This window comes from Arvicola amphibius, chromosome 8, assembly GCF_903992535.2.
Source record: "Arvicola amphibius chromosome 8, mArvAmp1.2, whole genome shotgun sequence".
NCBI classification, from domain to species: Eukaryota; Metazoa; Chordata; class Mammalia; order Rodentia; family Cricetidae; genus Arvicola; species Arvicola amphibius.
Genome location: NC_052054.1, coordinates 101,102,946 through 101,247,124, shown reverse-complemented (window position 1 = coordinate 101,247,124; position 144,179 = coordinate 101,102,946). Strand labels below are relative to the sequence as shown.

Sequence of the window (144,179 nt, the reverse complement as noted above, 5' to 3'; positions counted from 1 at the left end):
TGTACTCGAACTCTGAGATTTTCTTCTGCTCGGCAATGTCTTTGTATCTCCATGCCTTTAAACCCCACAGCAGATGGGACAGGGCTAAACACACAACAAACACCCAAAAGCGGTGTCCCTAAAGCCAGGTGTGGTGAGGGCACATCTGCAATCCCAGAACTCTGGAAGCAGAAGTAGAAGCAGGAGGACCAGAAATTCAAGCTTAGCTTCAGCTATAGAACCTACATAGTGAGTTTATGGTGGCTAGCCTGGGCTACAGGAGACCCTGGTTGAAGAGCATGGGGCATTATGTTTCTTGTTCACTATAAAATAGACTCAATAAATAATACCTGCTTTGCTAACTTCCCTAGATTATCAAAAGGACCTAACACACTACAACTGGCTTTGTAGACACAGAATTCTCAGAAAGGCTATGTGGGTTCTAGCCATGTTTGTAGAACAAGTCAATGGATGAATTAGTGAATAAAGTAGTGTGTGTGTGTGTGTGTGTGTGTGTGTGTGTAGAATAAAGATCAACATACACCTTGATATTTATTTTTCTTTTAATTTGTTGTTTGAGAATTTCATAAATACGTATAGTATGGTTTAGTCAAAAGACCTACACAAAATCAGTTGAGCCCAAATCCCAGAATGGAAGGGAAGGGACTCACACAGTCTCATCCCTATCAGAAGAGCTTTCGGTGACTGATGGCTTCTGGGAGAGGGAGGGTCAGTTCTTTTCTGGGATGCGACCCCTAATAGATGTCTATGCTCCAGGGGATAACTCTACAGCCATGCATATATTGGAAACACTAAGCAAACTGTGTAGGTTTTTTAAAAGACCACATTGGTTTTTAAGACTTGTAAAGAGTCTTTTTCTGCCCCACCAGACAGCTCCGCATAGTGACAGAGACTTCTTATTAATTATGAAAGTTCAACCTATAGCTTAGGCTTATTCCTAACTAGCTCTTATAACTTAAATTAATCTATTTATATTAATCTATGTTCTCTCACGTGGGGTCCCCTCTCTTCCGTCTTGCACCTCATGTGCTCCTAGATTCCTCCTTCTCTTCCTTTCTCTCCCTGAAAAATCCACTAGTACCTCCTGCCTAGCAACTGGCCATTCAGCTCTTTATTAAACTGATCAGAAGGCACCTTGGCAAAGACCCATCTTCACAGTATGCAGATATTCTGAAACTCATCTCTCACTGAGACTCAGGGCTCAGTAGCCAGATAGTCCCAGGGAACTCTTATCTCTGCATGCTTTGTACATGTGTTCCGAGCATCAAAGCAAGCATGTGATGGACAGGGCCATTCCTCCAAGCCCAGGAGCTCAAACTGTGCCTGTATTAAACGATTCACTATGGTGGTTCTTCACTTCCAGTCTTCGTAGACACTAGCAAGGGGACCTATGTCAGCCCCTTGTCTGAGAGGAGCAACACCTAAGATCTGAGAGTTGGAGAAGATGGTTGGAGGAGACCCATTGCTGCATCTCTGTTACTCCCAGTCAGTTTCCATCTAGGTACAAGCTATGTGGAGACAGCAGCCCCTCTATCCTGTTCTTATCTGGGTCCTCAATGACTCACTCAGCATCTTATATTAATGGTGTACATGAAAGATGCTTGTTACATGAGAAAGTCCCTAATATTCATCACTTAAAAAAGAAGTTTCCTTCCCCAAATAGAATCACTTTATATGCTGGATCACAAGCTAAAGCTGAGAAGAGGAAACCTCAACTGAGAAAATGCCTCTATTAAGACTGGGCTGTGGGGGCTGGAGAGATGGCTCAGAGGTTAAGAGAACTGACTGCTCTTCCAGAGGTCCTGAGTTCAATTCCCAGCAACCACATGGTCGCTCACAGCCATCTATAATGAGATCTGGTGCCCTCTTCTGGCATGCAAGCATACATACTGCATACATAATAAACAAACAAATAAATAAACAAATAAATAAATAAACAGATAAATAAATAGATAAATAAAAGACTGGGCTATGGGCAAGCCTGTAGGGCATTTTCTTAATTGGTGATTGATGGGGAAGGGTCCAGCCAATGGTGGGTAGGCCTATCCCTGGGCTGGTGGTCCTGGGTTCTATAAGACAGCAGGCTGAGCAAGTCATGGGAAGCAAGCCAGTACGCAGCACTCCTCAGCCTCTGCATCAGTTTCTGCCTCCAGCTTCCTGCCCTGTTTGAGTTCCTGTCCTGACTTCCTTTGACAAAGAACAGTGATGCAGAAGTCTAAGCCAAATAAACCCTGTCCTCCCCAACCTGCTTTTGGTCACGGTGTTTCATCACAGCAGTAGTAACCCTAAGACACTTAGCAAGATGTATATTATTCCAAAATTATCATTGACTGAAAACACTTGGAATTTTGCCATCTTGACCCAAAAATTGTTTCAAATGAATATATATATAGATAGATATAGATATAGATAGATTTAGATATAGATATAGATATAGATATAGATATAGATATAGATATAGATCAGAATATTCAGATAATGACCATTGCTGTATTTACTTCAAATCCAAACAGAAAGTGAATTGGGGACAGTCTAGAGGCAGGAGGTCCCAAAACACTGCACGTGGTAACCGCTTAGATTGGACTCAGGGTGTTCAAAGATCCCTGCCTTAGAGTCTTAGTCAAAGTTTCTTTCCCTAATAAGGGTTCCGTGTACAAGGCAGAATCATTTCACTTCCCAAAGGAACTGACTCACTGAAAACTTGAGCAGTGGTAGCCCAGTAAGGCTTTGGCACTTGTGAGAGGGTAAATGGGCAAGAGCTGGGAGCCCATGACCGCAGCCCAGGGCAGAAGCACAACCACTTCTGGATGGTAGGATTTCTCAAAGGCAGGCTGGTTTGGGGGCAGTCCCGAGAAATGCATTCCAGAGTTCCCTGACTTCAGTTTGAGAGTCACTCATGTAAGACAAAGGAGCCCACACAAAGGGAAACAGATTATAGGATTTTAAAATCTGGCCACAGCTTAAACGCCACAGGACTTGCTAGCTCTGCAATTTCTATTTAGTCTGGAGGTGGGGGCGGTGGGGAGGACTATGGCGACCTTCTGAAATGCAAATCTCATTATGGTATCCTCACTTAAAGTATGGGAGCGGAAGGAGTGACCTTCAGGAGAGCTCACTCCCCCCCTAAAATACAACATGGAGCTCTTAAGGATGTACCCTGTACCCAGTTTTCAGAGTGGAAGACTCTATTTCCCGGAAACGGTTTGCAGAATGATGTGAGAAGATACATGACATTTTATTGTGGCCTGTGCATTTGTGCTTATCAACATAAACACATGTGCACTTAAGTATATACATCATACATATGCATATACACACATGCACGCACTCATACACGCATGCACGCCAGCACGTGTAGTACCACAAAGACAATCACCCAACCACAGCCATGATAGAATGACCTGCCCACAGTCTTACTTCTTAATACAGCCAAGTGGGGAAATATATCAAAGATCTTCATGGCAACAGTGAAGAAAAGCCAACCCCAGCACAACTAAAGATTCTTCAGTGGCTGAGAAAGCTGGTTTTTCTTAGATTTGGTTTATCTTTAGAGGCATCTCAAAAGCAGTATTATAATGGTTATTACAGTAATTTAGCATGTGACCATGCCCTGATAACAATCCTATTTCAGTAGTTTTTCCCACACAAAGAAAAGCATTGGATGTTGTTATGCATTCAATTGTATCTATATGTTCTCTATATTTCAACAAGAATGATCTTAACATGAGCGACTACTCTAAGAATTCTGGTTAAGTCCACCAGTCTGTATCTACACACTGGGGGAGATTTTGAGATCAAAAAAGGGAAGAAAGAAAAAAGAAAACAACAAATACTTTTGTAAGGATTAGCATGTATTATTTTAAGTGAAAAAATTAGAAATTGGGTATATATTTTGTCACTTGTGTAAAATACAATTATTACAAGTGGAAAATAGTCTAACATAAATTTAATTACAGCTACTAAGGAGAAAAGATGACCATAAGAATTACTGCAAAAAACTGTAGACAAGATTATACCAAAACAATGAAAGACGTTAGATGATAGGTCAAAGAAACTCAGAGCTTCCCTCAGAACACACTGAAGAGGAAAAAAAAGAAAACACCTCTCAACACTTCATATATGAATTGTTTAAAAGCCAAGTCAAAGAGGGAACTTTGGAAGGCAACCAGTACATTCCCCACAGGAAAACAGAGGTAAGAGTTTGACAAAGTTCAGTAAAAGCTGAATTCCAGAGACAGGCAGACTCTGGCCCTTTCAGCTCGGTACCACCCTCTCTGATTGACAGAGCTCTGCCTCCCATAGGCCTGCAGACAAGAGTATGTCTGCCCCTGCTGAGCCTTTTCTGAAACCGGGTCCTCTGCTGTGGACACTGGACATGTATAGCCTTATGTAATAAGAGATCACCATTTCCTGAAGAACTTGTGTATATTGAGCAAGATTTTGTTTCCAAGTGGAGCCAAGATAGATTGTATTGTCTGCTGACCTGGGCTTCAAGGAACAGGGATAAAATCAAGGGAAATTTAATTTTTCTCATATTTTAATCATATTCTCACCCTTAGCATATTATTATCCTCACAGTTATACAAAAACAAAGTCTACAATAGTGAGACAGGTCTAATAGGAGCCATGTCAGAATCAGTGGGAAAAAAACTTCTACCTTGGCTCTGAGGGTTTTCTTGTAGGCTGTGGGGGGAAAGGAGTAAGATAAAATAAAGATGAGATTTTATGATAAATATATAATACAAAATGTGATATGTTCAATTCCATTTGTGTCCTACAGAGTTATACCTGAATACTTTGCTTTGGGATTTTCTTCATTTGAAGAGTGATAAATTTGAAGACAAAGAACTGGATCTTAAACAGCCATTCCATGGTTACAAGGTCCTGAAAATATCACGTTCTTTTTGAGTCTGTTCCCTCATTCTCATGGGGTTATGATGATGGCTAAACATGATACTTCACAAGAGATGCTCAGCCTAGTGCCTGCTATACCCCCCACACACACGGGGGGGGGGGGCAGGGGAGGTGCGATTTTAGTAGTCATTGACTCAGTTACTATTTGGGTTTATCATATTTTCACCCTTAACATATTATTATCCTCATGGTTATAGACACCTCAATGGTGGTTTTCTGGTGACTGCTTCTCCTTGTGTGACTTGTTTTATGGAAATCTTCAAGATGCAAGAAACACCACTCTCCCCTGACTTTTCCTGGCCCGTGGTTCATGCTCCTGTGAGGCCTGACAGATGGGTACCAGCTCTGAGCTGGGGAGCACGCCCACCAGCCCAGAACATCATACACCTTCCTGCAACGGAGCCAGGCTGCTCCTTCGATGCCTCGCTTCTCAGGGTGGCTCATGGCCGCTCAATGGTTAGTGGGCTGACAAACTCTGTAACCCAGGCAGAACCGTACAGCTCTCTAATGTATTTCAAGTAATTGCTGGCTCACGGAAGCCATCATCCTTCTGCCCTTCACTTGCAATAGCGTCAGAGTCTAGATCAAGAACTAGCAGACTCCCCGGCAAATGGTCAGACGTGGCCTAATCTCATGTGAGACTATGAGTGGCGCATAATCGTGGACTTTACAAAACAAGCCGTGGACAAAAATCCATCCCTTTGCCACCCCTTGACAACCCTGGTGCCAAATTTTCATCCCCTTCCCATTGGTTGATCAGTGAGGACAAGCAGACCCCTGAATGATTTCAGCTTTGTTAGAATTACATTATGTTTTAGGCAGAGATCTGATTCAAAGAGAAGAGACATTTTACTACAATGTATGTTGAAATGTCTCATATGTGTCCCCACCCCTTACCCACCACTTACACATACACCACCTACATAGAGCACACGCGCGCACACACACACACCTGAAACTCATAAACATACAATAAACACATGTACAGGCCTAATACACATGCCACATCACGCAAACACAACCATTCAGATGTGTTCACACACATGTGTACGTTCATACTCACCCACTCATACCCACTTACACACAAGCATTCTCTCTCCCTCCCTCCCTCTCTCTCCCTCTCTCTCTCTCTCTCTCTCTCTCTCTCTCTCTCTCTCTCTCACACACACACACACACACACACACACACTCACATACTTATGCTCACTAACCCCCATGCGTTCTTACTCATAGTCACACACACATATTCGTGGGCGCGCACGTGCGTACACACACACACTTGTAATCCAAGTAGTCAAGTCAAAGGAAATGCCTGAACCTTCCTAGCTGGTTTCCATAGGAACCTGCGAGAGCAATGCACGCGTCCCACACAAGCACCAGGGCTGGCTGAGACCTTTCTGATTAGGGCAATTTGATTCCCATCAGCCTTTTCTCTCTCCTGCCCTCCCCCTCCTTGCTCTCTCTGTGGATCCCCTGAGCTCGCAGGCTCCTGGAGATCCCTGGCTGCTCCCCCTGCTCCCACTCGCCTGCCTCTTCACCCGAGGGCCTCTGGGATGAAGGTCAGACATCTGCTTTCTATCTTCTCCCACTGCTTAGCTGAAGCCGGGCAGATTCCCACTCATAAATCACGGCTCATCTGGACTGCACTCGGCCACGCAGGGCTGTTTACTCAGCGAATTGCCTTTTATAGAAAAATGGACTCCTCCCTCCTCCTCTTTCCATCCTGGGCTGCCATTTTCTAGACTGATCATCTTCTTAACGAACTTTTAGAAAAACGAAGAAGAGAATTCATTTTGGTTCAGGCTTTTCTTGGACTATTCCAAAGTTAGGGTTCTATCACACTATACTGAAAGCCAAGGGAACTCAGGAAGTGTGGTATAGTCACAGCATCCGTGGCTTGAGACGAACCCAACTAAAATTGAAAATAAATGAAGCCCAAAGGCAGTCTTGTTTTAGCTCTCCAACCATATTACTGCTCTGGCACCACTTTATTGGTAATTAATATGGGAACAACTGTTTTTCACATTTATTCTGAACTAAATATTGTGTGTTGGGGCTTGAGAAGAAAAGGCAGGTTTATTAAAATCCGATTCTAGTGGCAGACACAGAAAAAAAACGGGAATAAAGTTCCTATCAGTTACCAGCTGTTGTAGAAAGGGACACTGGGGGAGGGGCTGGGACAATGGCTCACTGATTTAAGCTTTTGCTGGGTCAGAGCTCACGCAAAGGCAGTGAGCATGGCAGCCTGCCCGTGAGTCTAGCTTGGGGAAATGGAGATGGGGACTGGCCAGAGGAAGCTGGCTAGTAAGAAGAGTCCTCTCAGCGAACTCTGGGTCTGACTGGGAGTTGCTGTTCTATTGAGTGACGTGGAAGAGGTCAAGGGTGATTCCCAGTGCCAACCCTGGACTTCCATGTGCACACATACCTACCCCCACACACCTATGCCCACACATGTAAATATTCCTGTACACATACGCACACCATACACACATACGTAAAAATGGGGAGGGGAGAGTCTTGGACACACGAGGGACCATTGGTGTCACCACATCACTTTCCATGGGGCAGGAGGGGTGGAAGTCCTCAGAAACCAAGAACTCCAATATCCTGAGAGTTCAGTACAACGTGGAGTCTCACATTTTACACTACAACGAAAAGGTAAGCTTTGTTAATTCGGTCCTTTTCAGGATGGCAGGCCTCTCTCTCTGCTCTGCAGGTTGACTTTGGACCCAGTATGTGTAGCAAGCTTTCTTGGACTTCCAGCCCCAAAAATCATGACTCGGAGACTTCTTATTAATTATCAGTGCTTGGTCTTAGCTTTGGTTTGGTGTTAGCTAGCTTTTTCTTTTAAACTTGAACCGTTTCTATTGATCTATGTGCAGCCCTGAGGCTCATTTACATCATCTACCTACGGTTCATCCTGCTTTTCTGCTTCCTCCTTGCCTGCCTGCCTGACCCTCAGCTCCTCTCTCCTACCGCGCTGCCCCAACATAAAAACTCACCTATGCTCAGCTCTTCCCTGCTACTTCCCGTCAACCAATTGCTAAACCTGCCTCTCTGAACCCAGGTTAATTTTATTTAATTAACGCAAACGCAACACATCTTTACATAGTTAAACAAATGCAGCATTAACGAATGCAACACATCTTTGCCCAGTTAAGCAAATATACCACAACAAGTATGTTTGGTAGCAAGACCCGCAAGAAGATGGAGCCTTCACATTCACCACAGAGAGACTAAAGGAGAGCATGGATTCTCATCTCCACGGGAAATGAGGTCACCCCCATTTACCTGGTCCCGAACTCTCCATCAGTACCACCACCTCTAAGAAGGAGGGGCTGGATTTGGATTAGTAAACCACTCCGTGGTAAATTGGTTAAGATACACCCATGCCGCAGCTCTCCCTGCTCCGGTATCACATCTGACTCTCCGACTCCGGTCTCTGTCTTTCACCTTCCACTTCAAAGTGAAGTGTGCAGTGTAGCTGTGTATGTCCGCTTATGCACAGAGATGCGTGTGGCCAGGCACACACCTGTGCAAGCTAGCCGTCCACTGTGGGCGCTGGCCTCAATTGTTCTCCATCTTGAAGCAGAGTCTCCCGCTGAAACTGGGGGTGACCAACCGGCTAAAATGGCTGGCCAGTGAACCTCCAGGATCCCCTCATCTCCACCTCCATAGGCATGTGCCACCAGGACCAGCTTTTCTATTTGAGTTCTGGGAATCGAACTCGTGGCATCACGCCTGCACGGCGAGGATTTGACCAGCTAGGCAATCTCCATGCCCACGCTCTTCCGCTTTCAAAGACATTGTGTCCACTAAGTAGTTCAAGCTGAGTTCAACTCCATTTTCAACCTCAAGTCCCTGAGCTATGTAACAAGACACACTTCACATCACAAGGCCTGTGACAGGGACATCCGTGCAGGGCCATCCTTCATTCTACAACACCAAGACGACAAGGCTAGCAGAGTATAATCAAATACAAGTCTAACTTCAGGAGGTACCTACCAATCCGTTCTCCCATCTCTATATGGTTACCCAGCATTCTAATCGTTTGCCCTGTGACTTCTGGGGCATTTCCAACACCCCTGTGGCCAAGACCTCTGTGCTCTTCAAAGCTCAGGATGGCTTTCATCTCTGCCTTGGAACGTTTCCTGAGCAAACTTGGCTGGTGAGCCTTAAAGCCACGTGATGGAAACTGCATCTGGAGTCCTCCCTGCCTCTTGGTGACAGTCTGGACTAGAATGCATCTGGCATGGGGACACAGCCAGACTCTGAGCAACCCAGCCCGTTCCCTACCAGCATCCCGTGTGCTTTCTTTATGGCTAAAGAGAACAAGAGAGGTCTTTCTCCACTGCAAAGCTTTGTAGAGGAAAGGAGCTGCGGGCTTCTCTGAATCTCCTCTTTGTCACGTGAAACAGCTCTGACTCCTTCACCATTCTCTCAGGGCATGCTCTGGAAGATTCTCTACACCTGGGTGCAGTGTTCCCCCCACACTCCTGATTCCTTTAAGGCCATACAGAGCGGCAGTCATATAGGCATGTTCTAATCAGCCTTCCTCCTGGATACCTCATTGCTTCTACCTGAGATCAAACTGGCCTTCTGCCTGGTTCACTGCTCAGACTGAACTGAGACAACACGGCAGCATGCTAGTTCATCCTTCATCTATACTGGAAGGCAGATCAGCTGCCTTTTTTTTCCTGAGACACGGTGTTTTAGTTGGGTTTCTATTGCTGTGATGAAACACCATGGCCAAAAGCACCTTGGGGAGGAAAGGGTTTATCTGGCTTACACTTTCATAGCACTGTTCATCACTGAAGGAAGTCAGGACAGGAACTCAAACAGGGCAGGGACCTGGAGGTGGGAGCTGATGCAGAGGCCATGGCGGAATACTTCTTACTGGCTTTCTCTCCATAATTTGCTCAACCTATTTTCTCATAACACCTAAGATCACCAGCCCAGGGATGGAACAACCCACAGTGAGCTGGGGCCTTGCACATCAGTCACTAAGAAAATGCCCTATAGGCCTAGAATCCAGTCTTATGGAGCCATTTTCTCAACTGAGGTGTCCTCCACTCAGATGACTCTATCTTCTGTCAACTTGACAGAAAACTAGCCAGCACATGGGGTCTCTTTATGTAGCCCTGTCTAACCTGGAACTCTCTGTGTAGACCAGGCTGGTCTCAAACTCATAGATATCTACCAGCCTCAAGGGCTGGGATCAGAAGTAGGTATCATCACACCCAGCCCAACTTTTGAAATCTGTCTCCTTCTATCCAGATCTCTTCACATTCCTCTCTGCTTCATGACATCCCTAACCATGGAAATACTCACTTCCAGGTTTTTGTCCACAGCACTGGCCAAAACACGGACCAGACAAGAATCAGGAGCGGAGCTCTGAACACACAACCAAAACTCCAGCTTAGCGAGTCAGGGATTCCTCTGGTCGCTGCTAACCAGTAAGTGGCACACCGCGCTGTCCCACCTCCACACACAGCTCTCCACTCGGCTGCATCCCATCTTCAGGAGCTGTCAGATGCCCTGATGGAGAACAGATGGAGCAGAGAGCAACCGCATTCCCAGGGCCATGCCTGCCAGAGCAGAAAGTGAGTCCTGCAGGCAGTGGCTGCCACAGGGAGGGGTTTTCCCTAGATCTCCCACTAAGCACGGTGGGGATAGAGATGACTTCAAGCTAGCCAGGGATTCAAAATGACGCTTAGCTCCCTTACTGCTGCGGATAAAGAATTAGAAGAGGGTTGCACGACCAGGTCTGCTTTTGGATGCCTTTGGGTGCACAGGAGCTCACTTGGTTTCCTGCAAACAGCACAAGCTCCATAGCTGGCCTATGTGTCCCTGACTCAGGGTGAGCATTGGTGGAGCTGAGCTAAAGAGCCTACATGTTGGGAACTTCCCTCCGGTGCTGTGCGTGAGGCAACCACAGGTCCATCTCAGCACAAGTCCATGACCCCAGCTCTCCCCGCTCAGATATGCCCTGAATCTGCGTGCAAAGCGTGAGAGACAACACCAATCAAAATAGCTTCCTTAGGCCCTGAGGGAGATGGAGGGAGGCAGTGTGGGTGGAAGTGAGCACAATACATTGTATACAGACGTGGAAATCTCAAAGAATGAATGAAATATTTTTTAAATACACCTATCATATAGGGTCAGTTCCGAGGTTACAGACAGTACAAACGGTTCCCAACAGTTTACAGCTGATCTTGAGAGAGCTCTGATTCTGAAGTTCCATACTTCACAGCTCAAATTATTTTTAGGAAAATGCTTAAGTTATGGTTCTAACATTTGGGGGGGTTAGTTTGTATTTTGATGGTTGTGTGTGTGTGTCTGTATATGTGAGCGTGCGTGCGCGTGCACGTGCAAATAAAAAAGCTATCCAGTTGATGTGGGAGAGTCTTCTGTTTGTGTTGATTTCATTCGTTAATAAAGAAACTGCCTTGGCCCATTTGATAGGCCAACCCTTAAGTGGGTGTAGTAGACAGAACAGGAAGAAGGAAGTGAGATAGATGGCTCAGATAATCACTATGCCTCTCCTCTCAGAGCCAGATGTGATGGAGCTAGCCATCTGGTCAGACATGATGAATCTTTCCCAGTAAGACACCACTCATGGTATTACACAGATTATTAGATATGGGTTAGTCAAGATGTGAGTAAAAGGCTGAAACTAATGGGCCAGGCAGTGTTTAAATGAATACAGTTTGTGTGTTGTTATTTTGGAGCATAAGCTAGCCAGGCAGCCGAGAGCCGGGTGGCGGGACGCAGCCCGCAGCTCCTCACTACATCCAGTGACATTAGCAGGGCGTCTATGGCCACTTCCTTTATGCTCAGGCCTGCACTCAAAGCTACAGGGTTAACAGAAGCTGTGTCCCTGGTCTCAAGAACAGCTGGTGGGGGAGTCTCCCGAGAGGACGGTCACACCTGCTAGTCTATGCTGCTCAAAAGCAAGACCATAAACAGCACAAAGTTAGGCTACGCTTTCTCAGCCTTCCTCTGACCCCGCAGAGTAGCCATTGGATGTGTTCAAAATCTGGTGATGTGTAAATTCCTCCCTCGGTGTCTGTCTCTCTCTGTTTGCCTCTCTGTGTCTATCTCTCTTTGTCTGTCTTTGCCCCACCCCCATCCCACCCATGTGCAGCCTTGGCAAAAGCAGCCTGAGTCTCTCAGAACCTGATTCCTCCTCCTATAGAGTAGGCTTACTGTGCCCTCCTCACCTCCTCACCTCGCAGCCATCTTCATCCCTGCACGGTCTTCCCTTTGAGCCTGTGGGGAAGTAAAAGGAATTGATGTATTGGAGACTACCAAGCCAATGCCAAAGCGAGACAGCACGGCTTCCGTGACAAATGCAGCAGCAGATGCTTTCCTGGAGATGAATCATGACTGATTTATCCAAGACAAGTTTCCGAGATGGCTGCGCCCTGCTTTGGGCCGCGAGCCTAGTATTTGTTATGGTGGTGTCCCAACACTCTCGGTCATGAAGTCCGGAGAGGATGGACCACACTTAAAACCTTGTTTAGTATGTCATTGCCTAGTAACAATAAATGGAAGTTGTCCAGATTCGCAGAGATAAAATTCTCAAAATGAAAATGTATCATTTCAAAGTAGGGACCAGCAGAATGGCCTCGGCCAATCAGACTTAATGAGCTTAGTTTAATCTTCAGGACCAGCAGGTAGGATGAGAGAATTGATTCCTGCAGGTTGTCCTGACTTTCAGACACACGCAGTGGCATGTGCACACTCATCAAACGCTGTGCTTGGGTACACACACACATGCACACATGCACACGGGCATGAAAAGAGAGAGAGAAAGAGAGAGAGAGAGAGAGAGAGAGAGAGAGAGAGAGAGAGAGAGAGAGAGGTGATGACACCACTTACTCTTTTTCTAAAAAGTATATATGAATTTTATATGTATGAATATGTATGTGTATTTTTTAATGTATATATGTATATGCACCACATGTCTGCAGTGTCCAAAGAGACCAGCAGAGCATGAAACTGGAAAGTTATAGTTATCGACTGCCATGTGGGTTTTGGTAAGCAATCCTAGGTCTTTTGCAAGAGCAGCGGGTGCTATTGACACTGAGCCACCTCTCCAGTTTCAAGAGAGACCACTCACCCTCTTTCTACCTCATTTTAAAATTATTAATATTTTATGCATGTATGCTTTTTGCCTGTATGTATGTCTGTGCACCACACACATGCCTGGTATCTGTGGAGGCCAGAAGAGGGTGTTGTTGGAACCCCTGGAACTGGAGTTACAAACTGTGAGCCACCCTATGGGTTCTGGGAGTCAAATCTGTGTCCCCTTGGAGAGCTGGTAGTGCTCTTAACCACTGGGCAATCTCTCTAGCCCCGAGTCACTCAACTTCAAGCTAAAGATGACATTAAATAACAAAGTGCATAGCAGTTTCCAGCCCCACAGTCAATATTTCCGATACCTTTCATACTAAAGGGAAGTGTTCTCCGGTTTAGTGGCGGATATGTGACTAGGTGCAAATGGGAGATGGACTGAGGACGAGCTGAGGATGTGATCAGAAGCCAAGGACTTGACCCCCGGGTTACTAAGAGGCCCATTAGAACCCACTGAGAGACATCAGAAGGACACGGCCCTGTCTGAGGCCCTGTGCCCAAAGGGAAACTATAAACAGAAAAACTCACCGAGAAAGTCAACCAGATATTACTATTTGCTCTCAGCGTTTCTTGAAGGTTTTCCTTAAGTGATGAGAACTGTCAGATGAGAGTGGTTTAGTGGCTTGACTGACAGCTGGCAGGCCCCTCCCAGTGCCAGGATATGGCAGCAGCTCTGAGGATCAGACGTCGGATTGACTGGGGTGTGTAGAGGCAGCACCCTATCCAGGGTGGCTGCCATTGTCTCCGCAGCTCTGAGTCAGCAGCCCTGATGATGCACTGAGGTGGCAGAAACTAGGACCGCAGGGCCACCGCTTCCATTAGAGCCACAAGGAGCAATCAAGCACCCCCTCCAGCTGTCATGTGGACCATTGAGGCTGGGTCTTTCTGGACCCCACTCCAGATTCATCTCTGCCGCAACCAAAACACTGGCGTGTTCGCTCGCCTATGCTGTCACAAAATACTGTTCAAGAGCAAGGACCAGGAGGTTTCGCCTCTCCATGACGGCTCTGCAGTGTCTGGCTAGCTGGGGACAGCTCAGTCAGACTCGCCACCATCACGGCTCTTACCACATTGCACTGCGGTCACTGCTTACACACATTTCCTCACTAGACAAGAGAGATAAAAACCCAAAGGGCTTCTTCTTGTCCACATAGTTCTGCGTGGTGACAATGTGTGGTGTCTGGCCAGCTTACTCGCTACTTTACCCGTGTAGCATGACGGGCCTTAGACAGGCATGTACCTTGTCATGACTAGATGTGATGGTGACCAAACGAGGCCACACCCCCACAGCCAGCTTGAGAAGGGTAACCTGGCCCGTAGTTTTACTTCTAGAAGTTTCTTTGTGCTTTCAGCTTATGAAAACTCTTCAGTATGTGGCTCCCGACACGGAATGGTCTTCAGTCGTTCATGGCTTGGAGTCTAGGGGCAAAACCAGAATGCCCACGTGCGTGCAGTGGGTAAGGTACTACACATGTTCTTCCTTGCTTGGCCCACTGGGCCTTCATACCACATGGAACTCCTCACAATCCAGTTTATGACACCCCTAGACGTTGTCATGTGTGCAGTCTTTATGTAATGACCACATCCGGCGATCTATGCTCAGGCCAAAAGCTGCGAAGTTTCATACCTTCATATACAACTGACCACCCACAGTAGCCGGTCCTGGGAAATGAATCCTACGGCAGTGCTTCTAAAATCAGAGTTCGCGAGCCAGTATTCCAGGGACCATACCTGTCTAGGATACATTTATTCGGCTGTAAATCCTTAAACTTGACTGTCCTCAAAGTGACAGGTCTTACCTGATGCAAACAACAGGAATCCCTGGTGCCTCGCTCTTCCTCTGGTGTTCCTGCTCTGTGACACCTGTTTGGCTGTTTGTGTCATTGAAGCCTGTGGCCCCACCTAACCCAAGTGAGGCTCAGGAGGACCCCAAAGGGCTGAGGCAGGGTGCTCATGGTAACCAGAGTGATGCCTGGTTGCTGAGACTTTTTCCTTGACTAGTCCATTTCCAGAAAGGTGATGTCTCCTGACTCTGGAGTTTAAGGAGGTAAGAGCCTTCATGCTTGGGAGGACTCTAGGATGAGAATCTGAGAGATTCCATGCTGGTGCCACTTCTCTGAACACCCGCGGTTGGCCTGGGCTGGGGTGTGAGTAATGGCTCCTGCCAAACAAGGGAATTAGCATCGTCCCAATGAGACATCCCTATACTCAGTCGATGAAAACCGGCTGCTGCTCCAGTCCACCCTGCTATTTTTAGCCGTTCTGACTGCCACGTTGGCAGAAGTTCCCGCTCAACAGCAGGCAAAGGGCGCCACACGTGGAGACTGGAATGCAGAAACAGAAACACCCCCCAGAGGGCGGGGCCAGCGCCTGCTTCCTTAAAAGGCATGAGAAAGTCCGTGGGCTGACTGTGAGCTAGGAATATGGACCACAGATGCGGACACGTTTCTGTTCTCAAGAGCTTCTCAGGACAACAAACTCTCCAGAACCTCCTATGGACGTGCTCAGAAAGGAAAACAGGGTTTTGCTTTGAAACCTCAAGAGGGACAACAATTAGGAGCCATAGCTATGATGTGCTTCAACCAAAGGCAGGGACCCTGGATAAATTTCCTCCAGGCATTTACTTTTCCAATCAAAGCTATGTCGCCAGTTGGTCACAGCTTGCGGCTAAACACATTCAGTCCCCCATGCCAGATTTCCCCAGGGCAAGCGCACAGAAAGAAAGCATTTTGAAGACATTCTGAAGGAAAGGTAGAATACAATAATGGAATTAGAATAGAACTAAAATTTGTCTCTGCTGGGGACCCTAATTCTGACACGTGGAAGTGCTGTTTCTAGAAATGGCCATTACTTATTTTTATCTTGAAGCTGTGTCTTACCCTAAGTATTTATCCCTTGAGATGAGAGATTCAACAAACTATTGGGTGAAAATGACAGGCAGGCACCATGTTGCCAAAGCCCTCTTTGACTTTAAAGAAAGCAAAAATATATTTTTTTGAGACAGGGGTCTCGCTATGTAGCTCTGGCTGTACTAGAACTCACTATGTAGACCTTGCTGGCCCGCACTCCTGTCTTCCACTCTGTCAAAGGGGTAGATCTGGTCTAGAGAATAGTGAAGAGCATCAGAAAGTGAACAGAGGACAAGGTGTGTCTGGAGAGTGGCCCCACGTCCTCTAGTATCCAACTCCAGGGGTTCCTCAAAGTCTGAGTCCAGCTTAGACAGCTAATTGATAGTCACACACGGACTTGGTTCTCCTGGTCCCTATGGAGGGAAGCAGGAGACTCCAAAAGTCCTTAGTCCCATACCTCAGGTGTTTCCTTTAACAAAAGTTGTCAGATTTTGTTTTTAATGTTTTGATTTCTTTAGAGACTATCAAGACCATCAGCTGGGAAGATAAAGCTTGGCCCTCTGCATAGATGAACACGATCTGTCAAATAATGTGAATTGTTATGTCACAAGTATACACATGAAAGTACGCACACCACTGTGGCAGTGGACTCCCTCAGCCCAATTCTCTTTTCAGAGCCCCATTGATTCCTAGAGTTGTCCCTGTCCCTGGATTCAGGCTTACTTGACTCAAGAAAACTTCAAATCATGTTTTTTGGGTTTTTTTTTTCAATTTATTTACTTCACCGTATTTGTGTTGATGTTTGCCTGCATGTATGTATATGCACCATATGCATGCCTGGTACCCACTGAAGTCAGAAGGGGGTGCTGGATCCTCTGGAATTGGAGTTGCAGATGGTTGTGTGTGACCATGTGCAGGAAGCTGAACCCAGGTCCTCCGCAAAAGCAGCAAGCAGGTGCTTTTAACTCTCTGAACCCCAGTCATTGTTCCTAATGCCTAACTTAGGAAAGACTGTGGAACCCAATCCACTCTATCAGAACACCGCAACCTGGCTTCCAACCTCCCATGGCTTTCCATCACATTGGAGGAGAACCTGCCAGTTCCTCCCATGGTTGGAAGTAGATGAAAACTGTTTCAAAGCTTTTGGCAACATTAGGATGCCTCAGAACCAGGTTCAGTCCCAAAACTAGATGGGAAACAAGGACCCAGGCATCTTGAACCACTGCCAGAGTTCACATCCCAAACAGGTTCTGCACTCAGTGGCTACCTCTGACATAAATGCATTCCTTACCAGTGAACTTCACTGGTCCTAAGGGATAGAGTACCAGGCATACAGCAGGCTTCGTTGCATATGCAGAATATCATCACAGCCAGGCAACCCACACCTCTCTTCTAGAGTGTAGGCAGCGCAGTCTCTCATCTTGATTCTGTCTCTACTACTGTTTCTCCAGGTTCATGTCCAATGCAACTGACTAACCCCACTTGTTCCTCAATCCTCAGCCCACCCTGAGTTCACTCATGTATTTGGTAGATATCTCCAGTTGTGCTGTGTGGTTCACATCCCCTGCCTCTCTGCCCAGGTACCTTCCTTAGCAGTGTTGCGCAGGTCCTCCGCCAAATGGAAAGGGTTAGCACGCCCAGGTTAACCCCCAACGAAGGAACTGAGAGTAAACAGATAAGCGCCCAGATTCCTGTGACTTACCACACTGTCCCCAGGCCCCCAGTGGTTCAGCGTGACCAAGTCCCAGCTGCTCACAATGCATATACGTTGACTTTCTCACACTGTAGTCTCGCTTCCCTGTGGTCTGGTTTTTGCATCCCCTAGAGTTCTTTCGCATCTCCAAAGAGCTACGTGTGGCCAAAACTGGATGTGGACCTGCTTCAGGTAACTTGTTTTACACGTGGCCCCTCTACTCACTGGACTAGATAGAGTAGATATCGGACACACGAGCTCCAACTTTAGCCTCCAAAAGCAGAAATACGTTTTCTTAGGTATATAAGCACCACCAAGTTCTTCTGGTTGTTGGGCTATTTCTGTTTCCAAGATCTCTGGAAAAATTTTGCAAATCCTGCAAGTCCATTGTTCTCTTGAAATCAAACATGTGCGGCTCGTTCCCTCTGCAGATGCCCTCACGTCTTCTGTCCGATGACTGCAATGCCACGTGAAGGTTTTCCCAGACACCTCTGGCTCAAGGCAAGAGCCCAGTGTCTGTTCTCCAGGCTGAATATCATGTACACTCGTTCTACGGCACCTCTTTCGCGGTTCATCGCTCACTACCAAATGTCACACCTCGGTTGTACAAACCCACCTCCACTGGTGTTTTTCTCCGTAGCAACCGAGTGCCCACACCTAGGCCACAGAATTAATAATATACAAACTGGATCCATGGGGGGCCTCAGGAGCTCAGGATAGTCCGACCCTCATACAAGATTCCAAGCAAACAGCAAAGATGCCTTGGGAATGCAATGGACCTTAGAGAAGCTACCAGTCCCTGGCAGCAGGGAAGGATGGGTTCCACAGGAAGCATGGAAAGTCAGACCTGGAAAGAAACAGAGAAGGAGCAGAGCCAAGAGCCGCTGATGAACCATGCCCCACCAGCCTTGCCCCATGCCCCACCAGTTCTGCACCATGCCCCTCCAGCCCTGCACCATGCCCTGCCAGTCCTATACCATGCCCTGCCAGCCCTGCACCACTCCTCACCAGGCCTGCACCAAGGCCCACCACCCCAGCGCTATGACCCCATGACTCAGCATAGTAAGACATGGCAACTTTCAAGTTCCCAGAAGTCACACCCAGCTACGTGGAACCCTGACACCCTGCCTTCCAGGGAGCTGGCTGGAGAGCTCAGCAGGTAAATCTGACATGAAGCTATGAACCAGTCCTTCCAAAGAAATCACTACGGGGAATACATTCCAAATGAATCTCAATGGCTCCAGATACCACCTTCCTACAAAAAAAGTCTGGTGCCCGCTCACATGAATTAAGACTCCCTTTAAACTGTGTACAAAATCGTAGAGATTAATAGAAACTACACACTTGAAAATCCTACTTAGATGTTGAAGGCAAGGTTGAGGTAGGTTCTATGCTCACAAATAGGAGAGGGCAGCATGCAGGGCTGCAAGAGGTCCTCAGCCCGGGTCCTCACTTCCCCACAAGCAGGAGACACATTCCAGAACAGGCTGCTTCCTGAAGGAAGCCAGAGCAGCTCAGATAACAAATATGAATAGAGAAGGTCACAGTGGAAGGACAGGGGAGGGTAGTCATGCTCCGTCTGAGAGAAGAACAGGAGGTCCAAGCAGCGCTGGCAAAAGGGGGTGAACTTGTCTCTAGGAGAAGACACAAGATTCTCTGACCTCAGCAAGACAGAAAGCCAAGGCCTCTAAAGAGCAACTGTTGGGACCACTCGGGGACCACTGGAACTTCGAGAGAACTGCTGGGTTGTAATGCCTTATGTATTATAATGTAACTGGGTGAACTGGCCAGCTTGACATTCTGAATAGTTATCCATACAGCTGAAACAAAGGCTTCTCCTGAGGGAACCAACCACCTGAAATGGTGTGTGTGTGTGTGTGTGTGTGTGTGTGTGTGTGTCAAGCACCAATGGTCATGCCAGATTCCAGTGCTACCAATGAGGGCAACTTGTGTGTACTGAGCTGCTAGGACAGCCCATGGTTTCAGTGCCTCAACCCAGGAGACATCCCTTTCTTAAACACACACACGCACACACGCACACATGTGCACGTGCACACACACACAGGGCTCATTGTTGCCAAGTAGAGTGAGAAGCTGCCCCAAAGAGACTGAGGGGCCACTAGTGCCACGAACACGTCAGGGATCAAGAAAAGACACAAAGCTCATGTGGTCTAGTGAAGAAGAGTTCTTGAGAGCGGGCCATGGCAAGAAGTCGGGGACCAGGAGGGGCCGTGCAGCTCAAATCACACTGTTTCCAGTCCTAGCCAGCATAAACAAGCCCCTACACATGGCATGGTCTATTTGCTGTGTGGGAACTTATGTCACTCTGCATCTTTTGGATCAAAATGATCCCAGAAGCCACCACTATGCATTTCATCAACTGTCAGTATGGTCTTCCCTGAATTTCTGCAGTGGTTTCATGGCCAATTTGCCCGGCAGTCCTGGCATCTTGTCAACCCATACATGGCAGCCTGGGCATCCTTTAATGTTTATTGGCTTCCCCAAGCTGCTGGATACACCCCATTTCAGTGAGCAAACCCAGCCTTCTTTTACCACCCCAGTGAGCCTGTGGCCTCCCTTCTTAGTAGCTCAGACCACCCATGGACCTATCCAGTCCTGTTACTCCTCTGTGTATCCTCAGTCTTGTTTCCCTGCTGTGAAGAACTCTGACCCTACACTTCCTTCTCATCTGCCTCCCTGCAGGGATCCCAATGGAGATCCGATGACACAGTGATGACAGCACAGCCTAGTGATGCCACCCCTACCCTTTCCACTCACGGTCCCCACAGTTATCCATCATCATCTGCACAGAGCCTGTCACATGCATCTCAGATGAGGGATCCAGGACTCATGGATTCACTCATTTACCTCAAAGTCCAGGGTAACACATAGGATGTACATATGCCTGTAGAACAGATTGTAGCATCTGCCCTTTATATTTATTGGACAAACGACTATATGGGCTTGGAAGTTCCATGCAAACTTCAAAGTCTGGGGTGGATGAGGCCTTCCCTCTACTTCAGAATGTGCACTAGATGGAGAAGTCAGCTGCTGGTCAAGCAAGGCCAATTCCGGTACCCAGGAAATGTTCTGTGGCAAAGGGATTCCAGCAACCTGAAGCTCTGAGTATCCCTGGGTAGAAATAGAAGGTCTCCAGTGGTAGTCATGGTTTGCCTCCCATGAGAACACCAAGACCTAACTACATAAGAACAGGAGATGAACAAGGAAAAAGAAGCCTACCATATCCTTGGCACTTGCTGTGTGCCAGCACTTAACAGAGGTATCTATTCCTTCCTCCCTTCCATCCTTCCATCCTTCCTTCCCTCCTTCCTTCCTTCCTTCCTCCCTTCCATCCTTCCATTCTTCCATCTTTCTATCCTTCCTTCCTTCCCTCCCTCCTTCCTTCCTTCCATCCTTCCTTCCTTCTTTTCTTTCTTTCCTTCCTTTTTTTGAGACACGGTTTCTCTGTAGCTATAGAGCTTGTCCTGGAACTAGCTCTTGTAGACCAGGCTGGCCTTGAACTCACAGAGATCCGCCTGCCTCTGCCTCCCGAGGGCTGGGATTAAAAGCGTGTACCACCACAGCCCCGCTAAGGTATCTGTTTTCTATGATCCCATGGGAACTGTATCTCTACTGCCCACTGTGTTTTAATGTTTCATAAACACGTGAATGGATAATGGATGAATGGATGGATGGAAGGATGGACGGACGGATAGAATGATGTGATGGCTAGCTTTAATTGTCAACTTGACACGATCTAGAATCATTTGGGAAGAGTCTCAATTGAGGGATTATTTACATTGGGTTGGTAGATGGCCATGTTTATGGAGGGTTATCATAAGTTAATTGATGTAGAGAAACTCCCCACTGTGGGTTGCATCATTGGCTAGACCAGCAGTTCCCAAACTATGGTTTGAAACCCTTTTGGGGGTCATATAACAGATATCCTGCATATCAGATATTTACACTATGAATCATAACAGTAGCAAAATTACAATTATGAAGTAGTGATCAAATTATTTTATGGTTGGGTGGGTGTCACCACAACACGAGGAACTATATTAAAGGGTTGCAGCATGAGGAAGGTTGAAGACAGAGGGTCCCGAAATATGTAAGCGTGGGAGAATCAAGCTGAGTACAAAGACGTGAGTGGTTGCCATTTATTCATTCCTCTCTACACATCTTGATGGTAGATGTGGTAGAGCTAGTTATTTGAAGCCCCTGCCTTGACTTCCCCACAATGATGGGCTGCTGCCTGAAGCTATAAGCAGAAATAAACCCCTTCCTCCCTACTTGTTTTTTTTGTCAGTGTATTTTATTACAGCATTATAATTGAAACTAGGACAGGCGTGTAGCTGTGTTTATCTACACAGCACATGTAAGGAGACAATCTATATAGCTTTGAGCTTAAAATAACTGGTTGATAAAGACAATGTGTTTATATATTTAAACACAGAGAAAAAAGAGGGAACAAAAAGAATGTAATGATCTCAGAGGCTTAAGGGAGGCTGCAAAGGGTGTGTTCTGCGCATGGCAAGGCTTTTGCACCAGTGAGCTCTGCATCCAGTGTTAACTGCATAAGATCTGTGCAAGACTGCACTGGTGCAGGAGGTCTATGAGATCCCACCCTTCACTAAAGGACTATGGGCAGGGAAGGACGCTGCAAGAGGAATATTCATGCTCATGCAAGTGACCGAAATTAAATTCAGTGAGTCAGACATTTAAAAAGAAAGCACATCAAATTCAAAGGAGGCTCATTTAAAAGAATAAAGATGTCGGTGGGAAAGGAGGAGGTGGTAAGAGAGGGTAATGGAGGGCAAGATGACAAAGTTTGGTGTGTATTAAAGAGTCAACATAAGTAAAAACGAAAATAAAAAATTACCAGTCAGTATCTATAAATAAATGCCTGTGTGTAAAGTATTTCATCTCAATGGATATAAATAAAGCTTATTTTTTAATGAAATGAGATTAGATGCCTCTCACATGTATAGTACAAGAAGCAAGAGAAACTCGGGAATTAATATGACTCCCAGAAAGCAAGATGGCCTCCATGAAACAGTATGACTCCTTCCAGGAAGCAAGATGGCTGCCACAAAATAGTACGAATCCCAGAAAACAAGATGGGAAAATGGAACAACACTTATGTTTTGTGGGCTCATTGTTCTTTCAAGTGCAGTGCTCCAGCCAAGAGGCAGGACTGAGCTGCTGGTTGTACAAGCAGAGGTCATTATAAACAACTGAGCCATAAACACTGAAAAGGACTTGAGACCGTTGTTGGGGAGGAGGAACTTCAGAAATAACAAAGCCTGCTACAGGGCCAGTAGACAGATTCGAACCATAGAGTGGGCGATGGGGCTGCTCTTCCCCCCCAAAAGCTTTCAGCAAGACAAAAGTTTGCCAAAAATGCATGACAGAGACAGATTTATAATAGTATGTGGGACTGTCTTGGTACACCTTCCTTCAAAGCCAGCAAGGGACAAGACAAAGGGTCTGGGTTCAAGTAAACGCATCTGAGAGAAATGGTTCTTTGGCTCTGGCCTCTTCGTTGATGGCCATTAGCCCAGTGATGGGATAAAACTAGCTGCTGGCTCATACCAAGGAAAACAGAATGTTTCAAATGGGAGGAGAAGGTGATCTGCCTGGTATGGACATGGCCTGAATCAATCTCTCTGTGACAGTACCTGAACTTCTTGAAAGTGGGGAGTCACCCACATGCCCCCTGCTCCAGGGAGCAGGGAAGCCCAGCATGAGAATGGTTGGCCCACTCAGCCAACCACCTGAATCTCTGTGATCTGCACCTCTAACTCTGGAAAAGTGGTTGGGGTGATTTTTCTTAGCAACCTTAAACAGCTCAAGAACAGGCACAGAAAAGCAGCACACACACACAGTGGTCCAAATCCAAGTGATGGGGCAGGTGTGCTGTGGACCAAATCAGAGCAATGGGGCAGGTGTGCTGTGGTCCAAATCAAGTGATGGGGCAGGTGTGCTGTGGCTCAAATCCGAGTGATGAGGCAGGTGTGCTGTGGACCAAATCCGAGTGATGGGGCAGGTGTGCTGTGGACCAAATCCGAGTGATGGGGCAGGTGTGCTGTGGACCAAATCCGAGTGATGGAGCAGGTGTGCTGTGGCTCAAATCCGAGTGATGGGGCAGGTGTGCTGTGGTCCAAATCCGAGTGATGGGGCAGGTGTGCTGTGGCTCAAATCCGAGTGATGGGGCAGGTGTGCTGTGGACCAAATCCGAGTGATGGGGCAGGTGTGCTGTGGCTCAAATCCGAGTGATGGAGCAGGTGTGCTGTGGACCAAATCTGAGTGGTGGGGCAGGTGTGCTAGCAACAGCAGGCAGGAAGAACAGAGAGGGCTTCTCTTGCAGAAGAGGAAATAACACAACAAGTAATGGAAACTACCCAGCTTATTTGTAGCTTACCTGGAACAAACCCTTCTGGGTTGTCAGAAATATATATATATATATATATATATATATATATATATATATATATCCCTTCCAAATACCTTTGTTCCAACCACTGCCCTGTGCTTTGTAAACACCATATGTACCTACAGATCTTTTCTAGGATTTGACACACAGGCCTGGTAGCCAGTGGATATACAAACAGGAACAACCAGGGGGTTCACTTTCAGAATAGTCAGACAGTCACCCCTGAAAACCAGTGTAAGAAATCATTTCACACCACAGCTAGGCCACAAGGTTCACGGGCCACAGTGGTTCTCAGTCTTCCCTTGTTGAATCAAACCCATGACCCCCACAGTGACTGACTACCACCTTTTAATCCTGGTCTCACCTCCACCTCACTTCCCACTCCCCAGCTTCTCTCTAAGAACTGACTCACACCTAACTCCTCGGGGCTGCTTCTGAAGGAACCCCCAAAAGAACACTGGGTCATGATAACCCATTTTAGATTCACGTCACATAAATCAAGAAGGAAGATGCAGAGCTCAGCCTGTTGTGAGGGTCCAAAGTTCTCTGCTACTGAGGGCCCTTTGGGGACTGGGGTTGGGTGCCTGGTAGTCTTATTTTGGCAGAGCCATCAGTTACCAATGCTCCAAATCAGAACACTGAACTGAATCCACCACGGTCATTGCTGGACAGCAGAGAACCAGGAAAGAAGGTCCTAGTGATCTCGTGAGGACAAACTCTTGCAATGAGATATATGCTTCTGTCATCTTCTGTGGAGAAAAGAGGAACATTCAACTGATCCTTCCTCAAGCCCAAGGTCCCCACATCCCTTCAGGGGACACTCAAAGTTGTATGGATAGGCATATGAGCCATTCCTTCCCCACCCTGAGTCACAGGATGGACTCCACTCTCCACTGACCACAAGTCCAGCCTTTGTACCTTCACAAAGGATGTTATGGTGACTGAGCAAAAAGACAGGATGCTGGTTTCTGTGGCAACGCCATGCAAGTTTTCCATAGACGGAGGGACCCTGGAAGGCGATGGACTTACGCTGACTTTCTTATGCTCCGCCAGAGGGTGACCTGCCTGATAAAGAGTCCTAGCATCAAGAGCCTGTGAGTGATGGCGTTGCCTTACACAGGGATGCAGGGGAGAAAAGGAAGTTCATCCCTCAAGCCCTCAAGCTAGGCAACCAAGAGTCCTCCAGGGAACCAATATACGCTTCACAGGGGAGTTAGTTGGTAGGGGAAACCTGCCACAGACATGAGCCAAGAACAATAACAACTGGCAGGCACCAGCTCATACCTCCCCTCTAGAGTCCAGGAAGCAGTCCACCAGGGTACTCTACGTGCCCGGAGAACACAGAGGGAAGAATGGGAGGTCAGGGCATAGATTTTCCACTCAAGTTCCACCCAGAGTCAGGAGTTTGAGCTTATCCTGGGGCGTGGAGCCTGAAGAAGGCTAAGACAGAAAGATTTCATCTAGGGTCTGAGATTTAATCTTCAAAATGGATAGGAGATCCCAGTTTGAAGACTCGGTGGTGATGATGGTTTCAGTAACCACCATGACAAGGGAACAGCGAGGCTTGCTGTGGTCTCATTAGTGGAGTGGAGCTGATGTCAGGCAATGAGATGGATCAGCACTTAGAAGTGGAAGCAGACATTGATGATGGATGGCAAGACTGCCTTTGATGCAAAAGATGGTTTCCTGACCACCAAGTCACCCAGGCTGTGTTCTTGTTGGAAAGGAGAGTGACTGAAGACGTTATTAGTTGAGCTCAGGCCAGACCAGAGGATGGGGCATTGTAGTTCCAATATGGCTGGCGTTCTCACGAGAAGACAGCCATGTGAAGACAGAGGTGCATGAGAAGAAGCCCTGATTTTGAAGGAGACTGGTGGGGAGCATCTGAAAGCTGGCACATGCCCAGAGCTGCAGCAACCTTAAAAGGCAGGAAGAGGCAAGCAGAGGTGGATTCTCTCTTCTGTTTCAGAGGCAGCTCAGTTCTGCTGATATCTTGGTTTAGAATTTATCTTAGTTAGGGTCTCTCTTGCTGCAACGAAACACTAGAACCAAATAAATCTGGGGAGGAAAGGGATTATTCGACTTATACTTCACATTGCTGTTCATCATCGAAGGAGGCCAGGACAGGAACTTAAACAGGGCAAAAGTCAGGCAGGGAGCCAGGAACTGATGCAGAGACCTTGAAGGGTGCTGCTTATTGACTTGCTCCACATGGTTTGCTCAGCCTGCTTTCCTATAAAACCCAGGACCACCATCCCAAAGATGGTACCACCCATAATGGGCTGAGCCCTCCCCTATTATTCACTAAGAAAATGTCCTACAAGCTTGCCTACAACCTGATCCTGTGGGGGCATTTTCTTAATTGAGGTTTCCTCTTCTCAGATGACTTTAGCTCATGTTAAGTTGACATAAAGCCATCCAGCATAGACTTCCAGACCACATGATTGTGAGGCCTTTTGGAATGTCTCCATAGCTTTGCAACTCCCCTGAAGCCACCCAGATGTTCATTTATCATCTAAACTCAAGATACACATGAACTCGAGTCCTCAGCATCTTGGACCATGAAGTCTTCAGCCCTTCCCAAGACCATCATTCATTTCTGGTAGAGCTCTCCTTGACCTGAGCCGTTCTTCGTGTCTACACAGTGACATCAGCACAGAGTTGAATTCTTGCTCTTGTTTCTTAAACATCTGAATACTTGGAGAACTTCAAAATCTTCTCTGAGAATCTGTCAGGTGTTCTAAGAACGGTCCTTGGGGCTACTGTCTCCCCTAACTTCCCAGGTTCTGCACACCCCACTGACCCTCTCCCCTCCAGCTTCTGTACAGATCTACTAGCAAACCTACCCTCGGATTTACAGTAACAGTTCTGCTCACGCTTAAGGTCCCAGGTGGGTCTCTATTGGCTCCTGTCAGAGTGGAAACAGTCTGTCAAAATAATACAGTTTCTTCCCCGGTGGGAATTTTTTGGTGTGCCCTCTGAAAGTGTACCTGTTTGTAGTGTTGTTGATGATGGTGGTGGGAGAGAGAGAGAGAGAAAGAGAGAGAGAGAGAGAGAGAGAGAGAGAGAGAGAGAGAGAGAGAGAGAATGTACACCATGTATGTGCATGCAGAGTGGGGATGGGGGGAGACTGGAGACTGCATCATTTTATTTTATGGGTATTTTGCCTGCATGTATGTCTATGCAGTATGTGTATGCTTGCTACCGCCAGAGGTCAGAAGAAGGCATTGGAACCCCCAAAACTGGAGTTACAGGCAGTTGTTAGCATCCGTGTGCTTTGACCACTGAGCAATCTCTCTAGCCCCAAAAGGGAGATTTCTGAAGAAAGGGGGAAAGGTTGTTAAACAGGGAAAAAAAATATCAACAACAAGGTATATTTTGACTTAGAGATCCCAGGGAAGCAGAGGAATCAAAGGGAACCATCTCTCTCAGCCATTGTTGGGTAGGAAAAAAATCAGAAGCTGAGGTTCTGGGTCCATCAGAAGTTAGAGGACAGTGTTAGCATCAGTCTTCTCTTGAGTCTACATGAGTTCAGGGCACACCAGAAAGACCAAGAGTACAAACTGGGTGGTGGTAGCACATGCCTTTAATCCTAGCAATCAGGAGGCAGGGGCAGGCAGATCTCTGTGAGTTTGCGTCCATTCTGCAGAATGAGTTCCTGGACAGTCAGGGCTACACAGAAAAACACTGTCTCTAAATTAAAAAAAAAAGAGTTTGGTATACCTGGGTTGGCTCTAATAAGCAGTATGCAGCTGGATATCCGCAAAGGATGCTCCAACTCCACTGACCTCCTGGAACATTGTCTCATTGGGTTTTCTGTCCCCTCTAGTAAAACCAGAGGCTGGGCCTGAGCCCAGAACCCTTGGCCTTGGGGAAATCTTGATGGTGAGCAAAATAGAAACAAGAAAACCAAGACCACAAAACCCATGACATTCAATATACTTTATTAAAAAGTTTCTTTGTATAAATTTCCTCAAATTTTAAACATTAAATCCCACCTCCAAACTCCAAGACAACAACAATTAAAAAAAGAACCCACGTTAGGGGAATGCCAAAAATATTCTCTATTACGACTTTCTTCAAATTCTTTAATGGAGGCATTTGTCCCAACAGTGCACCAAGATGAAGGGGATCTGCTTTCTTCTAATTAGATCATTTTTCAGAGAACTCTAGACGAAGGAAGTTGCTTAACGTCTAATCCAGGAAACTGGGGCCAGGAAAAGGTTAGACTCTCGCTTCTCCATCTAAGTCATGCGAATACAGGGACATGAACCAAGCAGAAACATACAGAGGAGCTGTGATATTGAGACTACGTTCTAGACATCGCGTTTGCCTGGCACAGGCATCCAATGAAACTCCAGCTGGAATTCGAGTTTATAGGAATGTTCACAGAAACACCAGCAGTGGCTAGCAGTTCCATAACGGTCCAAGTATACGGTAGAACTGCCTGGAGACGGAGAGCAGGGTCCACAGACACGTTTAGCACCATATCGACAGGTCACGTGCAGAGGCTTTCCTCCCGAGGTTGAGTGTCAATCAAAGCAGGAAAAGGCACCGTGCTGGGGCATCTACCCAGAGCTTCTATAAAAAATGAGTTGGAAATGGCCGCCTCCTTCTTCTCCCAGAGGTACGTGTTGCCGGAAGGCCATGCTTGGGTTCTGGTCAGGCTGATAAATCTGGGCCGTGGAAAGTATTGAGTGTGGAAGGAGAAAGAGAAGAATGAGGCAAGAGATGATGGGGAAAGAAGATAAAGAAGAGAGGTCATCACTAGACATAAAAGACGTTGTGTTTAGCGTAGCAATGTCCCCACAGCCTCAGCCTTCCTCACTGGATCCTGGGATCTTTGTGGCCTAAGGTCTGAAATCGGAGCCCACCCTGAAGGAGCCCAGCCTCACCTCCACTTTGTGCATTAGCCCTCTCCCCACTCTGACCCCAGGCCCTGAGCCATTGCTTACGGAATTTCCCACTATGATGGAAAGGCTGAATAGCCCCAGTATCAACATTATGGTTTATAGGAAGTGAAATTAGTTTAAAATGAATACATGAATGTTTATCGTTAGTTTTCTGTTACTGATCATTATTCTATTCTAACAATCATGTATATATAGTGTGACATTTCTAAAGAAACAAGGATGTGGTAGCATTTCTGATATACTTGGCTCTGTGGTTCCTAACTGCCAAAGATACACATGTGCTTTTAGGAAACAAATCAACCATCAAAATAACTAATTTTGTGTGGCTGTGTGTGTGTGTGTGTGTGTGTGTGTGTGTGTGTGTGTGTGTGTAAAATTAAAAATTGTATCTCTTTTTAGTGTTTCCATTGGCACATTCTATCTGAGGATACAATTTAACTTTGTTCAGGTTTTCCACAATCATTGTAATTCAAATATTTCCCAGTGGTGAGGTTGCTAACCCAGACATCTTCCCTTACGAGAGAAAGATGAAACCCAAGAGAATGGCCGCTTACCGGGACTGCACATCTTCTCACATTCTTCCTGGGTCTTGAATCTGTTCTCATTGCCCCCGCAACCTCCATACCAGAACCTCTTGCAACCTTTCTCGTTCATGTCATAGTGCCATAGCAACTTAAAGTCGCCACAAGTCCCACCATCTTTGGGCAGCTTACAAATATCTAGAGTATGAAGGAGAGAAAGGAGCGCCAGTCAGACTGTACCAACAACTCAGCCTCCAGAGTCCATGTCAGAGCCTAGGGGAGGATCTCAGGGCTACAGTAGAGAAGGGTTTTATGGTGGGAAGGCTACAATCTCCCCAAGCCTCAGTTTCCCCACTCTTGCACTGACAGAAGAGTCACTCTCGGGTGTGCAAAGAATAACTAAAACCACACCAAGTATCTCCTATGAGCCAACATTGCATAGCAACAATAAAACGACTAACTTCCCTCCCCCATTTCATTCTCCAAGCCATTTGCTATTTAGTTCCTTCTGTCTTCAGTGCCCAGAGGAGAAACTGAATTTTCAGACCACAGACTTTTCTACTCCTTGGTAAAATGTCATGAAATTCCGTTAGAACATACTTCAAAAGTAAAACTGTACGTTTCACAAAGAAAGTAGATTGAAAGTTTGGATAGACTGTAAGTGGTCATCTTTTTAAAATATATTTTACTTTCTTATTTATGTGTCTGTGTGCTGCATCCGATCTGCTGAAACTGGAGCCATGGGCAGTTGTGAGCAGCCTGACATGGGTGCTGGGAACCAACTAAACTCTGAACTTCTGCAAGAGCAGTAACCACTTTTAACCGCTGGACCTCCTCTCCCGGCTCTCAACAGATGTTCTTTAGGACAGGTATGTGCACACACATGTGTAGCCAAGTATCTTCCCAGCCTCTCATATAAAACTAACTTGGAGAAGAAACTCCTCACCAAAGCAGAAATGCCCCAAGGCAAGAATGAGAGGGAGCAGGAATTATTTTCCCCTCCAGTTAAGGAAGTGCATGTTTTGAATGTATACTTGAGCTGTACCCCAGCTGCAAAGGAAGGCCAGGTCCCCTGGATGCCTGCAGAGGTGAGTTTACAGTTTGAGAGCCCCAAGGCTTCTGTTTACAGAACTTTCTGGCAAACTCCGGAGTTTGCTTGGAATGATGTATGCATGTTAAAGTGCTTTAATCCAAAGGTCTGGAAGTCAAAGCCTTCTTTCAGCAAAAGCCCTAGGAGCAGACGACGTGTGTGTGTGTGTGTGTGTGTGTGTGTGTGTGTGTGTGTGTGTGTGTGTGTGTGTGTGTGTGTGTCTGTGTGTCTGTGTGTCTCTGTGTGTCTGTGTGTCTCTGTGTCTCTCTTTCTCTCCCTCTGTGTGTGTGTGTGTTTGTGTGTGTGTGTGTGTGTGTGTGTGTGTGTGTGCCAGCAGCTACCAGCCTGACATGGCGCTCTCCCCACAGAAGGCCCACTTCCATTTAACCCTGTGCAAACCAGAATGTGATTGCTGTAGTAAGCGCTTCCTTGAGCAAAATCCAGAGGGATCAGTCAGAAGTAGTCAAAACATCACTGGAAATGTGTTCCTCGGCAGTTCCTAGTTTTAAGAACACAAATTGACCACCTTGGGTACGGGCAGTGTTGATGTGTTGATACAAGATTCTGCCAATGCTTAAAGGCAGGTGTAAGTTTCTGAAGCCAGAAACCCAGTCTACAATTGAGGGTTAATGTTTCACTTCAGTTTTCCAGTGTGGTTGTGACTAAATTTTGGACACTTCCTTTCAGGGTTTATAAGTCAAACACCATAACCAGTTAAGCTGTCTTCTCCCAAGGGATCATTAGCTTCAAGGACAGCCAATGAAAGCATACATGTTTTACCTATTCCTCTCAAGTTGCAGAGTTTAGCTCTTTAAATTGTTATTGACATAAATTTCCCTCCATTACATTATCTTATGCCAATCAGTGGTAGATAGAAGATGAATGGAGAGAGAGAGAGAGAGAGAGAGAGAGAGAGAGAGAGAGAGAGAGAGAGAATCTATTCATAGTGGAATATAGCTAACCAAATGATGTATTGCCATATTAAATTTACTTTCTATCCTACCAAAACAAAATGCTACAAAATATAAATGATAAACAAACAAACAAACAAACACAGCATGCACCAATTGTAAGTCATATTTGGGGGTCAGAAGTGATACTATGAGAAAAAATGTGTATCTTAGAATCAATACAACAATAAAATTTTGGCAAGCATGGGCCAACCATTCATTTGGAGCTGTGCAATCGACCCAGTTCTACCTGCTCTGATAAAATGCAGTCAGCCCTACAGACTGGTCATTTTCTAGGATAAGTGACAATGGACACCAAACACATGAAGAGGTCTTTTGGCTAGCTTTGGCGCTGACACTTTCCTTCCACAAGAATGGTTAAGCTATTGATATGCGTTTCATTTGGTAATAGAGAAAAATAATCAATGCTCGTAGTTAGACTTGCTTTGTTTAGAAATTTTCACTTTGACTGTAAGATGCATAGAAAGAATTCACCCCAAGGCTTCACCAGCCGCAAGTGAGATGAGAAAAAAAAATAGTCACCAACAAAACTCTAAAACCAAAATTAACATACAGTGCTCGGCCCTTGCAATAATAAGCTTGTGGTTGTCCATCAGCGTCCGCCCACTCAACCTCTCCCTGCCTTCCCAAGTGAGGTAAAACTGAAGGAATTGTTCAGCTGTTGCTAAGGGCCCTGTTTAACAGGCAGCGACCAGACTACTGCAAAGTAGCTACACTGTAATATTTAAGAGCCGAAGAAAATAAAAGGTGGAGTGGGAGCTTGAGGAAAGCTTATCTTGCTTGGTTTTAGAAACACAGATTTTTTTAAGCATTTCAAATGTGATATCTCAAAGTCTAGAATCTTGAAAAGCAAGCAATGGATGGCACCATAGGTCTACCAGCAGAATCACCTTTCGCCTTCAGGCTAGGTCTGACAGAGGCACAGTCCTCTACCAAAGGGACAGACCGCAGACGGAGGACGTGGAGTCAGAGTCCCCTCCCTTTGTGAGGCTGTGTCGCTGACACAGACAGTCACCTGCAGCCTCAAACTGGGTGCTCCAGGCCCAGCAGTGTGTAACCTTGACAGAGTCGTGGGCTCCATTAAAAAGCAAAAGCAGCATATCACCTCTTTTTATATAGTGCTGCCTGTCTGGCTGGAAAATGCCTCCCTAAATCTGAAAGCGGCAACTCCACACTGAAACACAGAACAGCCTGACCCAGATTCATGTTTCAAGATTATGCTGTTTACACTAACTAAACACTGTTTATCCAGTCTTATCCTTCCGAGATACACATAAAAGAAACAAAACCATCCCTGAATCTTGCTATCTAGGAGTTCCTCTAGGTCATTATTTTTCTCCACGAAACAAGAATTTGCTAGAGATTTTGCATTTTCTATACCCTAAGAGGCAAAGGCGAATAAGAGGGATTGGAATGGAACATGTACTTTTCTGTGCCTTTGAAGTGCATGCATACTAGGTCTTTTTCAACTGTTTTTTTTTTTATTTTTTTCTCTTCCTAAATTTTATTATTACTATTAGGAGAGAAGGGTGTGCCATGGTGTGAGTATGAAAGTCAAAGGAAAATATAGAGTAGGTTCCCTACTTCCACATCTATATGGATTCTGGGGGGGGGGGGTCAAAGTCAGGGTGTCCATCTTGCATTGCAAGTGCTGCACCCACTCCGTCTTCTCACTGCTCCGTAACCAGTATCTTGAAGGGAAATCTGGGAGAGCCCAGCTACAGAGATGTGGCTTCTATTTGAGGTCAGTCTTCTTACTGGGGCCTTCTGAGAATACACCGGAATAGACTGTGTAGGCAGAAGACTGTGGTGGCTCTTCGGTGTCGCTGCAGCTGCAAATGCTTCTTACAGAGGATGACTCGCAGAAAAAGGACACAGTGAGAGGCATTCCATTCCTCCTAATGGGCCAGAAAGTACCACACCATCTCTACGCTGACAGAAGCTTGCACTCTGAGGACTATGAAACAGCACCGCATCTAAGTTCTCGCGGGATTTTGAGTCCTGTTAGTGCTGGCATCTTTGGCTGGCCCGTCCTAAGTCAAATATGTTGAGCACTGCAGTAATCACTTCCTCAAAGCTAAGGAGATGAGCCAAGCCTCCGCTCTGCTAATTGAGCGTGGTAGTTTGCGTGAGAATGACTCCCACTGGCTTGTGTGTTTGAACATTTGGTCCCCTATGCTGGCTAGTTTATGACAATTTGGCAAGAGCTAAAGTCATCTGAGAGGAGGGAATCTCAATTAAGAAAATGTCTCCATAAGATCAGGTTGTAGGCAAGCATGTAGGGCATTTCTTAATTAGTGATTGATGGGGGAGGGCCCAGTCCATTGTGGATGGTGCCATCCCTGGGCTGGTGGTCCTGAGTTCTATAAGAAAGCAGGTTGAGCAAGCCATGGGGAACAAGCCAGTAAGTAGCACCCCTCCGTGGTCTCTGCATCAGCACCTGCCTCTAGGTTCCTGCCCTGAGTTCCTTTGATGATGAACAGTATCTGTAAATGTAAGCCAAATAAACCCTTTCCTCCCTAAGTTGTTTTGGGTCATGGCTTTTCATCACAGCAACAGCAACCCTACCTAAGACAGTTCCCAGTTGGTAGAACAGTTTGAGAAAGATTAGTAGGTGTGGTCTTGTTGGAGGAAGTGTGTCCTGGGTAGACTTTGAGGCTTTAAAATCCTCCCACCATCCCCAGTGAGTTCTCAGCTTGTGGATCAGGAGATGGGCTCCCTGCTACTCTGGCTGCTTGCAGCCTGCTACCTCTGCTCCACCATCATGGATTGACCCTTATTCCTCTGAAACTGTAAGCCCCAAACAAACTCTCTCCTCCATAAGTTTCCCGGGTCATCGTGTCTTACCACAGCAACAGAACATTAGGGGCTTACAGGTTCTCAGACTCATATTCCAAGGACATAAGTCATGCCTGTCACTAACAGACACACTCTGGTACCCAAAAGAGTGGTCTACAAGACCAAGCCAGAATGTGGTGTTTCGGGAACTGGGAACACATCCGAATCCTCGTGTTCTGTGGGGTCTAATCTGGTTGTCTGGTGTTTCCTAAGCAGCTTCTTATAGGTAATTCAATGAGTGAGTGAAACCCTATTCTTTGCAGTACCACAGACCACAAAGTCAACCCTAGCCTCAATGTTAGACCGAGAGAGAGGAAGTGACTAATAGGGACAAGCATGCTACCCACGGGCTCAGAAGCAGCTCCCTCCAGTTCCCTCCAAAGGATGGTGACAAGCATGGCTCTCTGCATTTGAATCAGACAGTTTTCAGAATGAGATGAACGCAGCATCAAGAGCCCCCTTGGAACTTACCCCATGGAAGTCACGCGAATTAGTCTCAGGCAGGTGACCTCAATTTCAAAGGATTCACAATGCCTGAGCGAATACTTCCTGAGATCCATCAGTGGACCTATTATTGCCATGACTCACCTGTTTTAGTGAGAAACAATGGTTCTGTGTTCACCATTAGATTGATAGTTGAACTAGACGCTGATCGCGCTGGCTGAAGAGGTGATGGCTGAGCTTTCTCTATAAGGAAAAAAAAATGCAGGCAACTAGTAGTTGACTTAGAAACTAAAAGGACTGGGGAATGCTAAGCCACAGACGTACACTTGCTTTTCCATATAATTAATCTCTTAGGGTGTTGTTGGAACATAGAAGTCTGTATTCACTACAGATGTTGTGATATGCATGTTAAATGCACCTGTTTCAAAGCAGGTGAAGGGATCCCCTGACCCAGAAGAATGGTGTCCTGGAGTTGGAGACTCCCTAGCCTGGGGCTACTGGTGGGAATTCATCTCTTCAAGAATGATTCCGCCATCTGAACCATGCTGAACTAAGGAGATGCTCTACCCCCATCCTTGTGCAGAGGGGTCAAGAATAGAGGGATGAGGACCCAGAATGACTCGGAAAGAAGAGAGGTGTGGTCCCGAGTGGTTCAGAAGGGCTGGAAATGAAGGACATGGTGGTGTATATATGGTGTAAGTCCCAGCCACTTGAGAAGTGAGGTAGGAAGATTATTTAAACCCAAGGGTTCCAGGACAGCCTAAGCAACATAGAGACCTATCAAGAAGAGGAGGAGGAGGAGGAGGAAGAGAAGGAGGAGGAGGAGGAAGAGGAAGAGGAAGAGGAAGAAGAAGAAGAAGAAGAAGAAGAAGAAGAAGAAGAAGAAGAAGAAGAAGAAGAAGAAGGAGAAGAAATTACTGAAAAGGAAAGAGAGAGAAGGCCTGAGCAAAGTGTACAAGCCAGCTGAGCATGGGTGGGTAGGGCGGCCAGGGAGGGAGAGACTGGCAGACCATCTGGTGTCAGACCCTCGAGTCAGACACCTCATGACTTTCCACACATCGAGAATTCTTAAACTCCTCCCTGGCTCCCTAAGGATTCGCTTCCGTTCTCTGAACTTGGAAACAGGGACAGGTAGTGTCAACAGAAACCCCACCACCTCCACAGCTAGGATTTAAGCCCCATTTCCCTAGGTGCCACCCTGGATGGGATGGGCTAAGGCAGAGCAAATCTAGTCTCCCCCATAAATTATCCCAGGAGCCAAGGATGAGAACATTGCATAGGGGGCTCCATCTTCCATGTGGCTGCTGTGTTTTAGATCTGCAGGGTGCAACCTAAGTACCCAGGATGGACAGGTTTTACATTTTATTTTATTTTATTTTTGGTGCCTGTCATGGAACTAGCTCATGTAGACCAGGCTGGCCTTGAACTCATAGAGATCCCCCTGCCTCTACCTCCCGAGTGCTGGGATTAAAAGTGTGTGCTACCACCACCTGGTCCAGATTTTACTCTTTAATTGGGTTAGTGCTTCAGAATAGACTCAGTACATCATTGTTTTACAACCTGATTGGCATGCCATGTAGAAATCAAGAACTAAGTGCTCCCAAATGAGCCGTGCACTTACTTGTGTTGAAACTTCCTTGGTAGATGGTTCTGACCTGGGACTGCAGGTAGGCAACCACAGCCACATGATACATCTGTCCAGGCAGCAGGCCACCGATGACACGGTCCGTGACAGTGAGGTTTTGTCTCAGAACCAAGGACTGGTCATGGGCCGAGGTTACAGTGAGGTCATAAAAATAGGAACTAGAGGGCTCGGGCCGCTCCCAGTGGAGTCTGGCGCTGTGCTCCGTGACTTCAGAGACCTGCACTTCTCGGAACACTCTCGCTGAAAGAGCAGAGCAGAGGGCAAGGTTAAAAAGTAAAACTCCTCATGACACGGGACACTTCACACGGACACGTGGGAGCTTCAGAAGAGGTCTGGAAGATGTCAGCGGACAGCCATCCCAAAGCTTGCCAAGGGAACCAAGGTCCCATCCGTCCATCAAATCCTCCATCGACCTGCATGGTATGCCACTGCACAGTAACAAAGCCCCCCCTTCTTTATCAATAAAGCACATAAGTAACTACTTTGATTTTTCTATCAAAAATCACTTGGTAAGATGATACTTTAAGATGCTAACTTCCAGCATGTTAGCAGGAAGTTAGGTGTGCAGTACAAAACCCGTCCCAAGATTCCAAGCCATGGAAAGTCATGACGTTTTAGGCTATGGCAAGAACTGGTTGTCAGGTGGTCTCAGCTCTCCCTCTGCTCATAAAATGAAGATAGTTTCCACTGTTTTGAGAGCACATCTGTTCTAGGCCCATCTTCTTTTGTAGCTTATAGCATTCTGTAGACTCTTCCTACCTCCTTGAAGGAAAGGAAACAATAATCCTCCCTGGGTCTCCTTAACTCAGCCATCCCTCTCTAACAGAGTGAGAGACGTGCTTTCCTTGGATCAGAACGAGCATGTGTGTCAGCCTCTGAGGAACAATTGACTTCCTGAGGTGCAATTTCTCACTTTACTGAACAAGCCCTCGTTACTGCCACAGAGCTCAGTGTGGGGGATCCCTTTCTGTGGCCATTTCTTTTGGAAGGAATGGAGTGATTATCATGGCGTCAGATTAGATCTTTCCAAGTCATATTACAAGGGGGAAGGTTTGGTTCCAGAAAGAAAGAGAGAAAGAAACAAGGGAGGGAAGGAAGGAGGGAGGGAGGGAGGGAGGGAGGAAGGAAGGAAGGAAGGAAAGAAGGAAGGAAGGAAGAAGGGAAAGGAAGGGAAGGGAAGAAAAGGAAGGAAGGACAGCTATGGATGTGGCCCCACACAATCATAAACTTACTTAAAATATTACAAAAATGTTTCCTGTGTAACTCGAAAAACTTGAACTTTGGAGATGACCGTGTCACATGGCAATGTCAAAAAGTTGGACAGACTCCTGACCAATGACCCATAGGTGATGAGGCCATGGGACCCAGAGAAGAGCTCACTACTGCTCTGTTCCTGAACTAGTGTGATTCCTAGCTGCATTCTAAATGCTTATCTTTATACCCACAGGCACAGCTATCACCCCTCATCAAAGATGCTCGTTTTTGCAACAGATGGAGACCAACTGATAGCGGGGTATCCAGCGCTAACTGATAGCGGGGTATCCAGCGCTAACTGATAACCGAGTATCCAGCGCTAACTGATAACCGAGTATCCAGCGCTAACTGATAGCAGGGTATCCAGCGCTAACTGATAGCGGGGAATCCAGTGCTAACTGATAGCGGGGTATCCAGCGCTAACTGATAGCCCAGTATCCAGTGCTAACTGATAGCTGGGTATCCAGCGCTAACTGATACATCTTCAACACAACCTCTACACCTAAGGCTCAGGGAACATTATGGAAGAAGGGAAAGAAACTCTGTAAGAGCCAGGGAAACAGGACATCTACGGCAGGGAAACTACACCTGAGGAAGCAGGCTTGGCAGTAAGGGAAGGCGTTGCTTTCATCAGGACCCCAGCAGCCTTGAGAGGTTGGAAGAGGAGAAGCTGCTTCGAGATACAGAGAAAAGCAAAAGCGGCATGCGGACAATCCTCTGTCACGGCTAGCATCTTCTACAGTCTGTCATCAGCTATTCCAACCTTGGATCAGCAGCCTACCCTGTAAACAGGCTTCCAGGGCCATAGCCTCGGAGTGGTAAACGCATGCATCAAAGATGGCTCTCTAGTCAGCTTTTCTTACCCACGGGCTTAGTAGTGGCTGGCTTGGTGGCAGCTGGTTTGGCCTGTGGCCTGGCGGTCTCTGGCTTAGTAGCAATTGTCCTTGAAGCAGCAGCAACCTGTCTCGCTGCTGCAGGCTTTGCTGCTGCTGGCTTCGCCGCTGCCGCAGGTTTGACTGTGGCTGTGTTCGTGGCCACAGGTTTGGCTGCCACATGCTTGTTGGCAGAGACTGGCTTCACAGCGGCTGGTTTAGCCAGGGCTGGCTGAGCTGGGGCTGGCTGAGCTGGGGCTGGCTGAGTATGCATTGGTTGAGCAGGAGCTGGCTTAGCAGGGGTTGCTGGCTGAGCTGGGGCTGGCTGAGTATGCATTGGTTGAGCAGGAGCTGGCTTAGCAGGGGTTGCTGACTGAGCAGGGACTGACTTAGCAGGGGCTGGTTTAACAGGGGTTGCTGGCTGAGCAGGAGCTGGTTTAACAGGGGTTGCTGGCTGAGCAGGGGCTGGCTTAGCAGGAGGAGGTGCTGGTTTAGCAGGGGCTGGTTTAACAGGGGTTGCTGGCTGAGCAGGGGGTGCTGACTGAGCAGGGACTGATTTAGCAGGGGCTACTGGTTTAGCAGAGGCTGGTTTAACAGGGGTTGCTGGCTGAGCAGGGGCTGGCTTAGCAGGGGTTGCTGGCTGAGCAGGGGCTGGCCTAGCTGGTGCTGGCTTAACAGGTGGCAGATTCACAATTGCTGTTGGTTTGGTTGTTGTCACAGGCTTCATTGTGGTCACAACTTTGGGCGTAAGACTTGAATTAACATTATACGGAGTGTTTCTGTTAAAAACAAATCAAGCATTACCTGTACCCATACTTTTGCATGTTATGTGAACTAGAGAGTCATAACCCTATGATATATAGGAAATTTGTGGTTTTAGCAACATCCAGGTACTGGCGTCAGTAGATTTTATATAGCATTGCACGTACTATTTCTTACTTTTAGAATCTACCCCTAAGAAAATACGGAACAGCATATTAAAATAGAATTATTCAAAACAATTATATCAATTATAAATAAATAATTATTTATTTTATAATTTTAATAATTATTTATTTTCAACTGATAAGAAAAGATGGAAAGCAAAAGAGAGAGGGGAAAATGTTTAACAATGTTCTAATTTAAACAGCTAACTGAGTCATGAATGTGGAAACCAGTACTATTTGTTTGCGTATAAAGTATCTCCTCATTAGGTGAGGTAGCTCACACTTACACTCCTGGAACACTGGAAAGATGAGACAGGAGAATTGCTATGAGTCTGAGATCATCCTGGGCGACAAAGTGAGATCTCCAGGTCGTCATAGACTACACAGTAAGACCATGTCTCAAAAGGTCAAAAGGAAAGGAGGGGGAGAGTGGGAGAGGCAGAAGAGGAGGCAGAGGGATGTGTAATGCAATACAGCAGACCCTCAACCCAGTTCACTCTTGCCACACTTGAGACTAGGCTAGCCTCGGGGCATATTGACCCATAAAATGTGGATTAAAGCAACAACCTTCTAGGATGGGCTTAGGTCTCAAGAAACCCTATACTTAGTCCTTTTTCTTATGAAAACCCTCCTGGTCAATTTGTGAACAAGCCCAGGCTAGGCCACTGAAAGATGAGGGGTCCTGTGGAGCAGAGATGAACCTTCCCATCTATGCCAAGGCTAGACCCGTCTGTCCATAGCTAAGAAACATATGATCATCCAACACAAAGGAGGCCAGTAGGAACAGAAGGAGGAAAAAGCACCCTGCTGAATTCAGTCAGAAATTTCTAACCCACAGGATTGATAACTGTTCTTGTTTTAAATCTCTAAGTCCTGGGTGCTTCATTACGCTGCAGAAACTAACCAATATGAAAGCATGCTTAAGAACTCACATTACTTTAGGGAAGGCCTAATGTTTATGTTTCAGTGTCTCCACGAAGCTTGGGATTGGTTGGAGAAATTCTGCTCTACAGCCTCTCTAGTGCTATGGCCATTTGGTACAACAATTACAATACTTACACATGTTTGTGGCCAAACTTTACACCATTCTTCACTGGTTGGTCCCCTTGGAACCAGTCACACTGTTTCCTGATGTCTGGGGGCAGGTAAAATGCATTTTCACCTAGAACGGAAAAAAAAACATCAAACTTCGTGAGGATCATATGGAAATTAAAATTAGTGTATTGATGAGCTGGGTACACCAATACTTGGGTGACTCCGTTTAAAGACAATATGTCCTCAATGGGAGAAAGCAGAACAGAATCAATGAAACTTTAAGTAGAAATTATAACAGGTTCCAGACATGAACATCTGATTATAATCCAGTTATGTTAGTTTTGTGGAGCGCACTCTTCTTCTTTACCCCTGGATAAGGCTGAGGCTTGCCTTTGCTTCACGCTTTCCTGGAATGTTTTGCGGGGTAGGCCTTCACAATGTGAAGGATGTTGTTCAAGGGGCTCGGCTTCCTCTTCAGTGGTGAATATTCAGCATGGGCATGATTTCTTATATTTTATAGACCACCCTCATTCGTTTGATATGTCACCTGTGCTGATTCGCTGGGAACTATAGCATGCCCTGGCAAATACAATGAACTGTTTGTCCCTATAGAGGATGCAGTCTCCAGACACCACAGAGCTAGAGACAGATGATCCATAAGCCACATAACTGACACCCTAAGTCCAGTGTTCAAAGGTGGGGACTACTGGGAATTAGTTTTTAAGATAAATGCAGAGCAGGCACTGAGATAACAAAGAGGAAGAAATGAGAGGGAGGGTATGTCCCACCTGGAGGCAAACATAGGTCTGACAGCAAATCCCAAAGCAACGCAAACCCTTCTAGAAGTTTCCCTCAATCTCCCCAGCAGGATAGACTTCCTTTGGCACACCAGCATACTAGGTCATGCATAGTCAATGTGTGTTTGGTCCATTTGTAAACTAGTTGTGAACCCTTTGGAATACCATCAATGTCTCATGGATGGATAGAAAGTACCAATCAAATGGGCAGAATAAGCAAGCAAAGGATATAAAAGGTGTGGCCTATATATGCCCTGTTGACTCTAGCTCCTAACTCAAGGCACAGGGTTGTCTCTCTCTCTCTCTCTCACTCTCTCTCTCTCTCTCTCTCTCTCTCACACACACACACACACACACATAATATATGTGTGAATGTATATATATGTGCATATGTGTATATATTGTGTTGAATGAAAATATATATACAAATATATATTTATATTGTATTAATATACATACTTGGTGCATGAATTAACAAGGTCACATCAGCACATAGATGTGTATATGTGTTTTCTGTAACTGTTCTCCCAGCTTTATGACCACAATATGGACCAGAATACGCTATGTGTGGCATAGGACTTACTGTTCACGAAGGATGGGAGCAGTCTCCCAAAGCGCATCAGAGGCTCCTCGTTGAGCTCAGTTGATTTGTCCACAAGCTTGAAGAAGACATCGTTGGGTTCACTGGCAAAGCTGTACACCTCCTTGACATTTACCTTCCTGCCAATGCCCAGAACCACGAAGAAGTACCCTTTGCACTTGGCCTGAAGGATGGCTCTCTGGGCCTCCTCCAGCTGCTGCCTCTGTATATCACCCGTCAGCATCAGCACCACGATTTTGAGGTCTCGTGGGTTTGGTGCACTTTCAAAGACGTTCTCTATGGTGTATTCAATGGCATTGCCCAGAGCCATGGTTCCCTGCAACTGGGTCATCCTCCTGCTAAGGAAGTCCAGCAGCTTTTCCTTGGCACCGTAGTCTGTCAGTGAGAATTCCACCTTCACAGGGGGAACACTAGCATTGTTCACGGACTCGTAGGTGGCCTGCTGGACAACAGCCACTCTGGCAAAGTGCTGGGAGGCTTTGGGATCTGGACTCAGGTCCAGCTGCCTGACCACGTAGCCTATGTACTTCTTCATCTCGTTGAACTGGAACAGAGTGGTAGCCTCTGAGCTATCCAAGATGAAAGCCAGGTCTATGTCCACATCACTGCCCGCTGCCCTCCGGTCCCTGAAGGAAGGCCTCCAGCTGCCAAATCCACAGGATGGGTCAATATTGCAAATGTCTAGAAAAAAGTATAGTGGCCTATTATCTTGTGGTCCCCTCAGCATCCCCACCTTCTGGGAGTCAGGTACCACTATCATCACATGAGACAGAAACTTTGCTGGGAAGGATGGCACATATCTACAATGCTGGCTCTTGGGAGGCTGACGCAGGAGATCGCCAGGTTGAGGCAGCCTGGGATACATACAAAGACTATGCCTCACTGCCCTAATTGTGGCCAGATCTCAGTTTCTGTCCCCTCATTTCACTAAATGAAACTTGTCAATGACCTAAAGTCTTTGCAATGCTCGGTAAAACTAAAACACTCCTGTAAGGTGATCGACCAAGGGGACCTGGGGGGAGTTGGGAGGACCTTGGTCTTAGCATAGAGTAGGGAACCCTGATAGCTCCTTGGCCTTGAGAGGGAGGGAGGGGAGGTATGGGTGGAGGGGAGGGGGGGAAGGGGGAGAAGGAGAGGAGGGAAGGGGGAGAAGGAGGGGAGGGAAGGGGGAGGAGAAGGGGAGGAGATGGAAATTTTTAAATATAAAAAAATAAACCATGAAAAAAAAACACTCCTGTCACTTGCTATTCCTTAAAGAAACATGTTCTAAAATTACTTTTGAGCCAAACACATAGGCTCTAGATTCCAAGATGAGACCATCCTTGCATGGCCTTTACATTGGTAAATATAACGAGCCTTGAGTCTTAACTGAACTAAGCTCATCATCGTCGCTCTTCATTCAGACGTTCCTCTATAGTCATAACGTTAGTGGCTGTGGCTGGACAGATCCCCAGGCCCAGATGGACAGCTTACCCAAGCAAACATGGCAGGTGAGGACATTCTTCAGGAAGTCTGTGAGGTCCCCCCTTGCAGGCAGAACCAGGGCGTGTCCCACTGCTGTGTTATTGATCTGGTTTAGACAAGGGGAGATGTTGGGATGGACACACACACATAGGGAGTCATTATGCAAACAGGAGTAGGGACAGGACACAAACAACGAGATAACTCCCCCTTGGCTTAGCACCTTTTCATTTGGACTCTAGTACTTAGATGGTTAATTAGGCATTAAGTAAAGGGTCTGAGACATCCCTGGTAAACAGTGGGGGCTAAAATATTATAGTGGTGGTTTTAGCAGTGGCAGAAGCTAGCAAACACTGATGCATCCTTTCCCTGTTTCCTCCAGTTTAGACAGTGACAAGGAGACTCCTAGGAGATGAGAAGGTCCTGCCCATCCTAGCCATGGGCATGTGGCATCCGTGTAATGAGTCACAGATGTGAATGAGTGAAGGGATTCCTGTTGATCTATGGAAGCCGTAAGACTCTCGTGCGCGTCTAAGCTACTCAACTCACACAAAGTAAGATGAACAAAAATGTTCGCTCATAAGAACTCATGGCCAGGAGCCCAAGTTTAATACTGAACTCCAAACCCAATGTCTGACCTCAAGCCAGCCTAGTTTGGCAGAATAAACACTGAGGGATGGTGGCCCCGAGGGAACCTTAGCTTGTTGACACAGAAAGCAGTGACCCCCAACTGGTAAAGCACAAGATTCCATGTCACCCAGCCTCACCTCCCAAGAATGAAACCCAAGAGCAGAGACGGGTAATGTGCCATACCTGTAAGGCAGGTGGCAATGAGGACTAAGGACACCTAATTATGGTGAGGGACTCCGGTCCTTCATATCTATTGTCCATGAGTCTTGACTAATGTCACTAGACGTGGCTCTGAATAGACACTGCTGGTCAGTTAACAATTAAACACCCAAGTGAGGAGAGTGTGTGGGTTTTCCACAGGCTGCCTTAGGGGCCTAGTTAAGGAAAGGATTTCACAGTGGGACAGATCTTAGGACACTCGTATTTTGAGGACCTCCCTGAGAAGCTGTAGGCCCCCCCATGACCAGCTCTGGGAGAGTCTCCTCCTCCAGAACAGAGTGGAGCAAGCTGTATCCAGTGCATAGATCTCAGAGTCTGTTGGCCCAGCAACTTCTCCACACTTGGGGTCCTCATTAATACCAAGATTTTCTTATCCATTGGGTGGAAGTGAAAGTACAATGCTTAGAACACTTGTAGGAAGCAAATGCCCAAGACAGGGTCATCCAACACTTAAATTGAGCCATTTGGGGAGGAGCCAGAAGAATCCCACTCCACTGAGTGACAGAATTCACCCACACCAACACCCTCTACCTGCCCGGTAAGGACACAGAGCCTTGCTACCCAGCCAGAACTATTAGTATGTATGACAGGACCTGGAGGGAGTAAGTCACAGTCCCCTGGTTGTTGGTTGGTCCAATGCTGAAGCCATAGGCTGCTCTAGACACCCCACAAGAGGTCTCAGTTGGTCCAGCCCCACTAGGACCCTTTAGAAGACATAGAACCTGAATCCTTGGTGGAGAACATTCATTCCAGAGAGCCTTCTCAGGAATAAGGGGGGAGGGGTACCAAAGCACAGAGCCCAGACCTGCAGAGCATTGATGAGCTGGCGGTCCTCCTGGCTTGTAAGGAACAAGGGCGTGATCCCTGCATCCGAAAGCTTGAGCACGGCCTCTCGGAGCTGAGGGGATGCTCTCGTGGGCTTATTGCTGAAGAAAACGGCCACTTTTCTCATCAGAAATCCACTCCTCACACGTTTAAATGTGTTTCTGGCCACGAAGGACATTGCGGTCTCCAGGCTCTGTTGCTTAGATGTCAAGGCCACCTGGAGATTCTGAATGCTGTCTAACAGGGCAGACTTCTTCTTGGAGTCAGCAAAGCGAATCTCTGTGGTCACCTCGTTGTTGTAGGTGACCACAGCCACTCGGGCACCCCTCGGGCAGTTGCTCTCAGCGATGGTCAGATCTCCCACAATCCTCAAGAGCACGTCTCGCATCCGGCTGAAGGTGTCCTGAGTGACCCCCTCAGAGGTGTCCAGAGCAAAGGCAAGTTCTGTTGGGAATACAGGGCACTCCAGGGGCCCTGGGGGAAATGGGGGTTTCAGAGACAAGTTTTACTCACCCAAAGGAGCCTTCTCTCTTCAGAAGGATGCGAAATTACTAAAACTCACCATAGCAACAAGCTATAAAGGAAACAAAAAGAAGAAAAGATGAAAGTCAGGTCTGTTGGGCGAGAGTACCGAGCGTAAAAACATGATGCACCATAGGCAAGAGAAGAGCGAATACTTACGGCATTTGTCTTTGATATTCTGGATGAGGGCACATTGCTTGGAAGGAAAAAGAGAGTGTTAGAGAGGGCATGTGACAGGCGTGCAAGACAACAGTTCACTCTGGACACTCGCTACTTACATCAACAGAATCGCCTCGGTTGCCCTTGTGACCCTGCAAAACCAAGCAAGGACATTCTGAGAGAGGAAGCAGATGAGTACGGTGTGGAATTAGAGGGGAGGGGGACAAATGAGGAGGGGGGCAAGCACGATCGAGTCATGAGATGTGCACTTATGGAAACAGCAGAGTGCAACCCAATGGGCTGTGCAATGAACATGTGTTAAGAATTATAACAAAGAGAAAAATTAAAAACAAAAGGTCACTCGTTTGCCTTAGGAACATGATGGGAAGCAATAAACACTGCACATAACCTTGAGCTTCCACAGCCTCTCCATCTAAAATCAATTTCATTGTTTGAGTAGAAGAAAGACACTTTTGAAGACCAAATGTTCTCCCTGGGAAGTGAGCGGGGTTTGAAGAAGCACCCATCACACTTGGAAGCTCGCTGTCCATCTACATAACTCGTGAATCTAACCACAAGAATGTGGGCCCCTCTCAACTGCTCTTAGCAACAAGCACAGCTTCTCCTGAGAACATAGCTTCTCAACCAGGCACATTAAGCACAGCCCGGTCCCTGGAGAAGCAAAGGCAAGGGATCCCCACATTGTCCCCTCCATGTCGAAAGTACCCCATCTCTGCAGGATTCTACACTTAGGCTCTAGAAACAGACTCATGACTGCCCTCTTTGTCCCTATGTTTGGTCAACCTGATGGTCAAGCTTTGCAGGCTACTTGGCTGGCTTTCCCTGAAGCAGTTTCTTTTGGCTATTAACCTGAAATAACTGTGAGCCACCCTATTAAGTGGGTCACTCCTCCGTCTTGCAACCATTGCATTCCCAGGCTCAACCTTCATCCCTTGGCTTCAAGCAACCCAGTCCCTCAGAGTTTCCCTCTAGGAAGCTTGGCCAGCTCCTGGTTCATCTTGTCCATTCTTCCTTGAACCTCATGCATTTCAATAAAGGGACAAACCAAACATGGAAACAGTGGTATCAGTCACAAAGGTCCCTCCTTGGCCCTGGGGAAAGCATGACTGATGGACTCTAAACAATGAGTCAGTGGCTCCCTTGGGAATTTTATAGCCAGAGCAAGTGTTCCCCAAACCCAGATTTGGTCTAATTGTGCAACTTCTACAAGATGCACGTAAATGTACTTCAACTTGCTCTCTCCGAAGAAACTAAGAGAGAGAAAGTACAAAGGCCGCGGAGAAGCATATAAAACAAATTTAGAGCTCAGTGGTAGACCAACAGCTTGCCTGGTATGATTGGGGCCTTGGGTTCAATTCCCAGTACCACAAAAAAAATGTATTGTTTTCCTGTTTATGATTCTAGGGACAAAAGCCATAACAGACACATGCTCTGCCACTGAGATACATTCCCAGCTCCTATAAGACATTTTCAAACAGCAATATTTCAAAAACTCAAATGTACTTTTCTCCACCATGATATCAGAAGGGAAGCAGTTTAATGAACAGAGAGTCACACAAGTGCAGGGAACATTTTTGAGACCAAAAATGATAGGAAATTTTCAGAGCTCAGACATGCCTGTCACCCTTCCTTCCACCTACTGACTTGTTAGGAACTGGATGGATACTTACAGATGGTCCTGGGTAGCCAGGGTCTCCCTTCTGTCCAACTATCCCTGGAGGTCCTGAATTTCCCTAGAAGAGGTAGAAGATGGGACTATGAAGACTGACATCATCCAACCTTGTACCTAAGCCTCCCTGGAACCATGCTGGGGTGATCTGTGTGCTGGTGACTTTTGAGACATGCTGTAGAAAGGGCTGTCAGGGGCTCCCCCAATGGGACATGGCTAAAGAGGGACAGAGCAGAACACAGCTATGATGGACCATGAGGGCACTAGTTTGATACTTGGAATTCCCTTCCACCACCTCGATTGTCCCTGATCAGGCTGAGAAAAAAAAAAAGAGGATGACCTTTTAAAGGCCCAGCATCCCATCCCGTTGCCATGAGTCTGCTCATTCCCATCCGCAGTCAGACATGGGCGAACTTACCCTTCGGCCTCTGATGCCTTTGGGTCCTGGTGGTCCATCAGCCCCTGGCTCACCAGGAGTACCCTGGGAAGAGAGCCAAGAAGAGAGCCATCAAGGTCTGCACCAGAAGGTCCTGCTGAGAGTCCCTGGGGCAGAACTCCAACAGGGCGTCTGGACCATGCTTTCCAAATAGTTCACAGGTTCGCTTCTACAAATGGCTCCATGTATTGGTGCCATTGGCAGGGCCTAGATTTATTTCATCAATGGTGTTACTGCCAGAGGGGTTATGACATTTACGGGTCCCCAGTTCTTCCACTGTGCACATAACCTCAAGCACTATGGACAGCGAGCACTGCCACCTCCATCCATATAAGAGGGAGCATCTCAGAGAGAGCAGGGACTTTCCCAGTGTGGCCCTTAAGTGGATGACCCAAGAGTAAAGCTGAAGTACTGACTTCAACTCATGGGAAAGCCCAGGCTTATCCAGATGCAGTGTCTCTGTTCCATCACCCAGGACGCTCACCTTTGGTCCTGGGTACCCAGGGAATCCTCTTTCTCCCTGTAAAAGACAAAAAATGCCTCAGTACTGGGTCCCAACTTAATGCCATCTAAAATCAATTTTCATACAAGATGTGAGAAGCCATTGTTGGTGACTCTCAACAACGGGGGTTTCCTCAGGAGCCTCCGCAAATACATACTTTTTTGCCTCTCCGTCCTTCGCTGCCAACCCCGTCTCTCCCGTCATCTCCCTAAGGGGAACGGAGAGAATGTCACTGCAAGCCATTGCACCAGGCACCTCATAACCACCTTGTCACACCATCTCCACCCCCAGCAGAGGGGGTGTGCATGAATGGTTTCGGACCAGAGGCCAAGAGAAGGAGGCCCTCCATCTCTGTGCCCTCCTCCACAGGTGTGAGCAAGGTCGTGTCCATAGAGATGCTTAGATTTATGTGGCCATTTATCTAAGAGGCTCCTTCAGAGCAGGAACGGTGACCTTGACTGCTCGGACCTCTTGAGTCTTCTGTGCTTAGGTCCCACTCTCCGGTCCCCTTCGTGTCACCCTGCTACCCATTCCAGACAGCCCTCCTCTGGGCTCTGTGTTCCCAGGCCTGTGCCCACCACCACGTGAGGCATTCAGAGCGAACACGTTAATTGTTCCACAGCAAGAAGAGTGTGTTGGAAAGACATATCGATACTTTAAAGCTTGGGATTCTAATCATCTGCTGGCTGGCCCTTCCACAGTCTTCAAGAGGAGTGGCTCGCTTTAGAAAATCTCCCAACCGCCTATAGATTTATTTTCCATTCATAAAGCTGCCAATGAAACAAAACCCACTTTGCAATGAGCAGCTTTCGCAATTTTTAACCATATTCCCATTAAGTCAAGCAGGGGCCCACAACAAGCCTCTCTGGGTCCCGGCTTTCTGCACCTTTCAGCATGATCAGTGAGCCCTGCAGGGCACAGAGTGGCCTTACCGTCTCCCCACGGGGTCCACGGTTCCCGATGCCTCCCTTCGGCCCTGGCTCTCCTGGCTCACCCTACACAGGGGAAGAAAGGATGACTCATGGGGACCCGAGTCCCACAATTACTGTCCTGATGTCGGGGGTAGTGTTGTGCTGCGGGGTGCTTCATAGTTCACCCTTTAGGTTTCCATGAGATTCCTTTTTAATTGTGGTAACCCAGACACAGAAAGACAAGAGTCACATGGTGTTTCATGCATGAAGTGACAAAGGGTAAAGCATCATGAGAGAGTGGAGACCCATTACCAGCAGGGACGGAGTGGGGAGGGACAGAGCACAAATGAGTAACAGGTACCAGCACGCAGTTAGGTAAGAATGGGGTGTTCTAGTGAGCGCTGTGGGATGACTGTAGTTTAGAACAATTTATTGTATATGTCAACCAGAAGAGAGAGTGTCAAGGGTCCTAAGACAAAGAAATGACCATTTCTCTGACCTTATCATTATATGTATGTATTAAATTAATAAATACTGTTACATCCATAACTTTAAAATGCTAAGTGTAGGGGCTGGGGAAAAGGAAGCAAGTGCTTTTGTCAAATCCGACAGCCTGAGTTCAAACCTGAATTCCATGTGGTGGAGCAAGAAAAGGAAATCCAACCAAATTGTCCAATGATTTCCACACACCCACTGTGGTGTGTGCAGTGCACCACAACACTCTAGATAGATAGATCATAGATAGATAGATAGATAGATAGATAGATAGATAGATAGATAGATGATAGATAGATAGATAGATAGATAGATAGATAGATAGATAGATAGATGATAGATAGATAGATAGAGAAAGAGAGATATGAGAGAGATAGATGACTAGATACACATATATACATACATACATCTTAAAAAATCTTTTAAATCTTAATAAAAAACAAAATACTATTACTACATATGCTTTTTTTGCATGATCTCACTATGTAGAATATGCTGACCTGAAACTTACAGTAATATTCCTGCCCTACATTCCCACCGAGTGCTGAGATTGTAGACATGAGCCAGCACAAGTGGTTACATATCTAACTCTTTTTTTCATTTTGGCTGGATATTTTGAGACCCCAATATATAGTCCTAGCTGTGCTAGAACTCACTATTTAAACCAAGCTGGTCTCAAATTCACAGAGATTCACCTGCTTCTACCTCCTGAGTTCTGGGATGAAAGGTGTGTGCCACCACTAACTATAACATTCAGTGGGGAAAGTCGGGGCAGGGTATCTGTGCTTGTGATAACTGAGGCACAGGGGTCATGCAAAGAGGCAGGGGAGAAAGGCAGAAGGCAGGTGGCAGCATCCAGTTCAGCACAGGCCTCCATCCCTAAGCAAGAGCTACTGTCCTCCAGACAAACCTTCCTCCCCAGTGGGCCAGTCCTGCCACGTTCTCCAGGAACCCCAGCAGTACCTCCGCTTCCCTGTAAGACAAGGAGAGGGGTGTACATGAAGCATCAACTGTCCAGATTAAGGATCCTGGCTATCCCGTCAGAAGTCATGGGTGAGTTGTCACCCACAGATCCCAAGCATCCAGTGACCCTCAGCACTACCCACTCAAGCCCCGAGAATCACAGAGCGGTTCCTGCAGACTCCACACGGTCAGCCAGTCCTGCATCAGCTCCACCAGCCAACACACACTCCGGTGCCACACTCAAATGCTTACCCGAGGTCCAGAAATTCCTTGTTCTCCAATCAAGCCTGGAGGACCAGTGGGACCAGGAGGGCCCTAGGGAGTGAAAGGCCATGTCACAGGTTAGCACTGTTGAGCTGAGCCTATGAAATTCTATGAATGTTCAGGAGCCAACAAGAGGTCACAACCCAAATGCTAAGCAATCAATAAATGGAAAAACAGTTCTTCATCCATGTGGTGGAATATTATTCAGCCATTGAAAGGAATAAAATTTTGGCATGTGCTAGAACATGTCTGAAGTTCAGGCAAAACTGTAACAAGTGAAAGAAGCCCAACATACAAGTCCACCTATCAAGCTATTCCATTTATACAAAATATCCAGAATAGGCTAATCCATGATGACAGGAAGACCAGTAGTGGCCAGAGGTGGAGGGCATCAGGGTGCAGGTGACAGAGGTGGGGACAATAGGGGTGAAGGATGACAAGCATAGACAGTGACAGGAGTTAGGGTGACAGGCGTTAGGGTCTATAAGGGTGAGGGAGGGTGGGTGGAGAATGACAAAGGTAAAAGGTAACAGGTGGGAGTTGATAGGGCAGAGGGCAATGGAGGTGGAGAGCAATAGGGAGGGGGTGACTGTACACGCCTCCTTTGGGGTTCATAAAACATTTCAAAATTATTACACAATACAGTGAGTATTGTGGAATTGTCCGTAAAGGTCGAATCTGTGTTACACTACCATCACCTCGATTTAAAACAAAAAGACAAGGGTCTCTGGGGAAGTTCATGCCAGGGTACTGACCTGTGAGCCTCTGGTACCCTGCTCTCCTTCGAAGCCTGGCTGGCCAGGACCGCCCCTGTTGCCCTTGGAGACAAGACAAGCAGGTAAATAACCCCAGCTCTCTGTTCTGGACTGAGGAAAGGGTATAGGCAGCTGGTGAGAGTAAGTGCGAGAACCTACTCCTGGGGCAGCAGCTGTCTCTCTGAGCCTACACAATTGTGACCTGCCCATTCCACAGGGCAACTTTGAGAAATAAGGGTATTTCTGACTGAATCCTCTCTGGCACAGGCATAAAGGCAGGCCAGACACATGGGCGCGCCCGGCAGAAGGCTGCCCAGAACGGCATCTGTCAGTCATTTCCCTTCCTTCCACCCGCTCTGGAGATCACATGAAACACCTTCTACTGTAGAAGAGTTGAGTTTGAGACAATGATGGGGAAGAAGGCAGAGGCTTTGTAAGCTATTGGCCAGGGAGAATAGCTTACTTCCTGGACTGATAGTGTCCAGGAGTCTCCTGGGGAACTGGGTGACAGAGAGACCAGAGACATGCAGATCCAGTCCAGTGGCTCACCTTAGCTCCTGCAGGTCCCCTTCGGCCAAAGCCACCCTGTGAAAGAAGCCATATGACTTTGAGGAGGTGGTGGGGGATACCGAACCCTCACATATGTATCTATCCATTCTAGTGCAAATTCCATGCCAGAAATTAGCCCCTGTGTCTAGGAGGTTGGTGAGCTCCCACTGAAACCTTCCTTCCTCTCTTCCTCCCTCATCTTCAACAGGTTCTAATTCTATGCCGCGCCTGCTCGTTACTCCAGTGGAAGTTTGGGAATGACTCCTGACCTGCCAAGGAAAATAATGGCTTCTGACTGCAGAATCCCAGCCAGTTCCCAGAGAAGAATGAGAAGCAGGAATTCCAACCTGCCCATGGCCCTAACTTAGCAGAGCTGGGATTTCACTGCAGGGAAGGGAGTCCCGGATTCTCAACCCTCCTGGCCAAATGCAACAGGAGCAACCCCGGTGCACACATGTGAACGTGAAATTGGGGCTCGTGTCTTGGCAGCTTCTCCCTGGATGTTCCAGAGGTGAACCTTAGTTTAAAAAAATGGAGGTTCCCTGCGTAAGAACCCAGAGATTCCCCACCTCAAGACTGATCCAGTGGGGGGTGGGGGGAAGGGATCTGTGGCTGTGTTAGGTTATCTTTGCAAGGCCAGGGCTTAGCCAAGCAAGGAGCCACATTCTTCACCCCCAGGGAGGGAGTCAATCCCAGAAGCCAGAGTAGCCATTCTGTAGTCACTACGGTTCTGTCCTCCTTTCTTGGGTCAGTGTGAGCGTGAGGGCCACTCCTGTCTGCCTAGAGTAGCAATCCAGCCCTGCTCCTCCCTAAGGAGCATGCTATTCCTCCAGAAACAGGGTTTCATTGCTCACTGGCAGCCTGCAGAGGCCAGAGGAGGCAGCTGAAGCGTGCTCCGACCCCATGGAGCCCATCTTGGTCTCTGTTTGGCCTCACCCTGAGGTAAACTTACTGTGTTCCATCCCCTGCTACTTAGGGAGCCCCTAAATTGAGACTAAAAGAGGCCCTGGATTCCGACAGGAGTTTCTGCCTACCTCACTCATAGCAGTGAACACAACCGTACCCCCACATGACCCACGACCATACCCCCACATGACTGTACCTCCACATGACCATACCCTCACATGACCATACCCCCACATGACCGTACCCCCCGCCCTGGACTTCCAGTCATGCTCTAAAATCATTTGGAGAGCTGGGTTTCTAACGCTGATGGCAACAGCCCTTGTCTCCACATGGCTCACCCACATTAATTCACCACCACACCCGGACTTTACACTTCTGCTTTCAAGTTCAAGTTCGCAAGCCTATATGGGTAAGCATTTGGCCGACGGAGCTAGCTCTCCAGTCTAAAATGTTCAAACTTTTTTTAAGGTAACAATTTAATTTTTTGTTTTAGAAACTTGGAAGCCATTTGAGGACAAGGGAGCCCCCCCCCCCCCCCGGAAAGCCCTGTGCCACAGAAACTCCCTGTGGCTGTCATCTGCTGGGCCCAGCTATGCTGGAGATCCTGTCCTTAGCTGCCCAGCCCCCCTCCCTTACACACACACACACACACCACTACTAACTTCCAGAACTCCCCTGAGGACTGTGACCTCCTGGCCACTTCCTCCTTTTCAGGTGGGATTCCTCTTCTCCCAGCTACTGTGACCCTGCTCTCTGCTCGCCTGGACCCGAGAAGCTGTCACGTGGCTTCCTAACAGTGACTGACCTCACCTTGGCTTCCACCAGTTTTTCAGTGACTGGGTGTGCAATGAGCTATTCAGCGACACACATTCCAGAAACGAATCAAAAATACAATGTGCTAAACCACACTGCACCTAGGTTCCTGATGTGAGTAGCACCCAAGCATCTGCTCCTTCAGCCTCCATCCCCTGTGCCCTCAGCAGCCAGCATTGGCATTTCTGTTTGGATGCTTTAGCTACTTGGCGGGCAAGAGTTGACCAAATACTTGAAGACAGCAAAGAGTCTTTTTCTTTAAGTATTTAGTGTTTTCTATGAAAGGAAAGGAAAAGGGCTGAAGGAGGGAGAAAAGACTGGGGGAAGGAGAAGCAACAGGTGACAGAGGAAACTAAAAATGAAAATTTCCTATAAGCAACAAATTCGATTGAAGGACTCACATCTTGCTTTCTGCCTTTCCACCGTGGGAAGACAAGCATGACGGCCTTTGCTAGCTATGCTCTGTGAAGGTGTGAAGGCCCTATGCTATGTTGTGGGGCCTCCCTGAAACCTCCAGAACTGTCGGCCAAGCAAACAATCTAGGGGCACAGCAACATTAAATCAAAAGCCAAACCCTACTCGTTTTAAATGGATGCAAATTGTCTTGGTTTTCATAGTGGGTCTGCACAATATAAAATACAGATGATTTCAGGAATGGCTCTATCTCCCCCAATAAGGAACTACTCCATATTATAGCACCAGACATTTTGTACCAATCTCTTGCCTCTGAGCTGCCTGGCAGTGCACAGCATCCTAAGATACTCACATCCTTCCCAGGGTCTCCTGGCCTTCCTGGGATGCCATCTCTGCCTGGAAGACCCTAGTGTGTATGGGGGAGGAGAAAAACAAAAAAAATGCCTGAGATTCTCACCCACAGAGAAGAACATTTCACCCCAGAGTAAGGTGCTGGAGACATGGGGGGTGGGGGAAGGGTCTACTTCCAGGGGAGGGGTTTGTTGACTGCAGGACAGAGCTCCGGGTACTCTTAGAAAAAAATCAGGCTTTGGGGACAATGCTGCTGGTCTCATAGACTCTGCAGTTCATGGGGTTGCAGTTAGTAGGGGCAAAGGACATGAGAGTCAGTTTTCTGCCCTGAGCGCAGGAGGTCTCTGGGTATGGATCACTGTACCATGGGGCCAATGTCACCCGTCTCTCCTTTGGGTCCTCTCTGCTGGCTGTCCCGTCCTGAGTCACCCTGAAAACAACAGGGGTTGGGAAATGAGACCCACACGAGGAAAGATGCAGCCCTTGGAATCCTTTGTAACAACTCGAAGGGAAGGTTCTCAAAAACTGTCCTCCGAGTTACGCGCTGCCCAGCTAACACCCAGAGCATAGCCACGGTCCCCACTGCGCGGCACAAGTCCATTTTGGCCTCTCTTTCCTTCCTCTACCACAGAGGTAGGGGACCTGAAGAACAGGTGGGCCTTTAGGTTTACAAAGCCATGGACTACCGAGAATTACATTGGTTCATTTTACAAGCACGAAGTGTCGCCGGGCGGTGGTGGCGCACGCCTTTAATGCCAGCACTCGGGAGGCAGAGGCAGGCGGATCTCTGAGTTCGAGGCCAGCCTGGTCTACAAGAGCTAGTTCCAGGACAGGCTCTAGAAACTACAGGGAAACCCTGTCTCGAAAAACCAAAAAAAAAAAACAAGCACGAAGTGTCCAGAGGGCATCTTAGGAAGACTCTGGGACATGCAGCTACCAAGTGACTTGCCAATGCTTGCTATGCTGGAGACATATCATCTCCAACGACCCCCAAAATTGAAAGGGAAGGATAAATTTGATCAACATGTTTTAAAGCAATTTCAAAATATAAGCCACTCCTTTCTTCTTCCATAAGCCTCTCACCACCACCACCACCACCAGATTATCCACAATAGAGACTCCACCTTACCGGGTCACCTCGAATGCCAACATCTCCTCTCTCTCCTTTGTCTCCTTTGGGTCCTTTGTCACCCTAAACCAATCACACGGTGGATGTTAAAAACTAGAAATTTCTGGTGGAATTTTTTCAGGTTTTTTAGTGAGTATTTGAGATCTATGACATGATGGTATGAGACATATACAGGTGTTGGATGGTTGCTATGGTGAAGGAAGTGATTGTATCTATTGTCCCAACCAATTGCTTTGCTTCTGTGATCAAAGTAACTAATGTTTCCTATTCTAAGCAGAATCTCTAATATGGCAGTGTTTATTAATTATAACCTCATGCCATACATTAGACATCTAGATCATTCATCAAAATTACATTCCCCACTTTGTAAGTCTCACTATAACACCTGTTGCTATTTCCTACTTAGCATGAGGCTAGAAAAAAGTCACTTCTAAGGCACATTTTCTTTATAAGTGTGTGTGTGTGTGTGTGTGTGTGTGTGTGTGTGTGTGTGTGTGTGTGTGTGTGTGGTGTGTACCTGGGTGCAGTATCTGCAGAGGCCGGAAGGGGGCATCATATCCCCTGAAGTGGAAGTTAAAAGCAGTAGTGAAACATCCAATCTGAGTGCTAGGAACTGAGCTAGGGTCCTCTGTGTATATTTTTAGCCACTCAGCCATCTCTTTAGCTCCCAAATAATACCAAAATATTTCTGATGAGTTTGGCTAGTCCACAAAGGTTTCCTGGGGAACCACTTGGTACCAGGCATTGGGAATTCATTTATAACAGAACAAACTCATTCTCCACCCTGTGGAACATGCTTTCCAACAATGACATAGCATATAAGATGTTACAGTTGAGAGGGGACATCACTCATACATCTACATGCAAACCCATGGAAAGAATACTAGCCGGTCCCTGGAGACGGTGTTATGTCTTTCCCCTAACCCAGGAAACAGTGAGATAAAGGAACACCTACCCTTCTTCCGGGACTCCCCTTTTCTCCAGATGAACCAGGTAACCCCTTGTCTCCCTGTAAAGGCAATGAGAGAGGGTCATGTTTGTGATGGCTCCTAGGGACTCAGCTGCTGGAAACTGGGACCTCGTGAATAGAAGCAGTTGGAACTTGGGAAGTCAAGTCGCTCACCTCTTCACCATCCAGACCATCCAAGCCAATCTCTCCCAGTTCACCCTGGGAAGAAAGAGGCAGACAGAGCATGGAATGAGTTAATCCCATCAAGGGAAAATAAGAAGTATCGGGGTATTTTCATTAAAACAAACAAACTTTACTACCTTTTCTCCTGGGAATCCTCGAGAACCCTGGAAGGGACGGGAACAAAGGAAACATGAGTGACAGAGAGCCAGTCCCTCAGTACAGAAGCCAAAGGATGACCACCCCACCTCCACCCCTGTGCCTACGTCCATAAGCCCCCTGGCTCTGAGGGTTCTATATTAAACATGCATTCAGGCTTCCTCTCTCACTGCCAAGTAGGGTGTTGTAAAGTGAATTTGCCTAGAGGTGAACACTTGGGTGGGCTTCATCCTCAGAAAGGAGAGGTAAATACGCAGACAGAAGGCCAGCTTCATAACTTGCGGTGTGCAAGCCCTTCCCTTCCACCCCTGCTCTCCATGGCAACAAGCAGCCGACCCTGGAATCCTATGCGGTTCATGGCTGCACCCTTTTCTGCCCCTGGCTGCTAAATGTTTCCACAGGAAACTACTTCTCCACTCAGGCTCCCTTCCAGCCATAGCCTCTGCTCTGGACTCCTGACCCACCCAGTGCAGAGCTACTGGGCACCTGGAATGGAGAAAACCCCAGCCTGCAACCCTCTCTCCTCAAGACACATGGAGAGGTCGGATCCTCCCTTCATGCACTACCCTGACTCTCCTATACCCCTAAATCCATACTGTACCTTGACTCCTCTCTGGCCTGGGCAGCCCTGGAAACCTTGTGTTCCATTCACACCAGGTGGACCTCGCTCACCCTGAAAAGAAAAGAGGCATTTGCAAGCCGGAGTCCCTTGTCTGGTGTCCCGTCTAACTCTGTCTCAGAAAATGGCACGCAGCATGAGGAGAACTTCACTATAACCAGGCTATCTGTGCCAACATCCTTAGTCCATAGCTCCTGGATGAGCAAGAACTCACAACTTTATTGGAGGGGGGAGGATAGGCTCTGGGATGGTAGCAACACCCAGGGGCTACTGCCTGACTGGTTGAATATCAGTGACCCTGATACCCAGTATGGATGCTGGGTCCTGTAGAAGTTCTTTCCCCTGACCATTCCTCTATATCGTCAAAGTTTCTAGCTGTCCCATGGCAACATGGTCAGCACTGACTCCCTTACCTAGGCTGGACACCTGGAGGCCTCTGGAGTCTCTCCATCCCATATCCCAGAGATGGACCTTGTCCTACCTAAGGTCCCAAAGCCTCTCAGACTTGCCAAAGTCTTGCTACATAATAGCTCAGGCTGCCCATCATCCCCCTGCCTCGGCCTCCCAAAAGCTGGGATTAGGGATGCTTACCACCAGTTTCTGCTCCTATTCGTGTAAGTGGACACTGGGCACACCATACTTGGTGACCCTCTGTCTAACCTTCGTCCACTCTGCAACAGATCAAGTCTCCACCTGCACGCCACACCCGTAATTGTCACACCCAAAGACCCTCACTGTTCATAGCACGGAAACACGAGGGAAATGGTTAAGTTAGGAAATTGCTTTCCTCCAAATGAGAAAGGCCCTGGCCACCAGACAGGTTACAAAAGCCACTGTGCAGTCCCACCTAGAGAAGAACAGGAGCCAGGGAAAAGGTAGCTTTTACTCACGGGTCCGCCTTCATCACCAGGGTAGCCTCGGTAGCCGTCTTCCCCAGAGATACCCTGAAACAAAGCACATGAAATGAAGTCACCTATGTTCCACATAAAGTGTCTCAGTGGTCCTGTCACTGGGTGGGGCTGTTCTGACACTCAGCAGGGCAGTAGAACAGTGGGCAGAGCGGAGAGTATCGCCCACTCAATCCTCAGTGATGGCTCTTTCCATCAGAATGGCTCAGACTCTTTCTTTACCAAGAGAGCTGGTGGTACTCCTTCAAGGCAAGCACTAAGCATCCCACTGACCCACATTGTGAGGCTGCCAGTGGGTAGGCATGGGTTTTTCAAGCTGTTTTATGAAAAGACAAATCCAGGTGTCAAAGAGCAGATTCTCCCAACTAGCGGAAGAGAGGAATGTGTCAGGTGCTTGGGCCTTCTCCATCACCAACAAGACACACCCTGGGGATGCCCAGGAGCCCAGAATTGACCATATGACCAGGGCCTTTCTCCCCCTCTCATGCCTATCCATGGTATTGGAGAAGTCACGCAGCTAGGTAGTGTCTGAGCCTAAAGTCTAGCCTGCGGCGTGAAGAAGGCAGCTGTATCCGTACCTTTGGCCCGATGCTGCCAATGGGCCCTCTGTCTCCTCTCTCTCCAGAGCACTTGCACGGAACCCCACAGCAAGCTTTCTCAGCAATGTTGTCCTGCCAAGAAAATAAATAAATATAAAAAAGAGAAAACAGCGAACACCAGTGTGCTGGTAATAGTCCCAGTCTGAGGCACAAAAAATGAAGCTACCTAAGGCAGCTTCCTAAAACTGGCTGCTGCTGAGAGCTCAGCTTTTGGCACAGGGTGGGATGCCATTGTTGGAAGAGAAAAGAGCAACCAACTATAATTCTTATCCACAGTACCCTAGACTGGGCCCAGTTTCCAGATATTTCCAGTGCAGACATTCAAGGTTTGTATTTTCAGTATAACTTAATACAAAATACAAATTAAGCCTCAAATACAAAATCCAACAAATACATTAAAGCTGGCTGAGGTCAAAGAAGATTCGAAATTGGGAACCCACGGCCTGCCTTCCTCTGAGCTGTGGTCAGACTCATGGAGATCAGAGTTTACCTGGAAGAGACCTTGGAGCAGCTGTGGGACCCTGAACTCTGAGCCACAACCACCACAGTGTGGGTCACCAGTGTCTCTAACGCCACCTCTGTATCCTTCCCTCACCCAGCACCTGACCTTACACATCCCAATGTGTTTATATTTCTATCCACGGATGGAGTGTTGATCATGAGTCTTCTCTTGCAATGAACTTCCTACAGCCTCCTTTTCTGTCCTGTTCTAGGCTGAACCTGCTTCTACTCAATAAAAACAACTGTGTGTGTGTGTGTGTGTGTGTGTGTGTGTGTGTGTGACAGAAAGAAGTGGGGAGAAAGAAGGGGGCAGAGCTGGTCTCTCCCACTCCTACGGCATTAGTCACTATCTGAGAAACAGTGGTCCTGTCCCCCACCCCTACTCCCCACCCCAGGAGGTAACTACTCTCACTGAGAGAGGAGCCCAGAAGGGAGGCCAGGAAAGGATTTTCCCACCCAGAAGTGGTCTCTGTCTCTCCTCCCCTGTATATTCTTGATTCTAACATGCAGATAAGGCAGATAGCATATCCAGGACTCATGCAGAAACAAAGCAGGTCTCAGGTGAATCAAATGAGACGTCCACATGCCCCTCCCCCAGGCACCAGGCCATCGAGAAATCCTCCAGCTTTACTGTCTTGAGATGCCAAAAAAAAAAAAAAATCTAAATTAGTATGTGCATAAAACCCTTTAACAGAAACGAAGACTCACAAGCTGTTCTGCCAGCTCATAATCCAGGTCAAGCAAGTTGAGCCTCAGCGGCCTGTCGTACATGAAGCCCCGCCCAAACTCCAGCTGCTGCGTCAGCCGCTCCAAGTTGGCCACACGTTCAAGGCCCACCAGGATCAGAGCTCGGGCACCTGTGAAGAAAGAACCATTTAACACATTTGCCTAGGCATTAGAGAACCAGATGTCCTTTTGCCTGACTCTGGTTTTGCTCTGTCATCCAATTTGGGGGGCTTTGCTGTTCTTGTTCAATTTACATTTGTTCATTTTGGGAGGGTGACCCCAAGCACTGCATGCACATGTGACAGTCAGAGAACAGTTTTGAGGAATTGGTTTGCTCCCGCTACCCTGTGGGGCTCCCGGAAAATGAGCTCAGGTTAGCAGGCAATGTGGTGATCATTTTTACCCATTGAGCCATCTCTCTGGCCCATTTTTGCTTTTTGGTGATCCTGGGGATCGAGCCACCAAACTAGGAACAATTTGCACGCTATGCCTACTTTCTACAACTGAGATACATCCCCGGCCATTTGTATGTGTTTGTTTGTTGTTTGTTTTAAAATAAAAGTTCACGGGTAAACTTTGCTGTGACCATGAATGAAACTTTGCTTCATTCATGTTTGGTGAAACCCATTTCCTTCTTTCTTAGAAGAGTTGGAATACCGAACTCTCCTGAGTAACAGAAGAGACGCCCATGAAGGACACCACTGCTGGCCCTACAGAGAACTGAAGTATTAATGCATCTAAAATCAGGACACAGCGGGTCCTCTCCACTGCGTTGGGGGCAGGGTACAGCTAACACATAGAATGCACTTAGGTGGGTCTGGAGGGATGGCTCAGGTGGTTAAGAGCACTTGCTGCTCTGGAAGGGGACCCAGGTTCAGTTCCCAGCACCCACAACGGATGGCTCATAACTGTCTGTAACTCCAGTTCTAGGGGATACGATATCCTGATATCCTCTTCTAGCCTCTGAGGGCATCTGCACATACTTGGTCCACATAATCTCTCTCACACACGTGTGTGCACACAATAAATAAATAAATAAATAAATAAAGCTTTTATTTAAAGACAGTGTGCTTGCATAGCTCTGCTTCCTTAACATCTCCTAGAGAGGTCAACCTGTGGGTCATGACCCATCTGGGGGGGGGGGGTCACATAGCAGATATCCTGCATATCAGATTTTATATTATAATTCATAACAATAGCAAAGTTATAGATATGAGGAGCAGTGAAAATGATTCTGTGGTTGGGGGGTCCCCACAGCATGAGGAACTGCATTAAAGGATTACAGCATTAGGAAGGGTGAGAACCGCTGTACTAGAGCCTCTGGCTCTGGCAACTGCGTGACAGTCAACACCAGGACATTCCAATGCTCCTCTGACAAGAAAGGCTGCTTTAAGAGCTTATGTGATTTATTTCACATTAGTCATGCATATATTAATTTCAGTGATTACTATTGGCTGTGTTATATTTAGTGGGACCCGCAAACTGATAGGGTGATGTCTTTCTAGTCAGCTCGTCCCGCCCTCAGTTATGTGATGCCCTTGAATGAACTAATACTAAAGCTTTTATGCAAAAAACCCCCACATAATCCTGGATATTATAATTCTGGATATCCCCCTGGTAAATGTGTCTCTGAAGCAGGGCCAGGTCCTGGCACTAAAGCTGCCCCTTGCTCAGAAGTAGCTTCAATGCCCTTATGTTACAGCCCAAGCAGGAATGGAGGGCCAAGATGCCAGGGCAGGGGCCTCTGAGAGCCCACACCCCAGGAATGGTGTTGACAGGTGGAGTTGACAGGTTTCTCTCAGCAAAGTGGCCGGTCTGTTTAGGGCAGTGGGGAAGGGCTCGCTTCTCACGCCGAGGAAGCCTGGGACCTACCTTCTTGCCGGAGTTCCTCTGACGCTCTGTGTAAGTCAGCCAGGTCTCCATCCGCTCCATCCGTGAAGTGGATGACAACCTGTAAGCAATGGAGGAGTCAAGGCTCACGCTCCTGCTGGGGAGCATCAATGGCAACTGAAAGGGAACTGAGAGGTTGTAGTGAGGTCGAATTCCTCATCTACGGTTGATGAGGCTGTAGGCCAAGGTCAAGGGAACCGTGCTATCAACGCGTAACATAAAGGAATGTGTATCCGTGTTTGATTTATCTTTAAAACCTAAAAACAATGGCAACCAAAGTTTATCTCATTCTCATACTTATGAGACAGTTTCTAGAAATTGCATGCGTGCGTGTACGCGTGTGCGCGTGTACTGCACTGAACTGCGTTGATATTCTAATTTCCGATACTTTAGAATGTGACTGCACTTGCAGGCAGGACCTTAGAGAAGCAGCTAAGCTGAGTAAGATTTGCTGGGTGGCCCCTAATCTGGTTTAACTGGTAACCTCCTAGGAGGAGATGACCGAGCCACAAGCAGCCAGAGGGATGACCATGTGAGGACCCACGGAGAACACTGCCATTTACAAGTCTAGCTGAGAGGCTGCAGAGAACAGCCCTGCCCAGGTCCTCGCATCATGGGCCTTTCAGCCTCCAGCACTGTGAGAAAGAAATTCTTGTGGTTTAAGGCACCATGCCTGTGGTATTTTGTTTGGCAGCCTTAGCAAACAAATAAAGCATGAGTGCACATAATATGTGTGTGTGTGTGTGCAGTGGTGCATGTGTGTGCAGTGTGTCAAGTGTGTTCTGTGCATGCACGATGTAGTGTGTGTGAGTGTGTGTCCTGTGTGTGTGTAGTGTGTCGAGTGTGTTAGATGTATGTGTGACGTCGTGTATGTGTCTCTCTGTGTGCATGTGCATGTGTAGTGGTGTGTGTGTTGTGTATATGTGCAGTGGGGTGTGTGTGTAATGTGGTGAGTATGTGTGCTATGTATATGTGTGGTGTGGGGCTATGTATATGGTGTGATGTGCTTGTGTATGATGTATGTATGTCCAGAGAGAGAATACAGATGACATACCTTTAACAAGACTATAATTAAAACTGGGTCCATCGCAAATCCACCTCGTCCCAGCTGAGCTACTAGTTTCTGGGACACTGGGGGCTTAAGGGGACCTAACAAGAGGAAGAAGACACGGGAACCACGGTCCTCCATGAGAGAGTAACTCTCCTCACAGGCATCAACAACCCTGTCTTATCCATCGTGAGCCACGCCAATCACTCAGGACAGCTTCCAGAAGCAAGAGGAGCCCGCGGTGCTGCGCACGGAGCTCCCAGCCCTTGCCTGCTCACCTTTACACTGTCGGGTGAGGACTGCCTGAATTTGTTCTGGTACAGCTTCAGAGTATCAGCTGTGAGGATGTACGGGTGCTGGCTACGCATGTTGCGGAACTTCTCGAACAGCTCTGGCTGATACTCGGCAAAGTCAAAGGCCTCCACTGGCCCAGAGGGCGTGTTGGCCACCACCGACACACGCACAGTGGGCAGCTGGTTGCCACTGCAGCTGATCCTCTGTATCTGGCTGATTCGATTCAAGATGGTATCCACCTTGGACTCGAGGCCCTTCTGGCTCACAAACACATTCTGATCTCGAGATCCATCAAACCCCAGGATGACTTCCAGATTACAGGCTGGCAAGGAGAGATGAAGGTCGAGAGAAAAATGAAATCCTCCATGTGTAAGCTCAGGAAGCAGCTAATTCTGACTCTTTCTCAGTCTCAGGGACCAAAACTGTGGTCACTTGAATACATGTTTGCTCTTTGGGGGTTGAGGGTGTTAGTTATTTGGGCACAATCATGTATATTTGGTATTTAAGTATATCTCAAGTTGGTGTTTTAAATTGAAGGTACTTTAGAACACAAATGTCCCCACCCTGGCAACTGATCCAATCAATTAACGTATAAGAGGCACACCCATAACCCCAACACCAGCCCACCCAGAAGTTTCATAATTCCAGGTCAGTCTAGGCTCCAAAGCAGGCTATGTCACAAATATATATATATATATATATATATATATATATATATATATATATATATATATCGAGAGAGAGAGAGAGAGAGAGAGAGAGAGAGAGAGAGAAAGAGAGAGTCCAAACTATCTGATGAATTAAATAGTGGGAAAAAAGTAAAGTTGATAAGACTTTGACTCTTATCCTGGAAGAACCTTCTAGAACAGTAAGTAGAAGAGCACAGGGTCATAAATAAAAGCAACCATGAGCCTGAGGAACCCACAGGACAGCACTAGGGACACTCCGTGTCAGCAGGAAGGGGCAATCTGTGCACAGATGGCTTACCTTTAGAAACATCCGTCACACCAGGGCAGAGGGTCTCATGCATCGCGTCATGCAGGGTCTCCAGTACCGTCTCGCTGAGTTCCGAGAGCTCCTGCACGCTGCCTACCCGGAAGGCCGTGGCGCTGTTGGAGGCAATCTTCCCCACCTCCTCAGAGTCAATGTTTCTCACCCCGACAGCAAACACCTTGACACCTTTCTGGGTGAGGGCCAGGCTCACGTCCTGAGCATCCTCCACTGACTTCCCTCCCGTGATCACGAAGGCGATCTGAGGGACTCGCTCCTCCAGGCGGCTGCCAGCACTGGGCACGAAGTGATTCTGCCGCAGGTGCTCAAGGCCCACCTTGGTGTTGGCGTGCCTCCCTCCCTTGTAGACCACTTTGTTGATGGCGTCAATGATCTGCCTTTTGGTGGAATATTCCCGTAGGAAGAATTCATCCGTGGGGTCTGAGTTGTACTGGACCAGCCCCACTCTGATGGAGTCGCCCTCTTCATAGACGGTGTCCACAATTTCAGAGGCAAAACGGAGCACTTCCTGGAAATTTTCCCTCCTGAAATTGATGGAACCATCCAGCAGGAATACAATGTCTGCCTTCTTCTTCTCTACAAGTGAATACAAGGAAGATGAAAATGAGGGAAGTTCGGGTCTCCAGTCTCAGAGTATGAACACACACACGCAAATCAAGACAGCTAATATGTCTGCTTCATGTATAAGGAGAGCTCCCACCCTTGCCCATGCCCCTCTAGCCCCACCCTGCAGACAGTACACTAAAAACTGGAAGATAAAAGGTAAGTCTCTTAAATAAAAGGAAAAGGATTTTAAGAACTCAGCAAACCAGACTCGGTCACCTGACCACATGGACGTATGTTGAGAGTTTAATAGAGACCTGCAATCGCAGATGCTTCTGGAAATGCCAAAATGGGAGACTGGAGACAGTATGATGAACACAGGATGTGCCCACCCAGCTCAGAAGGAGACAGTTAAAGAATCAACAGGAACCATGGCTCCCTTAGAAAAACCATCCCTGCTTGAGGACACTGAGTGTCTGAATGGCCATCACCCAGAAGAGGAGAAGGCAGGGGGTCTGGAGGGGTTGGATTAGAGTCTCATGGACAAGAACTTAGAACATGAAGGGTCTGTTGTAAGTAGGACAGTCACAGTGACCATATCGGTTCAAAGAAGAAAGGGTGCCTAGACCACAATAGGTAACCCACCATGAGGGATGATGACCTGACTCCAAAGCTTTGTGCAGTGTGGCTCTGGCTGACTCCAGCCAATGACTGGGATCCTTATGTTAAGCCTTTCAGCAGCCCTAGAGTTAGACTCGGGATGATGGAGGACTGACGACCATCTGCTTTGGGGACATGTTTCCCTCAACAATGTCAAATGAACTACTTCCCCACTATTTAACTTCTAATATCTGTAGGCACGACCATGAGCAAATCATTTCAGAGAAATCTAGTTATCATTTTGTTTAAGACAGCTGACACCACATTCTGCAACCATGCATCAAACAGCTCGTACCTGGCCTTGAAGAAGAAAATACGTCTACACCACCGGGAGGCTGTGGAGTAGCCCCAGATGGTCCAAAAGAAAGTATGACCCTCTCTTCTATGTTGGGCAGCTCTCTGAATTCCCGCACAGTGAAGACCAGTCTGGGGTCATTGGTGATGGTTTGCAAGTCTGCCCGATCGATGTTTCGGTCACCTATCCCTAAACTCATGATCCCTGATGAGCTTATGATTTGGGCATGTCGAGTCACGTCATCCTGGGACTTCCCACCCAGGAATAAGACTAGGTGTTGAGGCACCCCATCTTCTATCCGGCTCCCAGCAGACTTCACAAAGAGGTTTCTGGCCACAAACTCCAGGGCTTTGCCAGTGTTCAGGGGAGACCCTCCTTTGAACCTCAGACGTCGTATGGCATCAAGGACAAGGGCCTGTGACTTGTGGGTCTTCAGGTAGAATTCGGGGAAGACATCATTGCTGAACTGCACAACCCCAATCCTCACTTTACTGGGGCCAATGTTGAGTCTGCGGACAATCCTGCTGACAAAGTCTCGGATGTGAGCAACGCCGTCGGGCTTGACGGCATCGGAGCTGTCAATCAGGAAGACGATGTCTGCAGCATCACTTTCGATCACTGTAGACAAAAAAAAAAAAAAGTGGAGGTCAGTTTCAGCACAGCCTGGCTCTGACTTTATCACGACCTCAGTCTCTGAAACTTGTGCTTGTCACACGCTGTATGACCCAACACTGAGGTTACATTCCAACACATATGTTGGTCCTTCGAGACTTAATCATTAAAAGTTGGGGTTTTCAGGTTAATGGTGCTTGCCGGCATACCTGATGACCTGAATTCAAGATCCCAGACAAGGAGAACAACCACTCTCAAAAGTTGCCCTCTGACCTTACACACACTCTTTTTTTTAACACCACACACACACACACACACACACACACACACACACAAATATGCCATTTTGAATCCAGGTAACAACGACTTCTTTTTAAGAACTATTTTAAGTCATTCAAAACTTTCTCTATGTCAACTTTATTTGGGTTTCAGCCTCAGGGCTTAGGTTACTACTAACTTAAAAACCTATAATAATGGTTGAGAAACAGTAATTCTATGTTACCATAACAACAGAATCATGAATCACGGGCAGAAACCGCCAAAGAGATTGTGATCACTGAGGCCGACATCTTTGAGGAGGGACATCTCTGAACAACTGTCCTCACTTGTCCATAGTGTACACCACTGAGAAGAACCCATGTGACTCACTGGTATTTGTTGCCACTCTGCATCTATCCATGGAGGAACGGTTCCCACAGTGCAATGCAATGCTTCATGTCAAGAGTCATATTACCTGTCCCCAGACATTGATGCTCTTATATCCCTTGAATCTTGTTAAACTGCATTTTAATGAATCCATAGCATTTAATAATTTTCCTCTTTTTACTATTATTTTCTCTTTTCTCCAGAACTTGGTTTTTAACTAGTGGAAAACTCTACACTGTAAAGTTTTACTTCATGCTGAGCTTTTTTTTTTTAATTGAATGAAATTACCTGAAGACTGTTGCATTAGATTTACAAGAAACAGAAGCAATTCCATGTCTAGGCTTGGATCTCATGCCCATGTTAGCTCGTTATGAATATGCAAGTATTTGAAAGTAGAAATAAATCCAAAATCTGAAGCAATTCTGGTCCCAGTAATTTTTAATGAAAGATTTTTCAACTTGTATAAAATTAACCAAAATATCTTGGGAAAGATGAGCCATGTGCTCCTGTTGGAATTCCAGATGCCTCTCAGGTAGCCTTTAACTAAATTAATACATTGCCTCTCGGTGAGTTTAGGTCTAGCTTTTGCCTCAATTCCAGGCTTTTACAGCGCAATGGTACAAAGTGAGGTGTTGAGCTGATTATGAAATGAGACCATTTATTGAGAAAGGAAACCGGGGGCTTGGCCTGGGTCAAGGCTTGGGGTCCCCTGCTGAGCACAACACCCTCCCCCCAGGACCTCAGCATCAGGGAGATTCTGCCAGTGATGAAGGCAAGAGTACTCCACCAACTCTATCTAAACATAAAGAGATAAGTATTATCTAAACCCCAAGGACAGCCCGCAGTCCCTCTTCTAGCAAGTTGGAGTGACAGTTACACATTTCCAGTCTTCCCCAAGGCCTTTCTGCTTCTAGAGAAGACTGGTGAGCGCCTGCAGAATCACCACAAACCTCTGCGCAGTCCCAGGCCAATGCATCCTTGGCTTTGCAAAAAACTCTCTACCACAAGCTGGGACCCTGGATGGCCTTCAGCGCCGCCCTCCCTGTGGCATGCTGAGAGACAGTCACCTTGTGATGAGCGTGTCCTGGTGCTCTCGGGATGGCAGGAAAGACTCCATGAAATAAAAGAGGACCTCGTCCTTGTCAATTCCCCTATGTGCTCTTTGTCAACTTGACATAAACTAGAATCACTCTGGGAAGAGGGACCCTCAAGTGAGGAATTACCTCTATCAGACTAGCCTGTGGGCAAGTCAGTGGGGAGCGTTCTCTCCATTACCATTGATGTGAGAGGGCCCAGCCCACTGTGAGTGGTTCCAGCCCTAAGCAATTTGTCCTGGGTGGTATAAGGTGGCAAGAGGAGCAAGCCATGGAGAGCCAGTCAGTAAGCAGTGCTCCTCCATGACTCCTGCATTTGTTCCGGCTTGACTTCCTGCCCTGACTTCTCTCAATGATCAACTGGGATCAGAACATATAAGCCAAATAAGCCTTTCCTCTCCACGGTGTGGTCAGGGTGTTTGAGAACCGCTGCTCTGGGGGAACAAAGAGTTGGAAGAAAGAAAAGCGAGGGTAAAGAGACAGGAGGAGGGGTCCCTACAGTATATACTAGTATGAAAACTTTATTTTAAAAAAATACGCTAGGAGAGCAGCCCTGCCTCCTCGGGTCTCACCTGTAGTGGGATAGCTAGTGCTGGCCAGGATCTGCTGGATCTGCTGGGAGGTTAGCGTGGTGATGGGTGTCAGCAGCTTCTGTTCCAGCCGGGGCAGCTCCCTGAAGGTGCTCACCGAGAACACGTACTCGGGGCTCAGGGAGATCTTGACCAGCTCCTCCTGGCTTGTGTGCCTGGCTATGGCAATGGGGGCCACGCCAAACTGCTTGAGCTCCGCTGCTGAGTTGTCCACCTCATCGCCAGACTTCTCCGAGGAGATAAGGATCAAGAACTGAGGGACCCCCTCTTCTATCCGGCTCCCCAGCGGCCTCTGGAAGATGTGCTTCAGCACGTACTCCAGCGCGTCCCCGACGTAGACCTGCCTCCCGCCCTTGGGCCTCAGCCGGCGCACCGCATTCAGCACTTCGTCCTTGCTGGAGTGGGCATTCAGAGGAAACTCTATTTTGGAATCCTCACTGAACTGGATGACTGCTACCCGGGTGGTGTCAAAGCCTATGTCCAGGTCCTCGACCAGCCTCTCAATCAGGGCGCGGATGTGCTGGAACTCTGGACTGGCGTTTTGGGATCCATCGATGAGAAAGACCACGTCCTTCTTGCTGCCCGTACCTGCAAAGCAGACGGGACCATGGCCTTCAACTTCAAGGGTTCTAGACTTCAGGCACTCTTGAACCACTTCCTAATCTGCCATCAAACCTATGCCCAGGGGCCTGGAGATCTTAGTACCAAACGTTATAGTGAGAACACCAGTCCAAAGAGCCAGTCCTGTGTGTTTCCACATCTAAATGTCAGACAAAAGAGAAGACAGCAAGAGACTTGGAAGGATGAGTCCGAGGGGAGCAGAAACTAAAGAGCTGTATCTACACCAGGGTGGGGATGGTGCTTTAGGAAGGGGACATCAACTGTGACAAGAACTACCCACAGAGGCCACACACGACAGTGCTAGGAAGCAAGTGACTGGTTCTGCCAGGGAGGGGTCTTGGACAAGAGCACTTTCTGAGGAATGTGAAGGGAGGGATAGCAATGGTTGATGAGGCTCAAAGAGGAGAGACCTTGCACAGCGCACATGTAAGTCTTATAAAGGTGAGGGAGCTGCTGGAGGGCAGTGGCGTGCTGAGAGACACACATTTATTGTAAGAAGATTCGTCCAGTACGGTGGAGATCGGAGCAGGGATGACAGAGTGGGGTGGGTGTACACTGAGCAGGTGGGAAGAGACGAGCAGGAGAAGCAGAGCTGGGCCACCCCAAGAAAAAGGACCACTCTGAAGTGTGGAACCATTGCCGGGAGGGACCAAGCCGAGCTTCTGAACATTCTCCTCAAAGCCCGTGTAATTTCTCTAGGAAATGGGACTCAAGGTGTGAAGCTGAGAGGAAGGTGTGGGGAGAGAGAAGTGGAGGACTCAAGGTGGGAAGAAAGGGAGGGCGTACAAAGTGGTCCCTCTGATGTGTGGGAGACTGGGAGAAACAGGAACCGAGCTCTAGGGAGGCATAGGTCTGGATTCCCAAGAGAGAGGCTCTGGATGCGCGCGTGCCGCGCACACACACACACACCCTTGAGCACAGGAGCCCCAGGGCCTCAAGGTATACCCTAACAGAGCTCTTATGTGTGAGAGAGAGACAGAGAGAGAGACAGACAGAGAGAGAGAGACAGACAGAGACAGAGACAGACAGAGAGACAGAGACAGAGAGAAGGAGGGAGGGAGAAATCCCCAAATGTTTATGATATGAGTGTGACCTCTTCAGATATTCTATATAAGTATGCAGAGCCCGTTGCTCTCCCCTGAACACCAAGGAGAAGCTGACCCCTCAGGGCACACAGGAGGCAAACCCTGCCTCTGACTTTCTTTCACTTACATTACTCCATCTTCCTTCCTTGGTCCCTCACTTTCCCCTCTCCACGTCATAAAAACACAAGGTCACATTTGCCTCCTTCTGCCCTGGGACCACCCTGCCTGAGTGCCCAGGAAACACAGGCCCTGGGCTGACACGTCCTGAGGATGAGTGTATCTTGGCCTCTTTCCCTCTTGGCATCCACACCTCAGACCTTATTCAGGGCCATTGCACAGAGAATGGGAAATCCTCTTGACGGTTGGGACACCTCTCAGCCCCAAGCAAGCTTCACACATTGGTGCTAAGATACAAATATTTCGGAGACACTACCCCTGTCCCCAGAGCAGAACCTGTGGTCAGGTTCCTCTGAAGGGCAGAAGGCTACTGTTTTCAAAGCTGCCACTGAGGCTAAACAGTCAGCAAGGGTCCTCCTCAGGCTCCTCTGTAGAGCCTGGATCCACGCCATGTGCGTGCCCTTTTTTGATGTTTTAATTTGGCCACAGACATGAATCTTAGCTTCACTATTTGATGTCTCAAAAAAAAAAAAAAAACTCCTAGTTTTTCACACATCTCTACACGCCATGTGGCAGAGGAATCAAAACTGAAAATGCTTTGTAGCACACAGTCTGAACAAAGAGCCAAGGTGATTATGGGGACGAGAAACTCAAAGAACCCACACCCAAGCCGCCCTCACCTGCACTTGGTGAGGGCAGAATAAATGGTTTCAAATTGCTCAGCTCCTCACGATTAAGCCGGATCACCCTCTCAGAGATGACCTGTTGGACCGTCCCAAGCTCCCGGAAGGTGGGAATGGCCACAGCGAAGTCTGGCATGAAGGAGATGGTCTGCATCTCAGTGATGTCAGCATTCCCAATGCCAATACCAATGGGCACAGCCCCGCCCTGCTTCAGGACCACAGAGGGGCCTCTCACATCATCCCCCGAGCGCTCGGCCGTGAGTACAATCAGGAGCTGGGGGACGCCTTCTGCTATCCTGCTCCCTGTGGAACTGGTCAGGATATTCCTCAACACAAAGTCCAGCGCCGCCCCTGTGTTGGGGACTGGGCCACCCAGCAGCGTCAACCTGCGGATGGCATTGATGACACCCTGCTGGTCCATATGGGAATTCAGGTAGAATTCAGGCCTGGTCCGGTCACTGTACTGTACCAGGGCCACACGCACCCGGTCAGGACCCACGTCCAGGCTCTCCACTACTCTCTGCACAAACTCCTTTAGCAGGGAGAAGCCACTCCGGACGCCCTCGGAGCCGTCGATCAGAAACACGACATCCTTTTCACCTGAAATCATAGGGAAACTGCTAGAGACTCACACAGGACTGGACACAACAGCAATATACCACTGTGCTGAGTGGCATAGCAACCCCCAGGGAGGTTCAACCCCAAATCCTCTGTCTGTGAAGAAGAAGAGTTAGGGATGAAGAGTGTGTATTCCCCCAGACAGGCACGACATCATTACAGGAAGGAGGAGGGACTAGGGCAGATATCATTCTGCACATCCGCAGGATGGGGACGAGGCCGTGAGCCAGAGAATTTGAGTGATTTCTGGAATCTGAGAAAGGAGAGAAATGGGTTCTCTCCCAGACCCTCCAGCTATGAGGCCGCCTGCCCTGCCAACACCTTCAGCTCAGGAAGGATGGATTCTGATGCATGACCAAATATATATATATATATATATATATATATATATATATATATATATATATATATATATTAGGAAGGAGATCCTTCTGTTGTAAGCCATGATATGTGCAGTAAACACTGAGGCAGCAATGGAAGATGAACATGCCAGTTCCGAGGGCCCTCTGCATTAACTTTCTTAAGCGAAAACCAAAGAGATAAAGGCACCATAAGAGATAAAGGCAGAAGGATCTCTGAATTTGAGACTAACCTGATCTGCATTGCAAGTTCGAGGCCAGCTAGAGTTATGTAGTAAGACCCTGTCTCACCAATCCATCGGTAACCGCTAACTTTAAAAGGTAAACTCAAGGAAATAACAGGGAGCAGAAAATAACTGAGCCAGAGGAGCCAAGCATTTTGCAGTTGTGAAGACTTCAAGGGTTCACTACAGAGCACAAGAAAATGGGTGGGAGGAAGGAATGTGGTCCTTATGTCAGGGTCACAGGTTGACCCAAACTAACCTTGAGAGAATCCTTTTATCAGAAAAGAGCCTCAAGCATCTCGGTTTTCAATCAAAAAGGATCTATGATCAGTATGTGTATAGATGGTGATTGTAATATATATGTATATATACGTGTGTGTGTACGTGAGTGTGTGTGTGCATGTGCGTGCGTGTGTGTGTGTGTGTGTGTGTGTGTGTGTGTGTGTGTGTTCATTCTGTTGGTGGGCAGGCTGACTTCTGGCTAGAGGACTTGGGAGATAACCCATTTCTCCCATAATATATATATATATATATATATATACATATACATATATATATATTCATTTTATCACCAAATAAATAATGGTTAAATAGTAACTTAAGGGAGTGTAAATTCAGTCAGAAATTTTAATGCAGTCTTCATGATTGAACTGAATTCATTTGTCTTCTCTAATGTCTTTAGATTTTTTTGATGAATGTAATTAAAGGACTTATATCAGTTACATTCACTTAAAGCACATCACTTGATTCTTGACATCAAGATACAGGCTGCTTTAGCTCTGACATAGCCATAGCCTATGGCTTTATAACCAGATAGGAATTTTTTTTTAAGATGTAAACTATTGTTATCTCAACCTCTATAATGCATCTTTTTATGAAATATTCTAGTGCCTTAAAAAAGACTCACCTGTATCATTCCAAGCACAAGTTAGAAAATGAAAGAGAGAACAAACACTCCTTTTCTTTTGTTCCCCTGGAAACAGCCTGTAATTTCCATGTTCTCCATAAGCCCTGGGAGGGCTTCATCTGAGAGCCTATAGCCAGCAGCCTCTGCTAACATTCTAAAGCTAAAGTCTGGGCTGCAAGGGGAGCCCACAATAGTGTGCCATACCTGATACAGGCTCTACAATCTGGGCAGCTTTCAGAAGGCTCACAATCTGTGGCTGGAGGTCCCCAATCTTAGGAAGTGACTCCGCCACCAGGATGAACGCGGGGGAGGGCACAATCTGCTCCAGCTCATCGGGATTAGCATTCTTGGCTTGAAAGATGAACGGTATCACTCCTCTCTGCTTCAGGGAGCTTGCTGGCCCGGCCACAGCATCTGCCGACCTACCGGCCACCAGCAGCACCAGGAACTGCTGCACGTTATCCTCAATGCGACTGCCAGACGACTTCACAAAGATGTCCCTCTGTGCAAAGTCCAGGGCGTAGCCCAGGTTGAGGGTTCTGCCTGTCTTTATCTTCATCCTTTTCACGAGGTTCAGGATTTCAGCCTTACTCTGGTGCTCACTGAAGCGTGACTCCAGCTTGACATCATCACTGAACTGAGCAATGGCTACTCGGGTCCCATCCGGCTTCACATCAAGTTCCTCGATGATCTTGTAGAGAAAGTCTCGGATGGCAGGGAACTGGCCTGCGACATTGGCCGAGCCATCAAAGAGGAAAAGAATGTCCCGCTGGGCCTCTACAAGGAAAACAGATGGACACAGTAAGTGAAGAGACCCTGACACCAAGTGGATTCTGCCTAGCCACGTGCCGTGGGAGCTTCCCAGATTCATCTGACATCACCATACCAACAAGAGAGGAGGCCGAAGGTTCTGTCATGGCTCTGCTGTTCCAGAACAGTGCAAATTTGCAAAGGAACAGCACTGGGCTGGCTATTCTACAAGCCCACCACCCAGACATTCTTGACAAAGCAATCTGCTGGAAAGCCTGCCCGTCCTGTTCTTGCAGCAGGTTAGGCCACTGAGAACAGACGGTGTTTTCATGTTACAAACAGAACTATCAAAGCTGTGTTCCTTTCTATACTTCTGAAAACTGACCTCCATCTCCTGTGACAGAGACCCGTTCCAGACTAACTCCCCATGAACACCTGGGTTGACTTGGATCTGCTCAAACTCAATCATGTCTTCAGTAACTTTAAGGGCAAGAGTTAAGACCCAGAATACTAACTGTCGATGCATTTTTAGGGGGTGGTGTGGGGTTCAAACCTCTACTAACATTTCCAATCTACGAACACTGAAGCCCAGAAAACATGAGTAACGGCCAAAAGTGATGGCCACGCCATATGAATGTCATCTCAAACTGCTCTGAGAGCTACTTCAGTGAGGCAGCCATTGGCTCTAGCTTGCTAGCCATCTGGGTGATGAAGGCAGAAAACTGGTAGGCTCTCAAGTGTCAATCACTGAGGTTCATAATCATCTGCCACGGTAATAGCAACACGGACTCACAGCTGCATGAAGATGCACAGATAGCTTTTTACGCGTGGCAGAGTCTGAACGTAGAATGTCACATAAAGGAAGGATTCGGATTGTAAAGGTTGCTAAGGCATAATCATATAATAGAGTCAATCAGTCAATCCCCCCCCTCTCTTTTTCTCCCACCCTCCTTCCCTTTTCCCCTTTCTCTCCCTCCTCTTCTTTCTTTCCCCTTCCCCACCTTTTCTCACGGATTTTTCAGTCTAGAGCAGTGGTTCTCAATCTGTAGGCTGCGACCCATTAGGTGGGTCAGCTAAGATCATCCCGCATATCAGATATTTATATTATGGTTCATAACAATAGCAAAATTACAGCGATGAAGTAGAAATGGAATAATTCTGTGGTCGGGGGTCATTACGGCATGAGGAGCTGTATTAAAGGGTCAAAGCATTAAGAAGGTTGAGAACCACTGGTCTAGAACGTTCACCCTGTTCAGCTTCTGAGACAACATGAACAGAGCATAGCTGAACACTCTATAGAGTCTAAGTTTGCTAGCACAGTGTCTTCAACCAGTGCAACCAAGATGCACCCCATCATCCTTCCACATGTCACGGGCTCTGGGGTTTCACTGGCCACTGTTGCCAGGAAGGCATCTGAAGAGGGGGAGGGGCCCATGCTGGTGGGAGGTTTACCTGGCTGGGTTAGTGGAACTTCCTGCACCCCTCCACTAACATATGTGGTTAGGGGCTGAATCAGCTGTTGAGGCAAAGCTGGCAGGGAGCTGAAATCATCCATGAGATACACCAGGCTCGGATTAAAAGCAATCTGCTCTAGCTCAGCCTTATCCACCCGGCTGGCCCCCACACAGAAGGTCAGCACGCCCGCGCGCACCAGGGCATTGGCGGCCTGCAAATAGGCATCCTCAGAAGGCCCCGCCAAGAGCAGGAGCAGCAGCTGAGGCACGTGTTCCCGGGTCCTGCTGCCGCCTGCCTCCGTGAAGTGATTGGCAAGGACATAGCTCAGGGCAGAGCCAGTGTTCAGGCCCGAGCCCCCCTTGAGCTGCAAGCGCCTCAGGTGAGCAAGCATCTCTGACTTGGTCTGGTAAGTGTCTAGAGAGAACTCCGTGACCGCGGTATCACTAAATTGCACTAAGCCGACACGGATGTTATCATTTCCAACATCGAGGCTGTTAACTAGGTTGGTTACAAAGTCACGCACATAAGCAAAATTCCTTTCTCCAACGTTGTCGGATCCATCCAAAAGGAAGATGATATCCCGTTTGTTTACGTGAACTGCAGTGAAGCACAGAAAACACGGTGAGACACGCCCCTGAGAGGGCTTCCCATGTGTGCCCTTCCCGCGAGGGCACACATGGCGCAAACAGAACACAGAGGAAGTCAATGTGGCAGAGCATGTCATTGGTAAAATATGGCAAGCGGCTGCATATTTTCCTCTGGTGGTGGCTGGAGCTGGTGAGGCATACTGATAGCCAAGTGTACAAAACCGAGACTGCTCACGGACAGACAAAGTGCTCGAGTTAGAATCTGTACAACTGACAAAATCCCCAGACTCCTGAAACGGCATCCCTTTCCTGGAACTAATTCCACCGGGGCGCTGTCCTTCCCACATCACTCATCTCCAGACTCCTGGTCACAGGATGGTGGCCCTTGCTGGCTAAACCTTCCGGGACTCTCCTGAGTGCATGCACAAAGAGGGCTCTTTCCACCCATAGCTACAGAAACATGGGCCCACACGGCCCTAGGAACACCCCTTCTTTAACCAGACTACCTGTCAATCAAAGTATGTGGTTCTCTGACAGGAGTCCTCACCACCCCCCCTGCCATTCTCTGCTGTTCTCCTGCCTTCTTAAGTATCATTTCAGTCCTGGGCAATAGGGTACCCAGGACAGATCCTCCAGGGAGGTGTGGCAGGATCGTAGGTGTGATAGTTAACACAATGTCAACTTGACAGAATCTAAAATTTGCCTAGGAGGCAAACTTTTGCACATGCCCATAAAGGGGGTTTTTCTAGGATCACTGAGGTGGAAAGATCCACCCTAAATGGAGATGGCGTCATTCTGTGGGCTGGGGTTCTGGGCAGAATACAAAGGAGAAAGCTTGGCTGACCAGCAGCATCCCTCTCTCTCTGCTTCTTGACTGTGAATGTGACCAGCTCCTGCTGCCAGGCCTCCCTCACCATAGTGGCAGCATCCTCAGATTGTGAGTCAGGGTTAACCTTTCTTTCAATACCTTGTTTGTGTCATGAATTTTGTCACAGATATCAAGAAATTAGGTGACAGTAAAATGCAAAGAGATTATATCCTCTCTTAGGCCAAAATTACTTGCACAAGAAAAAGATTATCTATGGGGTCCATTTGTAGGGATTCAACCAAGGCTCAAAAATATTTTTTTTAAAAAAATGTATTGATTGTCAGCACTTCAGATTTGTTACTGTATATAGAGGGTGGCATGAACTCCATTTGAGCATTTTATCATCTTAACAAAGGAACTAGAGCATCTGTGGATTTCTGTATCCATGGGCAGAGGGAACTGACCCATCCCCTATGTATGTATTTAGAACTTACTACTTCTGACCCATGCCTCATTGTAATTCAGACTAACTGAATTCTATGTTCATTCATCAAATTTAACTATGGTTATAAAAGAGTGATTTCAGGAGAGAGAGAGAGAGAGAGAGAGAGAGAGAGAGAGAGAGAGAGAGAGAGAGAGAGTTTGAGTACTCTCAAGCCCAGATGGTCTGAGGAGCAAGCAGGCACTCATGCAGTAGGTTCATGCACGGTGGAGTCCTTCAGTGTGAGGTCTGTGGGGAGGGCAAGCTGGATTCCAGGATATCCATCTTCTCTTCATTGAGGACAGAGGTTGGCATTTACCCAGTTCACAGGCTGAGAGCTTTACCGTGTCTTTGGGAATAGCTCTGCACGGTCAATCATATAAAGTAAGGGAGCTGAAGGACCATGGGCTTGGTCGTCACGCCTATCTATCAGCATGTTTTCCCTTGAAGGGAACCCCTTATACAGAGAGAAAAGAGGGGTCAAAAAGCTGAGTGCACTACACCACATCTTCTGCGAGCAGAGATACTGCCATCTCAGAAGAGAAGGTCCTTGACTCAGGGGAGGTTTCTAGACAGGGTCACTAATGAAAACAGAGCATAGAGTGACTTCTGTGCCCAGAAGCACGGGTGACCTTGTGATGATACAGTTTAGTGTCATATGCATTTGCAGAGTGACATTTTCAACTTCACAGTCTCAACCCTGAAGAAAAAATAGACCTTAAACAGTTTGCTGTGGCCGTTTTCATCACAAAACAGTGCTCTGTCAATTAAACATCAATACGTCACTGGGCCTTTCTCAACACTTCTGCCTGCCAACCCCCTCCTGCATGTACAGACCATAGCTACCATACCTTCTGTGGTTCCAGTGAGGGTCCTGAGGGGCGCCAGCAGATTGGGCAGCACGCTTAGCAAAGTAGCAGGGCGGAAGTCAGCGGGAGTGAAGGTCAGGGAGGAGTCAAAAGCGATCTCTTTCAGCTCGTCCTCATCAGCGGCCCTGCTGCCGACCGCAAAGGCCATGATGCTGCCCCGCTTCAGCTCCTGAGCAGGCTGGCTGACCTCATCGAAGGACTTACCACCCGTGATCAGCACCAGGAGCTTAGGAACCCCCTCAGCAGCCCTATGGCCGGCTGAGCTAGTGAATAGGTTGTTTCGAACAAAGTCCAGAGCTGAGCCCGTATACAGGGCTGAGCCCTCCAGGGGCCTCATCTTCCGTACAGAGGCTATGGCATCCCTTTTGGTGGAGTAAGTATTTAAATAGAACTCAGGCTTTACAGTATCTGCATACTGAGCCACTGACACCTGAACCAGGTCATGTCCGATCTCCAGCCTCTGAATGACTTTGGCAATGAAGTCTTTGATGGCATTGAAGTTGGACTGCCCCAGGCTGGAGGAACCATCCACCAGGAAGACTATGTCCCTCTTGTTGACTTCCATGACTGTAGATAGCAACAATAAAATGTGAATAGAATAGCCACGGTGATCAGGTTCAACAGTGACACTGTAAAGCCCACTATGCACAGACAGCTCTCCCTCGCTCAGGAGGGGAACTGTCACATATGAGTGATGGGCTCCCTTCCAAACCTTCTACCTTGCATTGTGCTCAAGAAATCGCTTCAGAAAAGAAAATGACTGTTAGTTTCACACACCACCACTAAAGAGGTCATTGGCTCTTTATCACGATAAACAAGGTTTGAAAGTTTGGATGAGTAACGCCTGGGTCTTCTCAGAAAGCGTTTTGTATCACTAACCTGATTCCAAACCCACACACTGCCCAATGCAAAATCTGAAAGAGAACGGGCATTGCCTCTTTTTCTTTGGCTCTATATTATTTGGCTTCCTTTGGCAGGCAAACCAGACGTTTAACGGTTTTTCATAAATCTTGGGAAAGGAAACCAGTGTCTACTCCACCAAGGGCATCCATGGCTTTTTATTTCATGGGAATGGCAGTCATTGACATACCGCAGCCTGCACGGTTTAGGCACACCACGAAAACAAGAGCCTTGGCTCAGAACTCCACTGGCAGCGACTGTGACTTCACCCAGCCACTGTCTCAGAATGTGGACAACCTACCCAAGGGATGGAGCAAGGTCTCTACCAGACTCGATGTCCATTCCTGATGTCTCAGGCTGCTCCTACACTGTAACAATATTAGCTGAGCTGAGGTGGGGTGTTTACAAAACGGCCCCGGGGTATCCCTTGTACCAGACATCTGGTATGGCAATCTAATTTTATAATCCCCAACAGAAGCGGGAAGGTTGGAAATAAAAGCAAGGAAGAGCTTCCTAAAAACTGAGACCTCTCATGGTGTAGTCTAAAATAGCTCATTCCTCGTCACAGGGACCAGAAGCTGGGAAGATGGTGTCAGGGTCACTGGCACTGCCGTAAAGAACGACTTTAGTCTGACTGTGCCTCCTCTGTAACACTCTCTGCACCCAAAGAGGCCAAATCTCAGTTCTGCCAGGAGGGAGGTGTTTGTGCATGAGCAGTTTTAGTCTAGGTGCCCGGTCACCTACTGATGAGGCTGTGTGTGAAACACCACCTGCCCTTTCTCCCTGGGCCATGAACATCCCTTCAGAGATCTCTTTCCTCCTTCAGTTGAGAGACATGCAGTCTCTTGGGGTTGCAACTTCAATTGTAATGTAAACATGTCTTTGCAGATAAGCTTAGTGCATATATGTGTAGTGGGTTCTAATACCTCTATATCACAGGGAACAATGTACACACAAGTGAATGAATATACATACATATTGCACATACAATGCTCCGCATCTGTACCACACGTATTTAACATGCATAGCTCACGCAGCAGACTGGTAGACAAATATCCACGGGAGGGGCCACCTGAAAAGTGTCAGGCCACTTCACAATCACACCTCCAGGTTGGGGCAAGTCACATTTGCCACCTCCGAAGTTTTAGCACCTCGTCTTACATTTTATCAGTGGTCCACGGGCAGGACAGATGTCCACATGTGGGGGATACTGAAACTGTACAGCATGGACTTAGCTTTGTGGATTCTGCAGTGTGTCTTGGAGCTCCCAGTTTCCATGACCCAAGTCCTCTTTGGTTGCGGAAGAGGTCACTTGGTTTGTGCTTACATTTCTGGAAGCAGCTAACAGGGGGACCCCTGGAATAGTACTTAGGCAAACATAATAAGCACCTGAAAAACAGGCCCAAGCCTCTCAAAGAATGATCAGGTTCCTATGTTCGCTACGCGCTTCTAACACTAGCTGATTAATTTTTGCAGGTTCATGTACTCTCGTGTCTATTTCTGTGAGATGGAGGGGCTGCTTTATGCATCATCTCACACCCAGTTCCTTTTGGTTTATTTGTTTTGGGAGGTGTTTGTTGTTTGTTTGTTTGTTTGTCTGTTTTTCAAGACAGGGTTCCTCTATAGCTTTGAAACCTGTCCTGAAACTCACTCTGTAGACCAAGCTGTCGTCAAACTCACAGAGATCCGCCTGCCTCTGCCTCCCGAGTGCATGGATTACAGGTGTGCGCCACCACCACCCAGCTGGCTCACACCCAGTTCTTAAACCACGTGATTCTCAGGCTTCCTGATTGGGATCTATCTCGAGGATGCACCAAGGCTTCCTTCATGGATCTGACAGGGCCAGGTTTTCTCTTCCCCAGAGCTCTGGTGAGTCCTGTCTCTTAGGGAGGGAGGGAGCTTGAAGGGCCTGCTAATCTCAGCTGTGAAAGATCCTTTTCAGCATTCTCTCCTGTGACTGCCAACAGGACAATGCCTTCTCTCTCTCTCCCCAAAGCCTGGGAGTTGGGAAAAAAACATCTGCAGTCTTCTTGTTGATATCCCCAGTCAAATCGTTCAAGAGTCACCCCTTCCCATCCATTTACTCCTGTCCCCTGTCCTTGGAGAGTCACCTATCCTCTAGTGTCTCTCTACAGCCTTCTGAAGGACTTGGGAATCCTGTCACGTGAAGCCCCTGGTGCTCACAGGTGACTCTGTTCTCCCGTCCACTCCACCCATTTCTAGGGTTACATCTTACGATCTTCTACAGATACTATAGGGCTTGCACACCCCTGAAATCTCCCAAGACCTGCCCCTGCCTCTCCTCTTTCAGACAAATGACACCCCCACTTCTTCATCCGCCAAGTTCTCAAATCTGACCTTCAGCCCTTCCCCTCCCTCGGCCAACCCCTCTCAACCTCACAACCCTCACCCTGTGCTATCCTTGTGGGCTCTCTGATTCACTAATCCTCACTTCTGAGTCCCCCCCCAATCCTCCATGAGACCCTCCAGGCAAAGCCTCCATGGTGCTCTTCCCTTCTCCCCGTGTGCCACCCAAGCAAACGGATGCTTCCGGGGAAATAACAGAAACAGGAAGCCTGCACTCGACACACAGCTGACAGCACCAGCGTACCACAATGGAATGCTCCCAGGAAATTGGTCTCCCCATTCTCAGTCACCTCATGACTCTGCTCTCTTCCCTCCACTACCATAGGAGGATCCAATCTCCCACCTACAGCTACAATAATAATAATAATAATAATAATAATAATAATACAGTTGCTTCTCCAGTCTGTCAAATAAGCCTGAATGCAAGGCTCTTCGTCTTCAGAACCCCAGCTGCGCTGTCATCTGCCAGCTCAGGGAGGCCACACTTCAGGTTGCAAGAACAGCCTGCCTGCCCCGTTCCCTTTGCCTAGAGCACTCTTTCCTCGGTGACGCCTGGACTTTGCTCATTTCTGCCCTACAACTTTGCAGACAGGTCCACTAAGTTCCCTGACCCCCTGCTCTTTAACGCAGCCCCATTTGGTGGACTTGTAACTTGTCACACTTGAGAACTGTATCATTTGGCCAGTAGCTCATGTGTTACAGACCCAATGACTATCTTTCTTCCTCCATCCTGTGCCCCCAGTGCTTGGCATAGTTACTGGCACACATCAAATAGTCAAGAATATCTACTGAAGATTTAGGAGTTCATCACTGAGACGGTGATGTCTGTGAGAAAGGAGCTAAAATACTAGTTAACTACAGAAAATCCATTATAAGGGCAGAACAGCACCCATTTTAATACAGAAGTTGAAGCCTCGCTTAAAGCAAGAATATCTTCACCTGGTACAATGTCTTTGGTAAGAAGTGAAGGAATGGGAGCCCGGAGATGTGACATCTGACCATGATGACAAAAGACCGGGGACCAGAGCCAGATCTCCCAGAGGCAGTTGTGATACTTACTCTGTTTCTAAAACACAGAGCCGTGGTTTGCTTCCAGTGTGTGCGGACTCAGAGAAGCTCAGTGGGCCGAAAATCTCCTTGGCATTGTTTCCATAATCACTAGGGCCACTGCAAGGCTCAGATGCACAGCTGCATCTCCCACAACAACCGGGCAGCGTTCAGACCCGGAGTCCCTTGCTTCAGTGTTTCCTCTCAGAGCATCCAGCTCAGGCTACTGACATCCTGTCCTGCACCCCATCCCCATCCAAACAGGAGGAGCAGCAAAGCGAAAGGGGCACAACAAGCTGCAGCCTGATTGGCCTCTGAACCCAGGGATACCAAGAGACTTCCCGGGAAGGCTTGCACATGGTTAGTTCTGGGGCCAAAGCCAGGTGAAGATGTCGTGGCCCTGAGCTTCCTGTCACAGTGCACTGTCTGAAATTTATCTGAAGGAAGCTGTCCTAATTCTGGCTGGATTTCACACCGGGAGGTGTGGTCCGTTTTCTTCTACCTTTACTCTATGATTAGACCTGCCTGTTCACAAATGCCAGGAAGCAGAGGTCAACTCCATACGTTAGCCAACGAGAAAGCTTTTCATTGAGACTTTAAAGTGTTCTGCTGATGATTTTATACACTGGCATGTTCACCAAAACATTTATTTTTTAAGAACACTGTTATCCCTTTTGCTAAGAAAAACCAGGCAGGAATCCCAGGGAACAATGGGCATTACTTATGACAATGGGTATCACTCCTTATGACAACAGTCATTTCACAGGTCCAGGCTCTTTCTCTAGATAGCTAGCAAACATAGATAGACAGACAAATATTTCCACACAGAAAAATCTCCACACAGACTACAGATGCTAGCCAGAGTCTCCCATGAGCTATTGTTCATGTGCTGTTGAAGAACAAGGAGGAACAGGGTCTGATGGACCAAGGACGGATCTGAGGGTGTCTCTGTGTGAAGGCAGCACCAGAGAGTAAACTGAGTGTTTGTGGGTAATGAAGCCTTTGTGAGTGTGTCCCTACTGACTGGATGGTTTCCAACTGGCCTGGTTAGGGCCATGAAGCAGACACCATCTGAAAGTGATGGGCTCTCAGACCCTCAGCCTTTCTGCTGTCCCCACACCTCCCGTGTTTAAGTGTGTAGCTCTCGTATGATGTTGACTGGCTTCTTTAAATGACTGTAGCTGGCTGTGCTGCTGAAGGCCTCTTCCATTTGAACATAGATGATAAATCTGCCACTCAAAACAACTCCTTTGAAAGCAGAGGACCAGAATGGTCTATGAATACGCCATCCAGTAGGTGCTCAACTGGGCCTTACCTTCAGAAATGTCCCTCTTGTGTCCACCACACTGACACAGGAGCAAGCACCACTCCCCTTTGCTGCTTTTGGGGAGCCACTATTGATGAGTGCACTTCTAATACACAGACAATACCCTGAAATAGTTTTCTCAGAACTGGTGAATCCCTCAAGCCCCTTTCAAGGTGACTGGATAATGAATAGATAACTCATTGATGCCTAATATCTCAAAGTAGCAGGTTTGTTGCATTAGCCTAAAGAGCACGTTCTGCTTACAACCCAAGTTCTAAGAACGTTTCATTCATTCGTCCATCTTTAGATTTCTCTGACCAATGCAATGACCACACACAGCCCATACAGACTTCAGCACATCACAGAACGACTGACTGGCTGTGGGTACTTACGGCTTCACTCCGGTATCCACCTTCCTTTTTATGACAAGCACCACACAACACACCCCCATTCCTGTAAAGATGGCAAAAAAGGGCATACATACCTTGTGTGACAATAGTTGGCGGTTGCAAGACAATGTGCCTTTGGGCCACACCAACAAGGTACGGCAGTAATTGCTCCTGGAGGTCCCCAAAGCTACGGAATTCCGGGACCGTAAACACCAAGCTGTGATCAGTAGCTATGTGTTGAAGCTCTGCCCTGGAGGCGGCCTGGGCTCCAAGGCCAAATGAGAACACACTAGCCTGCTTCAGAGCTATCACCCCATCCCGAATCTCATCACTAGAAGGCCCAGCACTTATGAGGACCAGCACCTGGGGGACCCCTTCCTCTGCACGGCTGCCACCTGTCCGAGTGAAGAGATTCTCCACCACAAAGTCAAGGGCCAGGCCTATGTTGGCCAACTCCCCCCCAGCGAAGCTGAGCCTTTTCACAGCATCTAGAACCGTAGCCTTGGAGGGGTAGGTATCCAAGGAGAACACGGTTCGGGGCTCATCACTATACTGGACTACCCCCACTCGGATCTGCTGATTTCCAACTGAGAGTCTCTCAAGGACATTTACAAGGAAGTCTCGAATGACAGCAAAATTGGCACTTCCGGTGTTGTCTGAGCCATCAATAAGGAAAACAATGTCGGCTGAGTCTTGTGCTTTAAAAGAAAGAAATGCAGAAAAAAAAACAAAAGTGAAAGCATTAGAACACGTGACCACATGCATCATCTGACGTGTTTCCTTGGAAACCAATAAGAAACACGAAACACAGACAAACAAAACACAGTGTCAATGAAGGCGTGTGGAGTCTCTTTAGTTCTGCATTCTGAGTGGATAAGAGGCAACTGCTTAGGAGTCGTGGTGGGAATAGGGGCACTCATAACCAATTTTCGTCTGTGATACTTTCACGGTTAAACTCCAAGGGAGAGGTCAATATTCCAGACCTTTATTTCTAAATTTGGAGGGAAGTATCATTGCATCTGATGATGAGGTATCATACTGCAGGAGAGATGATTAGGATGTCACAAACACAAAGGTTACTTCTAATCTGGGCTCACTCCTTTCTCATCAATTTTGATGCAAACGCAGTTTAGGAAACAAAAGCTCAGGTTTGTGGCCCAGTGATTGATAGCTCCAGAAGTTTATTTGATTCCTTGGATAACTATTGTTCATTTTGTTTCTTGAAAATTAAAATAGATGACTCCACACATGTTTGGGACCCAAAACTCAGACACAGTTTTTTTTAAAAAATGTGATGGATCCTATGTTCATCTCTCGAGTGTGTGGCCGTGTGGAATCGAACATGGCATTGGGGTCAGAAATGTTTGTTTTGCATTGCCTCTATATTCAGTCAAATAATGAAGAACGGTGTTAAGCAGAGTGACATGAAACCAGCCATGACATAATTATCCAATCTCATTTTATGACATCCTAGTGGATTACCTAGCAGGACCAAGATTGGCTAAACCAAAATGGGTGTGGTCATCACTGAAGGACATAAAAATGACTGCCAAAGCCCTTTTTTCCCCAGTGATGGGAACTTGAGACTTCCATCCTATTAGTGAAAAATGGGGACTACACAGAGACTCAGGTAAAGGGGAGCGATGAGTGAGTCTACCAGCCAGGGCAAGGACGTCCAAAGGTTTACCCCGAGCAGCAAATGTTTTAATACTTAAGGGTGTACAGGGGCCAAGAAGGGCCTTTGCGTGAGTATGAATATTCACGTTCTTGGGCTCTGGGGCATAATGATTACACTGTAATACAAGAAAAGACCTTTCATTTGGATTTTTGAGAGCCAGTGAGTGTTTTATATTTAAATTTAGCTTTTCCTTGTGCCAGAAAATCTGTTTATGTTCTCTTTGGGGAAAGACCCACAAAGCTCACTTCACAACAGGCGGTGTTCTCATGGGACCTGAAGCACGGAGTGTTAGGCTTCAGTGTGCTCTTTCTTCCCCAGGTAATTAAAGTCCTAGACCATACATCAGGCTGTAATCCTGAGAGAGGTTTAAGCCAGGGGGATGTGGCAATTTGGAATGTTGCTACCACTGTCCTCCCCACAAAATACAAGAAAACAATCGCTTTGCTACAGCGACTGAGATCTTATGTGTCCGAATAAATGTCATTCAATATCAGCATAAGAACTCCAAAGTATTCCACCAGCTGCAGTCAAAATACAAGATTCTTGGAGGATCTTGAGATGAAGCAGAGCGGAGAATGTGGGTTACACAGACCATAAAAATGGCTTTCACCATTGCATGTCGGACACCATAAAACACCTCCATGTTTCCAGGCCTAACCCAGTGACCTCAAGGGACACAGAAGGACCTGTCGCTTAGTCATCCTATCTAGACACTTTAAAAGAGAGCTAATTATGATCAAGATGGACAATAGAAAGATCTTCAGTCATAGCAGGGCATGATACTTCCGATATTCGATACCTTCAGCAACAATTTCTAATGGTGTAGATCCCAGAAAAGAACTCTCTGGGTGGGAAAGGAGGCTGAACACCATCAACAGTAGGTCATAAAATGGTGGATAATTTGTCATCACTGAATTAAAAAAACCATGATCCTCTTACACACACGATAATGGAACACACAGAGCATGCTTTGTTAGCCGCAAGAGGCAAAGCCTCACAGAGACCCAGGACCCCTGGGTCCTTGTGTGCGGCAAGGCACACCAACGGCCAACACCAAGTCCAAGAGAAACCAGAATGGAAGCTGTCTGGTTTCCTACTTCCTGTCTCATGTGTCACACTCTCTGCAGTGCCTTCTATGGAAAGCGTTCAAGGTGACAAGGAAGAGCCCTAAGTCCTAGTTGCCTGAGCTCCCAGGAAACATCACACTCCTATTTCCTGTGAGAAACACAAATTTGAAGAAAATGTATGCTGAACTCAGAATCACCTCCAGCTTTTATTTCGGGTACGTCCATTTTCAGAGGGTGACATGGGACGTCTAGCAAGATGAGCAGGGTCCATTCAGGATCGTGACCCTTAATGCTTTCTGTGTGTAGGCTCTTGCTTTAGAACATAGAACATAGTCTACAGGGAAATGGTCCCTGCGGCAACCTTACTCAGACCACCGACGTGCCTTTTCCTAAACTTTATTCAGGACTTGCAATTGGGATCCTGGCTACTCGTTTTTATCTTCTTTTAGTTTGCTATGGAGCACGCAGTGAGACATGGTATCAAGGAATTGCAGAGTGAGGTTAATCAGAAGAGAGAAATGACTCACACTCCACCCTGGTGCTGGTGCTGTCGGTGACTTAGACATAGAAGACGGAGATGTTCTCTTGGCAGAAAAACAAAGGTTTTAGCTAAACAGAAATATGCAGCTGGTAGACTCTCCGCTCTTGCAGTGGGTTTTACCCATATAAATGGCTGCATCACCTCTTCCTGTTCATTAGTTTGCCAAGACATTAACTTTGAAAATAGGCCACTCTCTACAAAACACATTTTTAAGTGAGTATGTTCCTAAACCCATATTCTGAAAGGGTTGGGTCAGAGAATCTTGGTAGTCACAGACTGTTACCTCAGGTTTCCCCTTGTCCTTCCCTCTGAAACAGGTGATCTAGGGTGATCTCTAGAACACACTTCTGTGTCCTATATCCTGGCAGAATGACACAATGCTGGAGGAGAGCCCCCCTCACTGGAAGCAGGAAACCCCAGTAGTACAGATACATGGTTCCTGTTTCAGAGGGAAGGACAAGGGGGAGACCGTCTCTTCCCTGTCATTTGGTAGACCTTGGTGACCCCAATCCTACCAAAGCTGAGATCATGGGAGACCATGGGGAAGCTGTGGAATGAACAGCTTTCTGAAACTCCTTAGGATGTCTTGGTCCTGAAGCACTTGTGTACCCAAGCCTTGCCCATCCACGGCAATGTGTTTCCTTCTGCTGATACACACCACCTCCCTCTTGGCCTGCCCCTTTTAAGTCCCTGCGATGAAAACCTGTCTGGCATTATTTCCCTATAGAAGCTCAAATTGTCCTGAGCCACCCCTAGGTTTCTCCACATGCCCCTCAGAGCACTTGATTCACGCCTCAAATTCTCTCCTGCCCCCTCATCCCACTCCTTAGTATCTTCATTAGTAGGAGACCGACTTCAGCAGCTGCCTTACCTCCAGCCTCCTGCCTTGCCCATCCTCTCGGGGGAGGAGCAGAGGTGCTCCTCAGCCTTGCTTCCTCTCTCCTGCTTCCTGTGGGCTGTGCATGTCTTCTGACTCCTAACTGCATGATCCCCCTTGCCCTAGTCACCAGCCACCAGCCACGTGCTCAGCCTCTCTCTGTGGCCTCAGTCACGTGGAAAACAACCTGCAGCCACACTGCATAACTCCCTCTTTCGAAACGCCCAAATCTGGGAGTTCTTTTGATTCTGAAAGTTCCTGAGGAGTTTGAAGGAAGCTAGCGGGGCATCCTGGTGGCAAGGTCCCTTGACTGGTAAGCTCTGGTTGTTAGTGAACGCTGCTGGAAGTCGGCAGCCTAAGTACTGTGGGAACCCTCATTGCTTCTCTGCGCCCATTGCTCCGACCCCAGGCTTCTGTCCCTGGTGCTGTCCTCCCTGCCACCAGCATTCTAGAAATGACTCATGCCCACTCACCTGAGCTGCTCAGCTCCTCTCCTACCCACCTCAGAATCCTAGGTGCAGACCCTCTCTCTTGTGGAGGAGACATGATTCTCTCCCATCATGCCTCCCTACTCCCCACCCACTCTCTGCTCTTCTCCGAGTGTTGCACGGACTTACGTTCTAGCACAGGGTGCCCTGTGGCTGCCCATATCTGATGGAAAAGCTAGTCCTGGTCCCCAGGCAAGATTGGGACTGAGCAGGACAATCTAGGATCTTGTCATATTTTTTCCCTCTCGGTCTTTTGGAACTTATCAATGGAAGGGGAGAATCAATAGGCTTGATTGATTTAAAGACTCTCCAGTTACTGAGTCTGCCCATCTGTGTAATATTAACACTCAGTGTGATAACCAGCTGCCGTCACACACTCCTAAGGTGACCGTGAGCAGGCCATTAGAATCTGAGGAGTCTCATGGTTACAGTCACAGGGCACAAAAGACACCAGAGTGCAGACCCTGGGCAGGGATGCCACAGCTCTGCCCTGGCTCCTTCCCCAGCTTCTCATCCACCCTTGAGGACTCAGTTTCTCCCAAACAAACTTGGACCACATCACAGCTGAGACTCCCTGTCCTATGATTCTATGTCTTAATAAGTTCCACTCAGTGGCTAAGAAGAATGGTCCACCGATGGCCAGACACAAACATGGACCCTCTCTCCTCCCTCAGACCTCTCTGCTCCTAAATGGATGCCGGCTCATCTGAGGGAGGCTTTATAAGTGATATAAAGGAGCTTTGGGATAGTTGTCAGAATATGAGTTTTAAGGTTCACATGTCGGCTGTTTCAGAAACCTCTTGGAAACCGGTGGAGGCTGTGTCTGCAGGGGACTGAAGACTCACTAGTCAAGCCTTTGTTTTTAAGCTTGAGAACATCTCTTCCATAAGCCCGCAGCGTCTCTTAGGCACTATGTTGCTTTAGGCCAGTATTTGCTAAGCTCATAGGCACAGAGCAGCAGGGCAGGGAGCAGCCTGGCAGTGAAGACATTACCTGTGATGTCTTTAAGGCTTTCCATGTCCCCAGCCCTTTCTGTGTTCACGGAGGAGTGTATACAGGACACTAAGTTCCCTACTATATCATGAAGAGAGGTAACATTCTCTAGGTTGAAAACATGCATACTGAGCGGTTCGCTTGCTATTTCTCTTAAGGCTCGTTCGTCTGCATCCTCAACTCCAACTGCAAACACGTTAACGTCCGCAGACTTAAGTTCCGCTGAGGGCAGGGCAAAGCTGTCCTCTGTTTGTCCGTCAGTTAGCACTATGATAACCTGAGGGACTCCATCAGCGGCCCGGCTTCCAGAAGCCTCGGTGAGGTGGCTGTGAATTATGTATTCTAATCCTTTTCCAGTCTGATTGCTTCCCCCAATGTAAGACATGTTCAGAATATGAGAAAGGACTTCTTGTTTAGTGTGGTACGTATTAAACAGGAACTCGGTATGTGGGTTTCCGATGAGTCGGACCAGAGCAAAATGGAAATCATTGTCTCCCACAGCTAAAGACTCTACCACATCAGACAGAAACTCTTGAACAAGCAGGAAACGGTCCTTCCCAGCACTCCAAGAGGAATCCACTAGAAACACTATGTCGGCAGCCGCACCGTTTCTGACATCTTCAAAAAAAGACATTGGTTCAGATTTTTCTACTGATACAAACCATGATCTCCCATTGGAGCACTTCTTCCTAAATGAGCTAAGCAGATCCTCCGCTACTAACGAGTGACTCACATCTGGGTTACAATGAAGGCAGGGAGGAGGGACTTACCTGCCGAGCAGAGCCAAGAACCAGGACACGGCTGCTGCTACACCCAGCAATACTCCAAGTTCCATACTGAGTAGCCCCAAGTCAGAGGCCAGTGGACTATTCCAGAATAGGGGAAACATCTGTGGGCACCTTTGAGCTGAGGCATGACTGTGACAATCTGACTCCCCCCCCCCCCCATGTCCACGTGACCAGACCAAAGGGATTTCATGTCGTTGGCAAACAACCATCTTTAGCAGCTCACTCTTCAGTGTGGGGTAGAAAGCGGCTCTGACGGGGATGTAAGTAGACCACCAGTGCTTTATGAGAACTTATCCCTGCCCCAGGGTTTCTAAAACCTTGTGAGAAATGTAATATGACAAGTAGATTTTAGACACGGAGAGAATCGGGGCTACTTAGAGGGAGAAGCTCTCTAACAGGCTACTACGTATTTCCAGAGCAGAGCAACCTGCCTATACTCCAAGCAGTAGCACGCCTGATTGAGGATGAGCCGTTTCCCGGCATTTATAGAAACCCTGGGACGAAGCCATCTGTGGCCCTGGGAGGAGCCTTCAGAAGCTGCAGCCAGATTGCCTCTGACAACTCTATTTACCTCAGCTTTCCCTGAGAGGCCCTAAGCTTTGCTGCTCTACCACTGAGGTAGGCTACCTTACACTCCATCTAAAGAGCCCAGCCTTGTAGACAGCAAGGTACTGTGGAAGGCCCAGTACCCCTGGGCAATGACAGGGAGACCCCGTCAAGGGCTCCTAGTTCCAACACAGGAAATTTACCTTGCTGCCCTAAAATTCTGAAAGCAAATTCTTTGTAGGGTGTTAGGGTCTGCTGTTTAAAGTTGTCTAGGGAAACATCTTTTTTTTTTTTTTTTTTTTTAAGATACAGTGGCTCCATGACTGTCATCCTGTATCTAGCGTTAGAGACAAGGGAGGCTGAGTTTTGTTTGGTTCTCTTTCTTGTTTTAAGAAAATAACTTTTACCACAGTAATTGTCTTCCTCCTGCAAACTGGTGCCAGGGATGTGGGAAAGTCCCCCAGATGGTGAACCGTGGGGTGGAGAAGCTGCTAAGACCCAATGTGAAGATAATTCGGCCCTCAAGAAACTCAGGATTTGAAACTCAAGTTTTAGCAAAGGAAAAAAAAGTCACCTTGCTTGGACACAGTGTCTGAAAGGCCTGCAAAATTTGTATACAACCTGTGACATGTGCTGCTCTGTCTCTCGACATCCCCAGGCTCCACGTCAAGCTCTGGGTGGCTAAGATCTAGACTCAAGCAACCGATGCTAGTTTTTTGTTTGGTTTTGTTTTTTAAAGCAAACTTTACCTGCTTGCTGTTGGGCATGCATCATTGCAATGCCTGAGAGGATGAGGCTAAAGATGGCCACTAGGGGCAAATGCCGGTGTTTCCTCATTTTGAATGTCTAAGCACCAAGTGTGAACCTAAAAGAAAGGACCAGGAGAAAAGAATGATCAGTGTTTAGCTCTCATGCTGCAAATTTTTCCAAAACCCATTGTTTTCTGTGTCACATTCGGCTTCTGAATAGGCTTGGGGGTGTGATTCAGTCTTTGGACCAGCAGCAAATGGATAGATGATCAAAACCAGGCAGGCAGACAGACAGGCAGACCCAAACAGACACGTCATAGTGACACCCAGTTGGCAAAACTTCTATAGACAGCAATGTCTCTGAAGATTTATTACCTACTGACATTAAAGTTTTCTTATAATGCACTCTGATGTCCCCAAGAGGATGGAGTTGTCCAGTACAGTTCTCAGGATGGGTCCCCAACATTAAGTGATATAAAACTGCCCACCACACACACCACACACACACACACACACACACACACACACACATCTCTGGCTAGCCATTCCCAAACACCATGTGGAAGATATAGTTCTAGTTTCTGAATGGACCTCCAGAGTACCCGCCCCACAATCTGGAACATTCTATTTTCACTATTGCTAAGTAACGAGTTAAGTGGGTACCCTCTTCTGGAAAGTAATATCAAATAACCCTGCAAGCAAGACTCTCTTACTCTAATGACTGCACACGTCAGCCACAGTTAGGAACTACATAACTAAACCTTTTCCCAAATTGAAGCAGGCAGCAACTTGAAGAGAGCATGCTCCTGGGGAAATGGACTGAGGAAAGAGGCTTAGGAGTGAAGGGCTCGTGCTGTGCACAGAGGGTGACAGGTGACAGAGATGCTCACCTTCTTGACAGGAACAGGCTCTGCCCAACCGGAAGCGGTGAGGCTTGTCTCCAACTCTGCCTTGCCCTCCCTTGCTAGCCAGCACTTTCCCTGCCATGTGCCAACCTCCACTACCATCATCATGGGACGAGACCAAAGAGATTCTGCTTGCATGGCGATGAAGCCAGAGCTGAGGGCAGAGTGTGCGTTCCCTCGTTTCCCATCGTGCAGCAGCTGGCAGCTGCAAACCTGACTTCCAGGAAAGCAAGTTCAGGTTCAGAATGTTCTACAGCCCACATCCTCAAGCCTACCAACCCCCTGTCTTCCCCCCTCAGACTTCACACCAGCCCCCCTCATCCTCCTGGATCCAATAATGAATCAGCTTGGGACTAGAGTCTTCCTAAAGACGCCTGCACAGAGCTGGCTGAGTGTCTCTGTCTAGGCTAAGGTCTCCTTACCTCTCCTCACTTCTCCGTGACCTAAGGCACCGATTCCTGTTATCAGGGAGCTTTTGTCTTTGGTAGTGGGACTGGGCATCTCCCAGTGAGAAACTGGGAAGGCTGGAAAGCGAGCAAGGGTATTTCAAAGAGGCCCAGGAGAGGGACCGGAACCAAGCATATAATCAATGTGATTTAAGATTCTCACTCTGTTTTCTTCTGTACTGAGTTTGAGAGCATGCTGTCTGATACTGGGAGTCATCTAGACTAGTCTGTTGTTCAAGGGGAAAATATGTCCTGCTTTAAGAAACTGAAAATCATTTAATCTAGAGATAGTGGGCTTACTTCATACTTTACATTTCATTATTAGGGGTTTTAGATGTCACAAGAGGCTCTTCCCACGAATTAAAACTCTAGGCTACAGCCATCTGCATCAGTATGAACAGTAATTCAGGATCTCCCCTCCCCTCCCCTCTCTCTCTCTCTCTCTCTCTCTCTCTCTCTCTCTCTCTCTCCTCTCTGTTTCACAAGGACATGACAGATTTTCAAACGTGTATTTCTTAATCTTATTATATTAAAAATCCAAATACTTGTAAATCTCTTCTACCTCCCTGTTTTGGGAATGGTTTGACTCTGTGGGGGACAAGGAGAAAAGAGAACAAAGTGGGCGTGTTTGCATGGTTTGCACAACAGCCTTCGCCACTGTGTGGTTAGGACAAGGCTCCGTGAGACCTGGACGGTGTGAGGGCAGGAGTACACCTGAAACCGGATAGCGTGAATGATCGGTTGTTTCCAGAAATACACACCAAGATTGTATTCGAAAGCCTCTGAGCTGACATGGCCACTGTGGAATTTGAGTTAGCTGCCGGACCCTCCTGAAAATAGGGCTCAGGAGTGGGTGGCTGCAGTGGAAAATCCCACCAAACGTTTAAAGAATTAACCCAAGTTCTGCCTGAACTCTCCTCAAAACACTGAGGAAGAGGCAACACTTCCAGGCTCATTCCGTACGCCCATCCTTAAAGTGAAACAAGAATATGAAAAGAAATGACCGGAAAAGAAAACTGCAGACAATATTCCTGACAAAAGCTTGATACAAGCATGCTTGGGCAAATTCTAGGAAACACTCAGACGCAGCAGCTTAAAATGAGGACACACTATTATTACCAGGTGGGTTATGTTCCTGGAATGCAAGGACAGTGTGAAACATAGATAGATAGATGGATGGATGGGCAGACAGACAGATGGACAGAGAGAGAGAGAGACAGATGATGAAAGAAATCAAAAGACCATCTCAGGTATTCAGGAATTCATTTGACACCCTTTAACACACTGTCATGATAGAGATAAGTAAACCTTTCAACAAACTGGGACTTGAAGGAAACCACTACACAATAAAAGTAATACCCAGAAACCCTCAGCAAGCATTGAAAAAAATTTAAAACCACAGCCACTTGGGGTAGAGCTCAGTGCTAGAGCCCTTGTCTAGCATCTAGGTGATGGGGGATGCCATCCCCTAACAATTAAAAGGAATGCTTGAAAACAGAGAGCTTTTTTGAGCAGTCACATGACCTTCTTTCTCACTTATCATTAGGAGAAAACAAAAAAGTCCTAGTCAGAGTAATTAGGCAAGAAAAGGAAGCTAAATCCACTCAAATCGGAAAGGAAAAGTAAAGTCATTTCTATAAGCAGATGGCTTATACACTGTGCTGGGAAAGCTGGGCATCCTCAAGCAAAGGACTGAAACTGGACCCTGGCCTTGTGCCACAGACAAAAATTAACTCAATGAGAGAGCTAGCTGTAGAGCTGGGGAGATGATTCAGTTCATAGAAGCTCATGCCGCCAAGCCTGACAACCCGAATTTGATCCCTGAAACCCACGCGGTGGAAGGAAAGAACCAACCCTTTTGAATTTTCTTCTGACTTATACACACTTAGACAGGTAGATATAGATTGATAGATGATAGATAGATAGATAGATAGATAGATAGATAGATAGATAGATAGATAGATAGATAGATAGGTGGATGGGAGGACAGATGGAAGGACAGATGAACAGATAATATGTTCAGGAACAATTGCCACCAACCCTGATGGCATGCATTGATGCCTGGAACTCACATGGTTCAAAAAAGAGAACCAATTCTTGCAAGTTGTCCTCTGATCTCCTTGTGCACAAACAAATAAATGGAACAAAATTTCAAACAAAAAAAAAAGATGTAAGAGAGAAAAAGAACATGAAGTTGGTGGGTGAGGAGTTGGGGGAGACCCTGGGAGGAGTAAAGAATATGATCTAGATACTTTGTAGGAAATTCTCAAACAATAAAGAAAAACGTTAAAATAAATATAATATTTTTTATATTAAAGATCTAGTTGTAAGACCAGAGACTGTAACCCCGCCTAGAACAGAACAGTGAGGAGCTTCGTGGCACTGCACTTGTGTGGGTTTCTTGTGTAAGACCCCAAACGCCAGTCAGGCAGACAGAATTGGCAAATGGGACTCCATCAAACTTAAAGACTCTGCCCAGATGCCAGGGCTGAAGCTCAGCTGGTAGGGCCAGCATTCCCAAAGTCCTGGGTTTGATCCGTGACAACCCATATACCAGGTGTGGTTACCCCTGTAACACCAGCACACAGATGATGATAGAAATGGGATCGGAAGTTCAAAGTCATCCTCAGCCAAACGGCAAGAAAAAAAGAGAGCGAGAAAATGTGGGAAGATAATTTCTTTCCAACCAATAATACAAAAATCAGTACACTGGAAGGACAACTCCCAGAACTAAAGGAAATATTGAGACCTGTATCTTTGACTAAGGGTGTGCATCCACACTGCATAAAGATACACAGAAATGAAAACTCATCTGCTTGAATGGGTGAAGGGCATGAGGCAGGATTTCTCCAAAGGAGATACACAATGACTAATAACCATGTGGAAATATGTCTGATGTTACTAAGATCAGGGCAACCTAAACCAGATCCACAATGCACTATCATGCCCATCGAAGTGGCTGCTACCCAAACACAGAGGCAGGGCAAAGACACATAGGGGCCATGGCTCCTGGACGCTATAAGCAGGGATGAGAAATGGGGCAGCTAATAAGGAAAACAATGTGGAGGGTCCTCAAAGATTAAAAACAAAATGGCCATATGATCCGGCAATCTACACATAGGTACACAAATACAAAAACCTAAAGCAAAGTGAGATTTTGGATAGCCATGCCCACTGCAGCCTTATTGATACCATCCAAGTGATTTTAATAGACAGATAAGTAAGAAAATGTGGTTTTCCACGCAATAGAACACTATTAGGCCTTAAAGGTTACAACGGTCATACGCTACAATGTAATGAACCTTGAGGACATTATACTAAGAGCAGTAACATACAAAAAAATGATAACAATAACAAGAAGAAAGAATGTATGAATCCCTCACATGAGGTATCTAATTAGAAACAGTGAGGATCACCTGTGACTCAAAACCTGCCTTTGGCTCAGACTTCAGGAACGGAGCTCAGCTGCCACAAAGCCACCTGTCAATCAACTTCCCCTGGCCAACATGTCAGCTCCACAGTGGCATCTGGGAAGCTGTCCACACAGTTCTTTCTGCAATGAAGCCAGATTGTGGCAACCTACAAATGTCTGGCCTGACTTTCTCGGCTTGTCCTGGACACGACTCTGAAAAGCAGCCTGTAGGGCTCAGTGTTGTGGCTCCACAATGCACTCGTGTCTCGAGGAAGCCTCGGTGCCGGTGGTGAGGCCAAGAGAACAACCCTCAGCCAGTAGAGAACCCACTGCTCCCTGGCTGGTCTCGCCCTCACCAGGTCTCTGGTCTAGCTCCACCCCTTCACTGTACAGAGCACTGCCAGTCTGATGTTCCACCCTAAGAACCTTTGGGCCATTCTAGGGTTTTCCTCATTAAAAAAGCTAAAGCAAGTGAAATCTCTCTCTCTCTCTCTCTCTCTCTCTCTCTCTCTCTCTCTCTCTCTCTCTCTCTCTCTCTCTGTGTGTGTGTGTGTGTGTGTGTGTGTGTGTGTGTGTATGCTAAATTAACTGAACTGAGGATTTGCACTCGAGGACACATGAAGAACACTGAACATATGCTATTCTTCATTCTGCTGAAGTCAGTAACCACACATTTGGTGGAGAATCTGCTTCCTTCATGCGGTCTCTGCTTCCAGAGTCACTAGTAGTGGTTTTGTAACTAGTCTAGAGTAGTATTTGAACACTAGATTAACATATCTGAAAACCCACAACTCTCTCACAACTGTGCACAAACCTGCATCTCTGAAAGCGCCATGCCCCAGGAACAGGGTCCATCCCTTTGTGACTCTAAATTCAGCTAGACCACTACTTGCCACCACCTTCCATGCAAGTTCCACGCTTCACAACTCCAATCAAAAAATGTGCATGCACATTCTAGCAATCCGGTTCAATTATTTTAAATATTCAATCAAGACAGGAAATGTATGACTTTAAGAAGCATTGTGCATGTGTGTTTTTGTATGTATGTGTGTGTGTAAGTGCATGTACACATGCACGATAAGGAGGTCAGACATCAATGTTATATTTTCCTCAACTGTTTTCTACCTCATAATTTGAAACAAGGTCCCTCAACGAACTTGCAATTTACCAGTTGGGCTAGACTTACTAGTTAGCAAGCCACCAGGAATCCCGCCTCTGCCTCCCAGAGCCAAAACGGCAGGTGTGCACAGCCACAGCTGGCCTTTTATGGGAGTCTTGGCTGAAACTCAGTCCTCAAGCTTCCACAGCCAGACTTGACTAGCCGAGCCATCGCCCCATCCTTCAAGTAGCAATGCTATGGGAGAATTCGGATACAAGAATATCCTAGCGCCTTGCTTTGAGGCAGTAGGCTATGGGATCCCTGTGGGGAAAGGTGGGGCCTGAGGTGAGGGCTGTCTGACCACTGTTGAGTCTAAGTTAAGGACAGGAAGTGCTGGGATGTCTCTGCAAACCACATGGACAGGGAGCTCAGTGTGGGTGAGTCATGTGGAGTAGTTTTGCTAATGGTTTCTTAACCGTCCCCGCCCCTCACACAGGGGAATCCTTTGAATATACTAATTCTACTGTGTGTTAGTCACAGGCTGAGTCACCCCAGAGCAACCCCTAAGCGAGTTCCTCGCCTTCGGAGCTCCCTAAGATCTGAGTGTGGATGCTATGACTCTGTAAAGGCTTCTGAATCTGTCTGCTAATTGAATTTCTCTAAGGAAATGGCACACACATTATATGAGTGACCTGAGCCAAGATGCTCATTTCCCCAGCGTTCATCTTGGAAGAACAGCTTCCTCAGGCCCAATGGCTCACGGGTGACAAAATAAATGTAACACAAACAGGAGTTTTTGGTTTTTGTTTTTTAATTTTTTTCAGAATCCATCCAGGTATTGAGGGAGAGGTAAGGATAGGGGACTCCTTCACCTCTGAGAGGAAGGACAGAAGGTGATGTATCACTGACATTCTACTGGTGACCAGCTAAGCTGCTGGATCCCCAGGTGGGAAACTGAGAAGAAAGCGTCTCTATGGCTTGCTCCAAGGAAAGCCAGATTCCAGGGTATAATGAACCACACAGTAGAGTTAACTGTAAAAATTAATAGACACTCAACAGTGGGGTCAGAACCCCTACATCATATGACCGCCTCCTCAGGATGATGGCAAAGGAGAGCATGCGGGAAGAGCAGCTTCCATCTTGATTTCACTGAAGAGGTCAAACATCATCTCCCCAGATGATGACCTGGATTACCCGTCTTAATGAAGGGGAACAGTGATAGCCACGCCCCTTTCCCCTTAATGAAGGGAAACAGAGATAACCACACCCATTTCCCCTTAATGAAGGGGAACAGAGATAGCCACGCCCATTTTCCCTTAATGAAGGGGAACAGAGATAGCCACGCCCCTTTCCCCTTAATGAAGGGGAACAGAGATAGCCACACCCCTTTCCCCTTAATGAAGGGGAACAGAGATAGCCACACCCCTTTCCCCTTAATGAAGGGGAACAGAGATAGCCACGCCCATTTCCCCTTAATGAAGGGAAACAGAGATAGCCATACCTGCTTCTCCTCATCACTCTCTGGAAGGATAGTAAAGTGAAGTGGGCTGAAGAAAGAGCCACTGGCTTCTATCTCAGAGGCAGGACATCCCCCCCCCCCCTGTCCTTCCAGCCATCCGGCAGCTGCTTGCCACCCCCACCATGAGAAAGTAACACCAGGTGAGGAAGCATGATTTGCAAAAGCCACGTAGATAAAACAAGACAGGGCCAGCATCTGGACTGAAGTCCACGGCTCCGAGGAAGAGGCAAAGCTCAGGAAATGGTACGGGCTAGGCAGCCTTTGGCAGGGACCTCCAGGAAACTCTCCGAGTCTTATTGGGGAGGGGAGAACAGATATCCTCGGTGTTGGTGAATGTCTAGCTCTGTTCTTCCCAATATGGAAACATCAAAGTCAGATTTGGCTGCCTGGGACCCTCCAGCTGGGTGGGGTCCCTTTGTCAGGGACTCCGTGCCCTCGGGGCAACAGACTCAAAAACTCAAGTGCTTTGTTAACTGTGTCCTCGGCTTTCTGGTTAGCATGTCTAAGTCCTGTATTTCACTGCCTCTTTTTCACAGAGTTGAGGTGTCTTTTTCCCACGTGATTGCTGCCCACTTGGGAGTTTCTGGAAACTCCTTTTGTTGTTGAGGTTGCCCTACCCAGTCTTCAAGTTGAAATCATAATTGTACTGCAATCTTTCCCAGGCCATTTTGCAATTCTGCCAAATTAGTTTTCATTAAAGCCTCCTCAAAAGCATTTTCATTTTCCATGTCTGGAAATCTTTTTCTTAAGAAAGACACACACACACACATACACACACAAGGAAATAATTTCAAAACAAAGCCTTAAATGCATCCAGAGCTCCCATTTTGAAGTCTTGCATTTGATATGTCTCTGGGCACCGCTTTATAAAACCAAGCTGCTCTCCTATAGAGTTCAAATTCTGAGGCTTCCATTAACGCCTCACTTTCCTGCTTAAGCTGGGGCCACCGCAATCACCAAAAGTCACAGTAAGAGCCCAGCTTTGTATCCCCACCACACTGTGGAATGAAATCTCAAATTTCATTACAGTTAGGATGTTTTCTTACTCCTGCCTTTATTGCCCTCTTGTCTTGACTAAGAATCAAAGTAGGGACTGAAGAGATGGTTCAGCAGTCAAGAGAATGTACTGTTCTTGCAGAGGACCCAAGTTCTGTTCCAAGTACCCACATCAGACAGCTCACAACAGCCTGAAGCTCCAGCTTCAAGAGATGAAACATCCTCTTTGGGACTCTGTGGGCCACTGCACTTAGAAATCTTTAAGAATCAAAGTGTCCAGTTCTGTCCTTTCTTCTCACCCTTCCCCACCCCCTTGTTGCAGAGATTCCGTAGTGAGACCTAGCCGAAGAGAGTAGGGTTTTACTATGACTGTTTGACACAGCCTTGCAGAACTCTTCAGAAGTAAATTATTTGGAACACACTAACACACACACACACACACACACACACACACACACACACACACACACCAAAGGAGTGCATCAGAAATTGAGTATTTTCATTGGTTTGACAACTATGGCCTTGTATTTCTATCTCAACAATAACAATTTGAGTCTGCATCTTTCCTGTGACTGAAAATTCAACATTTCTAATCGTGCATGAGCAAGCACCCTCCTTGTCACATGCCAGCACCAGAGAGCACCAGGTCCTCCTGCTGGGACCTAATAGGGCAATGCCCAGATGTTCTGTAGCCACCATAGGGGGCTATAGAGAGGTGACAGAGAGAGAGGGTGTGGCCACCTCTAATAGCGAGAGCCCCTGTGGAGGACATGGGGACCACACACACACACACACACACACACACACACACACACACGTTAGCTCTTTTCCTTGTCTGGAAGCAGCACTTAGGAGGCAGAGGCAGGAATTTCAGGGGCCCAAGGCCAGCTAGCTGCATAGTAAGTTGGGACCATCCTGGTCTACATGAATCCCTGGATCCAAAAGAAGGGGCAGGAGCAAATTCCAGATTAGTTGTCTGGCTATTTAGAAATGGAATTTAAAATCTATTTCTAGAATCCAAGAAAAGAATCACAAGGCAGAAAGTTCTGGATCCGCCATGCTAAAGGCCACCATGGAACATAAAGGCATTCTGAGATCTGAATTGTGTGGCAGCCAGATGAGACGCTGGGCCCATTTACGCAGATAATTATAACCATTAGGCAGAGACAGCATGGGCTCTGACAGTCAGGGAGAGAGCCTGCTAGAAGATGCTCCGCAGGCAATTCTGCAAGTGCCACTTCTTTCCGACCCATGATCTGGCTCCCGGCACGCCTCCCATTTGTCCCATTTCTTCCTTTGCTGGCGAGGGACTTGTGTTCCACCAGCCTCGCTCAAAATCATGTGTCCCATTGTGGATTTGTGAATGAGAGTGGCCACAGTATTCTCACGGCCCTATGGCTTGCTTTCGAGTGTGAGAGGAAAAACTCACCTTTAAGTAGACAGAGGTCTTGTGACAGTTTGTCTGCCACACTGCCTCTACCAGCAACCTCCCCCAGGGTTACTTTTTAGGAGTAAAACAGGCCAACTGGTGTGAACTGGCAGGGATCCCTGGACCACTGTGTTACATCTGCATCCACTGAGTCTAACCTAGCATGTCTCTGACATCCCCAACAGCGCCACACATTGGGTTTAAGCTGAGCAGATTTTAGATGCCATTGCTGGCTGCTGACTCAACTAGAGACCATTCCAGAAGTGAAAACGCTAGTTTTCTGGAATCGTTTCCCTTGAGACCTGAGTCATCTCCAGCTGCTGGTCAGCTCTGAAATTAAACTGACCTGTGCGCTCTCCCTTCCAGCGGCTTATTCCCAAAGCGCTGGGGCTGTGGAAATCAAGAGAACAGTGCACACTGGGGGATTCAACAGAGATGGCTTTCAGTGAGGCCTTCCCTGGCCACTCCCAGCTCACAAACACCTCTGGATATTTAAGGAGAAGAGAGGATGGTGCCGGACCCTGCCTCTAAACGGTGACTTCGAAAGCCAACCTGTATCTGTCTCATTCTCTCCTTTTTCAAGTTTCACTTACATAGCCCAGCCTGGTCTAGACCTCACTTTATAACAAAGACTAGCCTTGAGTTTCTGATCCTTCCGCCGTCATCTTCCAAATGCTGGGACTATAGACATGCATCGCCGTTTCGAGATTGTGTGGTGTTGAGAACTGAGCACTCCCCCACCGAGCCACACCCCAGACCCCCCAGAATATTTCCAAGCAAGGGTGACAGTGACCCCTCTGCTGCATCAAGTCCAAAGAAAACCCTGAAAATACAAAAATCCCTTTCTTCCCATGGTACTTTTTTATTTTCATTTAAAATAACTTTTTTTAATTTTTTAATTCTATCCTTCTCAACTGTTGGGATAGGAATGTGCTATATATTTTCCCCACTCCCCTTCCACCCCCCACCCTTCCATTCCACCCTACCCCCGCCCTCCACGCTCCTAATTTACTCAGGAGATCTTGTCTTTTCTTCCCCTTCCTACGTGGATCCATGTACGTCTCTCGTAGGGTCCTATTTGTTACCTAGGTTCTCTGGGGTTGTGGCCTGTGGGTTGGTTGTCCTTTGATCTATGTCTATTATCTACTTATGAGTGAGTACATATTCACTCAGGATGGCTTTTTCTAGTCCATTTGCCTGCAAATTTCAAGTTGTCATTGTTTTTTAACCACTGAGTAGTACTCCATTGTGTAAATGTACCACATTTTCCCTACCCATCCTTTAGTTGAGGGGCATCTAGGTTGTTTCCAGGTTCTGGCTATTATGAATAATAATAATAATGCTATGAACATAGTTGAGCACATGTCCTTGCGGTATGAATGTGCATCCTTTGGGTATATGCCCAAGGGTGGTATTGCTGGGTCTTGAGGTAGGTTGATTCTCAATTTTCTGAGAAACCGACATACTGATTTCCAAAGTGGCTGTATAAGTTTGCACTCCCACCAACAATGGAAAAGCATTCCCTTGTTCTGCATCCTCTCCAGCATAAGTTGTCATAAGAGTTTTTGATCTTGGCCATTCTGACAGGTCTTAAGATGGTATCTCAGAATTGTTTTGATTTGCATTTCTCTGATGACTAAGGATGTTGAACATTTCTTTGAGTGTCTTTTGGCCATCTGAGATTCTTCTGTTGAGAATTCTCTGTTTAGATCTGTACGCCATTTTTATTGGGTTATTTGGTCTTTTGATATCTGGTTTCTTTAGTTCTTTGTATAATTTGGAGGTCAGTCCTCTGTCTCATGCACAAAACCCATGGTACTTCTTAAGGCTTATCCACCCCGACCCATGCCTAGGTCTGGGTGCATGCTTGGTGGAATCCAGCAGGCAGGTACAGAGCATTGGGTGGGGCTGGCATTATTACTGCTCCTAACAGTGTGGCCACACAGTCAGCCTCTCTGAGCAGCATGTCCCATGTCCCCAGAGGGTATGAAGAAAGCATTCACTGAGACAATGCTCTCTGTAAGACCTCCATGTAAAACAAGCCACGGATTTACCAAACCAAAGAGCAGAGCCTAGGCCTTCTTCATGCTTGTGCCCTGATCTTGAAGCTGAGCACCCTGAAGTGCAGCAAAAATGACACATCTGCCAGCCTGTTGTGCTGGGTAAACCAACAGAAGGGAGCCATGCTCTGAGGTCAAATCTAGTGTCCCGGCTCCTCCTGGATGGTAAATCAGAGTCACCAATAAAAAGTATTTCAAATGAGGTGTGTGTGTGTGTGTGTGTGTGTGTGTGTGTGTGTCTGTGAATTTCTTTCAAAGATGTTTGGGGAGAATAGCAAAGGGCAGGTTATGCACACTTTAAGGGCATGCATAAAATCAGCAGATTTTAATACCCCTTCCAGTGTTAAAATAAGAGCTCCCACTGTGTGTGTGCAAGCAGGTTTTAGTCCCCATGCTCCCATGGAGGCTCTGGTAATTTAGGTTCAGGAAATGTGTTTTCTTTAAAATTTACCAATTTCCCAGTGCTTTTGAGACGGAATTGCTTAAGAGTGTCGAATGTGTTGTTTGGAAGCATAAATTTCACTTCGGAATGCTCACACATAATCAAGGAAGAAAAGTGGAATTTTAAATGTGAGCCATCACAGAGACTGTGTTGAAGCAGCTGTAGGCCAATCCTAACTGCCACCCACAGCTGGGGTGTGAATTGGTTGACTCCCCACAAGCCCTGAAACCCCACCCTGGAAGCGCTGGCAAAGTCCATTTTCCTGACACTCTGGGATACACCGCCCTCTAGTGAAAAAAACTAGAATGCACCCCAGAAGCCGCTATGGGTTCACTCGGCCTTTCTATCCCTGAACAGATCTGTGGTACCGGGATTGCAGTTTTGAAAGCTAACATAATTAATTCCTAAAGAGTGTCTCTCTAAAAATCAGGACCTGGCGGGTGCTCCCTGAACACAAGACATTCATTTCTATGATCAAGATGGCAATGGTTTTTTACCGAGAGTTATTTCTTGGGGTTTTAAAACCCCACTGAGCACAAAGATTTATCTAGAAGTGGAAGAACAGAGAGGAACATCCTAATCTACCTTAACATCATGTTTTAGAACATAAAGCAGGCCTGGAGAGATGGCTCAGCAGCTAAGAGCACTCGCTGGTCTTGCAGAGGAGCTGGGTTCGGTTCCCAGCATCCATAGTAGGTTGCTCACAACTGCCAGCAGCCCCAGCTCCAGAGAGATCCAATGCCTCTGGCTACCGCGGGCACCTGCATTGAGTCCATGCCCACACACTGGCACACACGCGCACGTGATTAGAAATAATAAAAAAGAAAATCTTAAAATATGAAGCATTTTGTGCTTTTGGTTTTCTAAGTTGACCTACTAACTGGACTTTTAAATGTCAGGTCACACCTCAAGTCATCAACTATTTATGCAGCTGTTGTGTGTTGGTACTGCCTGCCTGCCACCGCCAGGACACCGTGTGCAGTTCCTACCTGTAGGTCAACTTTAGAAAAGCCTCGTCCCCTGGGCATCACCTGTCGCCCTTCCGCAAAAGACACCCAATTTGCAGCTTCTTCCACAAAGAAGTGATAGTCATTTTACTTTTTTTTTTTTCTAACACAGCATGCTTTCAAGAACATCTCATGCAGCAGAACTGGCAACTCGCTAATGAACTTTAACTCCTAAATGTGGAATTTCACATAAAAAGCAGGTGGTGACAGAGACAGCTGCTCTGCTTTAGCCGCACTTTCTCCAAGTCACCAAATGTTTGGAGAAGGCCAGGAAGCCAGGGAGCCCTGGGTGGTAAACACTTCTACCCAGTTCCAGGGAGGGAGGTGGTCTCAGGAGGAGATCGAGTCCTTCAGCATTGGGGTCTGTAGGTTCCACTCCGAAACTAAGGTCAGAGTTCACAGCCCCAGGATCTAATCAAATAAAATAATTTCTCCCACTTTATGGGCAGTGCTAGATTTCATTGTACTGTATGAACTCATAAGATACACTTACAGTGTTACCAACCGATAAAGCTAAGCAGAGGGACACAGACAATGCTCGCTGGGAACATGTAATCTTGTCGCAGATACATCATTAAGGTCCTAGGCTTGAGGGTCTCCCCCAGAATGGGGTGTGGTACACACCTCCAATGTAGGATACACTCTTAGGCCAAGGATACCTCAGCTACCCCCTGGGAAGGGACTGTGGCCACACCCTCTAATTCCCAGACTGGAAAAATCCAGGAGAGCCGCTCTGTGCCACCCATCCTGTCTGTCCATCTTCCCCACCCAGTGTCTGCTGAATGGCTTCTCACTGCTGTGAGGAAGGAAAAGAAAGAATTCCCTTTGTAGGAAGATGAAGCTTTTGCCTCATCAAAGACACCCAGACATGGGATCACTGTTCCCAATCTTAAGTTTCTCTAAAAGACATTCTACACCACCCCCACTCCCTGACTCTCAGTAGAAGCCCACACCGGAATGAAGCAAAATTCAGGCTATCACTGTGAGCCCTCCATGCCCTCGAGGTGGCCTGGATGTTAGCTGGTCCCACACTAAAATTCCAATCACAGCACCACGCCCTCCTCCCTGAGGTGAACCTCTCCTCTTTCCCTGTGAGTTGTGTATCCTGATGAAGACGAAGTCAACTGTTCTACTCCTTTGAACAGAATGTGACAGGGGACAGTCTCCTCTGAGGGTATTAATCTGTTGGCCTATCCCACATGTAGGTACAAATTCACCAGGGTACCCTACTGCTGGGACCCTCAGCCCCATGGCTCCATCCACGGGAAAGGAAGCTGCTGGAAGCAGCCTCTCAGGTGGGCCCTGGTAAGCTGTTTGGCACCTGAGAGCCTCTCCCTCCTTCCTGCACTGGAAGCTTCCAGCCCGAAATCACCCAGGAAAGAAGTCAAAAATCTCAGTGCTGGCAGCTACAGCAACCAGCTGGCTCTACACTGCTTAGTTAAGAGCAATATTTTAAAGGCTTTTCCAAAGTTCAGCTTCTTGATGGATTCAGAAATGTGTCCTCCTGAAAAGTTGGGAACTATCTTCAGGTGCCATGAGCACCCTTGACACGCTCAGATCCTGGGGCTTTCGTCTGGGATCAGCTATGGGAAGGAAGACAAATGGCCCCCTGTAGGGTATACGGTACCCCCTTGTGCTCATAACAGCTTTTTCTCGGGGTTCAGACCAGTCACTACGTTTGCCTGACTTTTATGAAATTCCTTTTTCTTTAGCCCCTGCCCAATACTCTAATGAACCCTTCCCCATGGCCCCACCCTTGCATTGATCCTATAGTAGCTTGAAATAGGTCCCCAAACAGGCTGGCAACTGTCCATGAACACTTTCTATCCTCAGTGACAGAGGACCAGAACCCCACCCAGTATCCTCATGGCCAGGGAATAGCCCTTGGGCCTCCCAACTTGGCACAGGCCTCCCTTCTGGAGAACCCAGGCCAAAGCAGCCCTGAGCCTTGCCTTATCCACTGGGAAAGGTGCCCCTAGCAGCACATTCCTCCTCCTTTAGGCCTGAAGTTACCTTACGCACCCCCAAAGGACAGCTCCTGCAACAGTGACTTCAAGTTCCTGAAAAGATGAAGCCCTGATGGTCACGGCTGAGTAACTCTGGCCCAGCCCTGAGCCTGGACACAAGTATCTCTCCAAACTCAGAAGACATCAGTTTGCCTGACCAGCCCCCCACCCCACAGCAGAACCACTTAGGAGTAAACTCCTACCCTTAACCCTTGGAGAACCCAGAGGGATCCCAGGGAGATCCTAGGGGTCCACAGGTTGCTCCCATGCTCCCATCGGATGCTTCTGCAAACAAAGCAGATTCCAGCTGGCCTGGGGAAGGAGGGATGATTTTCCACAAACCAGCAGGCAGACAGCAGCCCAGTCGGGGGTGCACAGGGTGCAAGCAGGAACACACAGAACACTCCCAGCAGCAGCAAACCTAGACACATCTGGGCAACCCGAGACCTCCAGCAGGTTAAAGAAGCCTAGTGACCACAACGGAAAGAAACAGAGGCAGTCTCTTCTAGAAACCTAAAATCTGGACAAAAAAAAACCTGACTGACAGAGTGCCATAGGAGTTATTAACTTTCGTGTCTGGTTGAAGTGTTTCTTTCATGCCATGGGGGAAAAAAACAAAATCACACTCACCCTGAGCAAACCTGAAGACGCGTGTCCCTGGACTTCTAGACTCAGTCACACTTCACCAGGACACATATTTCCCTCTCACTGAAATCTCCTTTTCTTCCCGCAACCCTTCCCACCAAGAGAAGGGGGCTCCAGGATCGGAGGACGCGGTCTCTTCTTGCAATCCTTGCTGGAGGCTGGAGCCTGGAGAACTGAGCAGCCTTTGGTGAAAGACTGAATTCCAAACTGGACAGGGTCCAGGGGTACAGTCAGGGCTTCCTCCTGCTCCTCCTCTCCCTCCCACCTCCCTCTCCCTCCTCCCCTGCCTTCTTCTCCTCCTCCTCTTTCTCCTTCCTTCCTCCAGACCCCCTCTTCTCCCCTCCCTGCTGTAGGACGGACCCAAACTGTAAATGAAAACCAGACCCTGGGCTCTGTTGCTTCTGGCTTGCTCTGGAAGTTGATGTCACCTCTGAGGGCCGTCTTTGCCCTGCAAGCCTTTAGCTGGACTCCTGAAAACTCCAACTCAGAAAGGAAGGAAGGAAGGAAGGAAGGAAGGAAGGAAGGAAGGAAGGAAGGAAGGAAGGAAGGAAGGAAGGAAGGGACCATGAGCTAGAAGGAATTACAATTTTCAGTCAAATAAATGTTGCTGATGCAAAAATAGTGTGGTAAAGATGGGAACCTAAAGGGCTGGAGACACAGCTTAGTCCTCAAGTTTTCTCATGCTGCGACCTTTAATACAGTTCCTCGTGCTGTGGTGACCCCCAAACAAACAATTATTTCCGTTGATACTTCATATCTGCATTTTGCATTTTGCTATTGTTACGAATTTTAATGTAAATATCTGATATGCAGGATATCTGATATGCAACCCACAGGTTGAGAACCACGGGAGCTGGTAAACTGTTTGATGCCTGAGTATGAGGACTTGGATTCTGACCCCAAAACACAAATTAAGGAGGAAAAAAAAGCCAGTGGTAGCACATGCTTGTCATCCCATCACTGGGGAGGCAGAGACAGGCAGGTCCCTGGGTCTCACTGACCAGTAGATTTGGTCAGATCAACAAGTTCCAAGTCAGAGAGACCCTGTCTGTAATAGTAATAGTAGTAGTAGTAGTAATATAATGATGATGATGATGATGATGATGATGATGATGATGATAGGGAGAGGAAGGAGGAGAAGGAGGAGGAGGAGGGCTGGGGAGATGAGTCAGTGACCAAGAGCACTAACTGCTCTTGCAGAAAATGCAGGTTCAGTTCCCAGACCCCCATGGCAGCTCACAACCATGCAGTTTCAGGGGATCCGGCACCCCATTGTGACTCCTTGGGCACCAGGCACACATGCGATACACAGATAGAAATGCAGGCAAAACACTTATAAAATAAAGATACAGTCAACTTAAACCCACCTCAATAGCTTTTAAAAGTAATGATAAATTGACCACTTCTGCCCATCACCTTTTGGGCCTGGCCTCTGGCAGGAAAAGGAATGAGTTTTGGAATTTCTCCGTGGGTATCCATGGTTTCCCACCACCATCTGAAAGGAAAACAGGAAATGCAATCTCCCCCCTCCACCCTCACCACACCCTCCCATTTCTTCTTGAAGTTTCTAAACTGAGACCTCTGTTAATAATCTCTCTTTTCAAATATCAAACCCAGCAATTAGCGTCGTCTCCTTGGCTTGCCGCTAACCAGAGCTCTGATGCCAGGGCAAGAGGCAAGAGAGGGAGAGAGAGCTCTATACATAATGATTCTGATTGTGAGGCTTGGCCTCCTCCTCAGAGGCACACTGGGATGGGGGTAGTGGGATGGGGGTGGTTCTCTGGCCGGGACTCTTCGGAAAGCTCTCCAGTCAGAACATGGGTGTCTACAGAACTCTGTGCCTTCGAAGCACTTAAAAGTACATCTCGACTCAATCTCTCTCTTGCTGATCTCGAGGACTTCCCCCACCCAAAGCCCTTTCAAATAGTGTGCACGAAGAGGAGGAGTGTGCATGCGCACTTAGATGGCAGAGAAGAACACGGGTTCCAGCGTTTGATGCTTGCTCTCCACCTTACTCCCTGGAGAAAGGTCTCTCACTGAACCTGAAACTCGCTGTCAGTCACCAAGCCCCAGCAATCCTGCCTCTCCCGCACTGTACCCGGATGAGGTTACAGGGGCACCCTTGGCCACCCAGAGCTTCTTAAGTGGGTCCTGGGTATTTGAACTCAGGTCCTCATGTTTGCTTGCTTAGAAAGTGCTCTCAGCCACTCCACTGTCTCTCTAGACCCCATGATAGTTTGGGCTAGGTGAAATTATGCTCCTGTTTCACTGGTGAGTAAAGGCATATTCCAAGAGGACAGGTGACATTGTTAGGATCCCCACTGAGTTAGTCGCAGAGCCCAGGTCAGAGGTCCAACTTTGCATAGCCCTACGCTTCTCACCACTCGGCCATCGGGTGGTCCATGTGAAAAGTTAGAAATCACAAAACACCGGGAGATATCTGAAGAGTGCATTTTACTAGGCGATCCCATCAATGCCGTGTATAGAAAAGTGAAATCATTAACTCTATCCATATGTTGCCGCCTACAAGTATAGAGGAGAAAAGGAGGCAGCACCCCAGAAAGGAAGTTCAGCCTGCAGCTCCACAGACTCCTGATGCTCTGAAAAGAGGGCCGTTATGCTACTAGGACCTCCTGGGAACTCACTCGCTGGGTGTGGCGTGGGTGGGTAATGGGGATGAAGACTTGAACTGGGGGTTTCTTCAAGCACCTCCCTTAAGTGAAACGGAAGCAGAGGTTCTAAAGTCACAATACCCACATGGCATGGGGAGACAGCGTTCCCTGCTCATACCCTAATCCTTTCTTCACCCTGCAGGCATATATCCTGGCACCCCTAAACACCAAGGTGCTTGCTGCTTTGGTTGGGATGCAAGGTCTGCACTAGGAAGAACTATCTGCCCAAGGCTGATGCAAAAGACAACTTTTAACAACAACATATGTCCCAAGCAGCTCATTCCACCGAGGTTAACTGAGCCAGGACTTTGCACAAGATCACACACAGGGTTCTCTCTGTCAAGGCCAAATGCAACCATGTTTTTTCAAAACAGCTACTCACTTAGTCTCATTGAAATGGCAAGAGTGGGTGCTGAACTAGGTATAACCAGAGTTAAAGAAGCAAGTGCCTCTGATCAGCAAAGGGTTAAGCTCTTTATCCTGTAATGGTTGCCATGATCTAGACCCTTTTCCATACCTCCTGTAACTACAGAAGTTTCTGGAACCTGGTGACAGCCCATGGCAAATTTTCCTTGTACTGGCTAGGAGATTCCAGTCCTATGTCTTTCTCACTCAACCATCTATAATGGGGATTCTACTTTGCTACTTGGTCCCAGAAGGGAACCCTTGTTGCTTTTACTGAGCCGGATAAGACAAAAAGTTAGCAGGTCCATCTCCCGGGCTCCCTTGTGCTCTGGAGCAGGATGGGGGTTAGGTCCACCTTGGAGTACTGTACAGAAGGCAGACAGGGGGCACCAGTGGCTTTATTCTGCCTGACCTTTCCATAGGCCAGCCTCATTTAGAAGATGCTGTGGGTGCTCCTCCTAGAGTCTGGTGTGGGAAGTCCTTCTGTATATGTGTTGCTTTTATTGATTAATAAATAAAGAAGCTGCTTTCGGCCAATGGCTTAACAGAATATAGCCAGGCTGGAAAAGATATAGAGAGAGAGAGTAGGCAGAGTCAGGGGAAGCCATGTAGCAGCCTCCAGAGAAAGATATGCCAGAACCTTGCCGGTAAGCCACAGCCATGAGACGATACACAGATCAAAAGAAATGGGTTAATTTAAGATATAAGAGTTAGCCAGAAATACACTTAAGCTATTGGCCAAACAGTATTGCAATTAATACAGATTTCTGTGTGATTATTTTGGGAGTCTGGGAGGCCGGGAAACAAACAAGTGGTCTCCACCAACAGAAGTCCTCCATAAGAAAGACAGTGGCTACTGGTTCATTCCCATGCTTTTAGCGGCCAGTGCCTGTGGATTCTGGGAGCTGCACATTATGAATACAGTGGGCCTTGTAGTCAGAGTGCTAGAAAGACCTCCAGACTAAATGCTCCTGATCAGTGTCATCTGCAGTTTGACAAGGGTCATGGCTCCCTCACTGAAGCTACCATACACAGTAGAGGTGGTGGCCGAGTCATTTCTGCCATCACTTCCCATTTCATAGGGCTCTGTCTCTCCTTGGCTTCTCTGGTCTGAATGTCCGTCTGCATCCATGTGGTGAACTCACCACTCTCCAGGCTATGTTGTGTATATCATGGGCTTATCAAGTCAGCCTTAAAACAGTACCAATGGCAGAACTGCCCTTGAGATGCTGAGAACCTGGTAGCTACTCAGTGCTTGAGTCTGGGTGCCTCCTCCGCAGTCAGGGCTACCCCTCAATGCCTGTCTCTCATTGGTTGTGCCTGACAACTAGTTTTTACTCAGTCCACGCAGCTGAGTCCCAATCTGGTATCAGAAGCCAGGAAGTTTCCCAGAAAGCCACAGGTCCCTAAGTCACAAGGAAACCTTAAAAGTTGGTTCTGCTATCAGCAAAGGACTTGGTGGCAGCAACAACAGGGTGAATTAACACTGCAGCAGATGCAGGGGAAGCAGTGATCTGAACTGATTCTAGAAGGTGCCCCTGACAATCAGGGTGAGCCTCCCTGCATTCAAAACAAAATCAAGACACTTCTTCATGTGAGACTCCCTAGTCAAGTGACTCTAGTTTGTGGCAAGGTGACATTATAACCACCCATAGTAAAGACCTTTGAGAGGTTTAGACCATGAGAGTGGAGCCCTCATTGAAAGCACTGTCCTAGGGCCGGAAGCAGACCTTGCCAAACATGGAGGCTGTTGGTGCTTTGCTCTTGAGCATCTGTCCCCAGAACTGTGGAGGTGGAGACTTCTGCCACTGTGAGTTGAGCCCATCCCCAATGACAATGATTAGCCTTGACAAAGTCAGCTGCTGCCCATTGGCAAGGTCACACAGCAAGCTAACATAGGAGTCTCCAGGAGCACCCAACAACTCAGACCAATAATCTTCAAGGGAGCCAGACATGAACCCTACAGCCACAGTAACCAACTCCTGAAACCCACCACAGGAGCCGTGAGAAGACCCGAAGCTCAGAAAGATGTGAACCTCAGCCAGCATCTAGATGCCAACCTACTGAACCCAAGTAGCAGACCCAGCCAAGCCACACCCAAACTCCTGACCAGGATACCAATGCAAGTACTACGTGACAACGTGTTCCACAGCCATAAATGACTAATGCAGGGTTGACCTTGGCTCTCTTGGGATGGCCCACATCCAGGACAAGCTTATGTGGGCACAACCCTCTAGACCATTACCCTGGACCAGACAACCTCTAATCATGACTCACACTCCAAACTCCCATAGGATCCCATACCCCATTCCCCACAGCCTGCATCCCCATGGGACCCACCCAGCCCACATACTAAACTCCCATGGGTTACCCTCAAGAACAAGCCTGACTCCCGAGGCTCTCCTCAGTCCACATTCTGAACTCCCATGGGATCTCCTCAGGCCTGTTATGATCCCTCCTCAGCCCACACAGTGGCCACCCACCCCTCTCTGTCTCCACACAAAATTCACTCAAGAATGCACCCCCATGGACCTCCTCAGTCATACCCTGGCTTCTTTTTTTTTTTTTTTTTTTTTTTTTTTTGGTTTTTCGAGACAGGGTTTCCTTGTGGTTTCTAGAGCCTGTCCTGGAACTAGCTCTTGTAGACCAGGCTGGCCTCGAACTCAGAGATCCGCCTGCCTCTGCCTCCCGAGTGCTGGGATTAAAGGTGTGCGCCACCACCGCCCGGCTATACCCTGGCTTCTTGTCCTTCCCTTGGTCTTCTTCACCCACCCTCATGAGGTGGGCACTCACCCTCAGCAATCACTTGCTCAGGGCACCCTGCTTCAAGGGCATTTGAACATAGATACACCATCTTGGAGAAGCAAAAATGCCACCCTCTGGGTGTTAAGAGACAATCTCAGGCTGTGGGAGTCGGATTTAGCACCCCAGGCCCTCCTCTGGCTTCTGGGAGATGGCAGAAGCTGTAATGACTGAGTGAACATCCCAAATCCATATTCCAGCACCCAGCAGCCGCTGGAGGGTGCTACCCTCCACCCCCTCAGACCTGGTTGGCAACTGTGCTGTATGTTCCTAAACCTCAATCTTGTTTCCGATTTTCCAAAGTGTAGCAGAGGCTAGTGCTGGGGTTCCTGGAAAGTGCCACTGGAGGGCTGGCTCAAGGCCTCTCCCCTGAGCTTCCCAGTCCACTCCATGCATGAACCAAGTGATGCTCACCATATCCAGTTCAGTTTACTTCCTGCCAGGAACCTGACAGAGGCAGGTGAGTGGCAGCCACTCCCAAGGCTCTTCTGGCTCTTTCAGTCTCTGCTGCCCCTCTTTGTACACTCCTGTTTCAAGGCATGCTTGCAGGAGGAGTTATCCAATTAGAGATTGGCCAGGACTCTGCTCTATTACACACGCGATGCTGTTCTAGCAGCGTTGAATATGGCAATCAGTTGGCCTCTCCCTTTAACCCGCTGAAACACAGAAGGTGTAAGGGGAGCCATGCTGGCAGCCGTCAACAGTCTCTGCTGGCTCTGTGCCTCGGCCAGCTCCTTCCCGCCATCTCCTTTTATCAGAAGAACTCTGTCCTCTTCCTGCAGAGCCTCCCAGAGCTACCACCAGGAGGTTCAGGATGGATGTGACCAATCAGAGCCCCAGAGTTCCACCTGGCACACAGCTCCTCTCCAGCCCTCGGTGATGTGATTCCTGGAGCTGTCTGTCTGCTGCCCTCTGGAGGAAACCAAGTAGAGAGCAAAGAGCAGGTAGGGGACAGAATGATCAGCTATCCTGAGTCCAGACATCAGTTGACAGGCCTGCCCCAGAGTTTGGTCTTACTTTCATCTCAAGCCTGCCTTATATATCAGTCAAAACAAGGGGAGGAGGGTGTTCATTTTCTACAACAATTCAAGTTAGGTTCCTGACACAGCCAAATACGTCCTGCATGATGCAATCATAAAACTATGTCAAAGATGACAAACTACAAACGTGTCCCGGGCCAGCAGGCCATTGAGGCCAGTACAATATTCTCTCTATAGTTCCATAACGCCTTCTACCGGTGTTCCATAAAACATTCTTCTAAGAGAAATAGACACGCCACAGACATGAAGACCCCAAAGGTAAACCGAATGCCAGATGTCCCCCCCCCACAACATCAACCCAAGACACATAAGACCTGGAGCCCATGTTAGTATGTACGTCGGACTTTCATTTCTGTGACAAAGTACCTCAGAAAAGCAACTTCAAGGATGAAGTACTTGGTATCCGTTCCGGAAGTGACAGCCCATGGCCAACTGTCTGCTTTGTGGCTCTACTCAGGCTGAAGGGCACTGTGGGGTGAAGTTGCCCACCTTGATGAGCTCATGATGGCCAGAGAGCAGGGGACAAGTGACAGAAAAGCACATGGAGGGGGCACATGCTTGTGCAGCATGCCCCAGGGACTCACCTCTTCCTGTCATCTCTGGTAGTCTATAAATTATAAACCTATCAATGAGTTAATCCAAGGGTGAAGGTAAGAGTGCCCTCATGATCCAATCACTTTCAGAGCACATCCCAAACCTCCCTCACTGGGACAAAGCCTTCCATACACGGATCCATTGGAGAACATGGTGCATCACGCTCATAATATGGCGTTATAATCGACCTTTGACCTGAAGATTGCAGTAAAACCTCTCTGACAAAACCCTTTTTATTTTTTTCAAAGAAAGAAATTCCCGAGGACTTCTACGTTTTTCTCAAATGGGTAACTTGGGGAGGGGAAACTTTAACTCTGCCTCTGGGGAGATAGGAAGCCTGTGAACCAGAAAGTGCCACATCAGCCCTGAGCCGGCTCTAGGAAAATTTTGCAAGATCACCCAGTTAAAAATATAACAGTCTTCCTAGAAGTCTGGGAAGCCATAAACCAGGTCTAGCTGATTAATTTTAAGGCTGTCACAAGCCTGGATGTGAGAGGAGCCAAGAAGCCTTCTGCAGTTGATTGGAATTCAAAGACTTTAGAGAAGATGTGTTTGGTTTTATAATTATAGGACTACATGAAAATTCCGATTTGACTCTTTGCTTTTTTCCAGTTTGAAATGTAAACTGCCATTTGTAAAAAGTAGGTGGATCCAGTCTCTCTTTAGTAATCTGTCTTAGTTAGGGTTTCTATTGCTGTGGCAAAACACCATGACCAAAAAGCAAGTTGGGAGGAAAGGGTTTATTTGGCTTATTTGGAGGAAGTCAGGCTAGGAACTCAAGTAGGGTTGCAGCTTGAAGGCAGGAGTTGATGCAGAGGTCATAGATGGGTACTGCTTACTGGCTTGCTCCCCATGGTTTGCTCAGCCTGCTTTCTGGGCCCTTTCCCTTTGATCACTAACTGAGAAAATGCCTTACAGTTGGATCTCATGAAGGCATTTCCTCAACTGAGGCTCCTTCCTCTCTGATGACTCTGGCTTGTGTCAGGTTGACACAAACAGCCAGAGGTTGGGCGGAGGTTTTGTTCTTTGTGCTTAGAGTCAGACTTCTCCTTTCTGTAGATTCGTGGTCATCTCAGCTCCTGCTTCCAGTGAACAAACGTGTCCTGAGGGGCTCTGTGAGTCTGAGGACCAGGAGGCAGCTCCCAGACAAATCTCCATGGAGATTCCCATCCAGGACCTATCTTGATGTTACTTGATGGGAACCCCAGAAAGGCCAGCACCCCTGCTTGGAAATGCTCGAAGTGGGCATCTGCAGTTACATCTTGGAGAAATAAGGGTTGTGGTTGCTGTGACCGTAGAGAGACTTGAGAACTAGAAATTGTATTTGAGGAGACAAAGTGCAGATTCTCAGGAATAAGAAGTCTGGGTTGTTTTTTATTTTCCAAAACTGAGCTGTGGCTGAATGGACACGGATTTGTTGGAGGTCTATGCAGGAAAGATGCAAGACCCTAGGTCTGCAAACCAATAAAGTCGAGAGCAGTTAGGCCAGAGACACCCCAGAGAGCCAGACTCAGGAACAGCAAGTGCAGATGAACAAAGGTGGATTCTATGCCACCAAGGGAAGAGGAAGGAGGAAGGAAGTCAAATTGTTGTGGGAGCTGGCTCACCCCTTGGACCTCTCCCGATGGAAATCACTCAAGATCAATAGGCACGTACACCTTCTGTGTTCATTCGCCAGGGCACCGGGATGAAGCACCTGAAGCAACAGAAACTTGTCTTCCCATTGTTCCAGAGGCTGGAAGTCAGGGGGAGGGGGTGGCAGAGTCACATGGTTTCCAGAGCATCCCGGGAGCACTCTACCTGCTGCCTCCAGCTGCTCATGGCTCGGGGCTCCAGGTGCTTCTCACCCATGACAGCCTCTCATGGTGAAGCTCCCTGGGGTCCTTCTTTCTCTTCTCATTCCCACGGTGGCCATGCTTGGCTAGACCCAGCCCCCTCCCCGGTAGCTGTGTCATTATTTAGTTGCACACACAGTGACTCGGCTTCTGAGCAAGGACAGACACACTGTGAGTATTGGCAGGTAGACTTTAACACACCTATTCAGAAGAAGACAATTCAAACTATAATGTCCTGGTGGCATAAACACAGGCTTCCCTATAGAGGACTGGATCTCAAGAAAGATATACCGTGCTGATATATAGGTTGGAAAAATCGGTGATGTCCTTTTCCTACCCAACTTGGAACTTCATTGTTCCACAAATTATTCCGTAAATGCATAGACTCCAACTAGCTTTCTACTGCTTCCTTCCTAATATGAACAACCAGCCATGCCCTCTAAGGAAATAACAGAGATGTAAGCAGCAGACATAAAGAAGAAAAAAAAAACAGAGAAAGAAAGGGAAAGAAGAAAGAAGGAAAAACAAAGAAAAATAAGAACAAAAAAAGGAGAAAGAAAGAGAAAAGGGAAGCATGAATGTGACTGTTTGGATGAAAATGGCCCCCATAGGCCCATAGGAAGTGGCACTATTAGGAGGTGTGGCCTTGTTGGAGGAAGTGTGTCACTAGAGGGCAGGCTTTGAGGACTCAGATGCTCAAGCCAGGTCCAGCATCACTCTCTCTTCCTGCTGCCTACTGGTCTAGATGTAGAACTCTCAGCTACCTCTCCAGCACCATGTCTGACTGCATGCCGTCATGCTCCCCTTCATGACAATAGTGGGCTAAACCTCTTAACCTGTCAGCCAGTCCAAGTTAAATGTTTTTCTATATATGAATTGCCATGATCATGGTGTCTATTCACAGCAATAAGACCTTAACTAAGACAATGAGAAAGAAGAAAGAAAAAGAAAGGAGGAAGAACAGAAAGAAGGGGAAAGAAGGAGAGAGGGGAAAGAAAAGGGCAAGGGAAAGAGATGAGATTTAAGGGAATCGGGTCTAGCAGTACACACCTGGAATCCCAGCACTCTAGAAACAGGAGGGTTTCTGCAAGTTCAAGGCCAGCCTGATCTACATAATGAAGCCAGTCAGTACTACAAAGTAATACCCTACATAGCGTATCACTAAATAGTGATTTACTCAAAAATAAATAAATTAATATGGGGGAGTTAACATTAATATGATAATATAATAATTATTATAACACTAATGTTTATATTGATAGTGATATAATTGTAATATATAACGTCATTCATATATCTATTGTGTAATAGTGAATATTCACAGGGATTAAAGAAAAGATATTGGTCCGGAGAGATGGTTCAGCAGTTAAGAGTACAGACTGCTCTCTCAGAGACACGGAGTTCAGTTCCCAGCATCTATGGCAGGCATCTCACAACTGCCTAATCAAGTTCCTGGGGATCCAGAGCTTCTAGGCCCTGAAGGCATTTGCTCACACCCATCCACAGCACCCTGCTCCCAGCTGCTACCATAGGTGAGATTCGCTCCATGCCATAGGGCTCTGTGCACAGCTGCCCCCAAAATAACAGAGCCCTGGGAGCGTGCACGGAAACCTCAGACGCATAAGCTAAAATAAACCTTTCCTTGCTGTTAGGAAGCAGGCTGGACTTCTGCTGAGGCTGTACCACCTGCAGCAGCCCCTGCCCTCCTACAAGTCCTAAAGGGCAAGGGCACTGTGTGAACCTCCAGCTAACAGGCTTCTGGGTGCCCCAGACTGCTTGACTAGGAATTGGGATTATATCAAAGGGATGCTAGTGACCACACACCCTGCTCCAAACCCCGTTCCCTGCCTTCTGTTGGGAATTCAGGAAACCTGAAAGCTGACTCCAACTGAGAATCTTTCCTGCTTCCTCTCAGAAGGGATCCTGACTCAGCTCCATGGGCCTGAGTCTGTTTCATAGGCCCCCACCCATGCTTCTTAGGCTCCCCCCAGCCCATACTGTCTGACTCTGGAAAACTCTCCCCAGAAGTCCTGCCATGTTGTTGTCTGCCTTTCTGTCTGTCTGTCTGTCTGTCTACCCATGGAATTAATAACTCTCCTAATAAACATCTTACCCCACAATGGTCCATCTCAGTGTCCCTTGCCCATACATCTGAGACCTTTCACTTCCTATTTTAAAGTTTATCTTCTCAAGTATCTTGTCACAGCAAGAGATGGTTCTGTAGGATTTGTACCAAAGGTCATGGATCAGAATATATACCTGATCCTCCCCCCCCGCCCCCGCCCAATAACTCTGGAAGCAAGCAAACAAGGGAGCAGTGCTTCCAAATGCCTGGGAAGTATTTGAATCCTGTGTTCCAAAAAACTATTAATCAAAAGTAAAGTTGGAAGAAAGACGCTGTTAGAGAAGTCCTCAAGAAATTATTGTCCATTACTTTTACCAGAATTCTACTGAAGAACATGCTCCAGTGCACAGGGATAGAAACCAGGGAAGAGGGAAGGAGGGAGACCTGCAGGAAACAACGCATCCAAGCTGGGAGAGCTGCAGAAACATGGTGCATCCAGGCAGACTCAAGAATAGCTCCATAAGAAGCACAAGACCAGGTCATTGCACGAGGATCAAAAAAGTAGGGTGGGACTCTAAAGGAGGCACAGGAGCTGGGGAAATAAGAGAAAGGGTTTGGGGAATCAACATGGGTTCATATATAGGCATCAAAACCCATAGTGGGGTCATAGTTAGCTCTCAGAGGCACACCAGCTGAAGAGTTACCTGACCAAAACTCATGACACACTTGTGAGGGAGGGGAAGATGGTAACATGAGACAGAGATGATCTGGCATCCAGAGAAGGACATCTGAAGGCCTGGAGAAACAGACAGATGGGGACCAAAACCAAAGCATTTGCCAGGACAGACGGCAGGATTTGAAAAAGGATGGGATAGAGGATTGGCGGATTTGGGTTTGTTAGAAAGAAAGAGGGGAAAAGCCATATCCTTTTTTAAAGGGGGAAAAACAAAGCCACGATGAAAACCCAATATCTTACCTCCCCTTTGATACTGTTTTTAAGTTCACCAAGATGATTAGAGGGTAGAAAATTGGGACTGGGTTTCCTAGCAACAGCATTGAGTGTGTTAGTCCCAAAGTATCACTTTCAATTTGAAGAAATAGACTTTCGGCTTAAAGTTTAAAACTTTCAGGCTTTTCCCTTTTCATTATCCTTTACAAAGGCAAGCGGAAGGAAGAGAGAGAGCCCGGCACATTCTCAAAACCCACAGTCCCCTTCAGAGCAGCCTCAGGGGGTGACTGTGGGTCATGGTCATGGTATGCTTTACTGTTGATCTAAGCCTTTGTTCCCCAGGAGTCACCCTCTCAGATGCCAAAGAAATGAAGGCCTCTGCATATTCCTAATCAATTCTTATTCTGCATCTACTATTCTTAAAAGATAAATTGTGAACTTGTTTACTTTGGCTTTAACTTTGAAGTCTTCAGTCACTTTGTGGAAGAGAGTCGCTGTGAAGAGGCCAGCCTCATTGTCTTCAGCAATCAGTTTGGTTGACCAAGGGACCACCATGTCTGACAGAGACTCATATGTCTTCTGCCACTGTGCATAGCTTGACTTGGGAACGATAACCAGCAAGATTATGAGATTATGGGGAATCTCTCGGTGTCCAAGTGAAGGGGTTCCCCATGGATTTTTTTCTCCAAGTTCTCCAGGTTGGCCTTCAGAACACTGTATGTGGCTGTGCAGGACTTCAGGTCCATCTCAATTTATACCAGTTGCTTGGCCAGTGTGCACACCATGCTCACCAGTAACTGGCTGCTTAGCAGGATATTTGGTCATATCCCACTTGAAGTGCGTCACAAAGGATGTCAAGTCAACTCCATTAGACAGGAAGTTCTTGTGGACCTTGCTCTTGGAGTCTTCCATGACCTTCCCCATGCTTTGTACCATTCTCTTTATGAGGCTTTCAGCAAAGGTATCGAGTTTCCCCAACTCATCAGAGAGACCAACAAGGGAATCCAAGGTCCCCACCTTGAAGTCAGGGATGGTGAATTTGATGTTGTGGGACAAGTTGAACTTTGAGGTTACACTGTTCATGCTCTCCAGAGCTTATTAGATTTCCTTATCACTAGGGGCCAAAACATGTTTCTAAGTCAGGAGTGGCAGGAGATTGTCTGGGCTGTAGACAACATGCGGGGACATGGGGCGGGAGGATCAGCCAGAGCATATGGCCAACTCCAGATATATCAGACCAGTATTGGGCTGAGAACCTACTTCATCATATCAATTCCTGTGTCTGAAAAGGCTGTTGAACTCTATTTCCAAGACAACATGCAAATCTGAAATAACAAAACCACCAGAAACAAGTTTTCACAAATGCCCACATTGCTATAAACATTTGCTCTTTGTTCATTCTAAACAAACCATCACATCGTATTCCAAATAAGGTTTTCTGCCTTGATTATCTAAAAGCTAATGCTGAGAACTACTCCTCCAAAATGCCATATCCCATCATTAAAATTCGTGGATTTTGTTTAAAAATGTAGGACAGCCATCAGTAGACCGGAACAGCCTGACGTTCCGTCATGACGTGCGTGACGGAACCAGTAACGTGTGTTTCTCATCCTTGACTCTTTCCAAAACCACTGGCTCACCCAGGGCTCACAGCTCCAGCACAAAGTCCATTTGAAATTCCCCTCCCCCCCCACCCCGTGGTCCCTGCTCTCCAACCAATAGGGAAGGGAGGGAAGCCCTAGGGGTAGGAGAGTTCATTGCCAGTCCCACTCTTCTCTCTCCCCAGGAGAAGACCAAGCCCTAGTCATCACTTAATGGCCCAAACTCACCTTTGATGTGTTGGAGTCCATGACTAGTTCAGCCAGATACAGAGTGGTCTTAAGATTGCATAGCAGATGTCACCACTCTCCAGGTCTCTCTTCTTCTGCACGAAAGTGACACACAACAGCTGCTTCTCCTGCTCAGCAATGCAGAGACTCAAGCTGATGAGAGCAACCCACAAGTGCTTTCCTATGACACAAGGAAGCAGCCAATGCTCCATGTGGAAAGCCTGCAGCATTTCGGACTGCTTGTATGCATGGCAGAGCTGACGGGCAAGTTGGTTGAGAAAAGGGACTGCAGCCCCTGTGCGTTGCTGGAGAGTAGAGGATCATTCCCTAGAATGCAGAGTTCTCCTCTGACCATGCCCTGTCTTGTCCTAAAGTGTATCCAGCTCTGTGTTCCTCAGTTTAAACCCTACCCTTGTCTTTTCACACCAGAGTATAAACTGGGCACTTTGAAACTTCTAACAACAATACCTGTTTACTACATAAAATGACCTCTGCTTTCTACTAAATGATAATTTCCTAACAAGTCTACACCACACAGTATGATTTACAGGACACTGACTTCACAGTTCAAGTGCTTTTTAAATTTAATATGTCAAATTTAAAATAGTATATAGGGTAGGCTGGGGATCTAGGTAAGCAGTGGAACACTTGTCCAACATGTGTGTGAGAATATGAGTTCCGTCCCTAGTGCTATATTGTGTGTGTGTGTTCATGTGTGTGTGCATGTGTGTTTGCATGTGCATGTGTGTGTCCACAACCCCCTTCATTGTCCAGGTCACATCACATTGGCTATAATTCTTTGCAGTGGACATCTGAGATGACTTCAGGAGTCCTGAATGTCTCAGGTCTAGGAATCCTTCTGTTATAACCACCTCTTCTCAGATAGAAATATGGCAGCTTCAAACTCATGAGGACTTGGCAAGGGAACAGCACCAACTCATGTTTATCTTTGCACTCCAGTCTTCACATCTGAGCGTCCAGGTACAGGTGAGGCTGTGTCAGCCAACCTTCCACCAACTCCACGGTCAGACTGACTGCTCTAGAGGCCTCTCCTGATGCTGAGAGGTCTGCCACTCACAAGAACAGTCACCCTCCCCAGCCAGGCCAGGATGGTTTTATTCATCCATCTAATCTACGGTTCTCTCTCATCCACCCAGTCAGTCCCTGAGGTGTCCGTGTGGCAGGCAGTGTCCTATAAATCATCCTGTTGCACTCAGCTGTTTCGTCAATGGCATATCACCATGCCTGCTGAACTTCAGGATGCTCCTTGCTTGGAATTTGCTTCTAGGGTCATCCAGTGCCCAGTAATACAGGTCCTTTTTCTGCCACCAGGAGCCTTCTTGACTCATCATGGTGTTCTCAGATTCTGAGTCACTATGGCAAGCTGTGCGCTCCAGCAGGTGCTCAGAAAGATGATCTGACTAGCTCTGGGCACTCTGTGAGCCTTGTCACTCCAACGAGGGGCAATAACCACCACCGCAGAGTAGTCAATGAGGCAGTTGTGTACCCAATAGATGCACATGATCAATGGAACAGATGTGTACGGTCAACGAGGCAGATGCGCATGGTCAACCAAGTGAATATGCATGGTCAGCTAAACAGATGTAAATGGTCAACCTAGCAGGTGTGCATGCGCAGCCTAGCAGATTGCATAGTCAACTAAGCAAATACGCATGGTCAACCCAGCAGGTGCGCATGATTAACCTAACAGGTGATATGGTCAACCTAGCAGATGTACATTGTCAATTTAACAAATGTGCAAATGGATGTCCATCGTCAACCAAGAGAATTACCTGTGCATTGTCCTACGAGAGGATGTACGTGGTCAACCAATGTACATGGTCTAGCAGACGTGCATGCCCAACTAAGAAGTTGTATATATGCTCAACCAAGTAGATGGACATGCTCAACCAAGAGGATGTGCATGGGCAGCCAAGCAGATGTGCATGGTCAATCAAGTGGAAATTCATGGTTAACCAAGTGGCTACAGTTGTGTGTGGTCAACCAAGCAGATGGTAATGGTCAACCTAACAGATGTGCATGGTCAATACAGTGGACATTATCGAGTAGCAAAGAAGGCCAGTTCAGACCCTCAGCCTGATGTTTAGTCTAATGAACGCCACAGCCTTGTGCCACACCAATCTGAGTTCAGCTATGGAATTGGAAGACATGAAGTCTCTTGAGACAATATAGAGCATAGGGCCTTCATATCACACATCTGGAAATGTGATAAGAAGAATGAGGGCTGGACCACTGTAGACATCCTCTGGAAGTTCCAAGGCTTCCCGATCTCTTTGTCTGTGGCTTTCCTTGTGGGGTATCACAATCTCAGCATTAACTATTCTAGTTTCATTTCTGCTGCTGTGATAAAACAACAAATAAAGCAACCTAAGGGAGGAGATGTTTTATTTAGCTTACAATTCCAGGACGTAGTCCATCATTGAAAGAAATTGAGGTAGGAACTTGAAAATCTGCTTGCAATTCCACACAGCGGGAACCATGGAAGATGCTACTTACTGGCTAGCAGGGAGGTCTACGCTTTCTGATATAGTTCAGGACCACTTGCCTAGGGAACCGCATCACCCCTGGGGACTTGGGCCTCTTATTTTAATTAACAATAAAGACAATCCTCCATAGACATGTCCACAGGCCAATCTGATCTTGTCAATCCCTCAACTAAGGCTTTCTTAATGGAAAACTGCAGGTTATGTCAAGTAAACATTTAAAATTAATTCGCACAAACTTTCTGAAAAGAATGTTGAGTTTTCCTGAGCTCTGACTCTTTGCAGCCTCCAAGCATGGCAACTTTTACTGCTTGGCTCTTCATTAGAAGAACACAATAGTGAGATGTTTTGCTTTTGTGAAGCAAATCAACCTCTGCTGGTCCCTTTCATCATCATCTAAGTGACTCTGGGTCACACCCCTTATCCAGTCCTTAGCTCTTATAACCAAGATCACAACCCCAAGATGATTCTGCCTTGGTTTTCAGGAAGTTGTTTGGAATACGAAATCTCCAAAACAATAAGCAACTGTGAATCCCAAGCTGTTGTATGAAAATTAAAGATGGAATAAGCTCAGGGTTGAAAGCAATTTTTTCTTCTCTCACTAGCCCCTAAAGAGTCTGTTCCCAGCTTGATGGGAATGCTTCTCAGAGGCTACTAAACAGCTCTGTTAAACTGGATGATACTGGTATCTTTAATCTGCCCGCGTCTCAGGAGAGGACACCCAACCAAAGCAGGTGTGTCCCCACAGCACCCCTAGAGTCTGTCTCCTTGGGCCTCTCCCTCCACTTTGCTCCTGTTCCACATTCCGTTGCTCCACAATAACTGGATTTCTGAACTTCTGTTGTCAATCTGAGTTTGTCTCATGGGTGTAAGAAGATCCAACTATCAGAAGCTTAATGTAGAAATTGGCAAGTTGACTTAAAATTCATAAGGATATGAGGTACCCCGAGTATCTTGAAAAGGTATAACAGAGTCTGAAGGGGGCTACAAAGAAAACAGCATCGAGACAATGTAGGTTTTATATTGTAATAGATGAAGACTTAGAGAATCTTGTAGAGTCTAAAAATAACCCTTATGTTCATGCTCAGTTTATAGGTGTCCCTTGCATTCATGTTCAACAAAGTTGTTCAGCAAAACAGTTCCAAGGTGAAAAAACAAACCCTTTCTTCCATGCCCCCCAAAATACCTTCTGCTAAGTGAAAGAAACCTGGCACACAAAAGATCACAAGTATATGGTACCCCCTTCTCAGGTACACATTGCCTGAGAAGGTAAATCTATAGGGACAAACCGGTGCATGGTCACATAGTGCTAGGACGCAGCGTAGGAGAATACAATGAAATGGGCACAGACAAGGTAAAGAGAAATGAGAGGACACAGGTCATGTGCATCAACAAAGCAATAGAGAAGCAGGGGCAGGGGCAAGACAGGCACCTGAGCACCCAGGAAGGGGTCGGATGTGACACTGGTCTCTCAGTGATAAATCCTGAGATTTTGACCTGGCCACCCACTCCTGAGCTCCATTCATGGTAAAATGGGATTAACACCCATCTCTCTGGGAATTACCATGGAGACTGATAGGAATAAGTAGAAATGTTTCAAAGACCAAAGAGTGTTCTGGTAGACATAACTCACATGGAGCTTTGGAATGACAGATACCCAGGTTGTTTTTAGCCTAGAAACACTTTCCACAGTTGCTTCTTTGACACCTTGGATAAGGCAAGTGCCACTAGCCAGGGCAATGTCAGGTCTTCGTGGGGCTCCCAGGTGAAGCCACTCTACGTGCTGTGACGAGATCTTGCTATCCCAAACAAGACATGATACCCACATCTTTGTCAACCCCAGCTAATCAACAGGACTATAGAGATGAGGCCCCACAAAAGGGAATGGTGAGAGATGAAAACCGTTCTAGAGAGGGGAAAGCAGGAATGAGAACTTCCTACAGAAGCTGTCCCACGGCAGGGGACCATCAGCAGCTGTGTGGGTGGATGACCTAGCGATGAGTAACTGAGGAGAGCCAGGATCAAATCCCACCCTCTCAGTGTGGCCACAGACAGGGAGTGGCCGAAACCCGAGTGGGGGTCGATGAGCATGCCCGACAAACATTCATAGGAACTGGCACAAGAGTGTCCTGTTCCAGCTGCCACCTCAGCCCTCCCTCAGGCAAAGTAAATGAGATACTTACTAAAGCCGTTAGTGAGGGCGGCCACTGATTCATGGTGTCTGAGCACCGGTGAAGGGCTTTTTCCATTGGCTGCAGTCACGGATGGCCAGGAAGCCGTAAACAGCCACCGTCACCATGGGTGAGCCTCCCCACCTCAGAGTCTCCTCAACTCACCTCTCTGGCCATGGGCATGGTCACTGGGCACCCAAAAATTACCCTGTCACTTCTCACCTAGACAGCTTGCACCTCCAGTTAGCCCTTAGAAGGTGCCCAGGGCACAAGTCAAATCTGCAGCAGAGATACTGGGAGAGGTAGGGGGGTGGATTGAAGTCCGTCTCCTAGACAGACTGAAAGGGGTCAGAGAAGGAGGGGCGTCTTCCCCAGTGGGACTGCCAGGCCATTAGCCTGTTTGTATCATTGCTGCACTCATTCAAGCCACCTACCCCTAAGAGCCCCCACCTGCTAGACCCTGTTGGGAAGGAAAGATACAAATCACAATGAAACACACAGGTTCTCACTGGGGGCGGGGGGGCGGGTTTCCGAGTCTCAGGACATTCTTTCTACCCTTTGTTACCTTCACTGTCCCAAGAAATGAATCCCTCCAGGTATCCTGTAGAGAGATGCCTGGTAGCCGTGCCCCATCATGGCTACCAGCCAAGGTTCTGTAGCCCCGAGGAGTCCCAGTCGAGGAGGACTATCGTGGCTAATCTTAGAGCGGTTGGGGCTGGGATGTGTCCCAGTTCTTCACTGTGATTATGGCCACATCACTGTCTCCCACCATGCCTATGTCCTTCTTTTGAGCCAAGAAAGCCCATCTCTCAGGAGCTTCAACTGGGCAAAGTCCATGTGAGGGCCTCTCTCAGAGGTTGGTCCTTGAGCATTGGAGCGACCTCCCCAAAAAGGAGGCCAGCACCCAAGGCTGGTAGAGGTGGAGAGCAGAGCATCTTAGCGTGTGCTCTAGAGCCAGGAGCTGCACCTGACACAAACCCTTTCCACACTCCCTACCGTCTCCTGTGGTCCTCCCTCCTGCCCAGTGTTTCCCACTGGGTCAGCCATTTTTAAGAGAGCCTACTGCTGACTCTGTTTCCAGGCAGACAGACCTAAAATAAAGTGTGCCGGATCTGATTCAGATCCCAACTTCACAGGCTGTCTAGACAGGTACTCCACTCCCCCACCCACCAGGTTTCTGTATTCTGTAACAGAAACGTGATAGTTGTGCTGTTCTGGAAGGGTATCCAGCAAACAAGCTGAGTTTATTAAGACAGTGAAGTTATTGGCCCCTCAAAAGTTTCAGAAGATGCCAGCCATTCCTGAAGACAGCAATGGGCAGCTCTGGACTACCTATCAGACCAGACCTCACCAAAAAAGAGTCTGACTCTTCTAGAATCTTCCAAATGGCCTTACCTCCAACCTTTAAGACCTACAGGATGCCATCTTTGCCAGCTAAGATGGAGCAGGACAAACAACCACTTTCCTCCATGACTGCACATTCAAGTTCCCTCGGGGTAGCTGAGCCCATTGTTATACTGTTGGGTGGTACTGGCCACCCTAGGGAGAGCAAGACTTCAGACCTCCTGCCCATGGCTTCCCAGAAGGAGTGACATGTGACTCTGATTCTGGAAGCCCCCCTAGAGTATGGTAATTTCTGAGGTGTCCCTTATAGGTAGGGTATACACCTCCTACTTCCCACATTCCAAACCTCCATGTTGAACAGAAGCAAAGGGCTCTGTCAGCACACACTATGGAGTACCTCCTGCCCAAGCTTGCAGCACCATCCAGGCTAGGCTGCAGAACACAGCCAATAAAGACCATTTTCTACAGACTGACGCTCCAGACAAGAATCATGTCTAACTTTCAAAGGCAATTATTCCTCCTTATTCTAAGTGTCTCTCTCCCTGTCCCCAGGTATTTTCCAGCTGACCTCTGTTGACTTCCTCTAATGACTGTCCGTAGAGACAGGGTCTTTACATATAGTAAGGAATCGCTAATCACTTTAGAAAAGGAAGGTTATAAATTATGCATTTGATGTGGAATTCCCCTCTGTATGTTATGAATATGTTTTATTACCATTGGTTATTAAAGAAGCTGTTTTGGCCAATGGTTTAGTAGAATAAAGCCAAGCGGGAAATCCAAACAGAGGTATAGAGAGAAAGTAGGTGGAGTCAGAGACGCCATGCAGCTGCTGAAGGAGAAAGACATGCCAAAACTTTACCAGTAGGCCATAGCCTCGTGGTGATGCACAGATGAATAGAAATGGGTTAATTTAAGATATAATAGATAGCTAAAAACATGCATGAACCTTTGACCAAACAGTGTTATAATTAATATAGTTTCTGTGTGATTATTCTGTTCTGGGCGACCAGGAAATGAACAAGCAATCTCTGTCTACAAAATGCATTAATTGGTTTAATTTTAATTAAATACAGCATATAGATTCTATGAACAGGAATTCCTGGAAAGAAGCTGTATCTGCAAAGACTGGGTGACTGATTAGAACTTTAGTACCTGGAGTGATTGGAATGGTGCAGGTCCAGAACCTAGCTGCAATTTACCCTAGGCTGCTTTGTCCTCTCATTTACCTCTGTGTCAAACCTAACACCCTGCTAAACTTAAAGACCTTTGGAATGTATTAACTTAACAAAATCCTGCCCTCCACTAACCAAAGGGCTAAGGGTGTCCCCAGCTGAAGCCCCAAGCTGAGATATCTCTCAACCATGCTGCAACCAACCACTTAATATTTCCACCAATATATTTGAAAGTCTCTTGGTTTATGACTTTCTTTGTTAGGTTGCCATAAAAACGTCCTGAAACTTCTACCATTTTGGAGCATGGTATTTGGGGTAGCCTAAATATGTGTCCCCAGGCCATTGTTCACTCAAATTTGGCTTTAGACTAAACCCTTATTCTCGACAAGGTGAGGGTTGTGTGTTTGTCTCAACAGCTCCCAGAAACCAATTCTGAGCAGTATATATTGAGACTGGGGGCGGGGGCTGAGGTAGGTGTCTTGTAGCTTTCTGGAACTATGGAAGACTTGGGGCATATATACAAGGCTCTATAGTTCATAGGTGGCCATGTCCTTCCTCCCTTCCCCATAGTGTCAACGTCTGACATACCTGGGGGCCAAGAGGGTCAGCTTTTATTCTTCTCATCCCTAATGGGGTCTATATGACATCCAAACCCACCCCTCCAGCCATATGTACTTCCCAGATATGCATGGGTGGGCATATGTATGCTTATGTATGTCTCCTATAGATAGACAACTCTGAGGTTCCTCATCTCTGGTCACGTTCCTTTTCAGAAGCCCCTCCCATCACTGACTAAGGTGAAGTTGGGAACATCAAGGATCCAAATGGACCATCCCAGTACCCTAACAGGGGTACCAGCCCAGGCAGCTGAAACTTCAGTATTGTCCAAAAAGCCAGAGTTCTCCCTTTAGTGTAAAATATGACTTTCAGATGTCGCGGGATGTGTTCTTTGAAACAAAGACATCTTGCAGGTCTCTAGCTGTGACCTTCCCCTGAGAAAGGAGACAGCTGGAGTCTGGAAAGTGGAAGACATGCCTGTGCCCATCACCTGTTCTCCAAGCAAGGAAGAGGGAGGCCAGGGGAGGACTCTCAGGTCCCTCCCAGCTTCAGGTTTCTGATCTCTCTGCTTCTCCTCCCTTCCCCTGAAATATCCTGACTTCATTTTTCATCCCCCCCCTGGTGTCACTTTATTAGAATATTAACTAAATTATAAATGTGTCTGTTCAAAAGGGAGTCTGGTAGTGAAACTTGAGCTAACTACCAGATTTCCGACTGTTTTCCATTGACCCATATATTAAAATAGCAAAAGCCTTTGGTCTCTGGAGGGTTCTGGACAAGTCAGGATCCCAGTAGAAATGACGCTCCCGTTATGGAATTTCGCTAGGCAACGGGCTCCAAACAGAATATGCTAACACTTCTGAGGACAAATGCAGCCCTGGCCCCTTCTCCCTCTGCCACTTTTTCCCCTGTATCCAGTTCCTTTGCTGTTTTATTTTTAACATTACCTCTAAGTGTCCTGTGAGTTTTTACTACTGTAATTAGTACCCACCCTCTACAATGGCGCTTTCTGAGTCACAACCTTGCCTAAAGTTATCATACTGGTTCCTTCTTTGGAATATGGCTGTCCCATCTCAAAATGTTCACCTGAGAGGAGTAATGAATGCCTGCTTTATTACCAGGGTCTGGGTGTTCCAGGGATGGTTTAGGGGTCAGTTTTAGCAGGAGTTCAGGAAGGATAACTGGTCAACCTCAGGAAAATCCCAGTCCAAGTGGGGAAAAGCCAATGTCAAGATCCAATGGAGAGTCTGTGAGCTGGGCACTTGGAGAAACCATAAACTTCAGTGGTAAATGTGTGTCCATCAGAAGAAGCTTCTGCGCCACTGTACCCACTCTGTACCACACAGAACACAAATATAGATATTCCCCCCCTCCAACTCGTAATAGAGTCAGATCCCTTAACACACCTTCACTCAAGAATAGCAACTGTGGAAAATGCATTTAGTGCCCTAACCTGCTGAGCATGCTCCCTTAGCCACACAGCCCACAGCAGACGTCGCTTATACCCCTTAGGGTCCCAAATTAACTGATCTGCACCCATGGCCATTGCTTAGAAACACCAGAAGATCAGAGCACATGTCGTTAGCCCATGGAAAGGTCGACCGCAGAGTCTGAGGTTCAGTTTCTACTAAATGTGTTTTGTATCTGTGAGTCATCGCACAGGGGAAAAAGCGTTGATGAAGGAATCACAAACTGGGGACGGCCTCTACCTTTGAGTAGCAGGTGCCCTCATCTGTAAAGCCATCTTGCCAGCCTTTACCCTTTAAGTGAATACAAATTATGAGATGCCCCCTCCTCCGTGCAGTTTCTTATTCCCTCCTTTTGTGTCCTAGAGTCTACAGACATGGCAGACGCTGCGGAGCGTGCATCATGCAGACACTTAGGTAGGAAAGAAGAATATGCCAGGAGTACAGGGAGTGTGGGGAGCCACATGGTAGCCCCCAAAAGATATGTCCAGGCTCTAACCCCCTGACCCCCAGAATATGACTTTATTTGCTAGTAAAATAAAAGAGAAGAATCTCTGTAGATACAACAAAGGATTTTGAAACAAGATTGTCTTTGGTTACCTGGCTCCTAAAGCCAATAAATAATGTTCTCATAAGAAATCAAAGTGTGTTGCAGCTGCAGAGATGCCCCAGCAATTAAGGGCACTCACTGACCTTGAAGAGGACTGGGGTTCAGTTCCCAGCATACTTTTGGAGGCTCACAACCATCTGCAACTCCAGCTCCAGGGGATCTGAGTCCCTCTTCTGGCCTCCACGGGTGCTACACTCTTGTGGTGCACAGACATGCAGACGCACGCTCATATACATAAAACTAAAACAAGCTTTCGAAAAGAAAAGGATGAGGGCACAGACACAGCTAAAGGGAAAAGCTGTGTGCAAACAGAGTCAAAAACTGGAGGAATGCAGCTACCAGCAAGGACCACCTGGAGCCTGCAGGAGGAACATGGCCCTTCTAGTCCCTGATCTCAGAGTTCTGGCCTCCTGGACACTGGAAAACACATTTCTGTAGGCGTCAGTCACAATACTTGAACTGAATTATACTATAAGACACTCAGAGGGATCCACCCTTGGAAGGGGTCTCAACTGGTGGTGGAAAGGACTGGATGAGGCCCCTGACTTTGCTGTAATGTAGACCACCGTAGTCCGGAGATGCACATTGTATTTAACACTGTATTGATTCTATTTCTTGTCACTGCAATAAGACACCTGACCAAAGCAGCTTAAGAGTGCATTTGGCCAGCATGCCCCCGTCATGCAGTCCATCACCATCAGGGCAGGGAAAGCATGCGGGTAGGAGCAGGAGGCACCCACGGTCGGGAGGCAGAGGAAAGGAATATCGGTCCCAGCTTATTCCCTCCTTTGGATTCAGTCCAATCCCTCAGAGCATAGATCAGCACCCTTCACATTTGGGGTGGGTCTTTCCCAGTATAGACACTCCCACATATGTACATGCTCAGAGGTTTGCTTCCGAGGTGATTGTGAACCCCACAAAGAGGCTGGGATTAGAACTACAGGTCTTTTTACTTTATGAGGAGCCAGAAACCTGACTGTCACTCCTGATTCCCTAGGTGAGCTGGGTCATTGATCATTTCTGACACACAGGCTGCCAGACCTACACGCTGTCACCAACCACACAGTGGAACATGAGCTGACTGAAGCCTCTGGCTCCTCTGAGCTCACACCAGCTTCTCCGTCTTCTCTGAGGAGTCTCGGTCCCAACGTCACAGGACATGGCATGTTTGAGGTGTGAAAAGAAAAGCCCTGTTGGGTTTGGACTTTGGGGTCATACTGAATTCAGTCCAATAAGCCTCTTCCAAGTAGGAACAGGGTTCCAGGGGGAACAAATGTCCTGTTACAGGACATTTTTGTGTTTTAAATTCAAAAGAAAATATAGAGAGCAGCTTCAGATTTAAGAACCTGCAGGAATAAAGAAAATTATTCCATTTCTATTACCTCAAAAAAAAAAAAAACACCACCCTTTATCGAAGACACCAGGAAAATAAAAAGACTAAGCATCATGTTCAGCAAAACCTGGACCTAACTATAGCCGAAAGTCACAACTTGGAAGCAGGAGGTGAGAGAGGCATAGAAAAGGTAGAGGGTATACAGTGCTAAGGGAAGGGTGTGTGTGAGTAGCTGCCTGGCTGCCACGGTATCCAGGAAGGCTCACGGAAGCCACGGATGCCATGGAGAAAGGCGTCCTCCACCCAGGCAACAAAATCAGCATTCCCGGAACCAGGGAGTAGTTTAATGGTCCACAAAGAGCCTCAGTCAGGCTCCACACCCTGCTACCCAGAGATGAGTAGTTTATTCCCTGGGCACAGGCAAAGGTACAGAGGCACAGTGGAGAGCACTTCAGAAGAAATGAAAACCAGAGAGGAAGGAAGCCGTGGACCCTGGACACAGAACACCAGTTGTGTCCTGTAGCCCAGGATACCAGCAAACAATACCTCAGCCACAGAGGCAGGTAGAAGGCCATTTTCTAAAAAAAAAAAATCAGCTAGTCCCAAGTGAAACAGCCTCAGAAACCACCTGCTACTGGTCCCTAGGGAGCACACCAGCTGGCCTCCAGGTCACTGCAGGACAGCCCAAGCCATCCCTGTTTTGGGACCAGACTCCACCCACCCCAAAGCCCAGAGCTTTTTTTGTTGATGATGGTGGTGCTTTATTTTATTTATTGGTGTGTGTGTGTGTGTGTGTGTGTGTGTGTGTGTTCACGAGCTCGCCTGTGTGATGTGACAGCACCTACGTGGAGGTCAGAGGACAGCTTTGTGAAGTTGATTCTCTCTTTTTATGTTTATGTGGGTACCAAGGACCGAACCCGGGTCACCAGGCTTGCACAGCAGCCCCTTCACCTGATGAGCCATCTGATCAGCCCATCGACCCTAATTTTAAACAAATCCTAACATTAAAGCCAAAGGCCAAGTCAATCAATAAATGGTGAAGTGGGAAAAACTTGAGTTAAAGCCAATAGTAAAGGTAAACATAGCTAAGAAACTCTCCAAGAAAGCAGAGCAAAAATAAAAAGAATATATGTAGTGGAAAGCCAAATAGAGAGGCATTAAAACCTCAAGATGGGGAAGGGGAAATTCTGAAAGAACTAACAGAAAACCTTCTGGAATTGAAGGACTCTTAATTAAAGTTAATGAGCAAAAGATTTGAACTAAGAGGTGACTTTGTAGGTAATGTACTCACTGCACAAACACAAAGACTTGCGTTCAGACCCCTAGAATTCATTTTTAGATCACACATTTGCCAGGCATTGTGGTGCACAATTAATACCAGCACTCAGGAGGCAGGAGCAAGCAGATGTCTGTGAGTTCAAGGCCAGCCTGGTCTTTAGGAAGACCCTGATTCGAAAAGCAGACGTGAAGACCTAGAAGCCAGGTGTGGTGGCTCTCACTTGTAAACCCAGAGCTAGGGAAAACGAAATGAAAAGATCTCCCCGAGTTCAAGGCCAACGTGGACTACAGAGTCAATCTGGGCTAGAAGAAGACACCATGGGGCATAGGGAGGTGAGGAGATCTCGAAAACAACAGCCACTGGCCTCTGCTGAGCCTCCTCACGTCCCCTCCTGAGAGTGAAGCTCTGAACGTGGTTTTCGTCTGTGGCCATCACGCTGTGAAGGCCTCAAGGTTGCTTAATTATTATTAAAAGTCAGGAAAGTGGTTGATTCTGTTAATTACCAAAAAAAGTAATTAATCTGAAAGATCTCTGCAGTCAAAGCCTTGCAACGTGACAGTCAAAGCCTTGCAAAGTGACACGCTTGTCTGTATCCCCAAACTTATGAATAATTAATTACCTAACTTGCAACAACCCTGAGTCTCCAGGGGCACAAGTGGGCATGGGAGTGGGGCCCTCCAAGAATAATGTGCACATTCAAACTGAAAGCAATTTTCAGATCCATAAACAATTTTCTAGAATGTTCCCTATGGAGTCCCTCATTTTCCTGCTTTCAGCCGTCTTCACAGGCCAGCAGGAGCACCTTCGAGTGGAGCTGGCCTTTTCTCTCAGAGTAACAGGGTCTATAGTGGCACGCCCGAGCAGCCACTCACACCCAGCCAGAGCGGATTTTACAGCTCTGGGGAAGCACAGACCCCCTGCTCTGGGCAGATGCCCAGGTTATAGCACAGAAGCTTGAACATTCCCACAACTGATGTGAAGAGAGACCCTTGGGTCAGTCACTTGCCAGTCCTGAAAGCCAGCATTAGGCAAACAATGACACCTGACAGGATGGCATGCCAAAGAGCCGCGGCAGAAGAAGAGAAGCATTTGAACCTGGGCAACGCCAATCTAGCAGGCAAGAAATAGGCGCCGTTCACTCTGGATTTGGATTCCAGCTTCTGTGGGGACTGTGGCACCTGATGCCCCACCCCCCACCCACTGATGACCCGAAGCTCCCTGAGCACAGGCTTCTTGCTGAATAAAACCTCACCTGAAAAAAAAAAAGAAAAAAAAAAGAAAAAAAAAAAAAGACCTCACCTGACTCCCCAAAAGGCCCTGGATGAACGCCACCCATACTTAAAGAAGGGCCTGCAGGCAGATGGAATATGGTGTCTCTGTGGAGTAGCCTAGGAGAGGAAAAAGACAGGCAGGCAGATACTGGTTGGGCTCCAGCACCCACCCCAGCACCCACCCCAGTGCCTGCTCTCAGCAGTCTTTAGTAAGCCCCACGGACCCACCACCATATGGGACCCATTCTTTGTAGGGGGAAACACTATATTTTGTCTACATATTGAGCAACACCCAGTCTTGATTTCACAGTTAAAGTATCCACAGATGTTTCTTCCAGTGTAATTGCTGCAATGTTGCAAGGCAGCTAAGTGGAACAAAGGTATTCAGGGCCGTGCAGGGAGCCCACATTCCTCCCAAGAACAAGAACTCGCCTACTCAGGGCAGCCACAGTGTGAGCAGGTGACCCACGTGGAGTGAAGTCCTAGAGCGGCTTGAAAGGGACAAGGAAGGGGAGAAGGAGGGAGGAAAAGGGAAGAGTCAAAGAGATGGGAGGGGAGGGGAAAGAAGGGAAGGGGAGGGCAGAGGAAGAAGGAAAGGAAACGAGCAAGGGGAGGATATGGAAGGGAAAGGAAGGGAAGGAAAGAGGGGAGGGAAGAAGAGGGGAGGGGAGGGAAACTAGAGCAGAAAAGCAGAAAGACATCAGCGTAGGTGCCAACATAACAGTAAGGCTCAGAGTGGACACAGAGTTTACCAGCCGCCCCTCAGGAAGCTCTGGGGTTTGGACAGAGATCAGCTGTCCCCTGACTGAGAACTACTGGGATGTATGGCCATAGGACACTTGCTAAATATGCAGTTAACTGCAATAGGCTCCTTAGTTCTGCTCCTGTAAAAACTGAGGCCAAAGGAAATGAGTTGAGCAAGCACCACATTGGGGTGAGGGGAGCCAGGGAGGACAGAGGGGACACGGGTAGGAGTCAAAGAGAGCATGCTACAGTGCTGATTGTGATACCTGGCCAGGCAGAAGTGGGCAGCGGGGGAAGGGAAGAAGGGGGGGCAGAAGTTGGGGGAGCACTGGGTGGGGGAGGGAGAACTCTAGCCCACTTCCAAGAAGGGAAGTTCTCAAGCCAGCTTTATGTGAGAGGAGCCCAAGGTTCACAGGAACCGGCTGGGGACAGGAAGAAACAAACACACTCACTCACTCACTCACTCTGAGCTGGAAACAGTCCTCAAGAAGTGTGACCTTCGAGAAGCCAACTGAACATCTCAAGGAGGTATTTCTTTAACAACTGACCCTCACCAGAGCAGGCAGTGTGTGTGGACAACCTCCAGACCCGACCACTCTTCTGCCTGCAGCCCCTTATCCTGGCTCCAATCCTCCCCAATTGCTGCTCAGATAGCTCCCCCTGAGGAATCCCCAAGGAAGGCTTCCCCACCCTACAGTGACATCACAGCACCTCAGAGTTCCTCCCACAACAGAAATGCTCTTCTTTGTATAGCTTGTGTCCCCTGGGCCAGCTGTCTCCTTGCCCAGAGGACAGTTCTTCAAGGCCCAGAGTCTAGCCATGGCACCTTTTCCTGTGCTGGGGCAAGACACACAGTGCTCAGATGATGTGGGATTTCCCCTTTGTATACTGTGAATACCATTGAAACTGTTTGGGGCCTATAGCAGAGCTATAGGGGAACAGAGGTAGGTGGGGAAAACTAAACTGAATGCTGGGAGAAGGAAGGCAGGGTCAGAGAGAAGCTGTGGAGCTGCTGCCGGAGACAGACATGCTCAAACTTTGCTGGTAGGCCACGACCTCACGGTGATGCACAGATTAATGGAGATGGGTTAAATTAAGATGTAAGTGTTAGCCAATAAGAAGTTAGAGCTAATGGGCCAAGCAGTGATTTAAATAATATGGTTTCTGTGTGATTATTTTGGTTCTGGGCAGCAGGGACAAACAAGCCCTCCTTGCAACACTCAGATGTCTGTGTAAGGAAGAATGATGGGACCAAGAACAGGCTCGGTGGTATATCACGTGATGGAGTACAGCTCTGGGCTCAGTCCCTAATGCCAGGAGGAAAAGATAAAGAAAAGGAAGAGTGTCGAATTTTTGACTTGTCAAATTATCCTAATTAAAATGGATTTCAAAACTCTAAGGAAACCTTAGCTCATCAGGTTAGAATATGAAACATCCAGACATTTGCTTGATTGCTATCACAAAAAGAAATCATTTACATTTTTTTAAAATTCAAGGTGAAGGGGAGATAGAGGTAGTTCAGCAATTGAGAGCACGTGTTGCTCTTGGAGAGGACCCAAGTTCAAGTCCCACCATCCACACTAGGCATCTCAAACCACCTATAACTACAGCTCCACAAAATCTGACACCCTCTCTGGTCTCCTCCAACATCTGCGCTGACAGTTGTCCCCAGCATAGACATACACACAGAGACACATAATTAAAAATTAATCTTTTTTTAAAAATTAAGTTGTCATGCACTCTTGCTAATAGAATGGCTGTCTGAACCCATAAGGGGGCTCTCAGCTTCATTCTTGTCAGTCAAAGGTTTGTGAGACACAAAATTGCATGTTTGTTTGGTTTGGGATCTTGTAGCATTCACTGAGCCGGGGTTACCTGATAGGGCCCATGAGAAATTAAACCAGGCTCATGCTGAAGGGGCCACAGCAAGACTGAGGCTGTGGCAATTGTATTGAGAGCAATCGGACTTTTAAACCCTTCTCGGAAACAGAATACAGTGGCCATTTCCAGGGTCAGTACAATGGTAGTTGCCAGAATACAACGATGTTTGCAAGCCGTACAGGGTACACAAGATTATGTCTAAGACCAATTGTCCTGTCAAGCTTCCAAGCTCCCTTGACTATGAGGGAAAACCAAAGTGAAGGAACACAGTGCCCCAGGAGTCATGGACTCTAACCTAAAAAAAAAAGTATTATGCATGTCTCTCAAGACAGCTAAGCCAGGCCAATTTCATGAGCCCCCAAAGATTTCAGTCTTTTTCTCTTTTCTTTTTTGGCTTCTGCCAAGCTTTCCAAGTCAAATAGTTCCTTAATGATGGGTGTCCAAAAGAGATTTAACAAGAGCTCATGAACCCTCATCTTGAGCTAACAGTGCAGAATTCAGCTGCCGTAAAAGCAAGTTCAACATTGATGCAAAGTTGTTGCCAGAGGCGTCAAGAGGTGACGGAGGTGGATCAGACAGGGACACAGCCAGGGCGCTTACCATAGCTCACATAAGCTGCCCCACAAATCACTACATGCTAGGTGGGCTGTCAATGAGAGAGAAGTCCGCGGTCTTGTCACCAGAAGCTTTGGTCTCAGCTGAGGGCTGCCTCCTGGTTCATAGACACATGGCCCCTCCTCACCCTCTCCTCGTGTGTGGTGGAGAGGGGAACTGAACTCCTTGGGAACTGTGCGGGCGCTAATGAGGACCCCATGCTTATGACCTCATCTACACCCCTAAACTCCAGTCTATTCTAACTCTAGACTTGGGGCTAGGGTTTTAACATGCGAAATTGAGAGACACCACATTCTGGTCACAGTGGCTATGGTCTTGAGCTTTGATTGTCAGCTTGACACAATCTATGATCCCCTGGGAAGGTCTCAATGACAGACTGCCTGCATTGGCTTGGCCTGTGGGCATGTCTGGGGGAAGGTTGGATTAATTGTGTTAATTGATGTGGGAGGACTCAGCACAATGTGGGTGGTATCGTCCCCCAGGCATGGAGCCATAAACTGCCTAGGAATAGAGAACTCAAGCTTGAGCACAAGCAAGCAAGCGTTGGTGGATTGCAGGCCAGAATTCAGCAAAGGGTATGCACAGTGCTGTAGCAACTGGGCCGTGCAGGATAAGGAGCCAGGCATCTGAAATTACACACTTCTGGGCGCAAGTGTTGCTTCCTGTTCCTAGGGGGTTCTTGACCTGAGCAGATTCTCAGGAGGCTAGGAGAGAGCCCAGGGACCGTCCACTCCTAGCTGAGGAGTTGATGTCTATGACGGGAGGGAAAGTCCTCTTAAGGGATGCAGCCTCTGGAAGGTTCTCCCTCTGGAGGGTGCCCACACACAACCACACATCCAATCATCCACCCAACCACTCAGTCATAAACATATACACACATACACATGCACACACATACCTACCCACACATACATACATGCACACACAAACTCACACACACAGACCCACATACACACACATATATACACATGCACACACAAGCATACAAACATGCACACATATACCAATATACATATATGCAAACATATCCACCCCCACAGACCCACATACAGACACACACACACATTCACATACACATATCCACCCCACACATACGTACATGCACACACATACCCACAAACACATATCCACATACACACAATATCCACATACACACCAACCCTTACACCCACACGCATATGCACATACTCACATACACACACATCCATCCATCCATACATGTACACCCAGTCATACATACACACATATACCCACATACATACACACATTCACACACGCACATATCCAATTACATATCTATCCACCCTTACACACAAACAAAGCCACACACATACATACTCAACCATACACACACACACACACACACACACACACACACACACGCAGCACCTGATGGGCTCCCCGGGTTAAAAGAAAGAGCACAAGAAATGAAGAGGGAGAAGTGGAAGAAGAGGAGTTGGAGAGGTGGAGGCGGAAATGGTGTGGATTTGATCAAAACTCTTTGCATACACATATGACATTCTCAAAAAAATAAGTTTTAAAAAAATGTGAAAACAAGCGCCCCTCGGCATGTCAAGATGGCAGATTAGGGAAAATATGATCCCTGTGGCCGCCATTGAGCGGGGAGCTTTATTTATTCAACAGTTCCCTGTTGTTTTCCTTCCCTCCAGCACAGACTGAAAGCAAGGCTGATCTGCAGGACCCTGTGGCTGGGGAAGAACAGGGCAGGAGACCTGTCCTGCCTTCCCAAAGCACCTTCCCTTCCCCATCCTCCTCCCCTTCCCCCCTCCTCCTCTCCTCCTCTCCTTCCCTCCTCCTCTCCATCCACTGCCCTACCTTCCCCCTCTCTCCTTTCTCCTTCCCTTGCATCCTCTTCCTTGCCTTCCTCCCTTTCTCTCTCTCCCCTCCTCTCCATTTCCCTACTCTCCCCTCTCCCTCTTTTCCCTTCCCCACCCCCTCCTCCCTCTCCTTGTATCCTCACCCTCTGCCCTTCCTTCCTCCTTTCTCCCCTCACCTTCCATCCCTTCCTCTCCTCCTCCCTTTCCAACCTCCCCTTTCCTTCCCCTCCCCTCCTCCCTCTTCTTCCCTGTTGTCCCTCCAGAAGAGTGTTGTTTTGTGTGCCCCTCCTCCTCCTCCTCCGAGACACTTTCTTGCATTCATCCTTCTTGAGCCTGGGAGAAACCCATGTGGAGTGGAGACTTCCACAGAATCTTATCCATTTCCCAGCATCCACAGCAAAATCCCCTAAGTCACATTTCCGCCAAAGGTCATGAAATATTATTTTCAGGAAATGCTAGTGCTCCCTGCTCCGCTGTTCCAGCCGGAGCCACTGCAACACTGCCAGGAGAATGGCTGCAAAGGAGGTTGCAGAAGCTGAGTCCGGGAAGGCCAGGGAGGCCTTTGCCCATTGCAAAGCAAAGCCTGCCAGCCTCGTCGTCGGTCTCTCCTCAAGGCCCCCAGGCAGCAGACACCACCCCACCTTCACTTAGACAATGGTCTAGTCCGTTCTTCTAATGCCCAAACCCCACAGTATCATCTGAGTGGCATTCAGCCCCGGGTATGTGTTCACCAGCCTGTGAGGTGAGGATGCTGCATTCCGGCCCTGTTCCGTGTCCTGGGGAAAAGGGTTGAGCAGGTGAGGACTTCACCCTCAGGGTGGCTCTCCTGAAGGGTAGAGCCCACACAGAAGGGATGAGAGAAGCAGTTGAGTATGCCTTGGTGCTAGGGCTAGGGCTCTTTACCTTGTCCTATCCCAGGGACTTTGTTTTGCCCAGTGTTTATTTCCTTACAGCGCATGGGTTTGAGTTTTACATTAATGATAGGGTCTGTTTGGAGTTAAATTCATCTAAGTGGAAGTTTAAGTGTTGGTTCGTTTTCGGGGGAAGAGACTATTCCCCGGAAATAGGCTCAGTGGCCCCAGCTAACCTCCGTATGGTTTCTGCAGGCTGCGTCTGTGTTCTTACTCATCCTGAAAAGCTGTGGGATCATCCATGGGCACTTGAGAGCTCTCAGCTGTGTGCTGACCCATGGGAGTCACTAGGTCTGTAGCAGGAAATTCAAGTCCCCTAGGCCTGGAATAGCCCTCTGCAGCTGCAAACCATTTCTCCTCCTGCTGGCTGGCACCACCCAGATCTGCCTAAACTGACTGAACCTACACATTCTGCACTGCCACCCTCAAGGTGTAAAACCTTTGCTGTGGGGGTTGGGACTGCAGGGCATGTGGCAGTGTGACTGGAAGGGCAATGGAGTCCGAAGATAGCAGATAGCACTTGGATTACCTGTCAGGCCACGAGGTCTGATGTCAACCACAGTGTTTCCTGCGCCCTCCCTCAGGAGCTGTGTCCTTATGTCCTCAAAGAAGTCCAGCCTGTCTTTGAAGCAGTATGCGGCCCTCCCCTGGCGTGGCTGACGAGGCCCATTTCCTCTTCAGGCCGCTGTGGACAATGAAAAACAGCTGGAAAACATCTGCAGGCTCAGACTTGAGTGCACTTAAGGCTCTGGGGCCCTCACTGCCCCTCCCCCAGGATTAAGGAACTGAGTGGAGAGGAGCCATCTCCTTCAGCAGCCTGGGGCTGGTTTTCCTTCCCACCTTCACGGTCCTGGTCCTGCACAGCTCGGCCCAGCAGGGGAAAGAAGCCAACCCTCACACCATCCCTCTGCGCTCATATGTCCCTTGTAGGACAAGGAAAAAGACGGGGTGAGGGGTCACTGGCTACACTTTGACCTTGACTCTGGAATGTCCAGGAGCTCCAAGTCTGGGGAGGGGCTGCCTGTTCCTGAAATGGGTGTGGCTTAGGCAGGGAAGAGCAGGTATTGCACACACTGTGGGACACCAGAGGGGTCCCACCTAGCCTGTCCAACATCTGGGCATCTAGACTGTGCATGCATTTACCGTCCACCCAATCAGCATGACTTGGGAAGGACACATAAGAATACCCAACTTAACTAAAGTGACCAGTGTGTTCTACCTACGGCCAACGGGGAACAACAGCCATCCCAAGCCAGCCCCAGTCTTCTCAGGAATGGAGAAATCTTGAATGATTTGGGCAATCCAACCAGCTGAATGTTCACTTGGACCCTTAGGAAGGTAGATTCACCTTCAGCCATGCTAAAGAGGTAGAAGAATTAGTCCCTTAATGAGATACTATCCTCATCCTTTCTAGAATCTCACTGCTAATCTGCCTGCTTCTCTGAATTATTCAGGAAAAGCATAACTTTTCCTTCGTCTCTATCTCTTTTCTAAGCAAACTTGACCAAAATCATTGGTTTCCCCGACATCTGGAGTTTCATTGCTTTCTCTTGAGCTCCCCTCTGCACACAGTGTTGCTTGTCTGCCGCGGGTCCACCCGCCATGTCAGCCTCAGTGGCGTGGATTTCTTCCTTCTCTCGTCCATGCTCCTCTTCTGGATGGCAGCTCAAATTTACGGGGCAGCTGGCCTGCCCCATGATGATCTCGAAACGATAATAAAATTGTCCTTTGAGCTTCTGTTTGAGTTCATTCCTAAATTATTTTATTAAC

General features: G+C 47.5%; 1 protein-coding gene and 1 pseudogene across 1 annotated transcript; both read right to left on the bottom strand.

Annotated features, from left to right (window-relative positions):
- Positions 1-27,958: 27,958 nt before the first annotated feature.
- Col6a3 (collagen type VI alpha 3 chain) lies at positions 27,959-108,713 on the bottom strand. Its single transcript, XM_038338382.1, has 44 exons — positions 108,507-108,713; positions 92,556-92,671; positions 90,473-91,090; positions 84,924-85,526; positions 78,802-79,386; positions 76,072-76,671; positions 74,074-74,646; positions 71,759-72,361; positions 69,238-69,843; positions 66,315-66,932; positions 64,793-65,392; positions 63,790-64,127; positions 62,446-62,524; positions 60,556-60,704; positions 59,326-59,418; positions 58,730-58,783; positions 57,822-57,893; positions 57,202-57,228; positions 57,056-57,100; positions 56,888-56,941; positions 55,933-55,995; positions 55,168-55,233; positions 54,805-54,858; positions 52,320-52,355; positions 51,771-51,833; positions 51,004-51,066; positions 50,699-50,761; positions 49,315-49,377; positions 48,540-48,590; positions 48,365-48,400; positions 47,863-47,925; positions 47,446-47,508; positions 45,874-45,906; positions 45,755-45,791; positions 45,636-45,647; positions 45,054-45,547; positions 43,412-43,508; positions 41,921-42,619; positions 40,565-40,667; positions 38,571-39,358; positions 36,430-36,693; positions 34,953-35,051; positions 29,499-29,663; positions 27,959-28,707 (listed from the first exon to the last, which is right to left on the bottom strand). The coding sequence occupies exons 2-44, from the start codon at positions 92,641-92,643 to the stop codon at positions 28,694-28,696; spliced, it is 9,894 nt and encodes a 3,297-aa protein (XP_038194310.1). The 5' UTR covers positions 92,644-92,671; positions 108,507-108,713; the 3' UTR covers positions 27,959-28,693.
- Positions 108,714-121,282: 12,569 nt separating this feature from the next.
- Positions 121,283-122,733, bottom strand: LOC119821935 (annotated as a pseudogene).
- Positions 122,734-144,179: the final 21,446 nt, after the last annotated feature.

Coding starts and splice junctions, on each gene's coding strand:
- Col6a3 (XM_038338382.1), bottom strand. CDS start 92,643: ATGAGGAAACACCGGCATTTGCCCCTAGTGGCCATCTTTAGCCTCATC. Junction 51,067..51,770: donor AGGGTACCAGAGGCTCACAG/GTCAGTACCCTG, acceptor TTCACTCCCTAG/GGCCCTCCTGGTCCCACTGG. Junction 50,762..51,003: donor AAGGAATTTCTGGACCTCGG/GTAAGCATTTGA, acceptor CTTGTCTTACAG/GGAAGCGGAGGTACTGCTGG.